At 37.6% G+C, this 105,105-nt stretch overlaps 4 protein-coding genes across 9 annotated transcripts; 2 read left to right on the forward strand and 2 right to left on the reverse strand.

Annotated features, from left to right (window-relative positions):
- Positions 1-7,200: 7,200 nt before the first annotated feature.
- Positions 7,201-88,199, forward strand: kcnb2b (potassium voltage-gated channel subfamily B member 2b). Of its 2 annotated transcripts, XM_056737651.1 has the most exons (3): positions 7,201-7,911; positions 8,952-9,639; positions 83,155-88,199. In XM_056737651.1, exons 2-3 carry the CDS (start codon positions 9,061-9,063, stop codon positions 85,057-85,059), a joined length of 2,484 nt encoding a protein of 827 aa, XP_056593629.1. In that variant the 5' UTR covers positions 7,201-7,911; positions 8,952-9,060; the 3' UTR covers positions 85,060-88,199. The 2 variants fall into 2 exon arrangements, with proteins under 2 accessions (XP_056593629.1, XP_056593630.1); XM_056737652.1 differs by lacking the exon at positions 7,201-7,911 and having other exon boundaries at positions 8,650-9,639.
- Positions 88,200-89,798: 1,599 nt separating this feature from the next.
- Positions 89,799-94,306, forward strand: terf1 (telomeric repeat binding factor (NIMA-interacting) 1). Of its 2 annotated transcripts, XR_008905526.1 has the most exons (11): positions 89,799-90,010; positions 90,140-90,241; positions 90,586-90,713; positions 90,818-90,904; positions 91,055-91,198; positions 91,568-91,680; positions 91,874-91,912; positions 92,041-92,135; positions 92,293-92,363; positions 92,448-93,289; positions 93,384-94,306. XR_008905526.1 is itself a non-coding variant. In XM_056739112.1 (10 exons), exons 1-10 carry the CDS (start codon positions 89,830-89,832, stop codon positions 92,604-92,606), a joined length of 1,119 nt encoding a protein of 372 aa, XP_056595090.1. In that variant the 5' UTR covers positions 89,799-89,829; the 3' UTR covers positions 92,607-93,316. The 2 variants fall into 2 exon arrangements, 1 of the variants encoding a protein (XP_056595090.1); XM_056739112.1 differs by lacking the exon at positions 93,384-94,306 and having other exon boundaries at positions 92,448-93,316.
- Positions 93,095-97,035, reverse strand: LOC130413710 (somatomedin-B and thrombospondin type-1 domain-containing protein). 2 transcript variants are annotated; one of them, XM_056739113.1, is made up of 6 exons: positions 96,896-97,035; positions 96,404-96,813; positions 95,155-95,349; positions 94,931-95,006; positions 93,421-93,597; positions 93,095-93,233 (listed from the first exon to the last, which is right to left on the reverse strand). In XM_056739113.1, exons 2-6 carry the CDS (start codon positions 96,624-96,626, stop codon positions 93,116-93,118), a joined length of 789 nt encoding a protein of 262 aa, XP_056595091.1. In that variant the 5' UTR covers positions 96,627-96,813; positions 96,896-97,035; the 3' UTR covers positions 93,095-93,115. The 2 variants fall into 2 exon arrangements, with proteins under 2 accessions (XP_056595091.1, XP_056595092.1); XM_056739114.1 differs by lacking the exon at positions 96,896-97,035 and having other exon boundaries at positions 96,404-96,889.
- Positions 97,036-101,678: 4,643 nt separating this feature from the next.
- Positions 101,679-104,798, reverse strand: si:ch211-171b20.3 (uncharacterized). Of its 3 annotated transcripts, none has more exons than XM_056738885.1 (7): positions 104,484-104,798; positions 104,228-104,267; positions 103,969-104,111; positions 103,469-103,640; positions 103,290-103,385; positions 102,679-102,734; positions 101,679-102,263 (listed from the first exon to the last, which is right to left on the reverse strand). In XM_056738885.1, the coding sequence occupies exons 1-7, from the start codon at positions 104,623-104,625 to the stop codon at positions 102,124-102,126; spliced, it is 789 nt and encodes a 262-aa protein (XP_056594863.1). In that variant the 5' UTR covers positions 104,626-104,798; the 3' UTR covers positions 101,679-102,123. The 3 variants fall into 3 exon arrangements, with proteins under 3 accessions (XP_056594863.1, XP_056594864.1, XP_056594865.1); XM_056738886.1 differs by having other exon boundaries at positions 104,438-104,798; XM_056738887.1 differs by lacking the exon at positions 103,969-104,111.
- Between the last annotated feature and the right edge of the window lie 307 nt (positions 104,799-105,105).

Consider the following 105,105-nt stretch of genomic DNA (forward strand, 5'->3'; position numbering starts at 1 on the left):
ATGATTTTGACAGTAAACAATTATATAAACTTAAGGACTTCACTCAGCTAAATTAGAAAAGACAATTAGATGACATTATTTTCTCTCATCAATTTGTAGCCAGAAAGCTTTTGTCAACCACAATTACGGCAGAAAGAGTACTCTCTGTCTATTTTACCAGAGACCATAAAAGACTAAATTGGATGTCCGTACAAATGAAGACAGCCAGTAAGCATCACATGCACGGAGGAACGTCAGGAAGTAGTTCAGCCTCGCGATATGATACCAATCTGTTGGCAAAACCTAAATGACAAGCTCTCGTTCATCAGAAACTAGACCGCCCTGCATTTGTTGTCTGCTCTGAACAGACATGGTACTTTTAATGAGAAACTAGACCCTGTTTATTTCTGTTTACAGTCAAGCGAATGTAAATTTTTTATGGTCTGAGGTTTTTGATGAGTGGGGAGAAAAGTCTGAACCAATTGAGAGACTGAATACAGAAATAAAATTACATTAATCCGGGAATCCGTACAAGCGAAAAATAAATGGCAAAATTATTTAGAGAACCGAGAGAATCCCAGGCAAAAACGTTAATGTTGGGATTACAACTGTATATGTTACTGTAAATGGACCACGAACAGCAAACTAATAGGATCAACATTCTCTCTCTCCACATTCTCATTCTTTGTCGCTGTCATTATTAACTTTATACCTTTGAATGGACTTTTGGAATGCTAAACATTTCAACACCATTAATGAAAACACACTGTTTTCCACCAAGTTTTTATTACTTTGCAATAAAGATGTAAACAAACTTTCAAGAAAAAAAGAGTTTAAGAATCAACTTTTGACAAACCTACATTGATCTGTCACATCTGAATATTGTTTATTGTCAGTCTCTACCCTGCAAAAACAGATTGAAAGAAAAATTGAAATAATGTTATTTATTTTCTGTTTTAGTCGTTCAACTGTACATCTCAGGGGGGTTTGTATACAGCAGTACAGATAAGCAATATACAACCATAATTCTTTTTAGAGTCTAATTAGCAGAGTTTTCTTTCTTCATAACATTGAGAAAGTGCCGATTTTACATTACACTAAAAATATCCCTTGCTACTTATACAGTACGATAACCTAAAGTCATTCAACTGCTGCATTTATGCAACCGAGTTTTAGAAATAATCCAACCCGGAGGCAACACATTTAGGATGATAAAATAAAAAATGCAACAAACTGTATATTACAAAAATGTTGTTAGTATTCAGAAAAGTTTGTGTGGGCACATTAATCTCAGAGTCTGTGTGTGGGACAGACATGTAAGGTGTTTGAGAACAATGAAAGATTATGTTTTTTGTAGTTATGTTACATTAAACCACGAATATGCTTGAAAATGCTGGTTGGCTGCACTTGTTTGCGGCTCAAGCATAAAGAATCCCATTCAGAAGTACAATATTAATATAATCTGAGTTACAGTATTGCCCATCAGTTGTAGTTGATGCATTACAGCTGTATTTCTCTTATGCCCTGATGTGCAGGTGTGAATTCAAACGGGTGGCTGTGTTCTGTTGTGCCGAGAGGAGGATTTCTCTGTAGAATAATATAATTTATCACAGTGTCTTTTATGATTGAGTGTTACTAAATATACACCAACAAACAAAGAGATGGGTGCCATTGCCTTTTTCTGTTGACTTCAACCGCCCCCCATCCCCCTTGGCAAGACTACGGTGCTGGTCCAGTGGCTGCTTCATTAATGTGTTCCCGTAGCCTTGCGCTTTAGAAATCCATTAATCATTGAATTGAAAAGTACATCACTCCAGGTCTCTCACTTCATTTATGAAGCCGGCCGACAGAATAAAGCGGTGTCAACAGAGTGTCTTCTATTTATTTTATATCCATTTTTTTTTTAATTGGATGATTCTCACAATTTTTTTCAAGATTCATTCTCAATATCGACAAATTTCCTTCATTCATTAAAAACATGGGTATGACATGTTAAAGGACATTCATTTCAAACTTTTACTGCCAGTGTGTGTGTGTTTGTGTGTGCTTGCGTAGACGCATGGACGCTTCATTTTGCTTTTTTATAATACATGAATATTCTAGCAAACATCAGAATAGCAAACATTTCAGAATAGTTTCATTTTACTCTGTAGAAATTCCAACAAATAATTCACTCCGACAAATCAGGATGGGTAACAGTAATGAGCATTTCAGCAGAAAAAGCAATAAAATACATAAATAATTAATTCTTATGTTAAAATTATGCTTTGACCAAGGTAGAGAACACAGTTATGTTTATTGTGATCACAGAAATCAATACAGATGTATTGATCATCCATCATTTGATAGACGAACATTAATCACACACGCACTCACAAACCCAGGTTGTTTCACTATATTACTGCAGAAGAAAGTCATACAGGTTTGAAATGACAATAGGTTGAGTAAAATATGAAAGATTTTGGGTAAACTATCCCTCAACCCAGTACACACATTCATCAACATTAAAGTGAAGCATCATTTTGTGTATTTATGAACATTTATTTATTATTACTAGTGTGGTCCACCTAATATATGTGTCTGTTTTTATGTTTCGCTATATTTGTAAAAAACAACATTTTAATCATTTTCAGCCACAACTATACTGTACACACATAATGCACTGTCTAGTCATAATGCACAATGTATTATAATTAATTATTATGTAAAAAATATGCTTTGACCAAGGTAAAGAACAAAGTTATGTTTATTGTGATCATTGTTTGTGTAACCGAATTATATATTATATTAATCAGATGAATGTAACTGGGCATTAAAATCATGAAAGTTAAATTAAACTTGTGACATTGGCCTAAACAATATGTTTCAACACCATTAAAGGAAACACACACTTTTATTCCAACATTGGAATTATTACCTTTCACTAAAAATGTTAACTAACTTTTAAGAATTATAAAGTTTAAGAATCAACCTTTGATGAACCTGCACTGATCAATCATCACATCGGAATATTAGTCCGTTACAAAATGAATATATTAATTGTAAGTTTGTTATCTTTTAAAAATGTATTTTTACAACTGTAAAATCATTTTTGAAAAAATATTATCTCATTTAGTGAATTATTTGTCTTTGTCTATTTTTGATTCTAAAATGCTGTGGTCTAGACCGGTTCCATCACGCGTGCAGCATTGACCCCTCTTATATGGATACACACGCATAGCAATCCAATCCAGAGCTGCTTCTATTTTTAGCAAGGGGTCCTGGATCGATTGGCCGCTTATTATTATAATTTAACCGAGCTGTTCCTGCTGCCTCTCCTTCCTGTACACGTTCACTTAAATTATAGCCGTCCACCTCCCCCACTAACAACCCCCCCCCCCCTTCTCAACTCTCTGATAACTTAATTCCATGCCCACACACACATTCACAGAGTAAATAAACAGAGAAGCTCACTTGCATCAATTTTTTGTAATTGCAGCTAGTGACACATTATTGAATCTGCTTTAACCGTGTCCATATGGAAGTGTTAGGATAACTGTAAGTTATGTGTTTATGTTGTGCTGTTTATTTTGGTTTCATAGAAACAGGGGGCTTTGTGTATAATTGGAGGGGCAGCAGGAGGTCTGAGGTAGACAGATTTACGACAACGGGAAATGGAAAATACTGGACCCTCTTAAGAAACTGGGACTGGGACTAATGTAGCCAACTACCTGTTGTACAGGGTCATACTTAAACAATTGTTGTATCCCATCATGAGCACCCGACTATAAACACCCACCCACGAACACGCATGCATGGACATACCAACATTGGCACGCATGAAGATGTGTGACAAAATTACCAAGCATGTGCTTGCATATGTACAGTAAACTCCAACTGCAAGCACTTGTGCGTCACTTTTATAGGCCGTAATGTTCCTTGTTGCTTTGAGTATAAATCAATCAGATATATTGATAGCATTGTGCAATTCTAGCTCTGAGGCATAACTCTTTTGCTGTGCCAAAATATTACAGTACTTGTTCATGATGCTAGGATTGGTGTTTCTATGGCAACTGCCTACACACACATGCCCACATGATACTGAGTATTAAACATGCATTACATTCCCAAAATGTTTTGTAGTCTTGGTAACGCAGAGTGCTTTGACACAATGCTGGCCTAAAGTTTATAATTAAAGATGCTGGAGCTCGGTATCTTTTAGGCTTCACGCACAACGTCCCAGAATGCCTCGAAACAATAAAAGTTTTTTTTACACTGTGAGGATACAGATGTCAACACATACCAATACATATACATTGTGTATGGCTTTTCTGATAAGATTGTGTTTCTTTCATTTTTTGCAGTGTTTCGCCTACCATAACCTTAGGGGGTGCCCCGCCCCTACAACGAAAGCCGCCGCCCCCCTTGAAGGTCAAGTTAATTTTATTTTCTGTATACCGCCAGATCACATGAGAAGTCATTTAAGGATGCCTTTCCTATGGAACATGTCTTAGACTTTCAATTATGATGTCAATTCCACCATTGCACACACATTCATTACACAAAGTATTTTGTTTAATTACATTCGAAGTAGCTGCAATTAAATTACAGAAAAAATAGAGTAATCCTTTACTTTACTTTTTCAAGGGGAAGAAATGTAATTACAGTAACTAATTACTTAGTAACTAGTTACACCCAACAAGAATATTAATAGCATTAATAATCAGCATGTTAAGATTTCAGAATGAATCATGTTTAAATCAGAGATCATTTTGTTTTTAGTAGTTTTTAAAATAGACCTCTTGGATTTTGCCTCAGCACCAGAGTCTACAACACATCTTCTCAGTTATGAGGCCTTTCTATGTTTCATATACACTGAGGCTGAATTTAAAATAAATGGCCTGAAAAAACATTAGACGTTACCTTTTTATATATATTTTTACTGGGCTTAATTGATTGAATATTATTTATTAAACAAGGTATTGTCTGGACCTCCGTCGCAAAGAAAATATAGAGACCCCCCAAAGCTGTAAAACAAGGGGAAACACTGTTTTGTATATTTGTAAACAATCGTTTATATTTAGTTTTTTTATGGTGCATATTTGGTGGTTTTAAGAAATTAGGTGCTGTAGCCGAGAAGTAGCCTAACGTTTTTAATAGGACACAAATGTATACTGTGTCAAGACGCATGCAAACTACTCTGTTCCCATTGTGTAGTTAAGATCCACACACTGGAGAGACACAACAGAAGATTAATTACAGTGCACCTGTGTAGGCAGATGATCAGCCACAAGCATATTTTTATTGAACTGCAGTGGCAGTAGATTAAAACGAGTAATTATGACGTCGATGCCTTTGTCACAATTTCATTTATAGTTTTCCACCTTGTCCTTCACCCTCACATTATGGTGTATTTTGGACTATACGCAGGAGTCACAGAAATCAATACAGATGTATTGATCATCCATCATTTGATAGACGAACATTAATCACACACGTACACACAAACCCAGGTTGTTTCACTATATTACTGAGGACATATCGTAGAATTCCATTGTTTTTATTTTATTTCATTTCAGGTTTATTTGACAGGGACAAATTTACATTAATTATACATAAATGTAAATTGTTCCAGAATTAGCCAAAAGGCTATTTTACATCTACGGTTTTTATATCCAGGCTATCTACGTTAAACCCCTTAAAGTGACAATTCACCCCAAAATGAAAGTTGTCTCATTATTCACTCACCCTCTTGTCATTTCAGACCTGTATGATTTTCGAAGATATTTTGAAGAATGTTGGCAACCGAACAATGGCAGTACCCATTGACTTGCATTGGTTACGTGTCCATACAGTAAAAGTATAGTGACCACTGTTAAATTCTTCAGAATATCTTTGGTTGTGTTCTGCAGAAGAAAGTCATACAGGTTTGAAATGACAAAAGGTTGAGTAAAATATGAAAGTTTTTGGCTAAACTATCCCTTAACCTAGTTCACACATTCATGAACATTAAAGTTAAGCATCATTTTGTGTATTTATGAGCATTTATTTAGGTGTGGGCACCTAATATATGTGTCTGTTTTTAAGTTTTCCTATATTATTAAATTCAGCCAAAACTATACTGTACACACATAATGCACTGTCTAGTCATAATGCACAATGCCATGGTCAAGACAAATTTAGAGAGACATTTACATTTGGGTAATAGTAATTTCTTTAACGTCCATGACACCCATATAAAGGTTCACCAAACGTATTTAATGAATGTAATTTGCTGTATTTTCTGTTTGCAGCACTCCTCAATCATCTAAAATGAATGTACATTACACCCTTTTTTTCATTTATTTCAAAGTATCATTTATGGACGAGCGTCACCGAGCCGCAACATAATGTCTATTCCAAATCAAACGGCCCCTTGATACACAAAGAGAGTATTTATAGCATGCACCATTTGTTCCTCAACCATTGTGTCTACTGTAATCCTGTGACACCTCATGCGTATGGATGTTTGATTTCCAAACTATTACTTCCTTTCATCTTTTTCATTTGGCTCTGTCTGAAAGACAAAGCAGATGTCGTTTAAGGGGCATCATTACTGTTATGGAGGGAACTTTACCAGCACAGACGCTGGTAGGTCATTCCACATGGACTGAAACTCAATACAGGTGCTTCATATTTAATAATTGCTATGACTACTTATCCTAGCGTACTGTTATAAATTTTAAATCGCACTTCATACTGTACACATGGTCCCTCAAGGCAATCATTATAAAAATGTAGCTACCCCTGCCACCCCGATGCTGGGGAATTACAGTGTATATTTTTACCCTGTACAATATTTGCTAGCGATGCACTACGTGTATATGGCCGGTTGCCAAGTCATGTATAACGTATTGACTCCTGCCAGTCGTAAAATTCAATACATTTACGAGATATTGTTGACAGTGGCTTTAATGCAGCAGGAAAAGAGTGTATTTTAAGTGTTCCCCCCAGCACCTTATTGTATGTCATAGGCTTGCAAGTGACCCATTTTACAGGTGGTTATCGATATACATTAATACTTTATTTTCTTCTTTAACATAATACTGTTTTATTTGGAAGAAGCATAATAACCCAATATTTATGAGGATGTGAAGGAATTGAATCAGTGACTTTGGCATTGCCGTGTCAATGCTTCAACACTTGAGCTACAGAAACCACAGACCACTGATTTACATGCACACGGAACATCAATTTTGGATTTTAGACATTTGACTATGGTGTTAATCTAGATTTGTATCACATAGGGATTTAATTGGGAAATGCCTTTCACGTGTTAAAGTGAAATTCATGTCAAGTTTTCCAAGTCGTGCATATCCTCATAAATGTATGAAACATATACAGTGTGTTATATTATAAGGATGTGTTTAAGCCAGAATTGCTACCTCTTGTTCAGTTGGGCTGGACCACTAAACTCTTAAAAGAAAGAGAGAAGGAAAGAGTCCTTACTGAAGTTGATCTGCTGGTGCCCTTGGTGATGAACAGACCAATCCAATTAGGTTTCACCTCTAGGCTGTGATGCAGCTCATGCTTCAGCCGATCCATATACACACGCGCGCACAGACGCACATACATACACACGCCCGCACAGTGTCACTCTGCAGTGCGCTTCACACACAGTGCGCGCACCCTCCGCTTTTACGCGTCCGACATCTGCAGACATTCAGTCTCACCATATCAAGCCATCGATGGGGTAGCGCTCTTAGGCAGCCGCGAGGAGCTCTTGTGTTATGATCTCGCCTTTCTTGTGTTTGACAAAATGTGGAAGAGTGGAAAATGTGTCCAGTAATAATGAAAGCTTCCGCTACGAGCTGGGAATCTTAAACGCCGGGCGCGAAGAAACCCGCAGCCGTCTTTTCTCCCGTTTGCGCACTGAGCGGTTTGTATATGCAAAAGGTGGTTTGCATCAGGAAGGTAAGAAATAGTTTGTTGCGTCGTGTCAAAACATTGTTGTGACAAGTCGTGATAACCGGACGTCACTTGTTTGAGTGGAACAGTTGAGGTGAAGTGAAGCTTTGCATTTTAGTGGCGCGCTAGTGAAGTTAAAGGTTTGGCAAACGTGTTATTGCAGTTTAAATGCTGTTGATAAGTGTTGTTATAAAAGAATACAGCGAGAAGTTGTGAACTGTACATTTCATACTTTATTGCCTTGGTGCATTACCTTCTGAATGAAAATAAAGTGATGGGATTGGGTAAAATATGGGAGAGACTTGGGCTGTTCGGATGTGTGTCTAAAACTGTTGCGTCTTTGCGCACTGACTGTACTGTAAGTAAAAATACATGCAGTGCGATTCATATGAATTACAGTAATTGAATGAAATGTGTTCAGTTTAAATTGTGCAAAAAAAGTACATGGCGTTGCATTATTACGCATTATCCCCCCTCTGCAGCTGGAAAAAAAGCAATATTATTTTATGCCTTTAGGAAGAAATATACTGTAAAAAGAGAATTGCATGTTCTCCAACATCCTTTTTATCAGCTCATCATATCGGCTTACATTAGAATCCTGAACTTAACCTTAAATAGAACGCCCATGATGAATATTGAATGTGGCAAGGAGATAATGCTTGTGTTAATTACTTATTCCCTTTGGTTTAAACAAGACCTGACATTATTCCACTTGATTAAACTAAGGTCGAGTATACAAAAGCTTAAGTTTGTTCTTGATTTGATTTCGTTGTCCCCAGGTTGGTGACTTTTAAATCCAATTAAACGCTGCCATTTCATTGTGTTCCAGAAGTACTTAGCTAAACACTAGCTATGTGATGTATTCTTAATGAATCTCAAAGGAGGGACGTTACCTGAGCTGTAATGTTTTGCAGTTGTAGTCAAAATGTAATTTCCCTTCATGTGAAAACAACAGGTGTCTAGTATGACTTAGTATGTTATCAGAATAATCTTTTGACATCATTACACCGATATTCCAGTCTTCTCTTTCGTTTTTTTACTTGCAGCCATGGAGGGACTCTTCTAAGGAGGACCCAACATAATCATCATTTTAAGATTCCGTTCTGGTTTTCTTTCATCTCTTCCTGGTAAGCGGCACCTGTCTTCTTGTGCACAATGGCAGAGAAGGCCGGTCTGGGGGTCCCGAATCCTGGGGGTAGATCCACGACGCTTCCTCCGGAGCCTATCGAGATCATCCGGACCAAGGCTCGGTCCAGAAGGGTCCGCCTTAACGTCGGCGGCCTCAACCATGAGGTCCTATGGCGGACCTTGGATAGACTCCCCAGAACCAGATTAGGCAAGCTCAGAGACTGTAACACACACGAGTCGCTGATGGAAGTCTGCGACGACTACTGTCTTAACGAGAACGAGTACTTCTTCGACAGACACCCGGGCGCGTTCACGTCGATCTTGAATTTTTACAGAACTGGAAAGCTGCACATGATGGAGGAAATGTGCGCGCTGTCATTCGGCCAAGAGCTCGATTACTGGGGCATCGATGAGATCTACCTGGAGTCGTGCTGCCAGGCGCGATACCACCAGAAGAAGGAGCAGATGAACGAGGAGCTCCGAAGAGAAGCAGAGACTTTGAGAGATAGAGAAGGGGAAGGGGAATTTGATAACACCTGCTGCTCAGACAAGAAGAAGAAACTTTGGGACCTCTTGGAGAAACCAGGTTCCTCAGTTGCTGCTAAGGTAAGGTGTTGTGGCATTCAGTGACGTTTGGTACGGTAGATTTCCAATAGCCATTTTCATACAGCAACACAGCTTTCCTTTCTTTGCCTTAGTCAGGAGGTTTTCAACCATACATAAAACATAGGATGTACATGAAAATACAATTATAACAAGTTATACGCATGTGGTACATTGTAGACCTGTTAGGTGGTAGAAGGCAGTAATGTTTGTTAAACTTATTAAAGGGACAGTGCACCCAAAAATTACATTCTCCTCTTGTCATTTGAAACTAGTTTGACACTTCTGCAGAACACAAACGAAGATATCTTGAAGAAACCACAGAGGTACCCATTGACTTTTATTGTACGGACAAAAAACAAATGTAAGTCAATGGTTACCGTCACTGTTCGGTTACCAACATTCTCCAAAAACTCTTCTTTTGTGTTCTGCAGATGAAAGTAAGTCACGCAGGTTTGAAATGACGAGAGAGTAAATTAAGAACTAGTTTTCATTTTTGGGTGAACTGTCCCTTTAATGAAAGTTACATTTAAAAAAATATACAATAGGGGTCACTGTACAGACTATGTGTCTCGGGTAAAAAAAACTTTGATGTGAATCAAAACATGACGTTAAACTTTGGTGACTGTTTTCTTTGTGCTTTTTGTTGTCTTGGATGGGTTTGATATTTTAATATTAAGCGAGGGGAACAGACGCTCCAAATTTTTTCCCTCATTTAATACATTTTTGCCTTTAGGGAAAAAGTTGTTGTTTAGCAAACCGGGAGTGACAATAGTAAGTGCAAAGTGTTAGAAACGAGTAGATCAGTAATAAAAAACACCTGTTAAAAGGCGATAAAAATACAATGAGTTTGTCGCTCAAGTTTTCAAGAAGCCGTAGAGGTGTTTGAGTTGTGCTGGAAGGCCTTGTTTGGCTGACATGGATCATGGGCAGCTGGCACCCGTTGGCAGTTCTGTCGAGAGCAATGTGTGAAAGAGCAGCCCTGCTCATTGAGTCACAGCGAGTGCGTATGCCACACAAACTTGAATATTTCTAACACCATGTCCTTGATTTCCAGTTACTTTCCAAAGTCATTGCATTGCATTGATGAGTTTTTGCTCATATAGTTTGAATGTCATAAACACCGTGTTCTTTCTGTAATGATTCATCTCGCACGATGCACACATCTATCCTATTACACGCATTTGACCGTTCATTGTATTTGTTCACAGTGCGGAAATGGTTTCATGCCCTGCGTAGCCTCGGTTCAGCGTGCTGGGGCGGGTGGGGTGGACGCTGATGAAATTTAATCACTGATAATATACGAGGAGCATCCAGGATAGAGTTCAGAGTGGGGAAAGATTGTATTTCATGTCTGTGATAGTGTATCGCAAAAGCGTGCTCTCAAAGAACGACAGCAGCACAAGGCCATGCGAATATTAAAGCGAGAATACGGATGTAAGCGTAACTGCGTTAAATGCCTTGCGCTGCCATGCGTTTTTTGTACCGCATCATCTAATTTGTTGGACTTTCCTCCATCTATATGGGAATCATGGCTTATTCGATTTCAGCCTGCCTCCGCCCACTTAATTTATGATACAGGCTCCAGATGGAAAGGGCTGGAGGATTGTGGTAATACAAAAGTTGTTTCCTGCACTGGGTGTGGATTATAAAGGCTGAGCCACTCGTGTGGACTGTCAACGCTGTGGTAATGCCTTGATTTACCTCACAGGCAACTGAGGGAAGAGTCATTTGTGTTTGTCAGGTTCTGTTAAGTCTTTGTAAATAGCATGCAAAGGCACAAAGAGAGGCAATAACATGCTCAAATTGTTTTGTTTGTACTGTATGTGTGCCAAATTGCGCCGTACGACCGACTGCTTCCACTGAGATTTTAATCTGCATTGCTCTTTAGCACTTCAAGCAGTCGGAATGAGGGAAACCTTTTTTATATTCACAGGAAATCCCTCAAATTAAAATACGTGTGGGGTGCTGAGCCAGCGATTTAAACGAACAGTTCGCCCATAAATGAAAAATCTGTCATTATTTACTCACCCTCATGCCGTTCCTTCAGCAGGACGCAAAATGAAAAATATTCTGTCCACTCTTTTCCACATAATGAAAGGAAATAAGAGGCTGGTTGCTGTTGTGTTCCAAAATGGCAAAAAATGTCAGAAAAGTGCTTGAAATACTGTAGGAACCATATATTCCAGGTTTTCAAAGGGCGTATAGCTTGGTGTGAGGCATTATGAGTGAAGTAGCGATGTCTGTTTTTTCAATTAAAGGATCTATTGACAGAAATGCGAAATAATATACATAAATGTGTCTTCAGAGGTGTATGATGACTTTACATAATGATGTGTTATGTTTTTATTATTGTTTTTATTACGTTCACCGCGGGTCCCCTTACATGGAATTCACCATGTTGTTTCTACAGTGGCCCTAAATGGACAAACTGCTCTACAGAGCACGTTTTGTAAATATGTCATCTCCTTCATCAAAGAAGCGAAAACGGGACAATATCTTGTGCAGTGAAGTGCACAGACATTTTGCGGGGCAGGGGCTCAAGTGGAAAAAAGGGCAGTTCTCATATTTGTTTAAATTTTTTCTCAACATCATTTTAAATATATTAAAAAAAACAGTTTGTAAATCCCGCACACTCACCCGATTGTTTCGTGTCGCTTCGTTTATGTCCACAAATATTCAGTTCACATAGAGACCATGGTCTTCTATAGAATTCACACATTTTATCACAAGAAAAGGCAACAACAAAGAAATTAATGTCACAATGTTTTCTATGCCAAAGTTTATATTTAGAATAAATGCCTGAACAAAGGAAAAATACATATTTTCACTAATAATTTGTTTATTTTGCACAAGCCAAAATTGCTTTAATTATTTTGGTGTCATTGGGACACCAACAATGACCTTCACACTAAACTGAAAAAGGCAATTTGTTATTTTACAGGACAAAAACATGCAAAAATAATTAAAACACACTGCAAAAAATGATTGACAAAATACAAATTAATATTATTATTGTTGTTGTTGTTGTTATAATAACATTTATTACCACGCACGCACACTGATGGTGATAAGAACTTTGTTTCACATTTGAGGGAGGGATGTTTAGATCTATCAGCATACACAACATATAAAATGGATAGTTATTAGATGAGGAGTTTGACATCAAACTTACCAAGTTATTATTAAAGGCAGGACACTTAGCCCCGGTTTCACAGACAAGGTTTAAGATTACTCCCAGATTAAAATGAATTTTGAGCTGTAAAGTAACCTGCCCTGACATATATAAAAAGATGTCAGTGTCATTGTTTTGTCTCAAGATGCACACCAGTTATATTTTATTTTAATAAAAGCAACTTTAATAGCCTAAACTAACAAAGGCAAGTCCTGGCTATGGCTAAGCCTTGTCTATGAAACCGGGCCTTAATGTACTGTTCAATTTTGAGATGTCTGTCTTTTTAGCTTTCATGTCATGTTTTTGCTCTAATGGAAAGAACCTTTCCAAAATACACATTAAGTTGTTTGTTTTAAGCCTACTATTCCCTCGTCTGTTTGCTTCTGTAGATTTGTTCTAAATGAACCAAAACAAGCTGCATAAATATCTGCATACTTAAACATGACATTTCAAAGGAAAATACTCTTAGTCATATTAACTAATAACTGGTGATGTGTTTTAGTTATTTTGAATCTATTCATATGCAATGACTGACAACTGTATACAAGTTAGCACATTTGAATTACTTAACGCCTTATTTGGATATCAATAAGGCGATTCTGATGACGTTATAAATGTTTCTGTATTCAACTGTCGTTTCTCCATTAAGTTAGCTTGCAACTTTTGACCTCTCATATACTGCATTAGCTAAACTTACACTATCTCATTAGCTCATAAGTGATGGATGTTACCTAAGCAATATTTGCGTTTTGTCTTTTGGATAGTTTGATTTGAATTCGAGCCACACGAAGCTAGTTTGTTCATCATTACTCACCTCTATACTAAGACGGAGGGAGGGCTTCACTTCGCGGCTCTTTGCCTGATGTGCCAAACAATGTGTTGCTACACAGCTGTGCTGCGTGCTATGCGCGAATGCATGCCTGCGTGGAGACACGGATGGGAGAAAGGCATCGGAACTATTAAAACTTTTCCCGACCTGACCTGATATTTTCTACTTGTTTGACAGGGAAAGCGGTGCGCAAACTGAAATACATGCGTGTGCACACACATATTAATTTATTTAAAAACTCCCCAGAAAACAGGGCACTTTCTCTCCGGCCCCCCAGCACATGCATGGTCCTGTGTCAGCCTCCATAGTGCTCCGAAAGAGATGTGTGCAGTGATCCCTTGATTGCAATATGCAACCTTTCCACTAGTTGCCGCCAAATGTCATACACTTGACCTTTAATTTGATATTTATCATTTTGATTATATTATTAACAATCTCTTGGTTTAGCTTACCATTTAGAATGATTTGTCTACAAATAGTAAGTACTCGGGTTGAGAATGAGATCACAATGTTCTAATGATCCGGTCTCAGAAGTTAACAGGTCCCTGGAGGGAGAAACTATCAGTAAATGTAATCTTAACCTTTGGTCTGTTTCTCACACAACCCTATCGCATGAGAGGATATTGTGATACTGTTTTGGGTTTTTTTGTTCATATGGAACGGCGTAGACGCAATGTTCTTCAAAAACAGTCTTTTATGTTCCACAAAAAAATAGCATTTGGGTACACAAGGGTAGATAAATACCGACACTTTCAGTTTTGTGTGAGAGTGGAAAGAGAAGAGTAGAAATGCAAACCTTATCAGAAATGTGTCTGGTATTCTACTGGCCAGTAAAGAAGCATTACTGTACATCAAATCGCTCTCCTACCACTGTGAGACCGTTCCCAGCATGCATGCAGAGATCTCATTACATCTCCTCTGAGGAATCTCCACTAATGTGTCCAAACATTACAGCATCGGGCACTCATTTAGCACACTTCCTTTGCAAGAGACGCAGGTTAAAAATGGGATTAAATGATTGACACATTGTTTTGGGGTTCCTACAAAGGCAGTTGAGACCACTGCAACATGTTTTTCGAGGAAGTGATGGACTGAATAAATGCGTTTGCATGTGTGTGTGTGTGTGTGAGAGAGAGAGAGAGAGAGAGAGAGAGAGAGATGTGGTAGTCTAAGTAGTCTAAGTGGTCCCCATGAATGCATCACTCCAAATGATTTTTCTTCAAACATTTAACATGAATAATAAATGTAATGGTCATTTCACACATATTCACACAAACAAGCACACACACATCTGGATGTTGTGTTGTGGTAATGACTTACAAAGGTAACATTCGTAGAGGAGAGAGGCTTGGGAGAGTTACACCTAGGCTACACCTATAAATAGGCAGCCTGCTAATACAACTCTAGCCGTAGGTGAGGGGACGGCGCTTTTACCCGCTGAGGGAATTGTACCAAAGGACAAAGCTTTTGGAAGTCCTTCACAGGACAAACAAGAGAAAGACTTTTACAAACACATCAAGATGCATTGAGCTAAGTAAAAGGGATTCATCTTCAAGATTATTTGGATATTATTTATGATATAGGTTTGTAGAAGCAATGAATAAATCAGTCGACTGAAGAATTGACACGTGGCTCATCTGATGTGGAGGAGGCCTTGCATGAATTTAAATGTAGTCATACATCATGCATTAAAGCGTATGTTTGTGCACATCTGCAGAATTTTCCTCAAGGTGATAAAGCACATGGATTGCCATCGGGAACATGACCTGTGTTCCATCCTGTAATGGTCAGTCAGAGTTAAACATTGTTTTACAAAATGTAAATAGGCCTAGAGTGTGTTAAGAGGTGATTACATTCGTACCAGATGCATGTTTTCAGGTGCTGTTAGCAAACGCGTCACTGAATAATTTCACAGAGTCCTTCTCATATTTTGCCAAGACGTGTTTTTAAAATGTCATGTTTGTAGCTGAACATAAACATATGATTTTAGGTTCAAGTAGGTGTGACTCCATTAATTTACTCGGTCATGTGGGCACGAATTTTAATACCGTTAACCCTATAAATATACTGTAGGATATTATAAAATCAATCTACAAATTAAATATTATTTAACTGCCAATTTGAAGACTTGGAGTCTCAAAATATTTAAGTAATATGTTTGGTTTTATGTGGTTTAGTGTAGAAAGATGTGTTTACATACATACAGGAAAAAGATCAATTATTTCCAAATTAGCTTCAGTTTCTGAACTTACTATTTATAGGTATGTGTTTAGGTTAAATTAGTATGTTTTTGTTATTTCTCCCATATTTCAAATAACAATTTTGTTTCTTTTTCATTTATTTGCAATAAAAACTGTTAAAGGTGAAAATAACAGAAATAAAATGCTCTGTATTTTGACCTCAAATAATGCAAAGAAAACAAGTTCGTATTTACTTTTAAACAATACAACAGTAACGTTTGTACATTTGTTTAGGATAGTAAAAAAATACATTTTTATGTGATAACCTTGTTTCACAGTTCATGGAAACTTCACAGTTTTCATGTCTTGTCATTCTGACTGCTTTCACTTTGCTTTTGGATGGATTTTGTTGAAATTCAACAGACACTGGACTTGAATGTCCACAATACATCTAAAAATTTGAAATGGTCATTTTTTTCCTCGCAGCTGCATAAACACGTATGAAATCATATCTTTTCACACCCAAACTGAACGCCTGTTTTCTCTAAATAAACAGAAATACTGTGAGGCTCATGCTGCATTTTATGGGTTGGCAATATTCAATTAATTTACAGTTTCATCCGATTGTCTTGCATGTATTGCAATGTAATGCAGATTTACAACTGTGCCCTGTAGGTAAGTTACTGCTGCAGAATTGTTTCTCTCATTCAAAGTTAAGATAATGACCTTATTGAGCATTCATGCTAGAAGTGTCGTTTTTACATGTTGGTTTAATGCGCCTTTGCCTTGTATTTATGTCTTCTTTTCAAACAGAATTATAGGGCTAAAATATGCCACAAATCTCCCAGCACACAGGAACTTGAACTCACAGGCTGATTTAGGGTGGGTTTAAATGAACTGGCTTGATTTAAAAGCGAGTACAGGCCCAGTTAATGTCAGCAACAGTTTATTTGCCACTGTCTCAAATGCAGACAAAGTGAGAAAATCTTGTAATGATGGAGTGTGGATGGACTTAGGCCTGCTGAATGCACACATCTTACTGTACCTCACACAACTTGAATTATGCAGAATGAAGTAAATACTGTTCAAAATGAAAGTGATGTGCTGCTTTATGCGTGTGTGTTTCTTGAAAAGAGATCGGCTAGATCAGTGGTTCTCAACTGGTTTGGCCATGGGACCCACATTTTCCCATGGTTATCAAGCCGCGACCCATTTTTTAGGATATATGATGTCACACTAAATTACAATACTAAAAAACTAACAAAACCATGTGACTAATATAACTAATACTGATGAATTAACAGCCTATAAGTTAAGGTTAAGGCTATTAAATAGCAACCCAACACTAGTTTTTTAATAAAATTGTTGGTTTGATCAATGTACACAGCAATGTATAACGTCTGACAGGACTGTCACATGATAGTTTGTTTTTCTGAGGTGAAAGACTTTTTATTTAGTAACAAGTTAAGAAAATAACGATATATTAATGACACTGACATTCAGCCTGACAACTTCTCACCTAAACACAGATATTGAATTCAGATAGCGAGCGCCCACTCTCTCCGGCATCTGCCAACAGCTTTCACCCACGTCTTTCAAAATTAAAGTCTCGCATTAGAAAAACATAAAGAACATTTAGACTTCCATTGCATGGACATTAAACCAAAAAGACACATTTTTCGAAATATCTTATGTCATAAAAAAAGGTGCTGTGAAGGTACAATTTTGTTCAAAGAGGAACAAAATAATTTAAGGCACCTTTGAAGGTAAACAGGGCCTTAGTGTACTATTATGTATCCAAAGAGGAGCAACATTTTATGTTTTGTACCTGGAGAGAAACAAAATCGAACGCTTAAGGTTATAAGCCCATTGACTGCTATTGTACCTTGAAAAGTACTGTTTTTGTCAGAGTGTATGACATAAGGATGACATTTTTTTACAGAATTTTTATTTTTGGATGAACTGTCCCTTAAAGTTTCACTAGTTTAATTCATGTTAAGTTAATTTAAATTTAAGGTCTTTTTTTAGACCATATTTTGTGGTCGGTAATTTTCAATTTGTGTATTTTTTAATTAGTTTGTTTGTAATGTTTTGTTTCAGGTTCAATGTTCAGAGGGTTGTGATTTATGTTAGAAACATTTTATCAAACATGTATTAAATGTGAATTTTTGTAATGAAATCAACAATTTTACATTGAAAACTGTGAACCGATTAAATGTATATTGTGCTGTTTTACACCTCTAATTTACATGAAGAGCCGTCCATAAAGCTCCACTCATTCTGCTTCAGTGGACACGTGCAGTAATCCGAGTTCTGGTTGTTTACTGTGTGTGAACAAGTGACTGGACTGTTTTCAAGAGTGCTTTGGAAAGACTCCGTGTTGTTCTTCAGTAATGCTAGTGGTGGGAACAGCTGGTGGATGCAGCGTTCATAATAACACCTTTCATACATGTGAAATGTGGTTTGTTCTAAGAAATCCAGAACTTCTGCATTACATCATTCTCCACACTTTTTCCCACTTCTGTAAGAGCCCTAATTGTTTGAGTTTGAAAAGTTATTGTGTTTCACTTCTCTCAAAGTCATTACTAGACAAATAAGGGTGAGTGATATCGAGATGATCTTAAATGTTGGTGGAAGGATGCATATTAAAAATCCTATTAGTTTGGATCATGAATATTAATTGATGTAATATTTGCCAAGTAGAAAGGCAGATAAGTGTGTGCCAGCCAAGGTACATTATATCTTATTACTTGTGTATTCTTTGGTCCACCTCCAAAGTGACTGGTCAACTGAAGGCTTCTGAAGTAACAAAGCACTTTAATGAGCATCCTTATGCACAGTTTGTTTCGGCTGTTTTATCTGAATGCTAGGGTATCGCACATGCCATACTCTTCCATACGCAAACGCCGCCCCTTCTATCCAGTTCAGCTGTCATTTATTAAGCAGAGACACCCTCTTTTAAACTGCTATAGTCTAGTTACATAATACTTTCCACAGAAACCTCATCAGCATAGGCTAACATTTAGATGCCACATCCTAAATCCTCTTTGCCCCGCTTTCATAATCAGATAAGAACTCTTTGGATTATGGGTAACATTGGTTCCTCTGCCTTTGTAGTGGTTGCACAGCATTTGGTGTGAAAGGGATGTTCCAGACGCTGCCCTTTGCTTGATACGTGATAAAATAAGACTTTTGAATATTGTCTTGTACATTTTGTGCATCTTTAACACCAACAACCATTTTACTATACATTACTCCAGGAAATTCAGTTTATGTCATGCTCACTTATTATATGATTTTAAGTATAACATTATCTGCAATGAATTCATTTAATATTAAAGAAAAATATTAGACTTATTTTTTTATTTTACTAAATGTTGTAGTTTAGCAAAACTGCTTGCAGCCAAACACCTGAGTTGCAACACCATTGCAAAACATTTTACAATACTAAGATATTGCTACATGCTGTATAAGCAAAAAGAAACAGATGGCGTAGTGATTATAAAATGGTACCAGGATAATGCTAACCAAGATTCAAATAAATCAGAGTAAATGACATGAGGATATGATTAAGCAATCTTAGATTATTTTAAACAGATTAAGTCATCCACAGTGACCCTATTTGGTCATGACGGGAAGATTATTTAAATACAAAGAACGGTGAATGTTAAAGCATCAGTTCACCAAACATGAAAATTTCTGTCATAATTTAGATAAATGGTTCTGTTAAAAAGGATTTCATTTCTGGAGCAGGCGATGAGGCAAGTAACTAGAGCCAGGAAATTGTGGAAATATCACTTGGTAAGAAACGCAAGGAGGCACCTCTTCCTATTGACTTTAACCATTGATCTGCACCAATGGAATCCTTGGCATTTCTGATTTGCAGTTTTAATTATTTCACACATAAACCTGAAATCAATGGGCCCCCGTAATTACAAAAGCATGAAAGTAGGAAAAACAAGAAAGAAGATTTTTCACACCAACCTTGATAAATATGCTTCACGCTCAGTGCTTTGTTTTAATGGCCCAGCGAGAGAGCTGACTGGCAAGAGACATGAGGACTTTTGGCCGAGGGTCATAACGTCCCCGCGGGATGCCGCGACATTGCATACCACAGCTTTATTTTATGGGCTGGTAAGACGGACGATGCCACAAAGGGAAGCAGATAGCAAAAACAGTACGGAGATAAGTAAAACAGTAAAACAGTAGGAGATAAGTGAGCGTAAAACTCTTAATTATTGCTGAAGTTGATTAAAGGAGTGTATTAGACAGGTGAAGTGTGTTGAGAGAAATAACGGTTGAGTGAAGATGTCTTGCAGGAATGGAAACTTGAGTCTTGGAATTGAGAGGCACTTACTGTAGGTTGAAAGAATTGATTTGAGACGTGATTTGAACACGTTTTCTGTGAGAACAGTTATTTGGTCTTGTATTTCACTGCAGTTTCTCAACATGTTAAGAACAACTGTTGTACAAGAGTTTAAAAACATGATGTTCAGTGGCTTCATTTTTTAAATAACTGTTTGTTTATCTATGGAACACTACATTAAATAATACTGATAATACATAATCTCACATTATTCAGAGTGATATCTGGTGATGCCGATTCTGAAGATGAATTCAATATTTTCTGTATAGTTTCTATATTATAGTTCCTGGATGATATTAATTCATATAAGGACTATTAATATCGAACATCAACCTAGTGATGTTTCTTAACATTTTCTATATACAGAGCAGAATTTCATTGCATTTTCTGGTCCTTTTTTGATTTACAGGCCCTGATCATCGATCATGATAATACCGATTAACGATACGCATTTATAATAAAAAAACAGAATCATTGAATTTATTTTATTTATGAAATGTACTGTGGATACAGATTTAGCATTATTATATTATAATAATAAATATAAAACAGAGGAACCAAAAAGACATTTGAATTGGACTCAAATACAAGAACATGATTGATGTCTAGCCTGAAAGAAATCTTTAAGAGCTAATGGTCTGGTAGAAGCTCCTGTTTTAATTCACAGAGAGGATATTGTGATCGAGAAAACCATTCCAACCATGCACATATTGAACTTGTGCTTTGAAAGCTAAGAAACGGCCTCCGTGAAAACATTCCTGGTTGCCGGTATAAAGATTACTTTGACATGACATGCTCTCCTGCCCTGAACATCCTCTTACTCAAGAGGCGCAAGTTGTCCGGCGGTGGAGGGATTTTCTTTCATATGGTGTGACACATCACAACCAAACGCCGTTCCGCAACTTCTGAGCTGTATTTTTCTTAAGGTGTGGGAAGCAATGAAACCTTGCACGTCCTGTCATCTGTCAGGCATGAGAAGACACGCTGGCGTATTGGCACCTGATGAAGCGCTTCTATATTTGGTCGGTAGTCAGCCATGTCTGTGATTCAGTCCGATGTTGATTCCTCCAGGTGTCCCCGCTGTGATTGACCACCTGCTGCTGGTCACCGTCAAGGTGCGGAAGGTGTGTCGCCATCACATCCCTTTCAAAACAGCCACAGTGGGAGGGCCCATGACTGATGAGTTAATTGACTTGTGAAAGTAAAAGATGTTGGCGACAGCCCCTCAGGTTGTTTCGGTCCTTGCTGGGAAAATAAAACAGAAAACGGCTGAAAGTGAGAGCGGGTAGGAAACGAAGGAATACTAATTTACTTTTTTGCCCCCTCCGTGAAGGAAGCCCAGAGTTTGCAGTGTTGTCATGGAGACCTGGAATGATCTGCAGTCTTATTCCTGTCTTAAAGGAATAGTCCACTATGATGTCAGTTCAAACCTGTTTGATTTTCTTTCCTTTACAATAAAAATTATATTTTCATTTCCTGAGTTAGATGATAGTGGTTGGTTAGGAAGAGAGCCAAATTGAACCATTCAATTTTGATTCTTTTTCACTGCAGCCATCAAATCCCATTTATATTTTTATGTGTTCAAATATGGCACATTGACGTTTCACACAGTGCTTTGAATAAAAAGATAATTTACACTGACAATGTGTATAAATCTGAAAACTAAAGGAAGAACGTTTAAGAACTTCAGTCTCAGTATCATGTGGATGCTACAACTTTTTAGAAAGAAAGAAAGCTTGTTGTGACTCCTAATCTGAAATTGCCGTAAAGCCTAACAAAACAATGCTTGAACGCTGCCACATAAGTCTTTGTTTCTACAATAAACCTTTTTGGCTGAAAAGGAGGATTTTAGAAAGCTCTGCAGTGGGAAGCGGCAGTTTAGCGTGCATTATGTTTGATCATTTCCTCCATTTGATAATCGAGATTTGGTTTAAACAAGGTGAACGTTTTTTGTGATCACTACTCACAATCATCCCTCTGAGAGAGCAGACGGGTACGGGAGAGAAAGAGAACAGATGATGATACCCAACAGCCGCCTCAGACGTACTTACACGCTTGTTCTTGCTTTCCTGGCACCTTCATGGCTCCATCCACACAGTAAGCCAGGCCTCCATCTGCCAGCAACAGTGGTTGAGGGAAATAAGGGGATAGTGATTCCTGTTGTTTCTGTGTAGAGTCCATAAAACATGATTTCGAAGAGTCAAGGAAATGATAAATTATCAGGTTGAGGAAAAAAGCCCGCATGGAAAATTGAGTGAGGAAAGGTGAAACAGTGCCAACGGTTGAACAAGATAAGATTGATGGGTATAACGATTAGCTGGGAGATATTGAAAGTGAGAGAAAGTTAAGAGCAAACAGTCTGTGTATGTTTGTGCTATCCCTTGTTATATAATTGCATTATACTCGCCTTTCAAATCGTGATTTTCCTAATTCAAATTGTGAGGTCATAATTGATTGATTGACATTGTAATGTAGTGGTTCTTAACAATTTCGACTCCAAGGTCCTGTAATGTATCAAAGATAATAGATATTAACAAGGACTGTCATCACAATGAATGAGGAGGAATGCAACACTCGATATGGCTGCTCGAAAAAGGTGATTTTCGCGCAATTTAAGCTTGGTAAACCAAAGTTAGAGTACAGTTAAGGTCAGGTTTAGTTATAGATTGGAAATATGCTTTTTAATTCTATAAAAACTTTATCAGTGACTTTAGAAATATCTGCCTATTGTCTAGCTATGACGTAACTGCCTGGAGGCGTTCCTGCTAAATACCTGTTTGGAGGCATTGCGAACATGACTGCTGGGTGGCACAACTTCCTTAGACGGACTTTGATTGTATTCAAAAAAATGCAAAGGCCCCCTCGCACTCACAAACACTCAACAGTTCTATGCAATTAACTATTTTAGAGATTTACTTTAACTGTATATAAACGTGTTCCCAAAATGAATGAGTTTTTAAAGATTTGTGCGCATGTTGCATTTTTTGTAAGATGTATTTGCGCAATGACGTCTAACATCCTCGCCAAAGGATGAAATCGCTTTTATTAACTTGTTAGCAACCGTCGTTTTTAAGACACAATAAAGCTTTAAAAAAACACGAGCAGGTTACAACAGAAAATATTTACCACAAACCCTATTTCAGACGATTTTCCAAAAACCGATTCAAGAAAACCATTCGATTTTGGGGCAATATGGAACCGGAAGTGCTACATGCTAACTGGCTTCCGGGGTTTGCATACAAAAATACATTATCTCTGTCGTACTCTATGCAGTCAACATAGATTTTAGTTCTATGACAACATTTAGCTCATATGAGAAAAAGAAATATTACTCCCCGAGAACTTCCCGAGCTATGATATGAGCAACTATGAGCCTTATTTTTCTGTGGGAGTACATTAACAGAATTTCAACTTACACATTAATGCTTTTTAAACCCCCAAAGAGCACTGCGTCTGTTTCATGTTACAGAAGATACTGTAAGCACATTTCCATCTTCTTTGATAAGAAGTTAGAGATAAGAATTGGTAATAAGCATCAGGCCACAAAAGCTGATAAAACTCAGCTCATATTGACCCTGGAACATTAATTCAGAGAGAGAGAGAGAGAGAGATGTGGGGTGGGGTGCAAGCTTCACTCAAACTGTAACCAGCCTTTGAAACACAAGCCGCTAAAGTGTATGTGGGCTAATGCTAATTATACTTTATGTCCTCACAGTTTATTTAGTGAGTGTCTTTGTACTCTTTCCTTACTCCTCTGAGCTCTGCACTTATGCTGGGCCCAAAAAGACAGTTCCCTTATCCGGTCTGCGATGCATTTGGCCCTTAATGAGCTTAAAGTCCAGGGTGCAGCTGAAGGTATGACATAGACCTATTAGAGGCAGAGACAACCGTCCCTAGTGACACTTCACGGTCAGAACAGCATAACCTCAGTTTAACCGACCATTTAATACCTTTGGTGTGCCTGAGGGTCACAGCAAATGGCAAGTTAAAAAGGCGCAGATGCTGTGTCCGTGTGCAATTCTGACTGTTCTTTCTCCGTCCTTCCTGTTTGTTTTTGTGAGTCTCCTCCCACACTCTCGGAGCTCCAGGTGCTATTTTTTCCCACACAGGATCTGGTGCCATTTTAGGCTATTTGTCTGAATTTAGTGGCTGCCAAAATACTGCATTTCTTATTGGTTTGACATAGTGATGAAGCAGGGCCCTGGGGCACAAACGTCTCCAGGGTCCCCCAACCAGCCCATTTATAGAGAAAACATACAATCACATTCAGAAATTGATTAAATCATTAAAAAATGTGTATTCAGGATTAAATGTGATAATGTAGAAAATTTGAAATGCTTGAAGGTTTTTATTCATTGAAGTGTGATTCCTAGTGTTCCAGATGAGGAAACACTCAAAGGGGGTGTTAAAGAGACAGTTCATCCACAAATATAAGTGGTGATGTTGTTTAAAAGCTGTCTGTGACTCTTAATTCTGCAAAGCACAAAAGAAGATATTTTGAAAAATGTGTCGGCGATTTTATGTTCAATGAAAGTCAATAGAGGCAGATGTTGTTTGATTACCAGTAGTTCTTCAAAATATCTTCTTTTGTCTTCGGCAAAAGAAAGTAGGTCAATCAGGTTTGGAATGAGAGTCAATGACAAAAAAATGAACATTTTTGGATAAACAACCCTTTTGGAACAAGTGGAAATTTGCCTCTATGCTGGAGAATCGGACTGTATGTGGAATTTTGTTGGTATTAAAAATTTGGTTACGGTTAGGCAATGAGGATAGGACTGGTTTATGGACGAACATCTTTACGGATTTTCGAAGAATTAATAAAATATTTGATAAATCCACATAAATGAGATGTGTGGATGTATATTGTCAATGTCCTATAGGATTATGCACATGGAAATCCAGAAACAAGTGTTGCTTCACTGTCATTATTTTGTGTTTATTCACATGAGTCAGTTTCGTATGGCATTTTCCTTCAATCTGGGCTGTAAACCAGCCTGAACAGTTGGCATGTTCTGCAAATGACCTTGATGTACGGTTTCTCCCTGTCACTTCTAGACAGACAGGCAAACTCAAAATCTAGTTCATTTAAATGCACTTATGTGTTGTTTTAAAAATCTTTCTTCACACCTCTCATTTACATAAAATACACTATTTTTACAGCTCAAGCACTGGGTAATGAAGTAACACCAATAATCAAACCAGGATTTTTACCCTAATGAATGAGGAGGTACTGTATGAGTGCCAGTAAGGGATTGGAGTGTTGTACCAGCTGGTTGTGTGGGAGGAGAACCCCCTCACCGCTCAATAATCTTCTTTTGAGGTATTTAAAAGTCTTGTACTACATGTAATTCGCTTGACCTTTTAGGTCAATGATCGTATTGTTTATGTCTGGTCAGCTCCACAGACTGTCACAGAGGTCATGAGTTGATGATGGCAGTTAATCAATTACTGAGCTTCATGTATCTGAACCAGCCTATCTCATCTGCCTTTGCTCTTCCGTGTCCCAAACAAAGCTTAAAGAGGACTAATGAGACTGCATTATTTTGACTGCGGGTAGCCTGAGTTGGCCTTTTAGACCACCAGATGCTTCTTAAGGACAAATTATAGAGGGAACATGAAGACCCAAGCACAGCTGTGTTGCAAGGTTTAAATGCTAGGTAAATGCTGGCACAAAGCATAGGGCACTGCCTACCTAAAAACATTTTTAGGCATAATAGATGCACTTTTGACCATCTCAAACAGTGGGCATCAGTTAAGTTTTAGTTCTCCATGGATAATGCAGTCCCATAATGAATTGCTATAAGCGAAGTAATATTTTAGCAAATGAAAAGAGGCGCAAGGGATACATTTTTAGGGGTTCTAAAAAATTTGGAAATGGTCAATGGGATGCCATGAAAGACGTCAACCAAACATTGTTTTCGCGGTGTTACACTTTAAAAGGTTCCTAATATGTACTGATTTGTGAACATTTGCTACCCATACGTGCCTGTGAGGTTGTAATATGTCCTCTTTAGGTGCAAAGGATACCACCCCAGTGACAGCTAGGGAATATGTCTTACCTTTTTTCTGACAGTGTATTATTTTACCCAAAAACTTTGTGTTAAAGGTCCAGTGTATGAAAATGTAGCGGCATCTAGAGGTGAGGTTACGAATTGCAACCAACGGCTCACTGCACCCCTCCCATTCGTAGCACTACGGTGGCTGACACAAGACTAAGATGTCATCACCTTTTCACTCTTTTTGCTGATGGAGATAACGTTTTTAAGAAACACGCTCTGAAGAGCAGTTTGTACATTTAGGGCTACTGTAGAAACACCATGGTGAATTCCATATAAGGGGAATAGATCCTCTAAAAAACTACACGCTGGTCCTGTAGACATGTACCACAAGAGCTTATTTTGTTAGGGTTTTTTGTTTCAGAGGAATCGCTCTTATCAATATTTGTTAAGTGCAGTGAAGCATTCAGTGTGTGGGTCTGTCTGCATTGGTGTGCTCTGAGCACTTTAAACTAAAATATTGATGGTAGGACATCCACTACTTAAAAACACAGCGCTGCTAGACAGAATTTAAAGATTATGTACAAAAACAGAAAAATATATAAAACGCAGGTATTTTTCTGCAAGAATGCTTAAAAATCTGTGCAAAATCGTGGCGCCAAAACTGTGTTTGGTTGTGAATAGAGGTAGGTGGTATACTGTAGATACAAAAATCTGCATGTTTTGCAATAAATAAAAGTAATATGTCATTTATAAAAACTATTCAATTGGTCTATATTAATTAACATCCTTTACTAAATATACAGTGCATTTCCAGGTACTATTTTTAAAAGACTCCAGTGATCTGTTGGGTTGCTTTCAGGACATGTTTAATCCCCATAAGCCTATATTTAACCCCTTGAGAAATCCTGTAATGAGATAATTGGTGGCAATAGATATGAGTCCTCTATCAGCTCAATATCTTACCCCTCATGGGTTAAAAATCGCTGGCAGTGTTCTATGCATGTTATCTAAGATTTGTCCAATGTTTGTCCTGTCTGTCATCAATGGTGATGTAATATAGGATGTTTAAAGCCTCCCAGACTGTGCGGGATAACTTTAAGCACCTTTGGATTTGAAGGTAATGGTTCTGCTCCCTGGGCCTGATTGATTCAGATCTAAGCCTGCAATGTGGATGCCACAAAGTCTAGATAGATCTTCTGCTGACAGAGCAAAAAACAGTACTCTTCAACTAAGCTGGATTCTGGTACAGTGGTTGTCATCTCATGGGTTAAGATACTATCGTGATGTTTGTTTTTCTGTCACTTCTAAGTTAAAGTTCCTACTCCTTTGCCTGTTATTGCATCTCTATTTCTGCCCGCATGATGTTATTCTTGCCACGCGTCACTCCCTTCCACCTGTTTTCTGTGACGCCCACACACCCATCTCCCACTTCCCATGAAGCATTGCAGCTCTGCCCTCTAAAGTAATGTGGTGACAAGCCCAAGCATCTCAAAGGAGTATTGACACGCTGCTGAATTTTCAGCGGTGTCACACTGTCAAGTGTACACATAGAACTATGAAGGATCAATTGGTAGTAGTTGATGTGTGTACGCGGTGTTTGCTGTTTCAGTTAAATCAGCTGTCCTTCCTTCTCAGCAAATCTGCAGCCTACCTGTCAAATAACTCATGGTGAAATGATTCTGGATACAGTCATTCACACAGAATGACATGCGCTGTTACTCGGTTCAATTTTTTTTTTATAAATTATTAGATGATATAAAAAAGGTCGCTGAACGCGATTAACTTTACAGCTTAACTTTACCATTATGATCAAGACACCTAAAATAGCTGTTAAAATGTCAAAAGTGAGCTTGACTACACTTAACGTATGTGCAAATGGTAAAACATTATTTTATTATTATCTAGTGAATTATGAACATGACCAACAAAGGTTACACTGCAAAAATGTCAATTTGAGTAAAAATTTTAAGAACAGTCAAATTGGCTTTACAAAAAGTAATATTATAACTCTAAACAAATCTACTTAAAAACTGTAGTTAAAAAGTTGCCTTGTCTTGAACTTAAGGTTTAAAATCATTTAAGTTCAAATCACTTGTAAAGCCGATTTGACTTGAAAAATCTGTGTATACTTATTACTATTTTACGTGTTGGTGAGATAGTGTGACTTATATATCATTGCCATCTTTCCAAACATTTTGTGATTTTTATTTTTTGTCATAAATCATTATTATTAGTCACTCTTTATGCTTGTCGCTGAGTTTTACAAAATTCTAACTTTTAAAAAGTGTTTGTCAACTTTGACAACAGGGTATTTAATCCTTTTAAAGAATAGTGTTTTTTCCATTTTCTGAAAAACAGCAAATTTGCACTTGCAAGGTTTTGGAAGGACATCAACAAAAAGTAACTTATACTGCATATTAAAATTGCTTGACTTATTTTGACGAGTTTAAGTATTGTAAAAACATTTAAAATGTAAAATAAGTGTAAAACAGGAAATAACATTATTTACAGTGTTACTTAAAGGGACAATGTAGTCAACAATAGTTGCCACCGGAACTCAAGGGCATTCGTAGCTATTTTATGAGGTGGTTTATTTGTATAAATGTTAATCAATTTGAATTGTACAAAAATGTACGTAAAACGTCACAGTGAAGCCCCTCCCCTAACCCCACCCCTAAACCTAACATCATTGGGACTAAAGCAAATCATAATAAAACATACAAATTAGATCGTACAAATTGTTTTGAATTAGCCCGTAAGAAAGTTACTAATTCCCTAAAATTGTGTTAACACTTGTCAAATAGTCTTTGTTTGGTGCTGAATCTCCATTCTATCATATAGTTACACTCCCTAATATTTCTCTCTTCACCTCACTGAACTCTGAGCACATCCTTTTTCCTCAAGAGTGCAAGTCACTTAAGACGTCTTAGGAAAATTAGGTAAATGAGGTGACGTGTCTGCTGTAATCCTTCTATTTTAAGTTCTGTGTCCATTCCAATAAGTCAGAATTGGAAGGCTGTGGTAGGTGTAGTAGATCAGTTTGTTCGCTTTTCATTATGGAATATAATTTCATTCACATGGAAGTAGTGTAGCGCTGAGTGACAGGTATTTCAGGATGCACAACGTTAGCAATGACTATCAAGTTGCCGCTAAGAGGTGTGCTGGAGGAGCAGATAAGATGACCTGAAATATAAGCTAGTGTCATCTTGTTTTTATGTATTCACAAAGGATACGTGCAATTTTGTCGTAAAATTAAGAAATTTTGTACTGTGGAAAACAAAAGATATCTTGAGAAATGTCTGACTGGTTTTGTGTCCATACAATGGAAGTCAATGGGGTCCAATGTTCTTTGGTTACTAATGTTCTTCAAAATATCTACTCTTGTGTTCTGCAGTTAAAAGAGAGTCATACCGGTTTGGAATGACATGAGGTTGAATAAATGATGACAGAATTTTTGGGTGAACTATCCCTTTGTTGAAACAAACACTATCTAGTTTTTGCAGGGCTTCCCCCCTGAGTTTTACTTCACTTCCCAGCACGACTTCTAATATGTTCTTCATGGTACAGCACCATGCGGACAGGGTCCATTACCAGGGTGCTTCATGGGAATGTCCTTGCCGTGTCATTTCAACAGGGAGGACGGTGCGTTTCAAACACAAACCAATCTGAGAGGCATTACCCATGATCCCTCATGCCACCACAAAGGGAGCCAGTCTCATAGAATTAGTCTACAGAAATGTTTGGCGCCAAACAAAGCCACACGTAACAGCACTTGTCTTTTCAAGCGGACACGAGACTAGCTAACCCCATTGCACACCCAAACGTTCTTAACAGGGGTGATCTCAGATCAGTATGAAAAGGTGAAGTGAGCCACGCTAGGCATCCTGATGCGTGTGCGTCAGCTGAATCATCACCTGCTGCGGATGCTCATAGCTATTCGCGAGAGGCTTAGGAGCAGAAAATAGCAGACGGGTCATCAGACAGGAAGGATTTTAATAACAATGTGTTGCTTAATCAGATTTGACCAGCCCTTCTCTGTCACTGGTGGCTGTTGTTGCACTCTGTAGTAGTAAAAGAGAGTATGGTGCAGGATAACAGTGGTTTACTCCATTATATTTTATTCAGAACAAAACAAACCGTACCGAAAAAAGATTGCTTTATATTGTACACAAGAGTCAAAATTTCAACAAAGTTTACCTTAACTATTTTATTATCCAATGGCAGTACTTCAATAGCTTAAAAATACATATCACACACACTTTTTTTTATTGTTTTTAATTTCATTGTATTTAGTTTTATCATTACATGCCGTGAATAAAATACATTACAACCAGTTCTCTCGCCTCATGCAGGTTTTGTTGTTACTGCACTCCCTGCGTCTAAAACATGCCTGTAATAGTTTTAAAAGCTGCCTCTCTAGTTTGGAGGAAACGTTTACAATAATGTGAAACATCGTTTAAATAACATTGCAGATGTCCGTCTAGTGCTGCATGCTCCCAAAATAATATTTTAATTTGAACATTTGGACATTTGAATTTTCCTTTCATCCTTATAGTTACGCTGACATTTTCATGGGTGCATTTAAGGATTTTCAACAAAGCCATTGCTGGTGATGCAAGGGTTTACTTATTACTGCGGAACACAGGAAGGGTATCCTTCTTGTTGAGAGCTGGGCATTATTTTTAGACATTCAGGGAAAGGAAAAAAGAAGTAACCAAGACGACCGTGAATTCCATCGACAGCAGTAGTTGGCAATGCGATCGCCTTTGAAATAAATTTTGCAGGGAGTGAACACTTTTCTTTCATTACAACTCATTTTATACATGGAAGCACAGCAAGACGTGTCTTAGGTTGTCACTTAGACATATGTGACCCTGGATCACAAAACCAGTTTTAAATGGCACGGGAACATTTTTAGGAAAAGACAAAAATACATTGGAATGGGCAAAATTATAGATTTTTCTTTAATGCCAAAAATCAATAGGATATTAAGTAAAGATCATTTTCCATGAAGATACTTTGGAAATTTCCTACCTTAAATATATAAAAACTTTATTTTTGTGAGTGGATGTCTTGCCACAGTGCCCCTGATTAACAACTTCAAAGGCCGTTTTCTCAATATTTCGATTTTTTTGCACCCTCAGATTCCTGAGTTTTCAACCAGATATTGTCTTATTCTAACAACTCATACATCAACAGAAAGCTTATTTATTCATTTTTAGATTATGTAAAAATCTCAATTTCGAAAAATTTACCCATAAGACTGGTTTTGTTGTCCAGGGTCATATATGACTGTGTGAAAAACAAACACATCTATCATGAATTCAAGGATGAACAAGTGACGTCCTATCGGTCAAGCAATATTTGAAAAAATGAAGTGCAACCTCTCACTATAGATGACATTGCTGGTTATAAACAAACACTTAATGATGGAACATTGGTAAAGCTCTTCTTAAAGTTTGGAAGTGTGTGATCGGATTAAGCCGGACATGGCAGTGTTTTTACTATTGGCTAAGGATGAGAGGAGACCAGCCTTGCAAAAATTGTCTCTAATGGAGAATGAAAAGTAAAACAATAGCATTCAGGTCATAGGTCCAGTGATTATTAGACCGTTAGAGAGTAATTACTCTCTCAGAGTACACAGTTAATTAAAAAACCCTGGCAGATCGTCTTTGTCATAGAGAATGGGATATAAAGTTCTCAAAGAGAAAAGTACATGAAGCTCTGTACAGGACTCCAGCCTTTGCCAAGGCTTATGCCCCTAGCGTTTTATTGAGCGCCCTGATCAATGCCAATTCCCTTATGAGAGAGGTCATCTGGCATCTCTTTACATCATCGATTTCCACCTGTTGTCATCGCATTTCACTGTGTTTTAAACTATCTCTAGCCACAGTTTCTACTCTGTGATCCCGAAATAACATGTTTACAGCCCCATGTCATAAAAATACAAATTATATTTAACTCTCTTTTACTGTATGATGCTCACTCTTCGTTTCGTTTCGCACTTCTTAAGGTAGCTTTGTATGCTTAATGTTATCTTAACACAACATGTTGAGTGCTTCCTCGTTTGTTAGTTGCTTAGAATAAAATAAACACACAGCTGCGGAAAAAATTCAAAGAGCATTACAAATTGTGATTTATTCAGCATTTCTAGATGTCTTGTGGCCACCAAGTATCTTCTGAATTTTTCAACAAAATAAAACCTCAGGAGTGACAAAAAGTCATCCAACTGCAATGTGAAAGACTGACAGCATGACAAGACACATGAAAACTACAATAAAAATCCAGTTTATCACATAAAAAAATATTGTATCGCTCAAAAGTGAATATGAATTTGTTTTCTTTGGCATATCTGAGGTCTGAAAAAAGACATCTTATTATCTGTTATTTTGACCTGTTTCTCAAGTTTAAATTTTCTTGAAATATTGTTATTAATATATATATATATATATATATATATATATATATATATACGGAATAAAACCAAAGTCATAATTTTACCTAAACACATATAGTAAATTCAGAAAAACTGAAAATAATTTTGAAATGGTCTCTTAATTTTTTTCATTGCTCTCAAATTAATGGCTGGTTTTGGTCAATTTGTGGTGGTGCATTCACTTTATTTTCTCCAAAACTTTTCATTTTAATAGGAAACTCAAAATTGTCGTGCGTAGGACTGTTGTGCCTTACAGCAAGGGCTTTTTCTGTTTAACATTTTGCTTCAAAGAGACAAAGGCTGTCCTCCTGGGCCCTTGTAATGGAAAATACGTGGTAAATGTCGTGCCTGATGTAAACTTCCCATCATTTCAAAATGATTTGTTTGACCTTTGCTAACAAGCTCTACACACAAATGACATTCTATCACCTTAATTGCAACTTCAGTTTGAGGTAAAGAAGGTTTCTGAAGAAAAAAGTGAAACGAAAGGCGCTGTTTGTTAAATCGGTGTCCTGCGGCGGGGATTTAGCTGCCCTTGCATTTACATTGATTTGCATTTCCCCGTATCACAAAGTCTTGAGAGAGAATTTTTGAATCACAGTTTTTGTCCTTGGCCCATTATAGCTGATTCGCAGTCTTTCTACTTGGAGTGGAAAGTGCAGATAGCGCTTTTCTCAAAATCTGTTGATTCTTTATCAAAGACCTGAGCTAGTGTTGAAGCTTTGGCTTCTGTCTATCCTGTCCGTTTATTTAAATGTAGAAGGTTTTATAAGTTACGCCGAGGAGTGCATTGACATCTTTATCTTTGACCGCATTCAACCTAAGCACACTTACTACTGAAGGAAATGTTTTGAATACTTTGGTGACTAAATGTGCTTGAACAGCCTTATCATAGTACAAGAATGCATTTTCCAAGCTCTGTTTTAGCTCTAACCTCCTCATTAGTTTTTGGAAGTGATGTGTTGTCAGGTGTTGTGGAAATGTTCATCATTTTGTGCCACGAGAAAGACAAATCTATAATGCTTGTTTTTAAGCATCTTTTCGACTGTTGTATGTTTTTAATTCTTGTTTGTTTTGAACATATTTTATGAAAACGGATATATTGTGTACATTGTCTGCCCTAGAAGACAAAAAGATTTGGATTTTAGAATGTTTTTTGATCTGCTTTAGAATTAGTTTTGCAATATGCTTACAATGCCAAAGTTGTGGGTCTGATTCAGAGGACACACATTTTGATAGTATTTTACTTTGAATATGCTGTAATTGGTTCAAATGAAACCATATGCCAAATCTGTGAAAGCTAATTTGTTTATACCAAGCAGAGCACTACTGGTACAGTATTTAGAGCAACTAATATAGTTAAATATATATATATATATATATAGATCAAAATAAATAAATGGTTTTCAGAGACAAATATGAGGGTAAATGGGGAACCTTTTGAGTATCAGAAGAGATTGTAAAATGCCAATTTAGATTTGCCAAGAAACCAATTTTTTTAATAATAAATCTGAGCTTTCAATTAGGGCTTGCAGATGTTTAATCGTGATTGATTGTGATTAATCGCATCCAGAATAAAAGTTTTTGTTTACATATTATGTCAAATATATATGTGAAGTGTGCATATTAATTTTGTATTTATAAACAGATACACATGCTTATATTTAAGACAAATATAAGAATGACTTTTTTTTTGGGTAAATATACATAAATACGTCGACATTTTTCCTAAATATAAATACATGTACAGTATGTGTTGGTGTACATGTTTATGAATACAAAATTAACATGCACAGTAGCACAGACATATATTATGTAAACACAAACTTTTATTCTGAATCGCGATTAATTGTTTGAAAGCCCTACTTTCAATATGAGGTAAACAAGTCTCATCAATCAATACACAACAAAATGATCTCAGTTATGCCATTAATCTTAGTTTTATATCTCTATGTGCTATATGTCAGCATTTGTCTCATGCTCCACAAGTCTTACTGTAGGTGAAATAAAAAAGACACAAATGAGATACACATCAAATTACTCATGAGAAATAAAAATTGTCCTTTGGGAACCAAATGTATTTACATTTTCTCTACAATCAGAAAGTGATCTCAGTTATAAACTTAAACATTTCTAGTGCCTGGTTGCAGCTAATTTTGTTGTTGTCACAATTGCAATTGTTACCTTAAAGGGGCAATGTGGGATTTTAGGAGGATCTATGGACAGGAATGCAATATACAAAACAATTTCTTTAAGGGTGTATAAAGACCTTATGTCATGAACCGTTGTGTTTGTATTACCTTAGAATAAGCTATTTATATCTACATACAGAGTGGGCCTACATACATTGAATTCACCATGTTGCGCCGCCATGTTTTGTACATTAGCTCTAAACGGACAAACTGCTCTATAAAGCGTGTTTCCTCTTCCATTTGTCCCTGACTTACAAAGGGGGGAAAAACGTCTACTAATCTATTCCGAACTGGTATCTTGCTGTCAGATCAAATGCCTTTAACAGCGTTGCTATTTACTGTTAGCTAGATCTGCCCCCAACATGCTTTGCAATGCAAGAATGAAATACAAAATAATAAACAAGCGAAGACAACACAAGTATATACAAGCAGCACACTGGTTCCAAATCTAAAATAACGCTCAAAACTGCTCTGTTACACAGCTAATATTACAAAAACAACAACATATAATTGTTCTAAAAAGTAGAAAAAACAATGTTACTCACATACTGATGTGAATAAAAGCAACCTCATCTGATGTGATATTTGACAATCTTTCTATCCATCTTCTCTCTGCTGGAAAGTAATTCCAAAGAGTACCTCCGCTAAACGCCTTAATGCCAAAGACTTTTATCCTTCGTTTTATACTTAAAATCCACAGACCCTTTATTTATGTAATAAATAAGACGGGAATGAGAGCTTGGTTGCAATTCTCAAACTCACTGCTAGTGGCCGCTATAGATCCCACTCCAGACCTTTAAAAGTCCAGTGTATGAATTAACTAAATTTAGCATTGAGGTTACGAATTTAAATAAACAGCTCAGTCCACCCCTCCCTTTCGAAGCACTACGGTGGCTGACACAGGACAAACATTTAATCACGTTTTTTTACATCTTTGCCGAAGGAGATAACGTATTAATGAGACGCACTGTGTAAAGCAGTTTGTCCGTTTAGGGCTGAATAAACGGATGAAACAACATGGTGAATTCCATGCAAGGGGACACGCGGTGTAAGAAGATAGAAATACCTCATTCTACGGTAATAAAAACATAACACTTCATTATGTAAGGTTTATATACACCTCTGAAAATTGCACACTGGAAACTACAAGATGCAGTTTCTAGTTGTACTTAGTTTTATTGTTTTGTATTTCATAAATTACATTCTTGACCTTCCTAATTCTAACCATTATTACTGGATGGAATACTCGGACCACCACTGCTTTAAAAAAGGGCTTTTACTGGACAGCACAGCACACATACAGTATCCCTCAAATATTCCAGATATTTCCATCTGTTCCCTGCAGACTTCCCCGTGGGTGTTCCAGAACAGTGTTTATGCCGTCGGTCAGCTTTGCCGCGCTGTGTTTTGGAGATGTGACCAGACTGTGATACATCAAACACCCTCTAATATTTCACTCGCTCTATATTCTCTCTCGTCTTTCTTCTCATCTCCCTTTTATCTTATTACTCTTTACATCCATCTCCTGTCTCCCTCTCTTGCTCTCCCCCATATTGCAGTGACCTAACCTTGACTCATCCCTCTCCGGCCACCTGCCATGGTACTTTTATCATTAGCAGGACAGTGAAACTTCCCCGTTATGCTTCTGAAAAAGTCTTGTTATAGCGGTTGGCCCGAACTAAGTGCCAAGGTAATGTTCTCTCTCTGGTGAATACGAGAGTGGGACATGGTCTGCCTACATTATGATGTCATCGATGCGGCCCACACTCCAGCGCTCCATTTTCCTGACTCACAGGCTTCATGCAATGCTTTCATGTGTGGTGTTACATTAAAGTCTCCTTCAAAGCTCAGCTGTGAGAAAAAATTCAGACATCAGATTGCGCTAAAACCAAGCCACCAGCGTACTTAATGAACAAACAGAGTTCAGGCAGCGCATCATGGGATGTGTAGAATACTTAATGGGCATCGAGAAAACCTGGAAGCTTGACCTGGCCATCTCTCAATACATGCCCTGCCGGTGTACATTGCAGAATGATTTAGTGCATCGGTTCGGGCTGGTTATTGCGGCCAGGGTCGTAAAGGGCAATTGACTGTGATGGTTCTGTCACATTCCAAAATAAAACCCCCCGCAGATATCAGCGCTCACCTTTTTCCTCTTCAGACTCCACTCTTCTTTTTAAAGCACTAAATGCTGGCAGGAGGACTCTGCTAGATAGATTACCGCGGCCTTTAATGAAATGAGATAAAGGGTTTTCGGTAATGGTTTAACACCGTGATCACGGAAAGGCGTGTGTGTCCGGGTGTGTAAGTTGTGGGAGGTTTCAAGAATAATTGTCTGGTGCGTTTCGTCTCAATCAATAATCTCAGCCAATTAGTTTGCCGGAGTAAAATCAATGCGGTATGAAATACAGCAAGGGTGTGTTGGCGAATGCCCGTCACACGGACGCTGTTTAATACTGTAATCCATTAAGAATGGGCGAAATGAACTAAAGAGGAAATGGGTGAGCAAGGTCTTCTTTTTGGCCCAATATTAATTTGACATTCTACGGTCACGGGTGGGAGAGCAACTCGGGCTGACGTATCTTCTTTTTGCAGTAACCATCATTTTCCGCTTCCATTTGTCAAGCCGGGCACGGAGGACAGCTCGTGATTAATGCACGTTTTATACGAGCGAGCATGTGTTCGGTTCCTTTCGGGTTCTTTTCTCACCGCTCACGCTGGCATTTGACACAGACACCTGTGTCCGCTGCGAGTTATGTATTTTTACATCTTTCCCAATGACACTTAATACCCAGAGCTTCTTTTGATTTATGCAGTTGATGGCTGGTACGAGCAGCTTGCGTCGCATTGGCAGACAGATGCCTAAATTCTGACTGAGGGATTACAGGACTTGATGTGCCCGTGATACAGTGTTAATTGATTTTCCTCGGAAAAAAAGGAGACGCTTGGCTGCTTAGATGAGATGCCACATGCTTGCTATCTTTTCCAAAACATGCCACACGGGAGAGCATGTTCCTCCAATGCATTGTAATGTTCCCACTTGGCACATTCAGGCTTTTAAGCCCTTAGTCGACACACCCTGTGACATGTGCGGTGCAACCGCAGAAGAGATTATGGCAGCAATTATGAGAAGCATGGAAGAGGGCAGTGCAATTTGTAACCTGTATTACTGCGTATGCGATGCCTGTATAATAGGTTTTATTACCTCACTGAGAAGAACAGCATGATGAAAATAGCACAGGCCAAAATGTTGTCATTCAAATACCATTTAAAACATTAGAGCAAAAATTCTTGTTTTAAAGATCACCCCAAAATTAAATTTCTGTTCTTAATTACTCGCCCCTATGTCATTTCAAACCTGTATGCAGAACACAACAGAAGATTATTTGAAGAATGTTGTTAACTGGCACCCATTGACTTGCATTGGTTTTGTGTCCATACAAAGTGAATGGATGTCGGCGCTACAGTATTCTTTTACTTGCTTTAAAAAATCTTTTCAGAGTTTAATATTTGGGTGAACTATCCCTTTAATGCCTATAGCCCCTGTTAAATCATGTTTCGCTCTTAGTTCGCTTTCAAGATTTTAGGGGTGTCCGATTATGCTGATATAGAGCCAAATCAAACTCATACACAAGCGATATTGCATTATTTATATACTTCTTCACAAAAACACCAATAATATTAATGACTTATCTTGTGCTTCACAGTTTTTTGTCACTCAAATTCTCCTCTTGAATAAGAATTGTGGTTTAAGCCATTGACATAATTGGCAGCGAGATTGATGTGATTCCTTAGGTATTTCTCATCAAAATGCATACATTTCAGCAGGTAAACCACACACATGTGTGCTACATCTATAATACTCTTCTGTTAGTGGAGCATGGTTGTTGTTTTTACATGGAAAATCCAGTGTCCCACCCCTCTGAGCATACACACATCCCAGTATTGACTCTGCTATTTATCCATGCAGATTGCCGCAGCTGCACCATACCATGTGCAGTGTTTACCATTTAGCCATCTGAGCACCACCTTGCCCGCTCCTATTATCTCCTGCCCTACTGCTATCAGATCACGGCAAACCTGAGAACTTTATAAATGATTTACACACTCATCTTATGTACTAATGGAGAAAGACGGGGGCAGTCCAGCAGAGATGTTTGCTGGAAAGCAAATCTGCAATGCATTGCTGTCAGGAGTGAGTGGGCGCTGGCTGCAAAGCTTTCTGTTGCGTGCGCTTGCTCCTTTTTCAGATCAATTAAACCTCTTGTTTCATGTGAACCCATGAAAAGTGAGATTAAGATTTAAACGTGTTTAACCATCATGACTCTGTGAGGAGACGTTACTGCATGGCTTCCATTCCTGGTAGATGATTCATGGGTTTCATTCACCATCTTTATGCCGTGCGCAAGCCTGACTTTCTCCGGAGAATCTGTGCTTGATATGAATCACTACCCAAAGATATGCTCACTTTTAACTCGGTTTGATAGCTGGGATGGGTCTATATATTAGTCAACTATGCATAGCATTAACTTGAGAATGCTCAGTGGTTTTATTTGCTAGGCCAGTTATAATGTTGATGGTTTAGAATTCATATTATGTAATGTTCTGTAATATTCAGCAAAATTACCCTCAAAGCTCATAAATGATTGATTCAGTTATTAAATATAGGAAAAGATCTTACAAGAACTTACTCTCTCTCTCTCTCTCTCTCTCTCTCTCCCTCCCCCCTAACTGCATGTCTGTAATAAAACTTTTACTTTGGAAAGAACGCTTAACTAATGTTTACTTCAGTCACAATCAAAATTCTTGGATACGATTCAAACATAAGATATCATGAACCAAGCATGGTAGATTTGAGCACTGGTTATATCTGTAAACGTCTTTATGATTTAAAGTCTCAGAGACACCATTAGGAAGACTAGAGAAGTTATTTTATTGTATCAGTGAACACAGACTGTCATAAAGGGAATAAGTCACCTGAGAAGTCTTATGAAGTATACAAAAAGCAACAAAACTTTTTGCCTTTAGTTATGACTGTTTTTCTGTCTTAGAAACTTTTCAGAATCATATTGGGTGCATCAGGATTTGTCCAAACTTTGGCAGCTTTTGTACATGTTAATTGAAGTAAATTTCACTTAAAGGTCCGGTTGAACGTGCAGTTTCTGCCAATCGTATATCAATTTTGATTGAGAATTTATTTTGATTACTTTATAAAAGATAGATACAGTTGTACGATTATTTTAGAAAACAGACGACCTCCTGGGGGTGTGCGGGGGGAGTAACTAAATCAGGAGCACACAATACATCATCGCATTATCCCTGCAGTAACTGTTGATTCACTATAAGTCTGTGTTGTTTACAATATTCAAATACGCGCCGATTGCAAAAACACAGACAAATGAGTTAGTTTCACTTACCACGTGCAGTTAATGTCCGGCATCTTAGTGCTGGGACCGCTCCATCTATCAGTTTCAATTGATCTGCAAATCCAGTCTTATATCCACCGGTAATATAACATCCATCACTGAAATGCCGGGAACAAACAAACACACCTCAACTTCACTCACCATTGCAAGAGTAACAGGCTGCAGCTGCAGGCCCACAGAGCAGCCGATATTGACGCAGCGCAGCCAATCATGATGTTCTTTCTATCGCTAGTCCGTTGATGCGTGGGCTATTTGTTTCGCCTTGTCGTGGGCATGATTTTCCTGGAGAATTGCCCAAAAGGGACTAAGAAAAGTTGTTAACTAATGTTTTTTTGTGTTCGAAAAAAAGTTTCTGGAACCTATACAAACCTTGGGGGAGTGTATCGAGCACCGAAATACTACGTAATAAGTCCAACTTGTTTTTTGACAAGTTGAACATGTTGGCCATGCGAAGCCAGCACGATTAACATTTTAAATAAGTCACAATGCATGTAAAGAAATCAGAATGCATGAAACAGCGTTAATCATTTCACTTATCTTTTTATGCTTAAGACCTCAAACAATAGTATTTCAATATATAGATATTTACATAAATGTATAAAAATGAAGCAAAAAGAGACATTTTCAGTATCGTCATTTTTGTCTGTGACAGACTTTGTTATACTCTGGTCCGTTGTTGATTCAATGTCATCTCATACAGTAGTAACGGTTTGAGATAAATCACTTGCAAGTTCATCATAGTCTTTTACGTTGGCAGTGAGAAGTGCCCTCACAGAAAACACAACAATAACAGTCATATTAAGAGTCTCTTGGCACAAGTCCTTTCCTTAAATTATGAGTGAGGATTCAAAACAAGTGTACTGAAAGTACAGGAGCAGCTCTTCAGAGAAGACAAAAACAGTAGAGAAGAAGGAAAGTCGTATTAATCAGATACTGTTCCTGCCCCCCCCCCCCCCGCCACATACCCACACTTCCTCTATCTCCTCCCCTGCTGCGGGACCATACATAATTCATACGGTCATTACATGAATTGTACAGTGTCCTCCTCCCGTGATGTGCTGATTAGGCGCCATGTCAATCGGTGTCCCTGAGTTAGCCGCGCCACATGTACGGCCCAGTCACAGCTGCAGTGGGGAATCGAAATTGGCTTCTGTAAGACGAATGTAATAGGAACTTTGGTTGATGTAGCTGGGTTGGCTGGAAGTGTTAAGCTGCGTACACAGCAAGCTCCGGTTGCTCTAGTAACAGTTATAATCAAACACTGCAGTAACTGATGAGAGATGATGGATGATGTGAGCTCTGCTGCTTTACACCGTGTCTACACCTGACGTGACACGACACGCGGCATGTTCCAATTGGATTGTCGCCACACACCGCATCCAGTGGGGACAAAATGTAAAAAAAGGTTGTAATGTGTTCTATTGTCTTTTGTCGCGTTGTATCATGCTGCGCTGCATCTGGTGTAGACACGGTGTTACTCTTAACTTTGATGCGTCGCTAGACAAGCCCACTTCCTGTCCCCAACGATTACTGTTACCAAGGTCCGTTCGCGGAAGTCGTGCCACTCGGCGAGCATGTTTGCAATGCCTCTTGGGCAGCTATTTATTTCGCAAGTCCACAGTCCTATTACGCCTGCGTACAGGCTGGCAAGCGCCTCACGAGGGCTCAGAGAATCAGTCTTTATTGATTGACGATTGGCTCGTTTTACTGGAAGGTGGGATTTCCTGCGATAGAGGGGCCATATTGAGCGTTGAATTCCTCGCAATTCATTGTAACGGGAGTGCCGCATCTTATGAATATTAATATCTTTGCTGTCGCTCGTGTCGTTGGATGTCGCTAAGCTACCATTGAAATGAATGAGATAATGTCGCTCTATTGCTGCCAGTCACTTGAGGTGTGAACTGGGCGTCAGGCTGCCGTTTCAAGCTGATCTTGTAATTCGTAACTTGTCGTAGAAATCTTTACTATTTTATGAGGCAGGTATTCATATGTATTCGTACGATGTGAATCGAACAAAAAGTTTGATTGAAAGATTAATAGAAATGAACTATACTGAAGCCCCAGCCCTACACATAACGTCACTTACACTAAAGCAAAACGTACAAAAACGAACAAATAAGGTTGTATGAATTCTTTCAAATCAGGCACATGATGAAATGGTTAAGAATTTTTGTGAGGTTGTGTTGGCTTGACTGTTTGGTAGCAAAAGATTGTATAACTCATCCTGATCTACTTAATGTTGCTTAGTATGAATGGATAATGATCATTTTAGGGAATTTTGAGTATTGTAAATGTTGATTCAAATTAAGCTCTTCATTTAATTTATAATCATAAAATTGTATTTTTTCACGTATAATATATGATCAATATATCAGCCATCATGTCACATACAGTATATCTAAAAATGGAATATGCCAACAAGATATCCGGTTGTCTCATCAAGTGATAAGAGAATAAGAATACCTGTTTGGTCATCTTAAAATAGATGAGATTTGTTTTTTGTTTGTAGTGTTGCAGAAATCGGACCCGTGCTTCTTCTGAATACGTACACACCCAAAGACGCCCGGCCAGCTTTACGTCTGTGACAATGCTAATGCCTCTTGAAGGTGGTTTGTGTCTTCATCGTGGGCCCTTAATGAGGATTAACATTGAAAACAGGCGTGAAGAAATAGCTTTCATGTCCTTTCAGAGGATCCAGCTTCTCTGTGTTCGGGCTCTGCTTCTTGTAAAAACCATAATCTTGTGTTCCGTGGAGGATTATGTGAAAATGTTCATGAATGTTTACCCTCAAAGCATGTCCAGTAATGACACTGTGTGCTGAACTCACAACTATGACGCGTACATTAATCCGACATGTTCCTTTTGTTATTCATGTGAAACCTGTAATCTCATTCAGTCAAAGCTATCAAACATCCAGAATATGACTGCAGCTGTCACTGTTTTATGACAAAAAGCCTTCAAGGTTTAAATTCATTTCTTACAAATATGATGCATATTTCTCTTTGGTTTAGACAGCTAAGCAATGTAATTCCCAGTCGAACATTTTTCGTGGACTGTTTGGTCTTGAGGGTCTTTTCAGAGCACTTTGTTCTGTTTTATTTATGCATCAGCTTTGTTATTTATGCATCACGTTTGTATCAAGAGTTGACTTTTAATGTCTCGGCAGATCTGAGCACAGTTTTAAAACAGACTTTAAGGGGACCTATTCATGAAAAACAGACTTTTTCCATGGTTAAATGCTAAAATCTGGTCTCTTGTACATCAACTCAGAAAATGTGAAAAATGACAAATCATTAACTTTTTTTACGTGAGCCTATCTCTGCAAGCCTTTGAGAAAACGAGCGCTTCAAAAAATCGCGCTCTTACTGATGTAAGTAAATGTTCTTATTATAATATATCCGCCCCTTGTTCTGAATGTGTCCACCCATAGCGCTGCCGCCATTGTTGTTTTCACATGTGTGAAGTTCCAGCACCATGGCAAAAGTACGAGCTTACGAACTGTTGTGTTGTTGGCTGCACAGAACAATGTTCCCAGACTCACGGGAGACAAGAGAGCGATGGATTTATTTAGTTTTCAATAGAAATCATCCACACTGAGCGTGGCAGTGCTGCAAATAAAGACATTGTAAGTACAGATATTTTTTAAGCAAGACCATAGGGACCTGCGGCAACTTAAAGTTGATAAAATGTCACTGTGACACGTTTGTCCGTTCACTATTAGAATGCGATGTCTGTGGCTTGTAAACATGCGACGGGATTGTTCTGTGTAACATAAATTTGACTTGAAGAAATAGCGATGCGTTTGTCTGGAGTATCTTCACTTCAGAAAACTGTTTGTATGGTTTGTAAACATGTTTCGTTACCAACATTCTTCAAAATATCTTCTTTTGCGTTCTGCAGAAAAAAAAGAAAGTCAAACAGGTTTGCATGAGGGTGAGGAATGATGACAAAATGTTCTTTTTTTAGGTGAATTATCCCTTTAATAACTGAGATATGAAAGAGATCTCAAAGATATGTTAGACGTATGTCAATCAAAAGACAAGAATCTCGGAAGTAATCTCACACATCAGCTTCTCTCTCCGATCGTTCAGGTAATGAGAATCTTTAATGAGCAATCACGGTCAGGGCTGAGGATAAGCACAAGTGCCTATAAGAGAAAGAAAGCTCAGGACTCACTTCATTAAGTACTAGTGATTTCCTTGTAATGCAGTCAGATCAATTGTATCTCGTGCGGTTTGGCCTGCAATTGGAGCGCGGTGAGATAATATTGCAATCAATTGCTTTAACACAGGTTCATTCAGATTCAAGAAGCCAGGTTAAGTGATGGGATATTGTGATGAGCAAACCAAGATATCAGTGTGGCCAGTTCCCATGGCGATCCACGTGATAGACAAATCATTCTGCGTCTGTGGTAGATATGGAAATTCAGCTAGACACACAGGGCAGATGGCCCTTAACCGCAATGCATTGTGGGAGAATATGAAATAACACACATGCCTTTGGTGCATTGTTTAATCTTGTATCTTATTTAATGCAAACACTGCAGTTACCATAAGGCACTGTAATGCAAAAACAGACAGCAATACACATCAAGGTATGTGATGTTTGAATGTGATGTTTGTTTTGTTTAGATCATTGTTTCTCAACCAGCGGGGCGCAGAGATACTGCAGGTGGGGCGCGACGGTCCCCCCAACCTTTGGAACTCGATCGCGAATGCGCGTAGGAACGCGATTGCAAATTTGACGGAAGTCAATGTTCTGTCTGAAGCTCCACGTGTGAGCGGCAGCGCAGACTCATTGTAGGTCATGCGCGTGCAATTTTAGACTGCGCACAAAAGCTTGATATCTACAAAGTAAGCAAACGTCCACTCAGGAAGCACGTGTTTAGATCCCAAGCAAGGCAAATATTGAGAAAATCTAAACATGGAATGCACTTTTAATTGCTTTGGATAAAATGTGTATTAAATGTATACATTTAGACATAAAGGAAAAACAGGAATTATTTCAGGCTGCGAAAGTTTACTCACCTAAAACAGTATCAACCACACTGCTCAAAAAAAGACTAACATAGTATGGAAAAAAAGCTTTATTGATTTCTTTGTTCTTCTTAACCCAAAGAAGATCATTTGAAGAATATAGGATTGAAACTGGGGCACTTTTGACTACCATTGTAACTTTTCCTACTTTAAGAGTCAGTGGTGGCCAAGAACCGTCAAAATATCCTTCTCTGTGTTCATCAGAACAAAGACATTTATACAGATTTGGAATAACTTAAGGGTAAGAGGACCGAATGTTTATTTTTACGTGAACTGTTCTTTAGGCTCAGTAAATATCTTGAGAAGTTGTCAGCTAGAGGACTAAACTGCCAGCTACTTTGGTGATTTTTGAGATTTCTTTATTTTTGTATTTACTTTTGCTGCTTGCTGTGAAACGTCTTTTATTACATAACACAGGTTATACAGAATGAATATATAATTTGTGGCTCTGTGAAAGTATTCACACATGAGAGCATGCAAATGAAGAGGCGAAAGTGGGCGTGGGTTGGCGTCAAGTTTCTCTGCCAACTCCCCTTCAATGCAGAATGTACCAACCTCACTGCCGTACATTATGAAACATGAAGATTCATTGTCAACCTCTGGATATCTACTAAGACAAAGATTGCTTTTAGGTTGGGCTCTGAGGATAAAAAACAATGGACATCCCACAAAGCTGCCTGGGATCTTACGAGGAATAGCTTTAAAATGTCTCCATGGGTAAACAATGTTAGGTGATGTGTGGCTGGGAAAGCTCAGATAAACAAATCTGAGAGCTGGAGCTTCTGTAAAGAAGTCTTCACCTAATATCACCAGGGTTGTATTTGCATATGAGGTCATTAATTAAAGTGACAAGCGAGTTATTTTGGGCTTTAAATCTATTTCTACTGTAACGTGTGATGTCAAAGTGGAGGAGAGCAGGGATTTGTGGGAAAGATTGATGAACAGGAAGTCGAGTTTTCAAGAAGGTGATCCTTATTCAAATCTGATTTTTTTTATTACACATTGGACCTTTAAAGTAAGACAGCTAAACCCAAATTAACTACTTTCACCCAAAATGAAACGGCTTAGTCAATATGTTTTCTATCATGCAAGTTTCCCCCTGAGCAGAGTTTTTAATTTTTAAATGTTGTCAGCATTCAATTGTGAGTTGTTTTGGGTAGTTTCGATGGTTCAAACCTTGTAACTGGACTTTCTAGAGATGTTTATTAAACAACAGAACATGGACACTCAAGTAGCCTTTCAGTTTAATCGTATTCTCAGCAAGAGATTTATATCTTCCAAATAAACACACACACACAAATTGAATGATAGCTATTTATGGACATTTCTGCATTAGGCACACACAAGTGACTAACTAGTACAGTGTGTGTGTTCCCTGGGAATTAAACCTACAACCTTGGCCTCACAAGTCCAAAGCTCTACGAGTTGAGCTGCAGGAACACTTTGTAAGAAAATGTTTGCCAGAAACATAACTCAAACCTTAGACGGCATCTTTTTATTGTTTCAAGGTCCAACGTAGTAAAGATCTTTTTCTGCATCTTCAAGATGGCGTGAGCAGGAGTTTGAGGTGTGAAGAAAGCTCATCTGGCTTCTCTTTCACATCGTCAGAGGCTGAAGGGTCATTGTTCTGAACTAATACACCTTTAATTGCTGCTCCAAGGCGATAACATTTTACGGCAAAGAGACAAATCTATTGATAGCAGCGCAGGTGCTCCGGGTCGTCCTGCGCGACAGGACCTGCTGTGTGAAAGATGAGGTAGTTAAAGAGGAAGGGGGTTCCAAAGGCATCACTGCACTGTGGTCCAAAAATGCCCAGCGGACAAAATGAGGGCCACCACGTTCAGCTATAGAATGTCACAGGAGGGGTGATTGAGAGAGGACAAGACCTGGTGTCGGGAAGGATGAGGAACCCTTAAAATTAAATTGAACTTTCATTCTAGAGTCAAGTGAAGCGCTGCACAGTGTGTTTCGGTACTCTGCACTGGATTGACTTCTTGTGATTATGACTTCATGTGTCTTTATAGAGTATGAGCATTTGCTGGATTTTCTATCCTAGTCTCCTGTGCTTTATTAAAGAGACAGTTCACCCAAAAATACAAATTCTGTCATTGTTTACTCACCCTCGAATTGTTGCAGATCTGCATAAAACTCTTTGTTCTGATAAGCACAGATAAATATTTGTTTTTGAAGAATGATTGTAACCGAACAGTTCTTGCCCACTATTGATGAAAAATCACAATGGTAGTCAAAAGTCCCTCTGAACTGTTTGCATGTGTACATTCTTCAAAATATCTTCTTTTTGCGTTCTGTTTTTTCAAAGGTGGTAAGAACTGTTTGGTAACTTCTCAAGTAAGTCTATCTTTCTTGAATACTGATAAAAATATTTCTCGCTGTGTACTACTTCAATGTTCTTAATACCAACTTTTGGATTCTGTATTTGGTTTATTGAACCCAGAGGTCTTACAATAGATATTAAAGATGAAAGTGTAGCACTGCGAGTGCAGACGAGGACTATGAAACAGGTAAAACTACAGTAAAAATCTATAAGAACTTGATAAAAATGAAAGAATTTCTGTTAGGGAACTGAAAAGTAAATTAAAAGTCTGTCTCTGTTGTGATTCAATTAATTTAGCAAGGTAATTAAAAATCTCCTCATTTTAGTTGTAATGTGACATGAGTAGCGGTGCATTCATCATACTTTCGTTATTAATTGTTCCATAAAATAATCGTTATGTAAATTGAGGAGGATTAAATTAATTTAACACAACCCCTATCTGAGAAAAAGTCATTAAAGAAGCCGCAAAGGTTCTTGTGAATGATTTGCGGTGGCCTCTGCTCCGTACGCCGTTATTCTTAGCCCTTGTAGCTCCAGGCAACTGTTGCCATGCATACATATCCATAGATACACTCACCAGACACGGTATTGTTGCTTCACAAGCATTAAAATTATGCTTTAATGGAATGTTTGCCAATACATTTTTTCATCTGTGGCAAATAAACAATAACTTGCGAATATGCATGAATATCATTTTCACAGAAAGTTTAAAATTGTACATAATTGAAAATACTTGCCGCTGAACTGTGTTACAGTATTAGTTTAGGTGCAGTTTACTTATCATACAACACACAACCAAACGAGGAACGTACATTAAACGATGCTTTAAACTGCTTAAAGTATGATTCACAAGATTATAGTCCCCCAAAGAAGCCACAAAGCAAATGAAGATGTATGTAGAAAGAAATAAGTTAAGGTCATAAATACATAACGCTTTATTATGTAAGGTCTTATATACATCTCTGATGACATAGTGTATATTATATTGCATTTCTTTCAGTAGATCCTCAAAAAATGCTTAAATTCAAATGTTGCGCCGCATAAAATATTCTGCCTTTAACTAAAAGGTTTAATCACAGATACTTACCCAGACACTATGACTGAACAAGATACTCTCAGACACGTAAACCAGACATTGTACGGTATCTTAAATGTGATCTTTTGTTGCATCCTGTCGAGATATCTGTTTTCTGCCAACATTTGTTTGTGAGCACCAATTATCTTTTTATTAAAATGAAACTAAAAATATGTATCAAATGGTTAAAAAAAGAAGTCATGTCTGTTAGGGGAGATTGTAAAGAAGCGTCCATTCCGTGACACATAACTCTGCAATGTACTTGGAAACGTGGTTAGTAATATATACAGCCGCAGAAAAAATTAAGAGACCATTTCAAAATAATTTCAGGTTTTTTTATTAACTATTTATAGGTATGTGTTTAGGTAAATTGATAATTGATGTTTTATTCTGTGAACTGATAACAATTTTATTCCCAAATTTCAAATAAAAATATTGTTTCAATTTGCATTTACTTGCAGAAAATAAAAAACGGAAATAACAGATGAGATGCTCTGTATTTTTTCAGACCTTAAATACTCCATAAAAAAACAAGTTTATATTCACTTTTAAGCATTACAACAGTAATATTTAGGAAGAATTCACAAATTATTTGTTTTCATGTGTCTTGTCACGCTGTACTTCACATTGCTGTTGGTTGACTTTTTCACCCTTGAGGTTTGATTTTGTTGAAATTCAACGGACACTTGACTGGAATGACCACAATACATCTAAAATGCTGAATAAATGAAACATTCTGAATGGTCTCTTAATTTTTCCGCGGCTGTTTAGTTTATACATTAGGCATACATCTCGACCCCTTCGTGATGAGAGGAATAAATGATGGGGATGCTTTCCACATCTGATAGGGTGACATAGAAGTCAGGCACCTGTTCTGTGAAAGGTGTCATTGAAGGAGCAAAGGTTACGTCAACAGATTAAACTTCCCCTGTATATCAGTATGAGTCTCTTTCTCTCTCTCCTCTCTGCTGCCTTGCATTCTGCTCTCACTTCACATTTCTGGCCTGCGTTGGCTCCTACAGCTTCAGTGTCAAGTAGCAGGAACAGAGTTTGATGGAAACAGTGTGCCCGGCATGGCTGGGGAAACTTCTGCTGTCAGCCAAGTTTCAAATTCAACCACTCATCGATCGGCTTTCATCGATTTCATTATTTATTTTCATGTCACCAGAGAAGGCAGGCATGGCGGAACGTCTCTGGTCCCTTTATAAAAACAATAGCAAGACAGCAGCTATATACTGTTTTTATAAATCAAGTTCTTGTTATTAAGAAAAGAAAGAGAAAGAGTTTATTGCAGCACGAAGTTGAAGTCAGTACAGAGTTTAGGGGAGATAGTCTAAAATTGTAAAGCGATACAGTATCTTTGTGGGCGAAGCCAGATTCAAACTTGAGCGTACCAAGTACAAAAACTATAAGTTGCCCTTTTTGGAAACATTGTCTACATACAATGGGAACAAAAACTAACTATATTAAATCAATTCAAATCATTTTTATAAACTCTTCCAGTTAAATGTCTGAATTGGAGCTATTATCTTTATACCTTTTAACATTTGATATTCATGATTTAAAGAGCTACAGTGAATATTCCTAAATGTGTTTTGTGATCTAACTCACGCATGGAAGCGGAGAGAAAGGAATGGCCCACGGCTATTGGAAAAGTCCCACATGGGATTCAACAAACAGTCCGCAGCCTGTGGATTCGTCAAAATAAGCATGCTCGGCTCTGAAGCCTATATTCTGCTGTGATCATTGTTTAATTTATATATTACTTAACACTGCAATACAGCCTTTATTTACTCTGTCTGTTACGAAGTAAAGATTTTTTTGGATAAACCATATATTCACCTCAGTCTGGTCTGCAGGAAACAGCAATGCCGGTTCTGTGCCGCGCTCCACCACTCCCCGAAGCGGAGGCGGAATTTAGGTGTATCACGGAGGACAAGACAGAAAGCTGCTGGGGGTTATTCACAGATTTCTCCGTCTGTCTCGCTTTATCTCTATTTCGCTCCTTCGCCATCTGCTCGATCTCGTTTTCTCACTTCTCTCAGTGTCAGTGGATACTCATTAAAATGATTGCCCTCTTCCCCAGGGAGAGTTCAGGGTTTCGGTCTACAGAAAAATACATTCATTACAATCACCAGCCTTCAGCTGTCGCGTTTAACACAAAGTGCATCAGAACAAGGGAACCCCGGGGCTTGAGCTTGTTTTTTTTATTTATTTTGTTATTCCTGAGTGAGACACCTATTTTTCTCAGGCTTCCGCGGTGACACACAGGTGCTGAATGTCTGTCGTGAATCAGCGACGTCTGGATGTCCAGCTGCATGACGGTTAAGGGTGTGTCCCAAATGACATCTACAGTCAGGTCCATAAATATTGGGACATCGACACAATTCTTACATTTTTGGCTCTATACACCACCACAATGGATTTCAAATGAAACGAACAAGATGTGCTTTAACTGCAGACTGTCAGCTTTAATTTGAGGGTATTTACATCCAAATCAGGTGAATGGTGTAGGAATTACAACAGTTTGTTTATGTGCCTCCCACTTGTTAAGGGACCAAAAGTAATGGGACAGAATAATAATCATAAATCAAACTTTCACTTTTTAATACTTGGTTGCAAATCCTCTGCAGTCAATTACAGTCTGAAGTCTGGAACGCATAGACATCACTAGGCGCTGGGTTTCATCCCTGGTGATGCTCTGCCAGGCCTCTACTGCAACCGTCTTCAGCTCCTGCTTGTTCTTGGGGCATTTTCCCTTCAGTTTTTTCTTCAGCAAGTGAAATGCATGCTCAATCGGATTCAGGTCAGGTGATTGACTTGGCCATTACATAACAGTCCACTTCTTTCCCTTCAAAAACTCTTTGGTTGCTTTTGCAGTATGCTTTGGGACCATGCTTCACTGATGAGGTGATATGCTTAGGATCATGAGCAGTTCCTTTCCTTCTCCATACTCTTCTCTTCCCATCACTCTGGTACAAGTTGATCTTGATCTCATCTGTCCATAGGATGTTGTTCCAGAACTGTGAAGGCTTTTTTAGATGTCGTTTGGCAAACTCTAATCTGGCAAACTCTAATCTTGCAAACTCTAATCTGCCTTTCCTGTTTTTGAGACTCACCAATGGTTTACATCTTTTGGTGAACCCTCTGTATTCACTCTGGTGAAGTCTTCTCTTGATTGTTGACTTTGACACACATACACCTTCCTCCTGGAGAGTGTTCTTGATCTGGCCAACTGTTGTGAAGGTTGTTTTCTTCACCAGGGAAAGAATTCTTCGCTCATCCACCACAGTTGTTTTCCGTGGTCTTCCGGGTCTTTTGGTGTTGTTGAGCTCACCGGTGCGTTCCTTCTTTTTAAGAATGTTCCAAACAGTTATTTTGGCCACGCCTAATGTTTTTGCTATCTCTCTGATGGGTTTGTTTTGTTTTTTCAGCCTAGTGATGGCTTGCTTCACTGATAGTGACAGCTCTTCGGATCTCATCTTGTCAGTTGACAGCAACAGATTCCAAATGCAAATAGCACACTTGAAATGAACTCTGGACCTTTTATCTGCTCATTGTCATTGGGATAGTGAGGGAATAACACACACCTGGCCATGGAACAGCTGAGAAGCCAATTGTCCCTTTACTTTTGGTCCCTTAACAAGTGGGAGGCACATATGCAAACTGTTGTAATTCCTACACCGTTCACCTGATTTGGATGTAAATTCCCTCAAATTAAAGCTGACAGTCTGCAGTTAAAGCACATCTTGTTCGTTTCATTTGAAATCCATTGTGGGGGTGTATAGAGCCAAAAATGTTCGAATTGTGTCGATGTCCCAATATATCCGGACCTGACTGTATTTTGTACAAAGACTAGGTAGAATTTCAAGTTTGTGTTAGTCAGCGTGGTGCATATCAATTTGCGACAGTTCGTGGAGCGACATGCGCCATGTTGTTCATCCTTCATTTCAACTGTTTGTAATTTTACATTGTGTATAAAACGTTTGTCATAAGCAATCAGATGCAATTGTGCCAGTACACCGAGTTACAATAAAAGAAGCTGCACAGCACCCATGTGCTTCTGACCTGGCGTCGGCTCCGCTATTTATTATTGCCAGCTTTATAGTCAGCAGAAACAAGTGCGCAATTGCCGGAGGGATGGACATGCAGGCAGAGACTTCATGATTCTGTGACGGAGCAGGAAAATTACAGTGATTTTCTCGTGCACTCTGACATTAGTGCCCTGAGCGCAGAGATCAAAATCAGTCTATGTGGATAGCAAAGCATACTGACACAAGTAACAAGGACAGAGAAAGCAGGTAGACAGACACCCAGGGTGGATTAGGTGCGCAGGAGTGTAGTTGGATTGTGGTAGATTTGGCAAGAACAGAAAGGTACACACAGAACAGGACAGGTTGAGTGCAAGGACAAACATTTCTTCTCTCATTAGTTTCCAGCACCCTTGCATGCTGTCTCTTTTGTCTTTGTTCAGCCTCAGGGGACGCCTGAATCCATACTAAAGCCAGGATGCTTTTTGTCATGCACATTTCTTCTCAGACTTGTATCAAAAACTAAACCAAAAGAATACAGGATGGATTTTTGCCATCCCAAAAGGATGTTAAATTGATTAGTTAAAATGCTGATGAAGCAAATTAATCACAGTTAATCTTTCATTTAAAATTTGCAGAGAGAATGAGGAACATTTTATTCAAATTTTCTTTTTGTAAACTATTCTGGGCAAATAGAAATCCAAAGATGGACCTGTTTGCAGGCTTTAATCACTTGTTTCCCAACATCAAACTTAAAAGGGGAAAGTTTACCAGAAAAAGGAAACTTCTGCAATTTACTCACCTTCTTGTCATTTCGAATTTCCAATGCAAAACACAAAAGAAGATATTTTGAAGAATGTTGGTAACCAAACAACGGCGGTACCTGTTAACTTTTCGTGGCAGGTGAATGGGTACTGCTGTTGTTAGTTTACCAGATTTTTGGGGGGGGGCATATAATCCCTTTTATATCCACTATAGGGGACCCCTTTACAACACTTTTTCTCATATAAGGTTCAGATGGTTGATGCCGGGCTGTCTGAAATATGTTCAAACTATGACTCACCTGAGTTCGGAGTTTTAATTTTATACATTCTCCTTTTTATTTTTGCAATTTTATCTGACTTCATAAGAGGCGACTGATGTCACTTCCAGTTAAAATTGTCTCTGGATGCACATTTAATTTTAATGAGGGTGCTTTCCAGATACAGTAATTCATCCCCTTGTATCGCTCCTCTTAAAAAGTGGCAGTATTGATTAAAGCATTTCTCTTCTTTTGGCCGTGCTGCTCTACTGCCAAATGTCCCAAAATAAATTGGCTGTTGTTTCCCTAGAATGGCTCTTTAATTATATACGCAGCACTGGCCGGGCAGGGCAGTTTGTTTTTGGATGTAATGGGCTGTCATCTTATTTACCTACTGTTGACAATAGCGATTCAGGGTTTTTCTGAACAGATGGAACAACATAATCTTAAGTCACCTGAAAGTGTAGATATGCCACACAGGATCACCTACTGTGAAAAGATCAAGGTAAAGCAACCTCTTTGTACACTTCTGGGCATTGAGTGCTGTCTCATTGACAGCAACACACGGCGCAACCAGACCTTCATGCACAACATATGTTCCTGTGTTACAAAATGGACTTACAACTATAGCTACCAATCTAGATTGCACAGTAGTTTTAAACATTGATTCATTACTATATACACACACGTTTTTGTGTCTTATCGCAATAAATCATCCTAAAGTGATTGTATGCATTAAACAACACTTTTGTCCAAAGTGACTTACAGTGCATTCAGGCCCTAACCATTATGAACCCGCCTAGGTCAACATGGAAATTGGAGCTTGTGTAAGCTGTTGTTTTCATCAGAGTGGTTACTGGTTATTTAGCCGGCATTACGTTGGGACAGTTCACCTTGATCAGGGGTATAATGGCGATAGACGATCTGGTTAACTCTCCAATTGGTCAAACTTACCTGAACCAGACCTGCATCTTTAATGTTACCAGCTCAGATCTTTAACCACCAGGCTCCAGCCGGCTTACTTGTGCGTGGGTTTTTAATTACACACAATGTTAAGCAACATATTGATGTCAAGGAGGCCTTGTTAATTAAACCTATTGAAAAGAAAATAGTAAAAGCCTGCAGATTCTGCAAAGAGAAATGTGGTTCCTTTATGCTTAAAGACACTATATACATTGATTTTCCTTCATATTTTCATATGGAATTAGTTTTTCATGACTGAATTTATGCAATGTTAAGTTTAAATGTTGATTAGTTAATGAAATTAAAAAGACCTGCTTTCAGTATTGTTCCTCATGTGTTTTGACCCCATATACAGTAGTTCTTAAACATGTTTTTACTGAAACTCAATATGTGGACTGCTGTTGTTAAAGGATTTGTATACTTTATTTATATTTCCATCTCAGTTGCTTAAAAATGTAATTTATTATAACATATATATAAATATTTATATTATTTTAAAAATGCTTATTAAATTCTTGAATCACAGTTAATTTGGACAATATGAAATATTGTATGATTGATAAATATTTATATTTATAGACATTTCACCATTTCATTTCAGCATGCAAAAAGTTATTTTAATTATTAATATTATTATAAATATTATAAGTATTTATTAAAACAACAATTATATATACTTTTTTATAATATTTTAAATATTTATTTTGATATTTATTGATTATATATTATTATTATTGTTTGTAGTAGTAGTAGTAGCAGTATATATTTATTGATTGTTTAATTTATTTAAATGTGCCTATTTATAACATATTTTTATAAAATACTCTTTTTAATATTCATTTTAATATGTTTATATTTATTTATTTTTACAACGCACTAGGTGTGGTCAGGATTTGGACTACGTTTGTGTGAATCATATATCCTTATATATATCCATAAAACCTATATGTGACTCAGTCTGTGAAAACCAGTCTCAATATCAAATTCTAAAAATAATAAGCATCAAAGTTTGATTTTAACCATTAATTTCACTATGATTTCAATCTTTGTCGATATTAAAAATTTTCACAGAATGTTCTTTACATTATGTAAGTTGAATTTTATGTGGAAATCACCAAAAAATGACCAGGTGGGTTTCCACATAATTGAATCATGATTATATGGCTCAAGACTGGTCACTCTTATCTTACAACCAAACCAGATAAACGTAACTGCCACTTGCTGAAATGTCGTAAATCCAATGTGACCACAGTATTCCAATACATAAATGTGTTTCAAGGGTCTCCGAAGATCGCAGAGAATTCAGCTTACTTGTAATCAATATAATAGATCCAAAAGTCTCATTATGTCAGTAATGGCTGTTTGTCAGTCAGTCAGGATGACATATACAGTATGGTTGGTTGTGCTCTGTAAATATACCATATAAGTGTCACCAAGACCTATGCCGAGTCAACATTTTTGAATGCGGTGGCTTTTTCTATTGATCTTTCAGCATTACTCTCTATTCACACATCAAGGGACCACATCAGTTTTGTACATTGATTGAAGCAAATCCAGTTTGCAGCTAACTTTAATGTCTGGAAAAGCACACTCTCAGGATTGAGTATAGATTGTTTTGGGGCCTTTGTGTATTCAAGGCACTTTCCAACAAAAGAAGCGAAAGACATCAAAGGCTACCTTGAGAGCTCAACTTTACAGCTCAGAGTTGTCATCATCATCTTCACTCTTTACAGACGTACTGTATGGGTTTGCCATATTGGCATTTCCCACTTTCCAATTAGAAAATGTGACTTACTGTCCACCGAATAGAAATCGATTCTTCAAGAGAATAAAAAGATTTTAAAGAATCATAAAGAAGTTATGATGTGTGGTCTTGGTCGAGGTTATTAAGCGTTATATCAACATTCCTTAAACAAGAGACAAAATGATGACAAATGGCGTAGTTGTACAGTAGTTGCCTCTGCATTTTAAACTGGGATAGAAGACTGTTTGTGTGTTTTTTGCGCACTTGAATACACTGAACAGCTCTTGGAAACAGATTTCACAGCACATCCGATGTTTATTTTCTTGATCTTTAAATCAAGCCTCTCCTGAACAAATCTTCGTAATCTGTGTGCTTCTGTTGCATCCAGATGTTTCAAGTCTGCATGGTGACACAGGTCACAGACGGACACAGCTGTCAGTTGCTTTACCAAGTAGAGAGTTTCTCTCTCTCTCTTTCTTTTACTCTGTTTCTCTTACTCAGCAAACAGTGACCAGCTGGCAATGCTGTAACATCCTGTGAGGCTTCTGAAATGAAGTATAGATTTTACTCTGAAATTTCGAAGCCATTCTTGCTGTAAAGAATGAAACTTTGAATTCAAACATTACAGATGACTGCAACAGCTTGTCAATGTAATTTGACGACAGATTGAATGGTTTTACAAAGTGCTTTGTCAGTCCATGATAAAGTGCACTAGATGAGCCAGGAACGTCACTCTTTTGATATTCGGGCTGCTACGCCTTTGTTAGCCAGCTGCACTTTTGGAGAAGACTTGTGTGTCAGAGTGGGTTCATCTGGTTTTATTGTAATCCATCTTCAGCGTTCTGTTACCCAAGAATAGAGATTGCTCTGTTCTCTTAATCGTGGATGACGTCCGCCGCAATCTGAAAAATTGCTTTTGAGTTTATTTTCAGGTGACCAGTTATGACACAGCCCAAGCTGTTGACGATGAAGTCACAACAGAATACACATGACCTGAAAGGAACAGCACACCTAAACATTTGGTCAATATCCCTATTTTTAAAATGTCCCTCTTTGGAACACATTAGAATTGATTAAAATAATGTATGACCACTCTCAGTTAACCATATAGAAAAGAGGGCCAGGATATTTTTCATGAAATTATGTTTTATAGAAGAATGTACAGTGCACTTTAAAGACAATAAATGGTAGAATTTTTATTATTTTGCTAAGCTATTCCTTTAAAGGTGCTATTTGTTATTTTTTGGAGGATCTACTTGCAGAAATGCAATTTAATATACAAAACTATGTCTTCAGAGATGTATAAAGACCTTACATAATGAAGCGTTGTTTTATTATCTTATAATAAGATGTTTCTACACACGCGTTTTTTACCTTTTTTTAATAATAGTTGCAAGTATTTCATACTGGCCGTATTTCTAGAGTTGTGGCTCTATGTTTTCCGCAAATTATTACGAGTGTGAGCAAATGGAGATGGCGAGAAACTGTTGCATCTTGCGTTTTCCATGCGTTTTATATGTTAATGGTCCCTAAAGAATAGAAACCTTCCGCAAGCATTTCTTAATTTCTTCCAAAAAGTGGTGGGGACACCACCTCTAAATTACGCCTATGCATTTTAATCATAAAACGCAATGAGCGCCTTTCCTCTTCAAAATAACTTGATGTGTCTAAGGTTAGTGGTATGATAAACATTTGTCCAGAACAGCAAGAGAATTCACTGGCTTATACTTTTATAGTTGCCTTTGGCACAGTTATCCCTTCCAACAATTCAACTGAAAAAATTCATGCTTTGTGCACTGTCACCAAAATGGAATGTTGTTCTCTTGCGACACACAAAAAAAGACATTATTCATTGAAAATTATTTTGTTTTGTATTATTGCTATTATTATTACCACTTCCTAAAAAAACTCTCAAAATGAGGAGCAAACGAACACGATAATGAGAATGCTTGCTGAGAGAAATTGAATACATTTATCCCACTGAGGGATTCAAAAAGGTTACACATCTCTCTTACACACTGCGTCCGCCTTGCACCAAAGATAAAAATGGATATTACATCAGGCTATCGCCTAGGCACAAATTAAAAACCCAACGTCAGACCTTTTAAGACCCTATAAACTTTGGGAATAATGTCCATTGCAGCATTAACGGTCGGTTCATTCTGTTTACACATAATTGAAAACCCTCAGAAGAAAAGTATAATATTTATTCTGGAGTTCTCTGCTAGAGATTGTTTACATTGGTGTCTGCGCAAATGTTCTCTTGGTGGCAGCGATAAGGACTTTTCTCAGCTCTTTGACTGATTTACTGTGAATGAAAAGATGCTTTCCCTCCATCAAAGAAGCTTTAAGAGGAGCAGTGACAGGGGCAGAATAGATGGAGTGTATCTTTGTTATCCAAACCCTCCTGCAATCCTTACCCATGCTGCCGCCTCAGCCTGTAGGCTCATTAACAACAACAAATTTGTTCTTGACACTAATTACTGCTTCCCAGGAAGCTGTGAAGCAAAGCGAATGAAAAGCGGCAATCTACTCATCGTCGAGGCATTTCATAATTTAAGCCGGGCAAATGAACACAATGCCTGTTGGGTTTTTCAGTCTAAAGGTGGAATGGCAAAGACACTGGGGGAAACTTGGATCAGATATCTTTCGTCTTTATTGCCAGGATTAATAAGGAACGCAGCCAGATCGGTGGAGGTACGAGGACCAGGGAAGCCTCTCAATCTGTCTCTGTCTTTTGCACGGTGCAGTTCGTTTCCAATACAATCGAATTTACATATGCTTTTTACAGCACCTAGGCCACCTTGAGGTATTTGGCGTTTACTCAGTTTGTCTGGTTAGACGTTGCACGCCAATCGGCACACGCAGTTTTGTTTAGTTGAGTTCAGGCAATCGCTGCAGAGCGGGCCAAACATGTGACGGCAGAGGAGGATGTTATAACGGGTTTGCTCACGGACTGGAGGAAGAGTTGGAGATCAAGGAAGTGTGGGTGGACGGCGGTACTCCTCCCTTTGCACAAGATGTCAAGTGTTACCGTATTATCAGAGGACAGCAGTGTTGCCGTTTCTCCCTGGAGGCAAACACAAAGAGTTAGCTGTAATCATTCACTATCATTACCAGTCGTGGGGTGTTTGTTTTGCGCAGACAGCTGTAGTAACTGCATCCGTGGGTTTCTAAGGCTGGATTTGACTTAAACGCCCAGAGGAGTCAAAATGTCTTCTGGAATGAATTATGAACTCGGGATGACAATAAAGCAACTCATTTGGCTAGGATTGCCTGTGTGGAGAATTGCATTTGGATTTTTAAAATATGGCACTGCGGTATGGCGTGTTGACTTGTTGTCTGATCAAAGTAACAGCTAGAGCTTTATTTAGTCGCTGTGGTCCACAATTACGGTTATTTTTAGATGTAGGTGAGATCTATTATGCAGATTTGAATTGTGGAAAAATTTGCTTTCTAATATCCGGTGTGACATTAAATACAAAGTATTTGCTAAATTTAAACCTGCTAATCAGTATGAAGATTCTTTATAATTTAAAGGTGTTTATTTATTCATATTTTAGCGATTTTATATACATTATACTGTAACTAAAACAAAGCAGCATACTTCAAGGCAGGAGAGGCGATTCTTTGAAGAAACATTTTATGTTATGCTGGATGAAATTCACTAAGTAAAATAGTCTAAATATATTTTTTACATGTAAATCTTTTGAAGGCGTGGTACCATCAAGTGTTTGCTGACAGCGAGTTCTTGTCTGTAAAGCTTTGGTTTTGCATACCTCAACACACCTGCGTAGGCAACCTTGTATCACCATCTCGTTCATGTGTTTTGGAGAAGGGATGACTTAAGAGAGCGATCTGAAAGTAGTTGATATTATTGTAAGAGCCATTTACAATTATCCTCAGTGCTAGCTTGCTATATTGTTAGCTTCTCCAAAAATCGCCTATACTTTTTATACCAGTGCAGGTGACTGTAACCATTTAAATATGTTTTAATGAGATCTATTGTCATATGCATATTTTATTTTGTTATTATGTTATGTATGTAATGTTTTTAGCACATGTTTTTAATCTGGAGTCTGTGTAAAACCCATGTTACCTGTATTCATTGCTGGCTACTGTTCTATGTTTGTGTACTAGATTTTTCTCATGATTCATTGCGCATGTTCGTGTTTTCCATTCATCAATTATATTTCTTATATTTCATCATTTCTAGATTCTTTAAACCACAAACCTGCACATAGATCTTGCTTTTTTTCTTCTTATTTATGGACCATACATGACAAAATGCTGTTGGGTTGTTTTGATTATGTAATAATAATAACAAAAAAAATAAGACAACTACCTAACACAATAAAAACATAATATAATAAAGTATGATAAAAATGTTTCATGAAATAAACAAAATGTTTTTGAAATAAACTCTTCATTTATTGCCAAGACATCATGCACTGAAAATGTAATTCTAGTTTAATGAGGTGGCTAATTCGTATAAATTTGTGCGTTGTGAATCGAACAAAAACATATCCGATTACTGGAAAAAAGCAATACCGAAGCCCCACCTCTAACCCCACTCTAAACCTAACATCTACGAAAGCAAATCACACTAAAATGTAATAATGAGAACGAAAGAATTCATACGAATTAGCCAAAATGAACAACATCATAAAATGGTAGCGTTTTTGCTGTGAGACTGTGTTGTGTACCATACTACTGGTAAATATATTAATTGTTGCTTAATATAGTTCATGTTGTTTGTTTGACTCCCTTGTTGCACTATTCTGCTTTCACAGACTCCAGATCCAGTTTCTAAAAAAGGCCTGTAAAAGTCCATCTACAGGAAAACCTCACTTATGTAACAGCATTTGTAGAGATCTGAAGATATGCATCGTAACTCAATCTCTAAATGCATCGCAGCCATTTTGCAAGTGTTCTCAGTTCAAATGGTTGAGATATATTTTTGCCAGGAAACAGCACCGGATGAACAAAAACATAGACATTTCACCCTCTCAGAGCAGCCCTACTAAAAGCAGCTGTCAGGCACCAGTTGCTGTGGTCGAGACACCTAAGAGCTTTCATTATATAAAGATGATGCAGTGGGAAATGTTTTCAAAGTCCTGTGACTTGAAACAGACTGTTTCTATCTTTCCTAGGGAAACCGCTGAATACTAAGTGAACACACAGCGCTAAATCACATGGTGAATAATAAACTGAATTTTGACATTCTCCCAGGAAGGTGGGAGTGATGATTGCCCATGCAAAACACGATGCTGGGTTTTCTGGGTTGTTGTCAGGTCTCTGCTGTGCGGTTGCTAGGGTGTTCTAGGTGGTTTTCATTCACATTATTATGCGGCTGCTGGGATGTTGGGGAGTTCAGTGTAAATCTGAGGGACTATTTATTGTCTGCAAGGTTTCAATTCAGATGACTCGGATCACTTGGAAAGTAATAATCAAAGTAAGTGTACGGTCTATTCAAAATAGTGAGGCCTTACCAAGCGCTGCTAAAAACACATTAACACTTTTGATCTAAACATGGAAAACACATGCACGGCCTTCATGAGCACATCTAAATGTGGAAGTTGAATTTTCCTGTGGGAGGAAAGTCTGCAGGAGTGCTGGGAAAGACCTGATAATCCCGCTGTCAGAATCACAGGCTCACACCTGTGCTGGAGGAGAGGAATAATGACTTCATTCATTTCTCCTAACAAGAACACAGACGTTCTACCTTATGTTTGGGTCTGCCATGAGTTGGAAAGCTGTTAGACCATTTCTCTGTCTTGCATTTTTCACAAACAATTTTCCACAGGGAGTTTGCCTATGTGCAATTCGCAAGATGTCCAGACTGGTCCAGTAGCACTTACCGTTTCTTTTTCATTTATTTTATTTTAAAATCGTACATATATAATTGAATCTTAAAGATATTAAACACTTTTAATCGGTTATAAAGGTTCTGCTGGTTGTATTTTGTTCAAACGTCTGTGTAGTGTTAAACTTCTGAAACAGGAATGTCTTCTGGACCAGTGTTGGATCAATGTTGCGTCCGTTTGTCCTTTTTTCTCTCATTTTCACTTTTTGACAAACAGAGGAAGCTTTTTCTAGTAAAAATGCAACAAAAGGAAAAGCTAAAGAAATTGTATCATTCACACGCTGCCACAGAGAATTATGGGATATTCAGTTCCGTCGCACAAGCCGCATAAACTGGCTAAATGAGTATTGATTTTTTCGGGCAAACTCTTATTTATCAATATTACACAAAATTTCATACAATTGACGAGAGTTCAATTGAAATTGTACATTGACACATAAAACGTATGTTACAATTATAATTCCTTCTAACATAATTCTTTAATTGAAAAAAGGAACAATCAAGTCTCCCCATTTTTTACTCATTTTATAAAAACAGCCATTATGACATAACTAGAAGGCTGCATCAGTTCAGTATTGACTGTTGTAATGTGCATTAGAATGCAAAATAGCTGGACCAAAGTGAAAAAGCTTGCTTTGAGTTAAATAATCTTTGTATTGGCAATTATTGAGTTTTTTGGGAAAAATTTGGGGGTTTAAGTTAAATTTAAAAGTTGCATAACTTGAGATTATCATTGTTGAAACACAACACCTGATCTTGTAGATAAATGATCTCTGCATCTGTTATTATTGTATTAGATGATTCCAGCTTTGAAGCTAAAAATTCTAATTAGGATTATTTACACAGTTAATATCCTTTATATAATTGCTTTATTGTATGTTTACGCTGTTAGCACTGCATAGGCAAATCCGTTTGTTTATGTGTGTGTCAGGGGGTTGCCCTGCTGGGAACAGAACAATCCAAATATGGCCGCTCTTGAGCTCGCTCCATTTCTCCAAACTGGGCTGTCACATTGTCATATAAACATGTGAAGGCACATGGCTTATCTACCTCAAATGGAGACACATGCTTCAGTGCTGTGGGCCTCATGCGTGGCTTTGTCATCTGTCATCTCTGTGCGTGTTTGGTCTGTTGTGTCTAGCCTGAACGTTGTAGGAAAGCTTCTATTCTAACTCACACGTGTCCATGGTTAGACATCTACTGTTCTTGAAATATCAACATGCTCTCCTTTACCATCTGAGAGAGACATTGTTGAGGGTCTCTTAGGGGAGGCTGCCGCCCAGAATAATCTGAATAGATCTTTGTAATGCAATGGATTACATTTTCTTCATCAGAGCGGTGCCGTCACCTCCCAGCATGCATTGCGTTGTTTATGTGTTCGAAAGCATGAAGGGCAATGGATGGGATCGCCGATAACAGTTCTTATTCTGTCATACCCCAGTCGATCCATTGCATGCAGGGTGATAATGCCAGTGCTATTTGTGTTTCAATGGTATCATTACCGGGAATATGTTTGGGGGCACGGTTCACAGGGTGATGACATTATGATTTGTGATGGCTGCATTTGCAGAGAATCCTCACAATGTGTAGGATTCATAATATCAAAGATGAATTTCTAGAGTTTTCCATTAGGTGTCGATTATCAATAAGGTTTCATTTGTGATTTTTGTTGAAGCATAACAATAAGTATCAATCAAAGGCAATAAGAATCCATGTTTATTATTTCTTTTATGATCTTTTTTTTAACTCCATTATATTTAATGGTAGCGTAAATTGCATTTGAAAAAGGCCACCTTTGAAGTACAAGCTTGCTAATGTTGTTCATTATATACCACCTAACGGCTGTAATATAAGGCCCTGTAACATTTCTCATTTGTCATGTTTTGCCTTACTGTTCCTCACACCAGAAGACAATGTTACTCAATATTAAAGTAGGTACAGTGTATGAAATGTAGCAGCATCTAGTGGTGAGATTGCAAATTGCAACCAACAGCTCACTCCACACCTCCCTTTCAAAGCACTACTTATATAAAAAGTTACCATATGCAAGTACATCTGAATAGATGTCCTTCAGGATATAAGACATATTTAAAGATGTGATACTCAGAGGAGTAAAATTCTGGCACCCAGAGCACTAGGACTCCTGTGGTCTGTCTAAAATTCATGCCAGCAGCCCTCAAGATCCTTATAAACAGTGTCAGAGTTCTTAGCTGCAGGAAAACAAATGCCATTCGAAATTGTGATTGACTGCATCCCTTTTGTGCTACACATGCAACATGTTGAGTTTTTTTATGGAGCAGTAAACACCGGCCTGCATATAATCTGGTTTATATGATGCAGTTCCATGCGGGGTACGCCAGGTGACAGAGGGGGTACGTGAACGAAATGCTGAAATGGACTGTTTACTGACATTCACCAGGCATGTTTTTCTCACTAGCTTAATATAAAGACGTACTCCCTCTAGTGTACACACATCAAAATAGTAGTCAGGTAGTGCCATAAAAGGTCAAATTCATGACATCCACTCCAAAAATATGCATCCAATCAAGTGTCATGCGTAAGCGTGCGTCTTTACTCGCTGCACGTAAATCGACTTGACGCGGCTTGGAACGAAGCAACAACTGCTCAGAACATTAAAATGGATAAGTGGCTGCAAGGATTTAGGCCTGCAGCAACAGAAAGAAAATCGACTTCCAGCAGCTCAGATGATTCACAGTCCTCTGACTTCACCTCGGGTCCCTCCAACAGCACTTCGGCTGCAGGTGTAAGTTCAGCATCCGCTCCTGTTGACACAGACACAGATAGCGATACATCGAAGATTACAGCGTCAACTCTGGTTCAGCAATTCACAGAAAGACGATCAAAAGGTATAAATATGATGAGAAATACATTTCATATGGATTTACTTATATTGGCAGTGAAGTAAATCCCAAACCACAGTGCGTTACATGTGCAAAAGTACACTTTCATAACTACATGAAGCAATCGTTTTAGCGCATGCATTTCGAAACAAAGCATGCTACTTTGAAAAATAAAGCACGAGAGTTTTTTGAAAGATGGTTAGGACAACTCGGGAGTAGTAAGGCCCTTATTACAGCATCAGAAAACCTTAATAAGAAAGGACTGGAAGCATCCTACATGCCCAGTAACAGAGTGGCTGTGACGGGCAAATCCCAAAATATTGTGGAGAACTTAATTCTTCCTACTTTGGGAAAAGGACGTCATCATACAACACTGTTTCACTTCGCATCGCTGTTATGGCAGAAGATGTTTTAACACAGCTATTTCCCCTAAATCCACTACTAAATCCAGCAAATACTACGCTTAAAAAGTAGATGAATGATGACTGATGTAGCTGGTTTTGCTCAGCTGCTGGCATATGTCCGGTATATTTATGATGGTTCAGTTATGGAAGACATATTTTTTGCAAACCGTTGGAAGGCAGAGCAACTGGAGAGGAGATTTTCAAAGTTTTAGAAGGTTTTGAAACATCACATGGACTTCAGAGGACAAAATGTGTGGGCATCTGTACTAATGGAGCGAAAGCCGCGACAGGCGAGCAGAGATAACTGGACTGGAATATATTGTTAACAAATACGTGCAAGCAGTTGCGCCCTGCATGGTTTGGGTACATTGCAGCATCCTAAGAGAAGCCACCAAAGGACTGCCTGAACGTCTTAAGGCAGTTTTGCAAGATGGTGTTAAAATGGTAAACTTTATTATAGCAAGGCCTTTGAGGTCTCGTTTGTTTCTGCATTGTGCAATGAAATGGGCGGTGGCCACGTCACTTTGTTACTCCATACTGATGTAGGATGTCTCTCCAGGGGAAAGGTCCTCACAAGACTGTTTTAATTGAGCGATGAACTAAAAGCTTTTTTTATCGACCACCCCTTTGGATTGAGTAACCGCTTGCTTAGCGAAGAGTGGCTGACAATACTGGACTATCTGGGTGATGTTTGGATTTCATGGAGTTGCCACAACCATGTTTAATGTACAGGACAAAACTGAGGCCATGATAAGAACGTTTTTGGACTAATAGCATTGATGAAAAGAACACTGAAGCCTTTTTATCGTTGCATGATATTTTGCCAGCATCTCAACCTCCGGTACAACCAAACATGAGTTATGCGAGTCATTTCAAGCACATCAAGAGTCATTTATTCAAAATACATATGGTTGGTTATGTACGTATGCATTGTTTGATAAAAGATAATTCTTTTAAGAAGGTAGATGTCTTTTTAATGCACATTTTAAAAGAATTTGAGACCACAATTGTAACCGTAAGAATTCTGTACGCAGAATGATGGTATATATCCCTTGGGTGGGACGTACGTCATTTTAAACAGTTTGTGACCCAAAGCTGTTATAATATGTATTTTAATGGCACATTTTTCTTTAGTACAGCAACCACACATGCTGCAGTGCTGGAAGATGAACCATGCTGTGTGTTTAGCAAAAGTTATGATGTTTCGCTTATTCGGTGAGAATGCGCCGCATTCTCTGATGAAGAAACCAGAAGGGAATTTTTACTAGGAGCTTGGCACCGAGTACAGTGGAAATTCCTGAGAAAGCATAAGGTCTTGAATTTAAAAGAGCATAAAATGACTCCTGGTTATTGCAGGAGCGGTACAACAGCTCCTGGATCCAAATATAAATTACATTGTTTAGCACTTAATGGCTCCCATTTACTATTCGCATACTAGACAGATTATTTAATGATTACACTGGAAATGTCCTGGAAAGTCATGCGTTTGATGTTTTTTTCTGTAGGCTTTATGAGCTAGAATCAATGTTCTGGGGAACTGCTATAAGGAGCACCTAAAATGCTCATGAAGCAGGCTTGAACTTCTCTCATTGTTAAAGAATTAGCTTTTTTCTAGAAGACTGAACTGTGACAGGAACTCACTGGTTCTCCCGTCGCAACAACTGAAAGAATGAGACATTTTCCCTCCATCCGTCTTTTCAAAGTACTTTTTTTTAATCCAGTATTCAGAATCTGTTGAACAGTGTTGAACAGCTGTATTTGTGTATAAAAAAAATTGTTAAACTGTTTTATAAAACTATTATTCAAAGTTGCCACAGCAAGAGTTCAAGAGGTTCATATGCTTGCAAAATGTTATCATTTATTGCATAAATGTTAATGGCGTATACCCTCTGTAATTTTTCCATGGTGTGTCATAAAAGTCGTGAATAACAGGACAAACTGAATGAACTGCTGCCAATATTGTAAAAACGCATATGACTGATCTCAGATATGATCTAGCTCAGTGTTCTACATGCGCTCATGAATCTTATTGAGATGGCCAATCAAATGAAGGAAGCCAAGCATTACTGTCCAATCAAATGAAAGAAGGTGGAAGTTGCTTTTGCCAGATGCCAACTTAGAGGTCAGTTTAAAGTCCCTGTGAACCGTATTTTGAGTGAAATGGAAAAATAGTGGGCGTGGCTTTCATCTTTCTCTGCGATTTGATTGGATATATAAAAACAGCTGTTGCATTTTGAAATGGAAACAGCAAATTGTCCCACTGCAACTTTCTGCTTTCCAGTGGTTGTATATTTAACACTGGCTCTTCTGCAGGGGCCCTGTAGTCCAGACCTAGCTGTACTTTTTAGATAGGGCGGCAGAGATTACATTTTTTATGATATATTTTTTTACAGTAATTTGGGATTTACATTGTGGCTCCCCAAAGGTCATTCTCAAGCTATTACTAAGCAATCGATTAACTTCGTAAAAATAATAAATGGCCATGTTTAGAATTGTATTTACACAATATCGACTAATGGCTGTAGACTGCACTTTGAGTATTTAATCAGAAAAAATATAATATCTAAACATTTAAGAAACAAGATTCATCTGATGTTCTGTGATGCTTATGCTTAAGAAGGGCTACATTTTTAAGCTTAGTTGATGTTTAAACTTGAATATGTATTTATTTAGCCTATTTATTTGGTTGGAAATAAACAAAATTCAGTAATACATTAATATCAAATACTAATGGTTTATTGAGAAGTTGGGTCCAATTTTGCAGGAAGTTTCTGCCATTTCTATCATGCAGTGACATCAATTTTCTTTACACACATTATATCTATGTTGAAATCAAAAGTACCTCAAATAAGCTGTAGTTTTATGTTTTGAACAGGGATGGCGATAGAGAGGCAAAATAAAGCAAGAAGCGGTGTTACTGTGCATTTTATATCAGTTGACCGTTTTTATAATTGTGGTTTTAATTATTTTATTAAATTTTTATTTATTTAATTATGTTATCAAAAAGGCTTAATATCTGTTGATTTGCTTAAATGAACCTTATTTTAAGGCGGTTATTTTTACAGGAAAACAAGACTAAAAATACTTAGTAGGAGCATAGGCAAGAAATTATAAACACTAACCGGTAATCACAGGTGTCATCTCTCTCAGTCATAAAGAGATGCTGGGATCTAGTCAGGACATAAATATAGTGATTGAAAGCCTCATGTCTAATAAACAATCTGAGGCTTCTTTACAATGCAAATAGCACTCATGAAGCTATCTTAGACTCCTAAAGAACGGCATCAGCATAGAACCCAAGATGACATGTTTAGGGCCTGTAGTTTAATCAACGCTGACCTTTATTTTGTTCAACTCAATGGTTAAAGCATCTCCCATAAACTCCCATTGAAGAAACGCTCCAATGAAACTGTGGGCTGTGGATCCATAGAACTTTCTTATTGTATGCATTCATGTAGATTGAAGGAGAGCGCTTCGATTAAACTAATATTACATCCTGTAATGCTACACAAATGTATAATTAAGCACGAAAAATGCATACAAATATTTTAAAGCCATTTGTAGATGAAAGTTCAATTGTGGCAACATTCATTTATTTCATTAAAAAACTAAAATCTGATAAAAACGTTCTGGAAATTGACTTTGACCAAAACATTAAGAATAGAATAACTGCTTCAATACTGTTAAAAGCTGACAGAAGTACAACGTTGTGACATGTTTAAGTAATATCTAGACTTGTGTCATTTAGAAAAATTGTGTCAATGAGTGATCTGAGAGATTAAAAAAAGACAGAAATAGTCACATTGCCATTGTGACGGATGCTGAGAAGAGGCAAGAAGTCGGCGTGTTCTGACTGAGGGCGTTTCGGGATAAATGTAATAGGATTTTCATTCTATCTTTAGTGAGGATATAAAGCGGTTACTCATTCTTTCCTTACAGGAAGAGTTGTCGAATAATCTGATACTCCTTCACCTGACTTCTGTACCTAAAGCACCTTGGAAAATTTTGATGTCACCTCCTCTTAGTTCCTCAGAGCTGGCATCAGTGCTCAGGGAATACGAGCAGTGGCAGGAAAGTGACTCTACATTAGTTTTTAATGCAGTATATTCTGTAGCTGAAATTAAGCAGCGCACTCCATTATAAAGACTTCTCTCCCAAATGTCCGAAGTGCTGTGTGTGCTCATGCTCATTCAAATTAATTAAAGTAAATCTTCCGTGAACACAGCATCTAGTGTCCCTCAAGGGCAAGCCTCCCATCTATACCTCATAAAGCCATGGGAACATGGGGACGCTCCCCTTCCTAGAGCGCCCATCATGTCACTTATTTCCGTCAGTTACCTGTATAAAAACTCTGAATGTAATTATCCTTTGCAGTTTTTTTCTTGTTATCAAATGTTCGGGTACTACATTCTGTTTTATTTTATTATCTTGCATGTTAAGGGTGAGGTGTATAATATGAGTCACCAATCGAATTAGAAAAATGTTTCAAACAGTGGTACTGACCCGGACATCTTAGAATACCATCAGATTTTGTTAGAAATATCAAAATATAACCACCATAAATGACATTTAATGACATTCACTTTTTAAATGCTGTATTAATTTTAAATAGTATACTTAAATTGTGATACAGCAATTAAATATGTATACAGCTGCATGAAAATAATTAAGAGAGCATTCCAGATTGTCATTTCAGAATACTCTTTCTAAATGTATTGTGGTCATTCCAGTCGAATATCTGTTGAATTTCAAAAAAATCAAACCTTATGAGTAACATAAAGTCATCCAACAGCAATGTGAAAGACTGACAGAATGACAAGACACATGAAAACTTTGACACTGTTGTATTGCTTAAAAGTGAATATGAACTTGTTTTCTTTGCAATATTTGAGGTCTGAAAAATAAAGAGCATCTTTTCACAGCGCATATGGAATAACCCCGCGTAGCAGTGGGTTACAAGTGCATTTTATAACAGCTAAGGGGATTTTAGGCACTCTGCTTTGCGTCGTGCCACAACGCCCATAGCTGTTATTAAAATACACTGTAACCAACTGCTTCTTGGGGCTTATTGCTTTAATTGCAACTATATTGCATAACTATATCCATAAGGGTGTGTTATTAAAGTTTCTACTGTTTTAAAAGCATACCAAAATGTAAGAGAATTAGTTCACCCATAAAGGGCATTTAGATTTCGGTCTGCTCTTAACACAAACCTCTGGACCCTTATGGTAATATTTGTTTGTTTGTTTTTTCTTTTTGTAGTCTGTGGTCATTATGAACTTAAAGACGTATCCACATTGCATTTCACGATAAAAGCAAGCTTATTATTTATCAAAATGAGAATAATCATAACAGGAATAACAGAATTTTCCTTTTTGTTTCCCATTAAGCAATAATAACCGAGCCATTTCACTCTGGTCTCACTGCACGTTTTACTGCCAAGGAAACATCCCCTGAGAACAGGTCATTGATCTCTCTATAAGTGATGTGTGCTCTTTTCTGTGCAGATTGGTGCGTTTCATTCTGCCCGTTTCTTTCACTATGCCACCCATGAATGGGAGACCCATTTGTCCGTTGCCATAGCGATGACATACACCATCATTGTAACAATGCGGCCGCACCATTGTCTCAAGAATTCATGTCCTTATCGGGCTGTCTGGCTAATGCAAACCGAGAGCTTTTCATTATACACACACACCTCTACAAATAGTGTTTAAAAACTCCTTTCAAGTGTAAATGACCCCGGACCTCTAATGTCCTCTCTCGGGGCTTAAAGAGTCGCTGATACTACCTCTGTAAGCTTAATTTAAATCTGTAACAGCTCACTAAAGAAAAGGTGCCCGAGTGAGAGCGTACATGTTAGTGCCGGAAACAAATCGGCTTGTTTTCCATGTTAATTAATTTGGGACTGACTGCTAACTTCACAACCTGGTAAATATATTCATGAGAACATCATTTGAACGGATCCCATTTAAAGCCTGATTGAAAGGGCTTATAGAACTGCTCTCTTAGAGTCCCACTGGACAGACAATATTTACCTGCTCAGGGGACCAATGGGCGACTAGTGTCATCTAATGAAACAAGTGAAACAAAGACGAGGTTGTTTTTCTGTAACAGAGATTGAAAGGGATGCACACACGAGTTACACGTAAAGGCAGTGCACCTGAGAATCAAATAGCTCCAATGAAAGGGATACTTCAAATTATAAATAATGAAAAACCGGTATTTGACCCTTTTTTCTGTGGAACACAAACAGATTTTGATAAAGGTTTTGTGTCCATACAATGAAATTCAATGGGGGCCAATGTTGTTTGGAGACCAGCATACTAAAAAAAATGTCCTTTGTGTTATCCAAAAGAAAGTAAGTCATACAGGTTTGTATTGATATTAGGATGATTAGATGATAAATATTTTTTAGGTGAACTATCCCTTTAACTTGCAAACCAATAGTGTAAACAGCTCCCCCTGGTGATAGGTTTTGCCATCAGATAAATCTTTGGCCTGGTTGTTTCACAAAATCGTGTCCTTAATAGAACTCCCTGTGGGGCTCTGACCAGAGGGCCATCACACATTGACATTGAATTGCGGTGAAAAAGCTACCGGGAGTCATTTTCATTGACAGATAGTGATGGGAGTCTGACTGATGTCATGCCACTCAAAAGTCCTCCAAAACCATTGGGGCATACAGGAAGATACTGTGCCCTGGTGATCTTCAGTGATAAAAATGCTCATGAAAATAAGCATATGTATTTAAGGTCACATGCCAGACGTTTCATTTGTAGAGATCAGAACTCAGTTTCACACTTGACACCTGTGATTATGTGAGTTTTTCAAATGACTGCAGCACTTCAATTTGACAACTGAGTCAATCTCTCGAATCTGAAATGAGCCGCTTGAGGTTATGATATCAAAATCGTCAACCTGATGACATTCATAGATGCCTCTGAACAACACGGTGAATGAAACCACCCGCGTTCCTGAAACAACTTTAATAGAAAATGATGAGACAAGTCGTTCTTCCATGCAACGTTTCCTCAAAGGGCAAACAGTCTCCTGCATACATTATTCATCTTGAAGGACAGCTGCTCAAAGGGCTTTATATTAAAGATGACAGCGTCAGAGCAGGAATTCATATTTGATCTGAATGTACTTTTATTGAACTGTACGTTGAGTGGCTATGTTGCTTTTTCATGCCGTGTATATATCACGGAAAGAGAACATTTACACTTGGTTGATCCGTGGATCATGAAAAACAAGAGACTTAAGCAAAAGGCAATTTCAGTGCTGTCTAGGAAGAACAATTGACGTCAAAATATATTTTTTGTAATTTTTCTCTCTTATAGAGGTATAGAGATGTGTTTTCTCGAGATATTTTGCCATCCAGTGATTTTGATGCGTTCTCCTGGGACTGCTCAGTTTTAGGTTGTTTATATTATTATTCCTGAACATTTTTCTCCTCGTTCATTACTAATTCCTCATCCCCCGTCCCACATTCCTCTGGAAAGGGAATGAGATGCTCAATTATTTTGACATTAATTGTCTATATCCTATATCAGGTGAAGGGATGCCAATAGAGACTTCAAACTGATTAGGAAATAAGCTACATGAATGTCTTCTTAAATGAAACCACATTTCAATGAGCCAGGTGATCTGAGAACTTGTTCATTATAGATGCAAGCATACATTTAGGTTCAATAATTTATGGGTGCTTTATTTTTGTTTTTTATTGGTCTTTGGTATTCAAGTGCATAGTACTTTTAAGAGCCTCTCCTAAGAAAGGATAATGTATTATGTATTTAGATTTACATTTTTCATACTTGACGTGTTACCAAAATGGAAACCTAAAATCTAAATGACTTAATGTAAAATGTTAATCAATAATGTAATTTACATTTCCCATTTCTGCACTAGTTTAATATGTATTGAAATACATATTTTATTTTAATTTCCAAATGCTGCTGTCCCTCTGAAGCCTCTTATCTCCTTAATCGTTTCTGTTAGTCTTCCTTTATGTTTATCAATTGGTTTTAGCAAATATCTTAACAATTAAAGTATAAAAAAGGGCTTGTCAACTTTGACGGACACAGTATTCAATCATTTAAAAAGTACATTTTTTTTTCCATTTCCTGAAAAACTGAATTTGGACATCCGATGTTTCGGAAGGACAGGATAAACAGTTAAAATCTATTTCCTGAACTGAAAAGATATGTTCAACATGTTTAAGAAAATAATTATAGCAAAAATGATGATTAAAATGTTATTTTTCCTAAATACATTTATGCTCACAGACAGTTGACATACATTTACAGTGATTGTGACATTATAAACAAATCACGATATGCCATAATTTTCTAGAAAAATAATGTTTAAGAATTTAAAACTTTTAGTTAATATTTTCTAGTTGCAGACTTAAAACATCTAACATTATTTTGTTAAAAGTTCTTGCAAAGAGAATTTAACATTTGAATAAGAACATGCATATCAATGCTTTTCACTGAGACCTGTAATGTTTGATGCACTACAGCTACTGGGCGTAACATCGAAGTGTCTTGTATCTTTGGGAAATGGGGCATTACGCAGTGAAATTGAGAGGGCATTTCATCAGGACACAGTTTAATCACTGTTGAACCTGCGGGCTCCACGTCATAAATACCACGAGGATGTTTCGCGACACTGATCGCTCTGAAGATGATGTGGGATGGCAGAACCGAGCCTGCATATGAGAGATGAAATAAACAGAGCCAGAATCCATTATGGATAATCATGTCATTTTCAGAACGGTCGACACCTTAGTGGCACATATCATAAAAAGGATGTGAGATTCACTCTGCATTACTTTGCAGTCTCCCTGAGCTCTTCCTGGCAGATTCAGCTCGGCGTAGAAACAACCCCTATGTCTCTTAGCATAGCAGGTGCTGAGCGTAATTGCTTACGACATTACTGAGCAATAAAATCTCTTGATACTTTTGGGCACTGATGACATTAACCCACAGCATGAGCCACATGCTTATACATACAGTATTGGAATTAAAGTCTATTTGGCTGTATTATGAAGGTAGATATTGGACCAGTGGGTATAAGTACTCAGTGTTTATAATGGCAAAGATCCTATCATATCAAAATAATACCACTTTAATGATGATTGGATGTTCAAATATACATCACAGGAATAAAGGGATGACGATTTTTGAATACATGTTGAAAAGGTCAATGTTTGGTTGGAATGTCCTAGCTTGCCCCTGCTTGTAGATGCCGTTATTACCAAAATTAAGAGCTTGCTGCAACGCAAAAGCCCCTTTTGGTGTAAAAAAAAGACTGTCTGTATTAGAAATTTAGCACTGAAAAGGTGTTTACACAGCTGTTTTTGCGAATGACCTGATTGAATGCATTTGAAGAAGTTTTCTCTTCAGACGCAAACTTTATGGAAGGATAGTATTTACATTAATCAAGCAATGCGATTTTACTAGGGTTTGTGTTAGTCATTGTACTGGTGTTTGCAAATTTATTTAATGGCGAAAAAAGCTTAAACCATGCGCTAAATTGCGTTGGTCATAAAGGGAATTAAATATTCCGCCTGTGTTTTTTTTAATGTGCGTCTTGTAAGTACATCACCCGCAGAAATTTCCACTCCCATATGCGCTTTCTTGAGTAAATCTGGCACCTGATCTCATGGGAATTCATAACTATTTTACGAGGTGGCTAATTTGTATGAATTCATTTGATTTGAATCGTTCAAAAACGTACAATTAATATGTAACCAGAACGAACCACACCTACACCAGGCGGGCTTCGAACCGGGTCAGTTCGGCATGGGAGTCAGGCGCTCTAGCAAGGAGGCTAAAGACCGCAGTCTCTAGCGTCTGTCGCTGGAGAGTCCTTGAGGTCGAGAAGTAAGGTTACATACTGCACAGCTCTACACTAGCTTGCCTCCGTTACAAATACATAAAAATCTATATTAGACCCCTTCCCCTAATCCCACCCCTAATGTTACTACTAAATCGAGTCAGCTAGTACAAATTCATACAAATAAACCACCAGTTATGAATTCCTTTGAGATGTCATAAATTGTGTGTTTAGCCGCAAATTTAATCCATCTATAGATTATTTATTTGAATAATTTACAAGAGTGCTAAATCTGTATAATTTGTTCTTAGGTTATAGCTAACGTTTCCTGTGACCTTTGTATATTGTACGTGTATACCGCAGAATACACATTGTACTGTTGGTGACATGATGCCTGCAATTCATAAAAACCTCCATGATTTCAAAGAGTCCCCATCTTGTTTGTGAAGAAATTAGCCATCAAGCCAGTAGCAAACCCTGAATAAATTCTGAGAACAGATGGCAGAATGGAATCCAAGAGATGTTATTTAAGAGGCTATCATTGCTTGGAACACCACCAGAGAAGAGTGTGTGGAATGAGAGAGAGGAAAAAACTCAAGTCATCCATCTCTGAGAATGCTTTGCCGTGTCAGAAATACCAATTAGTTAAAGCTACACTGGCATCCCTTCCCTCAATGCAGAAGCTTGTGACTCGTACCTGAACAACTATTGCTGCTAAAAGAAAGAAAGAAAGAAAGAAAGAAAATAAGAACGAAGAAAAAGAAATTATCCGGCCTGTTGTGTTTCTTTTGTTTTTAATGTGGCTGTGCTTTTGGGCCATAGGGTCACTTCATTCCCATGCTGTTTACTCCATCATGACACAGCGATTTGGCCCTCAATGTCTTCTAAAGACTTTCCCATTACACCTGTCACTTCTTTTGGGTGACAACAATGAATAAACAACCTTTTTCGCATGATTATTTTTGCCATTTTGCATTGACCTTTGCATGTGCACGAGCACAAGCCTGGAAAGTCACGCAGCAGTTTAGTCAATTTGAGAAACTCCATACAGTAATGAGAGTTTAAATTGGCATGAGCATTTTGGGTCACTTTGGCTCTTTCAAAGAGATGTCTGGGGTTTCTCCAAGCCTGGCTCATCTTTCAATGCGTGACGCGATGGATTTACTCGTCTGTTCACCCATCAATCCATCACAGATTCCACATCCAATTACCTTACACGGGTGCTGCGTTTAAAGAGTTACCCCTCCATTGTCTAGCTCAAAGCTCAAGGCTGTTATCTGTAAGACATAGATGAAAGAATTTAAAAGGACAATATCAATAATATCGACATCTGTCAAAAAGAGATGGAGTCAAGAAAAAGACATCAAGATTTCAAAAGAATCGTGTGTGTGTGTTTCAGGGAAAAGAGACAATGCAAGTGGTTGTGTGAAGGGCTAGGTTAGTCAATGAGAGCTAATAGCTAGCCCTTTTAGTCTGATTAGATTTAGCCACTTGAAAGTCATTAGACTAGAAGCTATGGCTCCAGGGTTGCCCCACACCCTTTTACAAGAGCCCATCAATTATACATGACAGTCGTTTGTCAAATTGATTATAAAACGATTGTTTTGCTTGCACTTGTGCCTCCTTATGTCTTAAAAGTGAGAAGGGATGTCTGCATTTCTGCATTTTAGGACCAGAATTTGATCTGTGGGTGCTGAGGAAATGCTTACTAATGCATGTCTCGAATTATTATTGAATATTAAGAGCGGTTCAAGTTAAATTAGAAGGCCAAAGGTTGTCTTTGTTAGATCTCATCGATTGGAAACGGCCAGAGCGTATCACAAAGAACTGAATTTAATCAAGTTCAGCTCGTCTCCTGCAGAGATGGATTGAGAATCTGCAGTGGGCTTGTCGAAAATCCATGGTAATTTCTTAAAGCAAACATCCAGCGAAGCATATCTCCCCATGCTAGATTTTAATATGAAATATAAGAAATATTTTCTGTAGGCCACTTGACTCAAGTTTTCTCGGTGCTTTATGGATCAGTTGTCATTTCTCTTTAAGATGAAATTTTATAGGATCGGCTTCATTCCCAAGGCCCCTAAAAGTGCTGGAGGTTGTACAGCCAAAATTTACAACCAGTCAAAAAAGTCTCAGGTGATCAACTTTGTGAAGATGAGCCCGGATCGGACAGCAGGGCGGCTCTCTGTAGCCACTGCCAATCAACATCAAAGGATTCATTTACATTTTAGATGTGTTCAAGATCTGTTCACGATAAATCAATGCTCGTAAACTGCTAACTTTAGATGTGGTCATGGGAAATATGGCCTTGTTGCTAAAGTTTCGTACTGCAGTGGATTTTCGAATGCAAAATATAGAAGTGCAAATGTTCAATTACAAATTCAATCCGAATGCTTATCTTGGATTACTGAAGCCATTTGGCATCCAAATATCCCAACTCTCTCAAATCAACTTTTATCAGTACCTCTGCTGCCAGTGGGATTTTCTTCAGACTGGCACTTTGCCTGAACAAATATCATTTTCTGATCTTAATCTTTTGGCTCTATGAAGGACGCATAACTCTGTCCACAATTACCCTTTCTCCTCCCTCCCAACTAAAACAGCAAGTACCATGTGTCAAAATATTCCTGTTTTGGTTATTAAATTGATAGTTCACCCAACAATGATAATGATGGCGTCATACTTACTCACCTTCTTGACTGTCTATCTTCCACAGAAGCTTCAACCGATCAGACAGGGCACCCATTCACTTGAATTGCTTTTGTGTCAATACAACAGAAGTCAATGGGTACGTCCATGGCACGGTAATACCTGCTCTTTTCAAAATATCTTCTTTTATCTTCCGTGCAAAAAACGAAGTCACACGGTTTGAAATGACAAGATGGAGAGCAAATGATGACAGAATTTTAATGTTTGGATGAACTATAACTTTGATAGAATAAGAGTATTACATTGCGTGATTAATCCTCATAATGACAGGAATTGATCATGGAGTTTAGAAACAGTCGATGTGTGCGGTGTGTCCCAGTGACGTTGAATCGCAAACTGTCCCACTTCAAGGTGCATCAGACTCGATAATGTACAAAGTGGCGGATCGATGTGGCTTGGCAGCGCCAGCTCTTTGCGGTGTCCCTAATGTGATGTGTACTCAATCAATAACCTACCTAAGGTTGACAGACAGAATGCTGTGGCCTAGGTCATTACTCTTGCATGCTGTGGAGGTGAGGGCCAACCGCAGAGCGTTGGGGTGAGATGTTAAATTGCAAGGTTGTCCCGGGTGACAGGAGGGGATAATAGGACATTACAGTCCTAGTGCAAGTATCTCTATATGGTTGGAAGGAAGTGCTTAAACCTTGAGACCATGATCTAAATATGTGTTGTCTGCTTCTCTGGGGCTTCAGACGTCTTGTTTCCTGGTGTTAAGATTTGTCTGGGGATCAAGCTAGGGGTGTGCCACAAATGTATTTGCTGTAACCACCTGTGATCAGATTTTGATGGGAAGATGATTGAGTTATTGTGTTGTCAAATAAATCGTCAAAAGTTCAACATTTTCTTACCTCATGTCACTCCGTATGATTTTCTTTCTTCCGCAGAACACAAAATAAGATATTTTGAAGAATGTTGGAAAACATTACAGGCCCTATTGACTTCCATTGTGTGAACACAAAACCAATGAGACATTTCAAAAAATATCTTCTTTTGTGTTTAAACAGAGGAAAGAGTCATGTACAGATTTTGAACGACGTGAGGGTGAATAAATGATGACAGAATTTTGATTTTGGGTGAACTGTCCCTTTAAAAGAAATTGAAATGTTGATAATAGACAAGTTACATGTCAATTGTATCCATGTTAGCGCCTTTCCACATTTTTTAATCAAATGGTTATTTCGCACGACCGTTATATAGTTATATAAATATGTAGTACCTTGTTTTAGCTCAGTAAGTGATCGACCGATAAGTAGGTCCTTTTTTGATATTGTTCGGATTGCTTCAGGACAAAATTAGCATTTACATTACAAAGTCTGGTCACATATATCTTCATACACGAAGGGAAGTGATTTGTTTAGCTGTCTTGATTTCTCAAAGCTGGATGTGGCTAGACAAAAGGCCCTCGAGCCCGTCAGAAGAGTCCACAAGATTTATGTCCACGTAAGCAGAGGTTGAAGTGGAATTTCTTTTATTTATTTGCATCCCTTATTTACATTCCGATGACACAAACTAATCCGAGACCCATCAGCCTTCCTTTGGAATATTTCCAGAGGCCCTTTAATAATTTGCCATAGTGTCAGGCGACTGCATATCAGTGATTTTTTGGCTCGGCTGTCCATGAACCAAGTGTTCTTTATTTACTTTCACCATGCATCCAAAGCTAAATCCCGAAGGCCATGTATCACACTTATTAGCCTCTGTTAATATTGAGATGACTGAAGGCATTGTGGTTCCTTGACATAGCTGCGCAGAAGATGTGAATGCAGATCGTAACTTATCTCTTTAACAACTACTTCATTTTGGTTCTAGCAGGACAGCTCATAGGGTTCATACAAAGGAGGTCAAAGCCTCCGGTTTGTGTTGATACAGGTATGACACCAATCTGCATAATGTTGTGTTGCCTGTTGGTCTCGTTTTTTCCACTATAGCCCTGATGATAAATGAGCTTGGGCGAGGGGTTAGATCACATGACTTTTGCATCTTAATGAATTCCACAACACTTTCTGTACGGAAAAGCACATGCGGCACAGATAAAGGACTAGTGGGCAGTTCTGTAATCCGGTTGAGGATTTAACTTGCTTGACAAGGTTGATGCGAGTAGAAAGCCTAAGAACGTCATGACTTCACAGTTTTTTTCAGGAATCCATGTTTGACTGATGGGACATGCTGCTAATATGTTTCACTGAGTAGTTCTCATTATAATACTTCCTGAACCACAAGACCTCTTTCAGTAGGAAATGTAGAACAATAGGAGCTCGGTGGACTGAGATCAAATGCATTAGCTCATTTCATGGCCAATACTTCAGTCGCGAGCATGCTTTGTATTATAGTTAACCATGTGTGTGGTCCGCTTGTAACGGCGGATGGATGTGGTGGTTTGGACGAGTGGGCACTTGAGCCTTTCCCTTTATGACATCATAATCACTTTACACACTACTGCAGAGACACAGCAGAACACACTTTCATTGCTTATAGTGCCTCAGACACGACATGGGACAATACCTGACAGTACCTGAGTGTCTTTGGCATACATTATATCATAAATAAAACGGCAGTATTAGTGTTTGCCTGTGCAGTCAATCCTTGGACTCATGGATGATGTCATGGTGACATGATGTTACAGTACATCATATGGAGCAAATTAGGCTATAAAGCTCTCTTGTTTACATTAAATCAACATTGTCTGTTTACTTAATAAATGTGATCCTATTGTGCTTAATTTCAGCTTCTACCTCTGTGATCTTTCTTTTCAGAGGATGTAACTGAGCACCTCATAGGACGGTCATACAAAGTCTACCTTTAACTATCCATCCAATTATAGAATATTATTTATACTTAAAAATACATCATAATTTAGGGAAATAAAAGGCATATAAAATAACTGGTTGGTTGATTGTGTTAGTGACCTGTAAAGAGAAAGAGACGCTGCTCAAACATCTCTGATGTGCCAAGGTCAGAGGAAGTCACAAGCACCCCACTGACATTGATTGAAAACCTTTCCTAATAATAAATATCAATTCAGCTCTTATTTATTAATGGTGCTGGACCTGCCATGAAACATTTGAATTATTACCCCCTACCTGGACATATTTCTCAACCACCATAACAGCAATAGTCACCTTTCATTATGGATGAGATTTATGAGAGATTATTTAAAAATCTCTCAATTGTTTTTTTCTGTTGAGTTTAGAAAAACAAAAAGGAAACTTTTCTTTCTTTATAGTATTTAATGATAAGTTATTCTTTAAGTATTAATTTAATTATTTTTTAAATTATTTACATTATGCATATTGTTTGAATTATATGTTACATTAGTCAATTGAAATTTATATTAAATGGATAGTTCAGCTAAAACTTAAAATTCTGTTATTGTTATTTACATTTGACAACCACTGAGACATTTCTCCCAAAGGAAACTGTTACACAAAGGAAAGAGTCATATAAATGTTTTTTATTTAGGGATGAGCTATCCCTTAAGAGCGACAGCTCAATGCCAAAAATGAATTGTTTCATTACTGTCCAAAGACAATAATTTACATAAAATTGTGATACAATTATTATTAATATTTGACAACTACTTGACATTTAATTTTTCAATGTAGTGTGGAACATTTCGGTAAAGTAAGTCATTGGTAAAGTAAGTCAGAGGCTTATGCAATAGACTCATGGTACACCACAGGAAATTGAGCATTAGCATGAGGTATATAACAAGGGCCAAAAATGTATTCTTTTTAAGGAAAGATAAATCACGCATTTCATTAGCTTTAAGAATTATGCATATTCTATTACAGATGTTCAATTTAAAAGTACATCATTTCAATGTCCTATTTCCACTGTAGCCGAGATCTTTAAGTTTCTTTCATTCGTATATCTTCACACTTTTGCAAAACATCTGAAGATGGAGAACATCGCAAGAGAATAGACGAGCAACATCAAAGCGGTGTGCCAGGACCTATATCCATATGACGAAGTATATATGACTAAATCTCTCCTTCACCTGCTTACCAGACTATAAATATAAAACACAATCTTTCTAAGAATAAAGAATTTGCATGAACTATCTTTATGCAATAATACTTCAGCCAGCTCTGGATGGAAAAGCTGTGCCTGTAAATGGACATCAGTAAATGAATGAGTGGGTGGATCACACATAAAAGACCTTCTTGCCTGTACTCACAAACTGCAGGCAGAGAGCACTGTCTATTCATTCATGTTCATGTTTGATATTCATACCTAATGCTTATTCATAGAGGCTCCCTTCAACACAGGTAATCAAAGGAAATGGGTTGCTAATTTTAACCTTCTTTATTTATGCCCTGATTTTTATGGTTTCCGGCCTCATACAGATCACAAAGCGGTCAGCACACAGCTTCGTATTGTTATAAAAATGAATTTGAGGGAATACATGATGTCATATGTTTCAAATGTATGTTGTTTTGTCTGTGTATTAGTCATGTAATGGGCATGTATTTATCCGTCAATCAATCTTGTAGTAATGCACTTCAAGTAAAGTTTATTCATAAATGGAAATCAAAGCCTGGAATGTGTCCTATCAATTTACATTTGCATACAATACTTGTCATATTTAGTGACTGGGTGTGACATATTTTTTTAATCACATTATAGTGCTGATCTAGCATTAGTTTAGTTTTTCACAGTATATGCCATCGTTCTTTATGTAAACGGGCATTTAGAAGAAACTCCATTTCCATCAATCCTTTTTATATCATTTCTTTTGATGATGTAATGGCTGATATCAAGACGTATATCAGACTGCATTTTACCTTAATAAGATTCTTGGCACCAAGCTTATATAAAGGAAAGAAAAATAGATCCTTAAATCAAAAAATCAATCGTAAGTGGAAAATTTAATAAAAAAGATGAAATTGAAAAATGAAATTGAAAAAAGCTTTTTACTTTTGTATTATGGTTGTGTAAGAGACACAAACATTCTTCTATTCTTTTGCTCCAAGTTTTAAATGATCCAAAAACACAATAACTGACATAATGTGTTCTTTCTCTTGCAGGTGCTGGCCATCATATCCATTCTCTTCATCGTTCTTTCAACAATTGCACTCTCCCTCAACACCTTGCCCGAACTGCAAGTCACAGACGAATTCGGCCAAGCCAATGACAACCCTCAACTCGCTCACGTTGAAGCCGTGTGTATCGCATGGTTTACAATGGAGTATCTCCTGCGCTTCCTGTCGTCGCCGAACAAGTGGAAATTCTTCAAAGGGCCACTAAACGTCATTGACTTGTTAGCTATACTACCCTACTACGTCACCATTTTCCTGACAGAATCAAACAAAAGTGTGCTGCAGTTCCAAAATGTGAGGAGAGTCGTGCAGATATTCCGTATCATGAGAATATTGAGGATTCTGAAACTGGCCAGACATTCGACCGGACTTCAGTCCCTTGGATTCACCCTCAGGCGCAGTTACAATGAACTTGGCCTACTCATATTGTTCTTGGCCATGGGAATTATGATATTCTCCAGCCTGGTGTTCTTCGCAGAGAAGGACGAAGATGCTACAAAATTTACCAGCATCCCGGCTTCGTTTTGGTGGGCTACGATTACCATGACAACAGTGGGCTATGGAGATATTTACCCGCAGACTCTGCTCGGTAAAATAGTTGGTGGACTTTGCTGCATAGCTGGTGTGCTGGTCATTGCCTTACCCATCCCAATTATTGTGAACAACTTTTCAGAGTTCTACAAAGAGCAAAAACGACAGGAGAAAGCCATCAAGAGAAGAGAGGCCTTAGAACGAGCCAAGAGAAACGGCAGTATCATCTCCATGAATCTGAAGGATGCCTTCGCTCGGAGTATGGAGCTAATGGACGTCGTAGTGGACAAAAGCAACGATAAAGAGCCGATGGATAACCACCTCTCTCCGATCAGGTGGAATATTTCCAAACGCACGTCGTCCGATACCAGCCTGAGATCGTACGACAAGACGTTTCCCGAAAGTGGCCCGCAAGGCTCGCAGGAATTTGTCCGAACGCCGAGTCCTCAGCATCTGAATGCTCAGAAACTGGAGCAGATGTATAACCAGATGACAAAGACACAGTCTTTCTCTGATCTCAACACAACCTCCGCCCCGCAGATCGCAGAAAGCGAGGTGAAACTGGAGATGAAAGAAGTCCCATCCTCCACTGAAGGACAACCCAAGGAAAGAACCATCACAGATGTGAGAAGCATATCAAGCGTTGACAGCTTTGCGAGCTGCACTGCTGAATTTGGACAGGGTGACAAGACGTCCATCCCTTCTTGCACAGCAGAACAGCTTTGGCAAAGGCAATCGAAAGCATGTTTTCATCTCGGCCAGCTGACACCTTCCGACACCTTCTGTCCGGATGACAACGAAGAGCGTACTGAAGAGAACTTCACAGAGGTGGTGGAGAACATCAAAAGCTCCATCCGTGGCACGAATCCAGTGAAAACAAAAGCCCTCAAAGTCAACTTCCTCGAAACACCAGAGGATGCTCCCTTGACGCCACCCCACACCTCTTCGCCACAGGATGTCAACAACAGTCTCTTGGAGGATGACTCTCCTGAAGGAGAGTGCTCGCCACTTTGTTCAGATTCAGAGCCACCACCTAGTTTCCAAAACAAAGGCGTAGTTCTTTCTCCGAAGAGGCAAGCCAGTCAATACCATCCTCAAGAGACAACACTGCTTCTTGGGGAACTGGAGGAACTGGAAGAACAGGAGTACCATGGGGACCTTAGGGAAGTGGCTTCCGCGCTCATCTCCTCACCCAAACGCGCAGCACACAACGGCACTCAGGGTGTAGTCGCTGACAAAGGCGAGGAGAAGCCGGACACCAACCAAAGTGAACACAAGGTGGAGAACCACATGTTTACACCTGAGATCCATCTAATGCCAGGGGATGGCAACCTTTCACCGTCCTGTGAAACCGGGATGTGACTGTGGGTTACTAGAGAAGCTACGAACACACTGGAGAAGTGCACACGGATGCGGTCTGAAAGATATTTCTGCATGGCATGAAAAGTCCCTTGTTATTGTGTCATTGTCAATAGTAAAAATCAGACTGCGGTTCTCGCAGACGAAACCTGAGGATGCGGGTGCAAACAGGAGACTTGTTCAGAATGTATTTACCCAACGATGAGGACACGTTGACTTACCTGTACATTGAACCTTTTCACCTATTTTCTTTTTATAGAGACGTACACAAACTAGGGGGGGGCAGATTTTCAAAAGCATGCATATTAACAAAGCTGTTTTATGGTGCTTAGTTTGCTGAGAGCACTCCACAGTAAATACAGAGACTACAGCAATGACAATGCACATAGCCACAGGGAGCATAGTAGATGTCAAAAGTTTTTTTTTCGTTTATTTGTTTTTATTTCGTTTTTAAGTGGGGGGTCCTCGTCAAAGACTGTGAAAAGTGAGCTGCAAAGTAGCGACGTATTGAAACATATCACTCTCTGTAGAAATGCAATGTGTACGTAATGCAGACGTGTTTTGTGTTCCGGTTTAGCAATGGCCTATAATGTCACTAACATTTTAGATTTTTTTTGTACTCCAATCTGCAACATTTATCAAACTCTTAGATTTAATGACCATAGGTTTATCATTTATGATGATGGATGGCATCTGTTTTCTTGAATTACAGAGTAACACATACGCCTGTAGTTGCCAAATACATCATGAAAATAGCAATTCAATTCTATAAAGTAGTTGTAAAAATGTGCATCGCAAAAGACTTATGTATCGCAAAATCGACGTCTGATAGAGTTTTCTAAAAAAACGCTTTAATGGCCTGCTTTAAATTTATAAATAAGATATACAAAAGGTGTATTTCTTAACAGATTTTTACATGCTCAAATATACAATAGCACAAGAGATAAAACAATTGCATATTTTAAATAGGAATTTGACTACCAGGTAAGTAGTTCTGGCCATTATTATTGACAAATATCTTATAAGTTTTACCCTTCGAACTCTGAAGTAATAGTCATATCAATACTACGTAACCTACAAAAAGGACCAAAATTCATAACATGTTTTACACAGTGAATTAATACACACACATTAAATCCTACAGTGGTGTAAATGGCACTACAGTTTTAAATTTCACATGAGTTGCTATACATATTATACACCCTATCTGTATCATTTAGACACCTGACCTTATAGTCTGTTCTCAACAGAAACTCAATTTCGTTCAACTTGAGTATTTGTGAATATTTATTTTAGATTCAGTTTTTCTGTGTTATCATCTGGACTAAGGCCTGTTTGTGGTTTCCTGTCACCAGAGAGAATACCCATTTTATGTTGCCTTTATTCCAAGATTGCTGGAAATATATGTGTTTTACTTGCTTGGGCATGGCAGATGACTGATTGTTTCAAAATGTACATGTTTGAAGTAACCACACAATCTCAATAGGCTTAATGAAGATCGCAAAAGGATGCAGAAGCTGGCTCTCGCGGTTACGCTACGGTGGAAAGTGCAATACAGCATCTGCAATCTATGCAGGCCAAGAATCGTGGCACTTTATTTACAGTCTAATGGATTTGTAAGTGTACAGGCAGAGACTTTAATTGTATTTTTCAGATTATATATCTTTAATATTTGAAATATCAGTGTTACCACTCAAAGATTATTTGACATTTTGCAAAAATACCACATGACTACACAAGTCTTCAAATGAGACTCTCTTAACAAATTGGACCATGAAGGTCTTTTATAAATGTACAAATAGGTTCATTTAACATTTACAAATCAAACTCTTTAAATTATTCAGTGGTCTCATTAAATGTATTTTATGTTTTATGAATTAACGCTGACGGTGGCTCTATTTTTTCTAAACCCAAATTGCGCACGACCACAATTTCCTGCCATATGGTGGTTGGAATGACACGTGTCTGTTCGTAAGAATTTCTGGGAAGGCTACAAATCATTTGGCTTTGTTCATATAGAACTGTACAGAAAATTCTACTTTTTATAGGCGAAAAAAATCATTTCTAAGTAATAGATATGCGTAATATTAAGTTCTCAGGTTTTCTACGACACTAATGTTCTGATATGGTGGATGTTCATGTTTTCTTTATTGAAAAAGCATCATCTTGTTTATTCTTGTTAATGTTTCTTAAAGCAGAATGTGTCATCACTTGCCTCTTTATGTTTTGACAGATTTATTCATAATGTTATTCCTGATGTCATCTCATGTGTTTTCTATGCCATACAGAGAACCCAGTGTCATCTATAAATTATATTTTGTAGTGCCTGACTGCACTTCCTGTAGGCACCTTTGGCATGGTAGTGGATTTTCCATGATGTTAAAGCAGAAATGATTCTGTTGTTAGTATCTACACACATGAAGAACTGTATAAGAACAGCAGAAATACAGTTTCATGGCCCTGCTATAAATTATCAGTCAGGATCGGGCTCGGTTTGTTTCTTCAAAAACTGCACAAATAAAATATTAACTTTATAGGTCAATTATAGGCAACTGCTGATCAAATCTAAAGACTTAAAATCACACATTAACTGCACATAACAACTTATTTTAAAAGGCACAATGTTCTTGCATCACTATCCCACCAGGCAATCGATTGCTTTGTTATTTGTAGCATGTTGTCGTATGACGAGCAACTTTCTTGACTGGACCCGTAACGGAGAGAAAATTTGGGCCCGTTGACTTGATGGAGATGGTAATTGTTTATGCTAAAATAAACTGATGGACTGTGAACAAGCATGTTTATCTTCCGATGATCCTTTTTTATATATCGTCATGGCAAGCTTTTCATTTGATTTTGGTTTGAAAGCGAGGTTTTATTTACCCAAGAATATGTTGTCCATGTTTCATAGTCTGTTCTCTCATGCTACACTGAATTGTGTCCCTTGTTTTTTTTTGCCTATGTTTTTTTGTTTTTGATTGTTTAAACGATGTTATCTTGTATCTCCACGTCCGTAGACGCCTTTAATCCGCAGACAGTTTCTGCACATATCAGCATCTTTGAATGCATGTAGTAATCTGTACAATTATGTGATCACAGAACACTTTGTCATGGTACATGTATGTCAACATTTCTGTAAAATAAACCGCATTGTCTATGTTATGTCTACTAGCATATGCAGGATAACAAATAAATGTGTAAATAACTTACTTGTGTTCTTCATTTTTCGTTTTTATTTACAAAAATATTACAAGTTCACAATGTACATTTGGGACCAGCACAGGAGGCTAAAAGACGAGTGTTGACTATGAAAAATGTCATCTTTGGCAACTTGCTGCCCTTCAGAAATCTCCTACTTGTGGATGTGTTTCCTGTTGGGAATGAAGAAAACAACAGGCAGACACATGAGTGATGTGTAATTGAACCTAATATCTTATGGGTTTTCGTTACTGTAGCCAAAGACAGGAGCTGTTCTCTTGTTCAACAACTTCGTCAAATTCAATATAAAACTGGTGCCATATGACAAACATTCTCCCTGCATACTATACGGGGACCCACGCTATTAAACACGCCCTGTCGATCACTTCTGTCAGTTATTTAATTGAGTTTCATCTAAACTGTAAACAAAGCGTCCACAATGTAGAATTTATTCATCTTATCAAATATGGCAAGGCAATAAAAATAACTGTGTTCTTGTTTGACTACTTTGTACATACACAGAATCATCTACCTTTAGTACAATTAGTTGGCATAAGTCTTAATAACTCTAATCACCACCAGACTAATACTTATTTATATGAATATATGTGAACATGGATCACAAAACCAGTTTTAAGTAGCACGGGAACATTTTTGGTAAAAGACAAAATTATCGATTTTTCTTTTATGCCAAAATCAATAGGATATTAAGTAAAGATCCATGAAAATATTTTTTACATTTCCTACCTTAAATATATAAAAACTTTACTTTGTAAATTGATGGCCTGCCACGTGCCTCTGATTAACAAATCCAATTTTCTCAATATTAAGTTCTTTGCATTCTCAGATTTCTGAGTTTTTAACGGTTGTATATCAGCCAGATATTGTCATATTCTAACAACAATATACATCAATAGAAAGCATATTTATTCAGCTTTCAGATTATGTAAAAATCTCAATGTTCAAAAAATTGACCCATAAAACTGGTTTTGTTGTCCAGGGTCACATATGAGGGAATGTCACCAACACAGATTTAGCGCTTCTTAAGTAGAAAACATTTCAGGGAAATGATGCAAGCCAGCAAAATTGATCTACTGTACATCTGAAATCTTTTCATAGTGTAAACGAGTGCGACACCTGGTGGTGAATTATATGCCACACAGTTTGAGCGCGAGGAGCAGGTATTGCAAAAAAACCAATACACCAATACAAATTTTTTACCAATACATTTTCTAGTAATTAAAGAATGTTTTACTTTCACAGCTAGTGCCGTGAATATAAAAGTACACTACATTATTAATGTACTACAGTTAATGCTTACAGAATAGCCTATTATAGTACACAATTACGTCTCATATGTAATGCTCGCACTATAAACACGAACAGAATGGACAAAAAATTGTAAAATAGTTTTAGGAGAAAACAACGAACAGAAACGTGTCAAGTTAAACACTTAAAATGAAAAGTGATGTGTTGTTTACTCCACGCCTGCAGGTGTCGCTGCGTTTGGAGCGTGTCATAAACTCTCCGCGTCACAGTTGGCAAGGCGGGAATTTCTACTGTCAACACAAACATATGAAGATGGAGCAGAAGTCGCATGAGATGATCTCAAGCACAACAGAGTTACGAACAGATTTTCAAGCAGTGGACGGGGTTGTTCAGTCATGGATGATCGATTATTACTTTACCTCGCTATGTCGGCTCTTTAGAGAAAGATCTGCGGGGAAGTTTCGCAAGACTTTAAACATATTTCAGGGTGAGGGGTTTGTAGTTCACTTATCACTACATTATTTAAAATGTGCCATTTTTGATGGAAATTGCTCCGCTAAAGTGGTGATTTAACTGTATTTTTTAAGCCATAATGTGTGTTTATTGTCCCGTACAGCAACAGTGGATGAGCTTGAATCATGTTCTGCCAGTCGTGATCATTCAACTCAGAGAACCATCTGTTGTTTCCTTGCCAGAGTGATGGACGGCGAAGAACTGAGTAATCTCACGATATTCACTAAAACAAACATCTTTTTTAAAGTAACTGATGCGAAATTTAATACAATGCACATTGTAAACACAATATAATGTTAATATGGTGTATCTTTCCGTTCGCGCTGCTGATGTGTTTGTTTGCCAGGAAGCACACATATGTTTATACAGAATTAAAGTCCTTTTTGAATGAAATCTCTGGCTAGTCAATAAATCTTATGTTAAAATATTAAAAAAACTATAAAAAAAAGAGGTAATTAATAACATGAGGTACTTTGCGTATTCAGTTATTTACTGATAACAGAATAGCCTACTCTCACGCGTTAACAAAGATCATGTGATGTTTGACAGATGTCCACTATGATAAGAATGATCAGATCTCTCCCTTGATGTCAGCGCTGAAAGTTTGGGATTTATTGGAGGATTTAGTTTCTGATCCCGCATTACACACTAAGATCAGGAATCTACTGATTGTTCAGGTAATTGTGTTTACGAATTTAAGTCGTTTCATATGGTGGATGAGTTCAGTAAATAGATTTAAGGCAATGTGTGTTTTCTCCTGTTCATTTGTTTTGTTTTGTAGAGTGTTGCTGTGTGTGTTAGAAACGGGAAATCACAGATGGGAAAGGACACACTGCAGTGGCTGGAAAAAGAGGCTCAGATACCTGAGGTACATTTTCACCTGTGCTGTTAAAAGGAAAAGTTTACCCCCAAAAATATATTTTATTTAGTCACTTTAATGTTTTGTTTTGTTAAACATGTTTTTCATTAATACAGCATTTGACTGAAAGCTGCTTAGCTTTGGTGTCTGTCTTAATAGAAACTACATGGAAAGCTGACCGGCATTGTGAACAAGAAAGATGCATATGACCAACTTCTCATGAACTTAACTTACAATCAGCTCCTGGAGAAAATTGACATGTTCCTTGACTCTCAGCAGGATGCTTCTCATTTCTTACTTGAGGTATAAACATTTTTATGTGAGAACTGCTTCACCCTACATAAATCTTAGAATTACTTAGCTTTATCCTGAGTTTCTCCAAGCACTAATGGGCCGCTTTGACATTGCTTTGAATGTGGTTACCATATATTGGGAGTTTGCATAATGGTCCTTCAGAATTGTGGTGTTTTCCTGAGGGTATGGAAATGTAGCAATTAGCCGAGCACTCATTACTCAACAACCTATTAAATGAAGAAAGATGATACCGAGTACTCAAGAGAAGTCGATAAGGGCTTTTTGCTTTCAAAGTGAGCTATTATTTGATGCCAACATATTGAATTTTCAGTCAGTGTGATGAGAATAGAAACTAAATTTGGTTTGATTTTGTTTTAGGCAGCAATAAAAGTGGTTGAGGCGCGTCAAGAAAGATCGGATGAATCTTCATGTGAACAGGATGGTGGCAAGGCGGCGTTGTCCAGCCTGGAGTCAACAAACAATTCAAAAGAGTAATATCTCTCTCGCCTAAAATAAAATGAATTCTATCAAAATAATAAATAACATCTTAATTCTGGTCATGTTACATAACTTAACTTTTTTAAAGTAAAATGTTGAACTGTATTGTGCAATAGTGTGTTTACTGTGAATCATTTCAATTCAAAGTTTTCATGATTTTGGATTTCTGTTGGTCATAACATACAGGAATGACAGCCAAGTGGACCCTTTGGTGGTAAATAACAGGTATTCAAAAAGTTGATCCCACTTCATGTTAAATAGAACTCAGTTATGATCAACACCTAACAGTTCTTAAATGGGTTTGTCTTTTATTCATACAAAAATAATTGTACATTCGATCTAAAATTTTGCAGGCATAAAAAGAAACTTTTGTCAAAACAAGTTGACCCATGGAATCCCGAAACAGCAAAGAAAAAACAAAGACTGCTCAGGAGAAGCTCTGTTTGTAGTAAGTACTCTGATATGTGAACTGTTTTTCATCTGCTGCAGTATGGATATACAGAATCATTTTGATATAATATCTGATTTTAATTCTAAAATGGCTCATTGATTAATAATCTTAACAACATTAAATCAGTAAACATGAAAAGCTGTTTTTTTAACAGAGGTTACCCAGCGGAGTAGTGTTCCTTCAGTATTAGAAAGTAATATTAGTACAACAAGCCGAGGCAGGAGGGTGAGTAACCATGTAATATTTATAAATATGTGTAATGTAGTATTTTGCACTTACTAATCCACATCAACGATTCGCCTCTCATAGAAATGGACTTCGAAAGAAGATTATGAGCTTAAAGCAGGTGTAAGGCAGTATGGGGTGGGGAAATGGGCTGTAATCCTGAATGCGTTTAATCTCGAGAATCGTACCAGTGTCATGCTTAAGGACAGGTGGAGAACTTTGAAGAAACAGAACATTGTCTAAGTTTCTGAGGACTTTTTTTTATTCTTCCTTTATTTCTTTTTAAAGTTTTAAAACCTTTGGCGTTATTGCTTGAAAGTTGTCATAAGTACCATGCAGTGTGGTTTACGTAAATGTATAGAGTGGAACATGTATACTGTATGCATGGTCATGTATATAAGGCCTTTTTCCCCCACAGAATTTATACTTATGTTTTATTTTGAGAGAAAAACTAAACTAGATGTGTTGGCCAATACAGTGGCATCACATTTTGGTCATTTTTTTTTGTAGTAAATAAACTTGAGCAAATTGCATTCCGATTTGTTTTTGAAGGATAAATGTTTGTCCAGTAGAGAGCGTATGTAAGAAAAAGTGATCTTTGTTTTGTTTCATTTTCTGAAGATATTTGTCAAAAAATTGTGTTCATTTAAAGCAACAAAGCTGTTCAGATATAAAGGTTTAAAAAAATGTTTCGCAACATATTGTTCCTATGAGGATTTGTTTAGTAAAACATCTGCATTCAACCTGTTTGTTTAAATGAAAATGAAGCTGTGTACTAGTGGACAGGAGCAGTGCTCTAGTCTCTGGACTTTTCTCCATGTTCCTCTGCAGCGAGGACTTCCAACTGCCTGCCAGTGTAGAAGCTCATTCCTGTCAAGAACAGAAGCGCATTAGCTTCAAAACTGTGTAGTTGTGGGTGTTCAACTGTCGGTAAAATAAATCCTTAGAAAATGTTTTATGACTTTTCTGTTTCACCATGAAAACGACCGTGACCTTACTATGAACTCTGTGTTTGTCAAGGTATCTCAACAACACTGTGACTGTATGGTTACACTACCTTTCAGCTAGGGTACCGTCTCCTTGGCAACTCCGGCTGTGGTTGCTCATGGCTGGAGGTTGACAAGCCACACAGATGGTGTAACCTTCCCGTAAGTACTGCATCCAGCGAGTATAGGGTCTGTCCTCTACCATACACTGTGGTGTGAGAGACTCCATCTTGAATTCCATGCAGAAACTGAAATAGGCGATATTGTGTTTAATTTAAGGTCTTTAAAAAAAGTGTCTAGAGATGAATAAAATGTTGTTTTACTTTGTAGGTAACAATCTTACTGTTCTGAAAAAGTAATCTTTGATAAAATAGTATAGGTTTGTGGTTTTGAGTAATGAAGGCAATTCCTTGAAAATGTCAACCATACCATGAAAAGGTTTTTACTATGGTAACAGCATAGATTTGAAAATCTGGTGGGTCAGATACCCATGTTAGATCTATCTTCAAATTTGTAAAGCATTTGTTTTATTTTTAGTGCATGATTTTTCATAGTCAGGTAAGTGCCATTTTCAGGATTGTCACATCTATGGATGGGCTCAGTGCCCATGACCCCGAGGGGGCCCTGGGCTTCAAGGTTGCGCCATCCATTTTGGTACAATGAAAACAAATGTTTCCCATACCCTATACAAGGCCTGTGTGGATATCCTGTAAAAAATTAATGATCAACAAACCATGGCAACATACATTTTTATGTTACTTTATTACATTAAATGTAGCCCATTAAAAATTAATTTACTTATTAATTAAACAACAGCACATTTAAATTGCATTTTCTGAATCTTTTGCTTGATGATTTGATGTTCACAGACATGTCACAGGGGCATTTTATGGTGAGAATGATGTGATGAATTAAATACGTGTATATTTGACACTTAATTAAAGATGCATTAATTTGGTTCATTGTTGCTTTTTTGAGGTGAGCTAATATCAGACTTCTATAAACCCTGTACAGATATATTTTTGCGTAGCGCATGCATTTGACGCGAAGCAAGAACGGTTTTAATGTTCATTTTCAACTTAACTTTCACTTTCTATAACTGTTAATGCACAGCTAAGGGAAAGAACAGAAAAATTGTGGGAGGGGGCCCTTGGAGGTAACTGGTCCAGGGCACTTTGAAGTCATAATCCGTCCCTGATCACATCCATAACTACATATTCCTCATAAATGGACACATGATATGATATTATTGCTTCAGGATTGTGCATTTTATTCTATAGAAATCCTACAAAGTTTATATCCTCCTAAAAACCGAGTCCTTTTTTTGTCACATCCATAACACATGTTTTTTTATTTTTTCATAGCCTGATTTTTTTTATGCTTAGAATCAACAAGGGTTCGGTAGAATATAAACAGACGGTTCAATATAATCGTAACAAATTCATTCTCTGAGCATTTTTATGTCACGTCCATAAAGCTGGAATTGCCCGTGAACGATTCATTGGATTGAATAAACAGCCTTCTCATCACAAATGCTCATCGTGAACGGTGTGTTTGTTTAATCTGTGGTTAAATACATACCCAGGGTTCACCGGGGCCCCATACAAATCATGTGTTCTGCCTTTGCTGTACTCCATTGTGGTTATAAATGCTGTTCCTGGAATTAATCCAACAGAATTGATGAACCTGTAAAGCTAAATTATCAACTCTGAACAGGTTTACATTCAACTAAAAGTAATTTCCAGTTCACATTCAGAATGCACTGATGTATCTGAGCTAAGTACTGTATTGCGTTCATACTGCACCTTGTGTCTGAGTACAAAAGCCGCCCTGATGGTCCTGATACTCCATGCAGCCTGCTTGTTCTTCCAGCATTGGACAGACCTGATCACTGTTGTGGGGTTTAATCTGAATGCTGCGCCTCCGAACACGGAAGGAGGGCTGACATGGCAGGGCACATCCGCTCCAGTGACTCCACTCGCTCATGACACAAGGCTGGGCTAAACACAGCCTTGGTTAAGTTCATTTTTGTAGTGTAATCAAATATTCATTTAATAAGTCATTTCAATGTGCTGTTTTAGAGTTTGACTATATGAAGCATATTGAGTTAATGTTAAATATATGTTGCAGCTCATTTTTACACATATGTCACTTTTTATTATACAGTGTACTTTATACAGGTTACATGGGGTCAGCATCTTGATTTCCTATCAATAAAGATACCTTGAAAAATATCTATTTCCTAAAGACCACCTCAGAAAATGTATCTTCATTGAAGTATTTTTGTCCTTTTCTGTCACGTTGGTTATGAGCGTAAATGTTACTGAATGTATTATTTTGTTTATTCGTTTGTTTAATTTCTAACAGCCATTCATACTTTATAGAAAAGGTGCTACAATAAATTCTTTAATCCAAGTTCCCAGAGAGCCTTTTACTCAAAGAACACTTTACAGTAAGGTTTTGTTTGTTGATTACTTCATAATCCAAATAGTTCACCTTCAAAATGAAAATTCTCTCATCGTTTTCTCACCACGTTGTAATTTCAAACCTGAATGAATTTCTTCTGCAAAACACGAAAGATCCAAAACCAATCCAATTCAATATGAACCAAATGTTTTCTGTTACCAACATTTTCACCTTTCCTATTGAAGGTGAATTTTTCCTTTAATGCATTAACTTACATGAACTAACAATGAACAATACTTCTACAGTATTTATAAAGTAAATGTTAATTTCATCAACTAAACCTTTTTAATCAAAAATTTTAATACTAAATAGTAGTTAACGCACCATGAACTAACATAAGTAACTGTATTGACATTAACAAGGATTAATACATTCTGAAAAACGATATTGCTCTTTGTCAGTTCATTTATAATGTTAACAAATACTGTCCCATAGTATTTCTTTCATATTTCTTTCATTCGTTTATTTTTCCATAACAAAGAATGGTTCTTATATTAATTGTTCTTTATGGAAACATGGTTCTCCTATGGCATCGTGAAACACATTATTTTTAATATTTTTAGTGCAATGTGTTGGCAAAATGCTTACCAGGGCACGCTGTCGGGTAGTCAAAGCAGCAGTCTTTCGTTTTGACACACCTCTCGTCACAATAGCACGTCCCGTATACTCGGTCCATCCTCCAGTCTGTAGTAAAACAGGTGCGATCTATTCCTTGACAACACCTTCCTGAGCACCCTCCTTCAGCAAAGTGATTTATCCCAAATAAAAGGGCCACAAACAGCCAGGCATTCTGCTCCACTAACAACCCCATGATGGCCCAAAACTGAACAAAGAAGCCGTAACCCTTCTACTCTAAAATGGAAGAGACAGCAATATGTTCTCCTTGCAGGGTTTGGATCCTCTTACACACAGCGGCGTGGCTATCATTCATTGATAGGAAAGGAATGAGTCCCAGGTAGCGAAGTTGTTCCTGGAGGAATCCTAATGACCTGGAATACCTGTTTGCACAGAGAAACACAGCTACCGAGAGCTCACGCTGTAAGAGGAATTGAATGTCCAACCCAGATCTATAAAACTCACCTAGTGTCTCTGTCCTCACTGCAGTACACAAGGCACAAAGTGAGCGACAGAGAGGAATTAATAGGTGGGGAGATGTTGTTTGAGTGAAGGGTGTGTGTGAAATTTCTCTCTCTCTGCCGCTCTTTTGGCCGCTGTGCACTGGTGTGCCACATCAGACTGATCGCGGATCAGTGCCCAGACTGTTTTCACTGCACAACAGAAGCTTGTACAGCAGAGAAACAGTAGGAGGAATGTGAACATTTGGCCCCACTCCAGTTTAAAAGCCTGGGGCCGCGCAAAGTAGAGTTAGATGTCACCATGCATTTCATGTTTCACTTATTGTTTTTTCAAAGACAACTTGTTGGCTGTTGTGTATTGTTTGGGGTTGTTTATTTGCTGTGGTAAGTCTGTTTCACTTCCTCTTTAGAGAATTAGGTTGTTAAATTTAATCACAGCGGTGCCATAACTGAATCAGAAGCAGGATCAGTGTGTTGTTTATTTACGACACAATGACACATGGTTCAAACAAAGTCCAATAAAGCAGTAGAATGGAACATTAAACATATCCAGAACTGTATTACAAGCACATCCTATCTAATTTGTTTACTAGTCATAGAAACCTAGAACTTGTCAGATCCATAACTGTTTATACCAAAAACAATAAAACTAATGCTAATCAATATATTTTTTACCATGAAAATTAAGCATCAATGCTATTGTGCAAAGACAACTCTAGGAATGCTTGTTTAAGCAACACTCACGTACACTTTGCGAGGATGTTGTGGGTGGTTGTAGTTGCTAATGGTGACTATCTGGTAGCAAAGCGTAGCACATCCAAATTTGTTTTTTTTTTTAAATGCAATGAATGGCTGTTTTTTATTCCATACTTTTGGCTACACATGACTGAAACTGCGCCCTTCACAGGGAACATTGAGTAATAATGAGAGGAATGAAGACCTGATCACGCACAGAGAACAGGATCAAGGTAATGATGGGATTTCATGAGAATTCATCCGTAGGAGATTTTTTATGACTGTCTGCAAGTCATTCCTTTGATTTTTCACTTCAACAAGAAAAGCTAAATCAAGCAAGAGTAACAGTAGAAACGGTATAAGGAGATAGATCACTTGTAGAAAAATGAATAAGAAAGTTAGGCAGTTGTACAGTAAGTATGGAAATGCTGACTTTCAATTAAATCACTTTAGAAATTTCTGAGAACAAAATATTTGTGTCAGATTTTATAACTGTTTTACTTATTTTATCACTGTTTTGAAATGTTGTCTTTTCCAAGTCCATTATGTTAACAGACGTTTTGCTATGAAGTAAACTTATGAAGAATGCTTATAGCTAAACAGGTTTTGGACCCCTTGACTACATGGTAGAAAAATGGCTATATTCAGTACATTTCTTTGTTCCGTTGAACTACTTATACATATTTTAAAGAATGTATAAGTAAACAGGTTCTGGTAGTCAATGATGGCCTTGAACTGTTTGGTTACCAGCATTTTTCCAAATATCTTTCACTGTGTTCATCAGAACAAAAAATAGCTTTCTGAGTAAATAATCACATAGTTTTTTTGGGGTTGAACTGTCCCTTTAAGATGTTGGTATGTTGTTTACTCATTAACGGTGTGTATTGCATATCACATACGTTCATTTTTAATCAAACATTTTTGCCTTGTGTATGTTTCATAATAAGATGCATTGTGTGTGTGTTTAAGGGTGGTTAAGGGTGTTTACTTCCTACTGTGTATAACTGAAGGAGAGTTATGTGGGGTCATGTCAATGTTATGCATACCACAGGACCACGAGAAGACTGGCATGGATACAGACAGCCAATGTGGTAACCCAACATTGCAAGTAAACACAAATAATTTCTGTTGTATTGGTGGACTTTAAATGTGCATCAAATATAGTACGAAGAGCAAAATTTAGGAACCTTCCTTATCACATTTATGGGACACCCAAGCAACAAAGTCTGATGAATGTATTAGTTTTGTATAAATACAACAACTGTACATGTCTTTATTTAGTACCGAATGAGTCTTTGCATGATTTCTGTATTACTGCACTGTATTTTCCTATACTTGTTTTAGCGCAATTTTTTTTTTAAATGGTCAATTGGGTGACACCCTTTTCCGTTTGTCCAACAGGTGTGTTCACACTGTTTGCTCTCTTGTCAACAGAGAGATCTACTTGATATTTGTCTTGCTAATCTCAACCAGAATGCACATTTTGAGAGTGTCCATGTAAAACATCGGGCACAGTGGCATACGTTACATTATGACGGGCGGAACATGCGTAAGGGTATACAGTTATATATTTTTTTTCACTAAGAGAGATTCGAAAGATAAACCAAACCCTCATCTCATGAATATTCACCTAAGATTCATTGGACTGAAACAATGTCTGTGCCCTTCCTTAAAGCCAAATAATGAAAAAAGATTAGAAAACCACTAAAAGCTTGAATTCATAAATCATGCATTAGACAACCTGACCACAATATACATTCATTCAGATTATCTTATTGACAAATAACTGATGTGGCTTGAACATATTGAGCTGACAACAATCATAACTTTATATCTTGATCTCCTTAACAAACATACACCTTTCTTATGATACTGGTTTAATACATTTTTGAAAGGAATGCTGATGTAATGGAGTCATGAAGTGTAACACATTAACAGAAAAAACTGTACATAAATGTACAACGTACCTCTGGTTGAAATAAATCAATAAAATGTTCATACTTTACCCAACCACATTAAACACCCAGTGTTGAGCATTACCCTGAGATTTTGTATTACTCACCAATCAGATAAAAAAGTAACTAAGAGGTTTTTGTCTGATACGGCACATATTGATGTCACATGATCTCAAAGTCACTCTTTGAACTGGACCTCTGTTATTCAGTCTAACTGTTCTATTGAGCTCTCTTAAAACTCTTGCCAAAATCTGGGCCTTTTGATTTGTGGATTTGGCTGTGTGTAGTTTTGGCTTGGGCACCGTTCTCAGATTCATGAAGATTGCACACTATCACCTCTCTGTAAGCAACTTACTGAAGTATATCATCAACATAAACATGACAGAAAATAGTATGTTTATGCCATAAGGGCTGATGGTCTGGAAATTGTGTATTTTGAATTAGATAAATATTTCTGACATGTTTTAATTTAATAATGTTGAAAAGCTGTAATTCTCTAAGACTAGACTGAAATGACAGAGGTATGGAAACAGACTACTTGAGTCAGGCCGGTTTAGGGTGCATTAAAATGAGCTGAGCTGAAATGATAAACCTCTTGTGGGCGGGTCTGTGGCAGTCTTTTATTAAAGGACTCTTTGTTTACTGTTTGTTCCAGGTCAATTTGATTGACAAAAGTTGAAAGCCAGGAAAGTCAATGATAAAACAGGACGTTAGAAGAACCTTAGCAGCTCTTGAACATTCAGACGGTAAAAGGGATCCGCTAGAGCTTTTGTTATTTAAGTGCACATATTATAATTTTTTCAATTGTTTATATTGCTGTTGATCTGCTGATTGTTGCTTTCATAAATGATTTTGTCAGTGAAAAGGATGCAGACTTGTTGCATTTGCTGTTAAAGTGGTTGACATGGAATTTGAGTGTCTTGACTAAAATTACCTGCAGTCTGGCATTTACTCCAGTCCGGTACAAAATGTTTATATGCTCTCCTACCTTGTTCGGCTGGATAAAAGCACCAGCCGAATTAATACATGTAAAATGTACATCTGAAATGCACCCATACATCTGCAAAAGGTAATGTTTGTAAACATATCCGTTTTTTTGCTCTTATTTGCTTTTTTGTGTATTAATTTGTTTTTCAATACAATTTAACAATTTATAATACAATTTAGCCCAAATTTATTATTTTACTATAACATGGCTTCATTTTAGTACAATAATCGCTGAAAGTATTATGTGTTTGTAAGCAGAAGATATATTACATATTCTGGTTTATATAATTATTATATTGATGTTTTTCTTTACAACCACTCACACAGTATATATTTATAAATAAAAAACATTTTGGTAGCTCTTGTCCGAACATTAAATAAAACATCAATGAATACTGAAGCTGTATTTTTAATAAAAAATTATGATTCTGTCATCGTTTACTCACCTTCGAGTTGTTCCAAATGTGAATAAATTCCTTTGTTCTGATGAACACAAAGAAAGATATTTGGAAGAATGCTTATAACATCCAGATTTTGCCTCCAATTGACTACCATAGTAGGAAAAAACACAAAGGCAGGCAAAAGTGGCGCAGAACTGTTTGCTGTTCTTCATTATACATTCTTCAGAATGTCTTCTTTTGTGTTCAACAGAACAAGACAAAAAAACGTTTTCCTACTATGTAGTCATGGGGGGGGCAAAATCTGTCTAGTTACAGTATAAGCATTCTTCCAAATATCTTTCTCTGTTTTCATCAGAACAAAGACATTTAATTGGAACAACTCGAAGGTGAGTAAATGAAGTATCCATTTAAGGTAGTTTTATAGACATAATTTAAAAATTTTGAATGTTTAATATCTTTAAGATTCTTTTTGAACTATAAGTGAATGTATGTTCCTATAACCAAAACAGTATTATTTTAAACATTTAAGATTAATTTTATAAATACATATAAATGTGTAAATTTTTTCTTTATATCCTAATGGCCTAACAAAATATGGAAAAATCCCGGGCAATACAATTTCTTTCTTAGAAAAAACATGTATCCAATACTAGCAGAGCATCATTGTAATCAACTATAATATGCACAGGGTGGAACTTCTGTAACCACCACCAGAGGGCAGATGTTTGATAATCTGATACTTTTTTATTGTTTTACAAAATGTACAACTGTATCTGTAGTAAAAAAGTACACAATCTTTGAAAATAAACACTTCCTTTTAATCTTACCAATTGCGATACCTTTCCATTTTAACCTTTTTCAATACTTCTTTTGTTTTTCTATTAAAATATCACATAAATGCATTATCACTGTAATTCAAGGCAGTTATTCATGGAAAATACGCATTTTCAGGTAAATATGGTTCAAAATAAAACACTTTCAGTTAGTTTACACCAAAAATGTAACATATTCATTCATAATGTATGTAGCTACAGCCCATTTGTGGTGTATTTACACTGATTTATTCATCAGCTGTTAACCCTAATTTAGTTTACACAACCTTGGCACGATTCTTAATTCAGCTGTGTGTTTTCTCGTTGGCTAACAAACACTAATTAAGAGTCCTGCCTACTGATCTTTTTGAGTTTCCTAATTTTCTCCTGCCGGATGGTTTCCGCCTCCAGGGAGGAGATCTCTGTCAGCCTCTGAACAAAAGAGGATGTGGCACCCAGGAGCGGATCGGGGTAGGACTGAACTGAAAAACAATTATGGGCCCGCAGGCTGGTTAGACTAGAGCACAGTTTGGAACAGATGTTTACGCTAGTCTGCTCACTTTATCCAAAAGACAGGTGTTGTCTATAACAGGAATCTGGTGAGGTGTGTGTTTGCTCATATGTATATTGGGGTTGGATTTAGTCGCTGCTAAGTAATGTTTGTGGGTGTTACATTAAATCCACAAGTACATGTGAAATTGATCAATGACTGGAGGTGACGGGTTTCACCTGTTTAACACTAAGCAAACCCTTAGAAGTAACAAGTTAAGATAAGTTTAACAAGCTATGGAAACTTAACATAAATAAGCTTTTAACAACAGCCCATTTAGAAGGTTTAACGTGGTAGATGACAATAAATCAGTTAATCTGTGTGAACAAAAATGATAAAATGCTTACGTTTGTTTTTAGCTTCAATATTGAAGAGATTACGCGCCTTGTCTTTCACCATTGACCTAAAATAAACATAAAAAGAAAGACCATCTACCATCTGTATGCAACAAAGAACATACATATAAAGTAAATACACATATGTGACCCTGGACAACAAAACCAAGTAGTCTTAAGTAAAACGGGAACATTTTTAGTAATCGCCAAAAATACATTGTAGGGGTGAAAAATAAAGATTTTTCTTTTTGCCAAAAAAAATTAGGATATTAGGTAAAGATTATGTTCCATGAAGATTTTTATAAATTTCCTATCATAAATATTTAAAAACTTTCTTTTTGTGAGTGGATGGCCTGCTAAAGCGCCTAAGATCAACAACTTCAAAGGCGATTTTCTCAATATTTCGATTTTTTGGACCCTCAGATTCCAGCTTTGTAAACAGTTGTTGTTCCGCCAGATAGTGTCCTATCCTAACAAACCAAACATCAATAGACAGCTTATCTCTTCAACTTTCAGGTGATTTAAAAATCTAAATTTTGAAAACTTGACCCTTAAGACTGTCCCGGGTCACATATAAGGACATTTTTGATCTGCAGTTTTAGTGAATAAAATGCTGCTCTTACCTGTTTTTATAGTTTTGAGAAAGACGGAGCCTCTCACTGACATACGGGGTGATAGCTGGTAACAGGACTGACGGAAATGAGGTGAGATAATCAGCCCTGGAGTTTATGCAGAAAATATTAATCACTGTATATATAGAAAAGTGTAGTATTGCAGTAATATAGACTTTTGATAAACTCACCCAAAAACAAGAGGTTTTGGGCTGCCCAAGGAAAATTCTTTGCGATGGGCAAATCTGGTTAAATTGTGAGACCGATAAACATGGAACTCTGGATAAGGTAAAGGCATCGAGGAGTTTTGTTTGATAAGAATATCATCCTGTTGAGATGTTGAGATGATCCTGTTAGATGAAGCTGAGAAGTTGTAAGCATCACAAAGTTAAAAGAGACAGGAAAAAACGGTCACTGATAGATATATATATATGTGTGTGTGTGTATAATATAATATATAATATTAAGATATTATTTTTATTAATATTTTTGCAGTCATACCATAGCACAAATGCACGGTGCATTCATCAACTATCAATACAAATAATAATGATACAGAACACAATTTCAAGAATAGTTAAAATAATATCTAATAAATGGAAAGAAGGTGCAATACATCCAATATCGTTTATGATGCAGACTCAAAGTCAAGAATAGTAAATATCTATTAATTGGAAAGAAGGTTCAACACCTCCAAAAGCACTTGTGATGTAGACTCCTTTTCTCCATCTTTTATCAAAATGCCGACCGGAAGTATCATTATCAAACACATTTTTGTCTGAGGTAAAGTTGGTCATTGCTGAACTATCTTTGGCTAAAGATGGAAGGAAATGCCTGTGTGGTTGAAATGACCAAAACACACAAAAATATATAATGTAAATGTATTAAATGTATAGATTACAGATTCATCCATTCAGTCTTTTATATCGATGTCTCTTAATGTTACTCACCCCATAGAGCGGACATTGTGTGACGTTACATTACTGGAATCTAAAAATGTAATATTAAACAGAAAATGGACAGTTTAATTAAATATCAAATACAGGTAATCATCTCTCATAGCCCAGGCCTACTGTGATTTCACGTCATGCAAACGGGCTGCGTCATGGGTGTTTATTGTGACATTTAGTGTCACGTTTTAAACGTAAAACATCACTCACATCTCGGGCTGTTTGAGTATTTCAGTCCTGATGAAACAACATTTACCGTGAGTGTTACCGCCGGACCACCGAGAAGTCGAGGAGTCCTTTGAAGGTTGAATGTCTCGCGCACCTTTAATGTTTTGTATTATTAAAGGAACTTCGACTGGCAGTGACGTCAGCTCAGGTCTGTAGGTGCTGGGTGTCATCTCTCAACCTCAAGACCAAACTATAAGCTACCCTCATTTATTTATGTCCATTTCAGAAGCGTAACTTTAGTAATAACGGCCATTATCATTATTTTAATGTCTGCGACCGTTAAACAAAACAGAAATAAACAGAAAAAATGGAAGCTGTCCGTCAATTGCGTGGACGTTGCCATAGTTTCCGTTACCATCAACACGCGTGAAACAACAGTTTTAATGAAATAAATATAACACGATTGTGGGGTGTTTCTATGTTTTATTACAAACTGAAACATGTCAAATGTTGTTATACATACTTGCAATGTTATGCTATAAATGATCAATAGTGTTTATAAATTGTTTTAAAAACTTGATTAAACAAGTCCGATCACAAAATACGTATGTAATGAGAGAATTATTCCACACGATGGCGACGTTGCACGCACATTTTGTAGTTCTTTTCTGTAAATAACTTTGCCTTAAGGATTATTCATCAAGTCGTGG

This window comes from Triplophysa dalaica, chromosome 23, assembly GCF_015846415.1.
Source record: "Triplophysa dalaica isolate WHDGS20190420 chromosome 23, ASM1584641v1, whole genome shotgun sequence".
NCBI lineage: Eukaryota > Metazoa > Chordata > Actinopteri > Cypriniformes > Nemacheilidae > Triplophysa > Triplophysa dalaica.

Bases quoted from the DNA above. Each gene is read 5' to 3' on its own strand.
- terf1 (XM_056739112.1), top strand. From the start codon at position 89,830: ATGAAGATGGAGCAGAAGTCGCATGAGATGATCTCAAGCACAACAGAG. The intron at 90,905-91,054 runs GTACATTTTCAC...CTGTCTTAATAG, and splicing joins AAGAGGCTCAGATACCTGAG to AAACTACATGGAAAGCTGAC. The intron at 91,199-91,567 runs GTATAAACATTT...ATTTTGTTTTAG, and splicing joins CTTCTCATTTCTTACTTGAG to GCAGCAATAAAAGTGGTTGA.
- si:ch211-171b20.3 (XM_056738885.1), bottom strand. From the start codon at position 104,625: ATGACACCCAGCACCTACAGACCTGAGCTGACGTCACTGCCAGTCGAA. The intron at 104,268-104,483 runs GTAAATGTTGTT...TTACATTTTTAG, and splicing joins GTCCGGCGGTAACACTCACG to ATTCCAGTAATGTAACGTCA. The intron at 103,386-103,468 runs GTGAGTTTATCA...CATAAACTCCAG, and splicing joins CCAAAACCTCTTGTTTTTGG to GGCTGATTATCTCACCTCAT.
- kcnb2b (XM_056737651.1), top strand. From the start codon at position 9,061: ATGGCAGAGAAGGCCGGTCTGGGGGTCCCGAATCCTGGGGGTAGATCC. The intron at 9,640-83,154 runs GTAAGGTGTTGT...TTTCTCTTGCAG, and splicing joins GTTCCTCAGTTGCTGCTAAG to GTGCTGGCCATCATATCCAT.
- LOC130413710 (XM_056739113.1), bottom strand. From the start codon at position 96,626: ATGGGGTTGTTAGTGGAGCAGAATGCCTGGCTGTTTGTGGCCCTTTTA. The intron at 95,350-96,403 runs GTAAGCATTTTG...GGCTGTGTTTAG, and splicing joins CTACCCGACAGCGTGCCCTG to CCCAGCCTTGTGTCATGAGC. The intron at 93,598-94,930 runs GTATGTATTTAA...CGCCTATTTCAG, and splicing joins GGGGCCCCGGTGAACCCTGG to TTTCTGCATGGAATTCAAGA.